The 144,179-nt window shown below is 40.7% G+C and overlaps 4 protein-coding genes across 4 annotated transcripts; 1 reads left to right on the forward strand and 3 right to left on the reverse strand.

Annotated features, from left to right (window-relative positions):
• Positions 1–51,369: 51,369 nt before the first annotated feature.
• On the reverse strand, positions 51,370–54,871 carry arl4aa (ADP-ribosylation factor-like 4aa). The gene is made up of 2 exons (XM_083892839.1): positions 54,682–54,871; positions 51,370–52,963 (listed from the first exon to the last, which is right to left on the reverse strand). Exon 2 carries the CDS (start codon positions 52,909–52,911, stop codon positions 52,309–52,311), a length of 603 nt encoding a protein of 200 aa, XP_083748965.1. The 5' UTR covers positions 52,912–52,963; positions 54,682–54,871; the 3' UTR covers positions 51,370–52,308.
• An 11,849-nt stretch (positions 54,872–66,720) lies between these two features.
• vwde (von Willebrand factor D and EGF domains) lies at positions 66,721–93,040 on the forward strand. Its single transcript, XM_083887939.1, has 31 exons — positions 66,721–66,827; positions 67,347–67,537; positions 68,904–69,135; positions 70,290–70,364; positions 71,773–72,002; positions 73,159–73,248; positions 73,372–73,510; positions 73,693–73,907; positions 74,459–74,532; positions 74,815–75,088; positions 75,159–75,355; positions 75,833–76,701; positions 77,269–77,405; positions 77,570–77,734; positions 77,874–77,978; positions 81,895–82,009; positions 83,267–83,523; positions 83,614–83,833; positions 84,368–84,505; positions 85,193–85,405; positions 86,113–86,571; positions 86,657–86,752; positions 87,364–87,459; positions 87,582–87,677; positions 87,789–87,884; positions 88,303–88,398; positions 88,533–88,628; positions 88,712–88,807; positions 88,917–89,012; positions 89,109–89,206; positions 91,982–93,040. Exons 1-31 carry the CDS (start codon positions 66,743–66,745, stop codon positions 91,994–91,996), a joined length of 5,361 nt encoding a protein of 1,786 aa, XP_083744065.1. The 5' UTR covers positions 66,721–66,742; the 3' UTR covers positions 91,997–93,040.
• Positions 93,041–93,151: 111 nt separating this feature from the next.
• Positions 93,152–99,972, reverse strand: seraf (Schwann cell-specific EGF-like repeat autocrine factor). The gene is made up of 5 exons (XM_083895134.1): positions 99,660–99,972; positions 98,670–98,765; positions 97,505–97,609; positions 95,551–95,646; positions 93,152–93,504 (listed from the first exon to the last, which is right to left on the reverse strand). The coding sequence occupies exons 1-5, from the start codon at positions 99,874–99,876 to the stop codon at positions 93,392–93,394; spliced, it is 627 nt and encodes a 208-aa protein (XP_083751260.1). The 5' UTR covers positions 99,877–99,972; the 3' UTR covers positions 93,152–93,391.
• Positions 99,973–104,760: 4,788 nt separating this feature from the next.
• On the reverse strand, positions 104,761–114,123 carry tmem106ba (transmembrane protein 106Ba). The gene is made up of 8 exons (XM_083898163.1): positions 113,994–114,123; positions 110,318–110,530; positions 109,380–109,443; positions 109,091–109,250; positions 108,867–109,007; positions 107,179–107,228; positions 107,029–107,082; positions 104,761–106,481 (listed from the first exon to the last, which is right to left on the reverse strand). Exons 2-8 carry the CDS (start codon positions 110,514–110,516, stop codon positions 106,361–106,363), a joined length of 789 nt encoding a protein of 262 aa, XP_083754289.1. The 5' UTR covers positions 110,517–110,530; positions 113,994–114,123; the 3' UTR covers positions 104,761–106,360.
• Positions 114,124–144,179: the final 30,056 nt, after the last annotated feature.

Consider the following 144,179-nt stretch of genomic DNA (forward strand, 5'->3'; position numbering starts at 1 on the left):
ATAAGCCTCGGCTTCAGCCTATAGCTTTTTCGGTTACAGAGTTTCTTTATAATTTTGTTGTGAGAAAATGTTGACTGTAAGTCTGTGGTAATATTTGCCGTTTAATTGCACATAATTTAAGTATTTTATATTGTAACTGAAATAAAACTATTAATTAATTCATTCATTAAAAGATATCCAGTTTTTCCACCTACGAGGCTACATGTGTACTTGGCTTCTGTGTGAAGGAGGCTAACATGAGGGAGCTAGCTTATTACGAGCTACTGAGTTGTTGTCACAAAGCCGACAAAGCGATTCACTTATCGTGGGATACCGTGACGTTGGTGTTGTTGTTTCACATGAACGAGACCTTGAGGCCACAACGGTCAAACCCTTATACCTGAGGACAATTTATGTTACAGTGCCACCCAGGGTTCAAACTGTGAACTGCAAACAAACGTCACCACATTAACTTGGCCTTTTCAGGCCTTTTGTGAAATGTCTTGTGAAGTTAACTGATGTTAAGTTTTGGCTTTGAAACTCTGCTACGCCCTCAAAACATAGATCTCATTTCGCTTCAAGTACAGGAAGCGGACAACAACGCAGGGCATTGTGGGTAATTTCAACCAAAACAGGAGAGAAATGTCTGAGCCCATTAGTGCTGGGCACTAGGTCAACGCATGCATGTTTCCATGACGACTGATCAGAAAAAATATGCGCAACGTCATGTTTACTTGCCGCGATACCGGACTCCAAAATCCGTTTACCAGTTAGCTCCGTTAGCTGCATTAGCTCCTTTAGCGCAGGTTAGCATGCCTACAGTGCAACTGGAGTGGTCTGTTTATTAAAGGAAAAGAGCAGCACTACACAATAACAAGCGTACCTGTGTACTGTTTATGTGTGCCTCTGTTTTTAAAGTTTAGCATTACTTTAGAGACTCATTTTAATGATCCAGAGTCACGTAAACATGACGTCACGCGCGTTTTTTTCTGGTCAGTCGTCATGGAAACGCGTCATGCGTTAATGTGTGTTAACGTTGCCGCCGTTAACCGCTGCTATTGCGTTAACGTGCCCAGCACTAAAATATATATATATATAGTATTATATAGTATTGTTTGTTAACATTAAATAAAATTTAAGAAAAACAAGACTGATTTGATGCAGCGCCACCTCAGGCGAGGAGGGGAAATACATTACTCCAAAGATTTTATGGTTTATTCAGATCTGAATGATGGATGGAGTATCTTCCATGAATAGTGTTGTAGTCAGTGTAGCCCCCCACCACCGTCCACCGTCCTCATCACACCCCTCCCTCCCTGACACCATCACCTCCTCTACAACTTGAAACCCCAAAAGTGTCGAGGCCCAGGTGGCTTGATGATGGGCAAATGATTGGGTGAGTAACTGTTGCAAAAAAAACCTCTCCCTCTCTCTTCTCAGACCCTCTTCACCTCCTCCTCCTCCTCCTCCTTTGCTCTCTGTCGCTCCAGTGAGGGGAGTCTGAGGGGGATAATCAGGGTCAGGATCCTCTGCCACACTGATCAGTACGTCTCAACCCCCGGGCAGCCCTGCAATTAATGCACTGTTGAAAGGGAGCGAAAATATTCACCATCTGGCAATTAAGGCTCATCGGCTCCCCTTTTCTCCCCTTTTCTCCCTCTCTCTTCTTTCTGGGCTTTAAATACTATTGTGATCTTACTCTTGTTGCAGCCTCCCTCTCTCTCTCTCTTTGGCCCGAGGCCACTCTGATGTGGAGGGCACACGAAGGAATGAGCGAGAAGCAACGGATCATCGCAATCCAGGGCAATTCAGAAAAACCCTCTCAGTCCCAGAATGGAGACATAGAAACTCTTACTTGATGCCATCTCTGGCTCTTCTAATCCCAGCTGCTGCTGCTGCATCATTAACTCTTTCTCTCTGTGGATGGGAGCAAAGGTTGCCAATGATCCTGTCGCAGCGCTTCAATGATGTTATGATTAGTCATTTTGCCGCCGACAATGCCCGCCAAATGCACGTGGCCGTTCCCCCCCCTCTCCCTCCCTCGGTGTAAGTTGGGATTTTGAGGGGCTGCTGAAAGACATTGATTTTAAAGAAGTCAGAGTCGTCTTATCTATATGATCATCCTCCCTCCCTCTCTACCTCCTCTCATGCTCATTGTGAAATTCAAATGTGGCGAATGACAAATGGAGTGATTACGTTTCACTCTCATTGATTCTGGGGTTTTTCTTTTTAACGTGTTTTGAGTTGCAAATGTGTGACCTCGACATTTGGTTGTGTGTGAATCGCTGAGGACAATGGAGAAGCAAATATTAGGAAGTGGAAGGTGTCGCAGATGACACACACACACACACAGAGAGAGAGCTGCAGAAGAAAAAGCCATAAGTCACATTTTCATGTTAAATCACCAGCTTTTCTTGTTTTTTTTTTGTTTTTTTTTACAAATGAAAAATGAAAAGAGAGTGAGTTTCCGCTGAAATGTCAAATTAGTTTCTGGAAGTTTTCTGACTGACTGACAAGACTTAAATAACACTTAAATGTTCACACTATTTAAACTTTAAGCATTTGCTGTTTATTTGATGGTTGAGTGTTGATATAAATTGGTAGTTGTTCATGAAAATAAGACAATCGTATACATATACATCATGTATGTAAAGAGTTGTACCACTGTAAATGAATCAATGAATCAGATTAAAGAAGCTAATGTGCTCTTACTTGGTGTTAAAAGGAACCCCAGCTATAAGACTTGTAGTTCTTAAAAGATAAATGTTAGTATCAGTTATAATAAATTGATATAAAAAACCTTCTTGATGTCTTCGTTTTTATAAAATTTGTGAACAGACGAGATTTGGGAAACTCTCACAGGATCTCACGGCGTGAGTTACCGTGACTTCAGTTGTCGGCGGCGTCAGTTCATAGCTGCTGTGTGTGTGTGTGTGTGTGTGTGCGATGTTTTGTGCCGAGAAGACAAATCAACTTGTCTTGTACATAAATGTACGTTTCTAAACAAAAGTTCCTCAACATTCATTTCCCGGTAGACTCGCTCTCATCGGTTGTTGCAAATCACTGTTTAAGTCGTAAAAATATCAAACATGATAAGAAAATCCTGTCTGTTAATACTTAACTCTCATTAAAGACTCTCGCGAGCACCCAGCAGCAAGCTCATTTGCAGCTAGCAGCTAGCTTCTTCTTTTAGCTTGTTAGAAAAGAGCAGTTAGCTACTTAAAATACATTAATAGCTGTGAGTAATATTTAAAGTAATACTTGGGCGTGACTACTGCAGATTCTGAGAAAATAGCAGCTTCTTGGTGTAGCAGCTATTGTTTCGGCAGCTTTTTTTTAAAATTAGCTTTAAAGAGCAGTTAGCTTCTTAAAGTACGTTAAAAACTGTGAGTATTATTTAAAGTAATACATGAGTGTGTCCAGTTGCCTACAGCTGAGCTAACTACTGCAGATTCTGAGGAAATAGCAGCCGGCTTCTTGGTTTAGCAGCTATTTTTTTTAGCGTCTTAGTTTGACGCTTACATTACTTAAATTCAGTGTTGGGAACGTTACTTTTAAAAATTAATTAGCTATAGTTACTCACTACTTGTTCCAAAAAGTAACTTGAACTTGTAGCCTACCCTAAAACCACTGATTGTATCTAAGAAGCAGCAGCATTTCAAAAAACAAAAAAAGTTTAGCTGTTAGCTGTGTGTGTGTGTGTGTGTGTGTGTGTGTGTGTGTGTGTGTGTGTGTGTGTGTGTGTGTGTGTGTGTACGTGTGTGCTAGCGCGTGTGCTAGCATGTGTGTAAAAACACTGGCTCTGATTGGCTACCATGAAACATGACTTTGCCTTAGCCAATCATAATCGCTTACCTCGCTATTAACCCACCTCCTCACAAGCGGTGAGCCAGGGGTGCGTTCGAATTATACACAGTTTATTCAATGCATGCGGCGCACTGTAACGCACCGCATTTAACGTCCAGTAACGTTAACGGCGTTGTAAAGACGAGAAAAGTAATTAGTTAGATTACCCTGTTACTGAAAAAATAACGTTGTTACCTAACGCCGTTTAAAAGAACGGCGTTATTCCAAACACTGCTTAAATTATTATATATAATATAAATAAATGTATTTAAATGCTTACTCACTGCTGCTGAAGCAAGGAGTCACATTTTGACTTTTTTTGGTGTAAGTGAAATTATAACACATTTGCAGTTTTGGCCTAAGAAAATGAAGATTTTTTACCTGTTTTTTTATTTTCATATTTCCCCTACACTTGCCAAAATGAAGACAGACTTAAAATTACATTTTTTGCATGTTTTATCAGACATTTATAGGCCAATCCAATCCAACTTTATTTGTAAAGCACTTTAAAAACAGAGACAGTGAAGCAAAGTGTTGTACAGAAGAATAAATAAAAGACACATAAGGTACATCTACAACAACTAAAAATAAATTAAAAACGTGGATAAAAACCACAATAAAAACAGATCAAATAAAATAAATCTAACAAAAAGTCAACACAATAAAAGCTAGGTCGTTCTGAGATTATTAATCTGTATTAAAATTAAAATAATATAACATTTTCTGGTCTAAATATCTATTTGCAGTTAATTGCTGGTAGATTTGATCTATTTATACATAATACAATCTTCCCTGAATCAGACTGTAGCTCACACACTTGTATTGTACAGTATATTCAGGAGATAATGGAAATTTAATTGCATAAATGTCTGTAAAAAGGGGAGAAAATAAAATTAAAGGCTTTATTTTCCCTCTTTTTCTCACGTACAGACACCTGTGAGGTCGGCGTCCGTCGTGTCGACCCCGTGACCCCGATCTTTCTCGTCTTTAATTGCCACAGCGGCGGCGGTGGCGGCATTGTGCCTTTGCTGTAAAGCAATAATTATACATATTGAATTATTAAGTGTCATTATCAAAGCGCATGCTTCACTTGTTTTGTTGTGGTGTCAGGTTCCTGTGATCTCGGGCAGTCATTACTTATTCAACGACTGGATGTTTTTCTCGTCCCCAGTTGCAGCGTCAGTCGACGTTAGCGACGTTAGCGCTCTTCCTGTTTGCCCTGGTTTTTACCTCCAAACTTAACGGCAGAAATAATATTGGGGTTACAGTTTAAAAAAAAAAAGTTATTGGCCCAGATGAAATCATTATCATAAAAGGAGAAATTAATTAAACTAGTATTTTGAAATCATCTGTTTACACAGACAGTCGAGCAGGATTAGTCTCAGATGAGATTAAATGATGCACTTTCTTCAGGGAGAAGCCAGATTATAATTTGTGCTTTAACCTGAATTTTATTGAAGTTTAGTAGAGAAACTTTGGTGACATGAACTTTGTGTTTTAATCTATGTAGAATTATTTTGCTTATTTTGTGTCAAATTTGGGTGAAATTATTTTATAATAAAACAATACTATTAAAGTATACAATCACATTATTGTATGGTTTTTTTTATGAACCTTTATTATTTTTATTTGAGGAGCAGGGTCAGCTCTACAGTCCACCATGTTTGTACAGTAGCCCACAATGGACAAACTAAGCATCTTTTGACTTTTTAGTCTTCTTGAACACACTTGAAAAAGAAGGCTGCGGAATTTGACACATTTTTCCGTATTTTGGAAAAACAGCAATAAAATGACAATGTTCTCCATAAACATAAACAAACAAATCATAATTTACTCTAAAAATCATGGACTAAATAATGAACTCTGTGTTGATGATAAGACGTATGTATGTGGCATGTGCTGGGACAGATTTAGCAAAAGTATTGTTTTTATTTTATGATATAATTTTTTTGGTTGAATAAAGTTGTAAATACAAGAAAAAAAGAATTTTAGCCACTTAATAGAAGACTTATTATACAATCTACGTTCACTGCTATATCTCGATGTGACGATGTAAGAGTTTTTACACAATTTAATTTCATCATCAAGTTCATTTACAAATATTTATTCTCACTATGACAGTTTCAAACATGAATAACCCTCTTCAATTATAATTTCCTTCACTTTTTTTAACTGAAGTTTACGTATTGTAAGTTCTCAAACACCCTTGGAAGGGAAGTACCTTCTTAGAAAGTCATTAAAATAAACATATTTCGAAAAACAGCAATAAATATACAATATTATCCAGAACTAATCACAAACAAACGCAATAAATAGTGAACTCGACTCATGACAAACATCAAAGTCAGTTTACTGCATGTGCTGGGACATATTTAGCTCCATTATTGGGTTAGGGTTAGGGTTAGGTTTATTTTATTTAGCCTCTTTTTTTGTTTGTTGAATGAAGTTGTAAAAACAGAATTTTAGCCTTTTAACAGAAGACTTGCTTGATAAAAAATCTACTTTATCAATGTTTTCTGACAGGAAACTGAAGTGTGTAACCCTTTGTTATTTGTATATTCACCAGGATTTAAACATATAGTTTCATGACATGAGTTTGAAGAGGTTAAATTTAGCTTTTCCACAAAATAAGAAAATAGCATGAACGTAGACTCATGAAATAAACCTGATTATAAAAATATCAGTTCTATAATCTACAGTACAGTCATGTCTATCGCGGTTATCTAAAAGTAAGATCCCACAAACCTTCTCTCTGTCCTTATTCTGTCCACATATCACCGCAAGTGTTGTAAACACATTTATATAAAGTTATATAAAGTATCTCTGCATAAATACTTAAACATTCTGTTTAGAATTACCCACAAACGCTGACTGTAAAACCCTCGTCACTCACTGAGCACGTTTTAAAAACAGACACGGCAGCCACAAATTCTGTGTGAGTTTGACAGAAATAAAGTCAGAAACAACCACGTGGCTCTAAATTCAGCTCTGTGGACGTTTGGATATAGAAAGACAAACACAGAGATCATGACCTGGCGTCTAATCCTGGAAAAAACCTAAATGTGAGGGGTGTGGAGACGGACTGTGGCCGTGGACGAGGGGGTCTTTCATAAACACATTGACCACAGGGTGGGTAGGGGGCGCTGCAGCACTTCAACACAAGGCTTTATTGTACAAGCACATTTGGCACACACACACGTTATTCTGCTCCTGTTGTTAGTTTTAATCATGTGTTTACAATACGTACGATAACTTTGAAGAATTTGTAGATGCTACTGACAGTCATTAGCGACAAATGGTTAGGAATGCTGAGATTTAAACTACATTTTCATTTTAAGCCGTCTTGAATTCCGCAGGGCTAACAGCTAAAACAACAACTGAGGGACAATGTTAACGTTATCGGAAGTTCGCTAATCACTGACATCGTCAGAGCAGACCAGCGCTGAATACCATTGCCTGTGATAGATAGAATAAAGCTTATTGTTAAAACGGTTCTTCATAGTTTAAGTCTCATCATTGAACCGTTGTGAAATGATCCAAAGAATTGGGGTGAGGTAGCTTAGGCTAACCTTAACAACGTTACCTTACAAAGTCCAAGGCTCCATTTTATGACAACTGACTGGACTTATATTATAAGTGACGCTCTGTGCATAGAGTGAATTCCAAGAAGCTAAAAATATAGCTGCTAGCCGCCAAGAAGCTAGCTGAGGGAAAGGGCAGAGGGAAAAATAAACAGAAAATAAACAGACTGTTCCAGTTCGACAGTAGGCGCTAACAGGCGCTAAAAGGAGCTAATGCAGCTAACGGAACTAACTGGTAAACGGTGCCTGGACTTTTGCACAGTACTAAAATTAACCAAACCCCATAGTGAAAATTAGTGATTATACTTTACCATTTTCAGATTTCATAGATTTTGCAATCAGTTTCCTTAAGAAGACGCCAGTTACAGAGAACGCCTGCCTTGTTGAATCCTTCAGGGCTAATGGCTAAAACAGCTACTGAAAGACAGTTTTAAAGTTTTCAATCTTTACCATACAAAGACCAAGACTCCATTTTGTGACAACTGACAGGAAGTCAACAATAACTTTAATAGCTATTTTAATAGAGGTTGTGCAAATAGTGAATTCCAAGAAGCTAAAAAGATAGCTGCCAGCTAAGCTGAAAACATAGCTTTGTCCGTAAAACAAGCGAGAGTGCTGGCGAGGGCAACGGCATCTGAGAACCGGAAGTCCACGAAAAGTTATATTCTTGGATCCACAGTGCTACATAACTCGAAAAGTCGGATTTGGATGAAATTTTCAGGAAATGTCCGCAATGGGACCAAGAACAAGTGATTAATGATTTAATTTTGGGCGTGATCCGTAGTCACTATCACTATTTTTATCGCTATTTTGTGGGGGGCTGAGCTGCCTTGGTGGAGGTCTGCGCTCTCTGAGTGCTTTTCTAGTTTTTAAGATGGACCTTTAAGGTGGATCTAAAGAGATACTACTAAACAGAGCGTTCTGAACAGGGCTGTTTTCTTCAGGGTGATTGAACTGCTGTTGTATTTTGACCAAAGCATGTCACAGACATGTTCATTAGGACACCAGGGAACTAGTTTAACTTGTAGATATCGGCTATAAGTGACCTCTTTAACTTTTCCTTGGCCTTTTGCTCCTCCTGTTTCTTCTCCTCTTCCCACTCACTGATCTCTCATTCTCTCCCTCTGCCTTGAACAAATGGGTAATAAGCACCACTTTGTCGCTCTCTCCTCTTTCAGATCCAGAGTGAAGAGACTGATTAAATAATCATTGGAGGAGCTGCTCCTCACCTTGGGGACATATTGTCCCCCGTCAGTGAAACCTCGGGGACAGAAGGCTCCTCCACAGGGAGGCGCAGCGGGGGAGCAACGAGCTGATGAAACCAGGATCGGGTAATGAAGGCATGGCCCATGGCTTCCGCGGCTCCGCCATATGTTTCAGCAAATGCAAATTGCCCCCCCAATTCAAACAACTTTTTCATCTTGATATATGCAAATGTGTTTATAAATACTGCCTTATAAATATAGCATTACACTTTTTAAAGGGAGGGAGCTTCTCTGCAGCGGCGACGCAGCGTGACACGTCTTAACAAAGAGGCTCGGACCTCGGCCACGCCTGGAGGGGTAGGGGTCAGCTGACTAGGATGAGAACCAATGAGAGCGCCCCCCTGATGGACGCCTCGTCCAATTAGAACGAGGCCACTTATCTCTCTCTTTAATATATTTTTATTGACTTTCAAAAAAAAAAAAAAAGCGCACATATTAATGCGTACACATCAATATTAAAAACATGACCCCATTGGAGAAAAAAAAAAACATATAAACATATAAACCCCACAAAGTGATATCTTGAACAACCATTTCCCCCCTCACCACCCCTCACAAAGTCCAACCCCAAGTGCTAAAAGTTGTCAAATATCAGAAGGCCTGCTCCTTTTCCAGGAAGGAAAGCAGTGGTCGCCAGATCCTTATAAATTGTTCAGTTCTGCCTTTTATAGAGTATCTGATCCTTTCCAGATGAGGTGTCCATCACCTCCGTCAGCCAACTTTTCTGTGTGGGTAACTCTTTCCCTTTCCAGCACATCAGAATCAGCTTCTTGGCTGTGATCAATCCATATGACAGTAGAAGTTGTAGAATGAGGCCACTTATCAAATTTTTTAATCTGACATTCACTGTTTTCAGCCTGTACTTTAAATCTGCAGTATGTGATGTTTTTAAGTAGTCTACACTCGTCTCATCTAATTTAGTCTAGTCTGATCCACTCTACACTCATCTAATTTAATCTAGTCTACACTCGTCTAATCTAGTCCAATCTAATTCAGTCTGCACTCATCTAATCTAATGTAGTCCAATATAATCCAGTCTACCCTTGTCCAATTGAATCCAGTCTACACTCGTCTAATCTATTCTAGTCCAGTCCAATCCAGTCCACCCTTGTCTAATCTAATCTAGTCAAATCTAATCCAGTCTACACTCGTCTAATCTAATCTAGTCCAATCTAATCTATCCTAAGTAAAGTCAGACGACCACAGAAAGTTCCAGAAGTAAATTCTACTGCTCGTTTAGCAGTTTCTTGGATCAATTATTCTTGTGCCTGCCCGCCCGCCCCTGCTCTGCTGCTGTATACACACAAGCGCTCCCTCAAGAGTTAACATACTACTGCTTTAAAACTATTTTAATCTTTACTGAAAATAGATAATCAATAATCTGTGTGGTTATAAAAATAGAATAACTGGAGAACAAATAATTGTATCATCTTTATATGAGTTCTGCTGGTGCAGCTTGTGTGTGTGTGTGCATGTGTGTGTTAGTGCGTGTGTGTGTGTGTGTGTGTGTGTGTGTGTGTGTGTGTGTGTGTGTGTGTGTGTGTGTGTGTGTCGAGCTCAGAGCTAGGAACCCAGAAACATCAACATCAAAGAAGTAAAATGTTAAATAATGATAAAGCCTTGATTACAGTCTAATTAGCTTGATTGAACTTAGCCCAGAGCTAAACAGCTTATGTAGATATTTATATATTTATATTTATATATATATGTATGTATATATATATATATATATACATACATATATATATATCTGCAGTGGCCTGGATAAACTTCTTCATCTCACAGTGACTTCCTCTCATTTGCCGATTTATTAGCAACACAGGTCACACAGCAGTGGTCTGGTCTGTTTTTTCTGCTTCTGGAGCTGAACGTGTGTGTGTGTGTGTGTGTGTGTGTGTGTGTGTGTGTGTGTGTGTGTGTGTGTGTGTGTGTGTGTGTGTGTGTTCAGAGATTATACTCTTCATGTTTTATGTTTAATCTGTTGAATAACTCTGGTCATTCAGCTCTGACCTCTGAAGTCATTATATTTTCTATTATCTGTGTTTGTGTTTTAATGTTTATTCACATTCATATTTATTCATACTTAAGGACCTCTGACCTATTTGCTGCTGTAACAAGTGATCAATTTAGTCTAATTTAATCTAATCTAGTCCAATCTAATCCAGTCTACACTCATCTAATCTAATGTAGTCCACTCATCGAATATAATCTAGTCCAATTTAATCCAGTCTACATTCGTCAAATCCAATCTAATCTAGTCCACTTGTCTAATATAATCTAGTCCACTTATTTTATATAATCTGGTCCACTCATCTGAGATAATCTTTTCCAATCTAATCTGGTCTAGTCCACTCGTCTAATACAATCTAGTCCAAATTTAACCAGTCTACACTCATCTAATCCAATCTAATCCAATCTAGTCCAATCTAATCTAGTCTACACTCATCTAATCTAGTCCAATCTAATCTAGTCTACTTGTCTAATCTAGTCTACTGGTCTAATCTAATCTAGTCCAATCTAATCTAGTCTACTTGTCTAATCTAGTCTACTGGTCTAATCTAATGTAGTCCAATCGAATCTAGTATACACTCATCTAATCTAGTCTAATCTACTTGTCTAATCTAATGTAGTCCAATCTATTCTACACTCGTCTATCCAGTCCAATCTAATCTAGTCTACACTTGACTAATCTAATGTAGTTTAGTCCAATCTAATCCAGACTAGTTTGGTCTAATCTGATCTGACTCCAGTCGTCTAAATGCAGTCATGTGATTGGTCGATCATGTGATCACAGGTGAAACAGGGTGAGTGAACGTCTTTAAATATCGATTATTCATAATTTTTGTCCTCTGTCTGTCGAGGAACAGCTGACGCCGTTAGTCGCTCCAGGTTGGGGGTGGAGTCAGGTGTCAGTCGCCGTGGAGATGATCAGATTGTCAAACCCCCCCCTGTGGTTTCCCTCGCAGACGACACCTGAGTTGACGTCTGTGCCAACATCTTCATCGTCACCTGCTGCAGCAGCAGCTGCCGCCGTCTCTGGACCGGACCGTGTTTCAGTGAGAGGGCCAAGTGGGTCAGACTGAGGCAGTGGAGCGTGAGGCACCAGCCAGGTGCATGATGGGAGGTTTGTTTTTTTGTTATGAAAAAGGTTACTAATAATGATCCTGTAAAGGATATAAGTCAATAAACACAAATAAAGCTGTACATGAAGGGATAGTTTTAGAACAGCTTTTTCTCCCATACCAAACCCCATAGAGAAAATCAATGTTTTTATCTCACAGCTGCATAGGAGCTGCTGGTGTGCTGTTGTCTGTCTGGTCACTTTGTGTCAGAGACTCAGAGACGTTTACCGTCTAGCTGATCTGAGTGAGGCCTGGACGAGTCGCGTTGGTTACTGTGACCTCCAGGTTCACAGTCGGCTCATTAGCCCGAGTGCTGTTGCTGCTGCTGCTGCTAATGCTAATTCAGGGAGGCTACGAGCTGGATGCTAATTAATCACAGACAGAGACGACCTGGCGTGTGACTGCAGACAAAGCAGCGCTGCTGCTGTACGAGCTACACTGAAACTGTGTGTGTGCGTGCACAAAGACGGTGGTGAAACTGGTGTGTGATCACAGGGAGCTGATAGATGAGCGAGTGGAAAAGGGTGTGATCGAAACATTTTAATTGGTCTGGATGTGAAAGCAAAGTTTTTGGAAATAGAATTCACTGATAAACATGAAGTCACATGTTTGTCAGGCAACTTTGTTTCTTTTTTATTTATTTCAAACCTTTATTTTGAATGTTGTTTCTGAACTTTAAATCAGTTTTTAAAAAAACATAGCACAAATAAAAATGTTATAAGCGATTATTAACAGTTAATCCACCATTTTATTTTAATAACGATCTAGATTTTAAAGCCTGGTTTATACTGTCTTTTTACTGACTTTTTATTGTCTTTGTTTTAATCATAAAACATTTCGGGAGTCGAGCTTTAAAATCAGATTAGATTAAGTATAGACACTAAATGCTTAGAGGAAGTACAGAAACAAGTTGGCTTTCACAATAAATCATGACCTGTTAGTGACCTCTTAAATTTCACACCCTTTCAAAATAAATCACAAATAGAACGTACCAGAATTATAAATGCATTATTGATTAATTAATTAATTAATCAATCAATTAAAATGTATTAGTTTAAAAGGCATAAAGGAAATTACACAAAAAGTAAATAACGTAAATAAAGTTTTGGTTGAGAATTAAACTGGAGTTACAGATGGTGGAGAGAGTGTGTGTGTGTGTGTGTGTTTGCGTGTGCGTGCGTGTGTGTGTTCATCAGGGCGACAATGGCTCCCTCTTGAGGAAACATGATGAGGTAGAACAACACAGTCTTCATCACTACACCAAAGACTTTCTATCATTTATAATCTCATTTCTGTATTATTTTGTACAGAAATGAGATTATAAATGATAGAAAGTATTATCATGTATCTTTTAATATGATTGAAGATTTAATGAATGCAAAGGCAAAAACGTCATTCAGATCATAAAATGTCCACATGAATAAAAGCAAACATTGAATATTAAGTAATAAAAGTAATATTACATTGACAATCATGAGTTTTTTCTCTTATTTCTCAGTGTGGAAGAATGAGTGAAAGCAACGAATTACTTGTCAATATTTAAAAATATTGGTGATAATATTTTGAATAATCATTAAAATATATTAATTGCTTTTTATTGCTTTTGAGGAGGAAGCGGCAACATCGCTGTTGTCCACCAGAGGGCAGCAAATAACAACACGTCACTGTCACTCAGTCCTCTCTAAAATATAAACACAAAAATACACTCTTCTAATGTTGTAAGTATTCCTTTAACTTAACTGCTATATTTACAGCTATTATAATATATATATGTATGTATATACATATATATATACATACATATATATAAATATATATATATATATATGTATATACATATATATATACATACATATATATAAATATGTATACATATATATATATATATATATATATATATATATATATATATATATACATATATATATATATATATGTTTTTACTCAAAACAACCCACACCAAAACAAAAAAAAAGTGATTTTAGCTCACACAGACACAGGAGCTGCTGGTCTACTGCTGCCTTGTGTGGTCACTTTGTGTCACTGAAGTCAGTCTGAACAAAGAGTTTCAAACACCAAAAGTCACAAAATAACACGTTTCAAGTCACAGACGGCGGCAGCGGTGGATCAACATCTGCTGTGTGCTGCAGTGTGATCGCTGAGAAATCGCTGATTTTCTCCATGGACTTTGGTGTGGGAGAGTCAGCGGTTTAGCAAAGTGTAGCGGAAAACACAGACTTATAACATCAGAGAGTGAATCGGGTGTTTCCACACACACACACACACACAAACACACATATACATATAATCAGCATGCTGCTTCTTGTAGTTTTTTTTAACTTAATCTAAGAATTCCCTGCAGACGCTGAAACACCCAGGGGATTGTGAATGTATGCATGTGCTGTAATTGGCCTGGATTATAAATGCCTACACACTGCTGCTGCTGTGGCTCTGTCGACGTCCCCTGATCATTCATTTCAAAGGCGCCCTTTTTCTTTTAGGTGGGAAAAAAACTCACAGTTTAATGTGAGTCCTGCAGCCTGCACAAACTCTTAAACACACACACAGGCGATAATTGGAGCCCTTTAACTCTGCGATAAATTATGCATGAGCGTCTTGTGGCCTCGTGTGGATTGGGGAACTCCGTGGGGACTCAAAACATATACAGTTAAAGATGTAGTATGTAAGATTTCTGAATCAAAAACGGCTAAACACTACAATTGGTGCGTTTAATTACGCTAAGGTCGTAGTCCGACTAAGATGTGGTCGAGTATACGATCCATTTATTGGCCGTGGACATCGGTGAGATGAAATGTTGAAATTATGAGCTAAAAAAGTCACAATTGTGAGTTAAAAAGTCATATTTGTGATTTAACATACACAGTTAAAAAAATACATTAAAAAAAAGACCATTAACCTTAACTCCCTTTACACACACAGTGTAATTATGATTTTGTGAGAAAACTATTTACACTAAATAAAAGTCAATCTACAGAGATGAAAAAAGTGTTTCATTGAACCCTACTACATTTGTACAACTGCTAACTTGGTTTAGCACACTAACATGTCAGAGTGGCCCCTACATTGACAACATTAATGTGAGCAAACGCCAACAAACAACACCATGACAGTCACATCATTTAACACAACGGCTGAAATGACTTCTCTTTGTAACTTTTTATTATGTACAGTCGTGTAGTTAGCGTGTAAATACTCACCATGTTGCTTCGTGTTCTGCGTACTGTAAAATGACGTTATCGTCGCTCGGCAAACATCGTTACTTCCGTCGCGTCCTCAGCTCCACTCGGCTGTTCAACATTTCTCCGCCCGTGATTGGTCAAACGTTGAAGCAGGGCGATGGTGACTGTCAGGAGAATGTTGGAGCAGTGCTTCTGATTGGCCCTCACAGTGCAACATTCGGCACATGTTGGACGGACGAGTCGCCGGCTGCGATTGTGCTCTGCACGTGTGGGTTCGAATCCCATCCTTGTCGGAAAAAACACTTTTCCAAATTTCCTCACTGCGGGACAAATAAAGGACCATCTTATCTCTCGTTAAGCTAGTGCGTACTGAATGAGTTCAGTTTCCTGTTGACCTTTTCGCACTGCGCGGACAAAAAAGTGTTGCACTGTAAGTTGAAAGGAGGTATGTCGCCACCTAGTGTCTCGTAGTCAGAGCTACTGTAACTATTAATGTCATTTTGTGTTAAACTGTAGCTTCTTGTGGTCAAACAGCAGAGCTGGAGTTGTGCAACAACAACAACAACAACAACAACAACAACAACAACAACAACAACAACAACAACAGCAGTGACGAGAATATAACCGAATACCAGATAGAATCTTAATTAGCTTTTAAGAGCTGGGAACTTGTGCTAACACGCGGCATGTACACAGACACACACAGACACACACACACACACACTTCAAATGTAGCCTCATTGTCGCAGACGGGCAGAGTGGAAAAGTAACCAACACCTAAAAGCTGAGACTAGTTTTTCTTCTTTACCTGCCAATCTGAGAGTTCACTGTGTTCACTTTATGAACGGCTCACGGAAGAGTGAGCTGTTTTTCCTGCGAAGATGTTGAGTTTTAGGGTGATTTCCAATTCCTTGCTTAATCCTCAATCTTAACCCTCAATCTCAAAAATGCGCTCCCTCTAGTGCAAGTGCTGTCCCGATTCTCAGAAAAATTAGGTTGAGGGGCAAGTTTAAGGGCTGTATCGCCCTCAATATTGAGATTTTTCGAGACCACCCTTGGGAGCAAGGGCTACCCAGAATGCATTGCGTGTTTTCACATAAGAAAGATGGCGTCGAAAGCAGCGAAGCGAGTGCGATACAAATTAAGTATTTTCTTTGTTAATAGAGATATAAAAATTATGAAAACCATTGTATTATCTTAGTTTAGACCCATATTATGGATTAATGACGTCATTGTTGCGTAACATTTATTTTTATTTCACGATCTTTTGTCAATAGCCGGCCGGTGCGCACACGTGATCGTTCGCTATCGTTTACTTTTCAATAAGCCGTGGTGTGTGGTAACTGTCAGCTGAATATGTCCGTGGTTGTGGTATTTGTATGAGTATCATCTTATAACTAACTGACAACCTAATAACTTGACTGAAATAAAATAATAAATAAATAATCGTGACGTAAATGTGTTCTTCTTCTTCTTTTTTGGAGTTGACAGACTTGACGCAGCTTTCGCGTTATTCTGCCCCCTACAGTCTGAAGACGTATCTGCATTTAATAACCCTCAACACTTGGTTTTGAGGGTCAGTTAAGATTAAGGGTTGAGCTTGAGGGTTAAGATTGAGGGTTAAGATAGGAGTTGGAATTGGCCCTTAATCTCATCTAATAACTCCTGTTGTTTTTTTTTTGTCAAATCCCCAGTTATCCCACTTATATTTAAACATTGGCGGTGTCATATCTGTGGTGCGAGGACAATAAACAATGTTAAGTGGCTGTTAGACCACTGTGTAAAAACTGCACCAAACCCCATAGAGAAAACCACTGATTTAACATCACAGCAACAAAGGAGTCGTTGATCCACTGCTGCCTCCATTACTGACTTCAAATGTCTTATTTTGTCGCTTCATTGTTTAAAAACCTGTTCAGATTAAACTCAGATACACTAAGTGACCACACGAGGCTCTGGGTCTGACTCCGGTTCAAAGTCATAAAAGGGACTGCTGCGGGGAGTCGTGATGAAGCTATTTTTAAACACTGTTAAAACAATGTTTTGATAATGAGGAGCAGTGCATCCACCGTTCCAGAGGGGGAGCTGCGCTTCTGAGAGCGGGTGTGCTGATTATGTCACTTCTGGGTATTGGCCAATCACAAGACAGTTGGGAAGGCTCTACGCTGGCTGGCCAATCACAACACACTCTGTCTTCTGGGTGTGAGAGTTCAGTCTGAAATATCGTGGCTGAGGACAGCATTAGAAAAGAGAGATTCCTATTGGCTCGTTTACAACAACTAGGAGGTTTTTGACCATAAAAACAAGTTAATGTATGTAAGTTGCCACCCGTCCCGTAAAATACGGAATCGTCCTTTATTTAGCAATTAAATGTTGCGGGACGCAGTTTGTTCCGTATTTCCTCAAATATCCAATCCACATTCCTGTCACACACACATCAACACTAAAGATAAAGATGAAAATAAAACACAGGGAATACTAAGGCCAGCAAACTTGTTGTGGCGGGATCTACGCAGTTAAAGGTATTTATTAGCCTATGAGTACAAGCAGCTAATACCGGAAGTAAGTGTGTGCTGTACGAGTATGAGAATGTACTGCAGCTGGGACGAGGAGGATCAGCTGTTCCTCTGTGGCAGTCAAAGTTCGTGGTGGACTCACTCGTGCAGATGTCCTTGTGTAGCTGCTCTGGATACGTGGGTGAATGCAGGCGAAGAGCGACACTTCAGCTGGAGGAGATGACGAGCGGAGCGTGTCTTCAGCAGCCAGCTGGATGCGACGGAGAGCGGCAGGGGATCTTGGAGGACGGGAAGGTCCGTGGAAACACAGCGGCTGCTCCGCTGACGATGAGGTGACGAGAAGGAGAGACGGAAGGCGGAAGTGATCCCACGAGCGATGGAATCGGCAGGAACCCTCGTGTCTTCTCGAAGAGCAGGAGATGTGGTGACCTGGAGAACAAACTGGGTAAGTATTGTACCAGGGAGTCAAGGTTTCTAGTTGCAGGTAAGTAAATGTTTACCGGCGGTAGCGAAACTACGAACTGACTGACTGTCATTCAGAAAGTGGGTCAACCGTAAGAGTGGGTCTGCAGAGAGAGAGAGGACACTAAAATACAGGAATGTGCAGGAATTAGAATGGTTGTGAGTGAGAGTGTGGATCGTGACAGTACCTGCCCCTCAACGGGCACCACTTGGCGCCAAGACAGGAGCCCCAGGATGGTCGCGGTGGAAATCCCAGAGTAGGGAGTGGTTCAGGATGAACCGGCAGGGGTTCCACGACTTCTCCTCAGGTCCGTAGCCCTCCCAGTCTACCAGGTATTGGTAGCCTCCGCCACGTCGGCGGATGTTGAGAATGCGGTTAACTGTGTACGCCATGCCGCCATCTATGACCATTGGTGGAGGAGGGGGTTCGGAGGGAGGGACCAGTTCTGATTCCACCACGGGCTGATGTACCTGGGTGCCAACTTTCGGGATTCTACCTGGAGGGGAAGGTCTTTGGTGGACAGCCAGACCTTCTGTCCAGGTTGGTACTCGGGGGCAGGTTGGATTGGGGATGGTAACCTGATGAGAGACTGGGAGAAGCCCCCAGGGCAGAGCTGTGGGCAGTGTCAGCCCTGAGTAATTTGGTGCCCTAGGCAAGATTTTAGCTGGCGCCCCCTTGCATCGCTGCAGTCAATTTCACAATAAACTTTCATACAATCACACAGAAACTGCATGTGTGTATTCAAGATCTTATTTATTTGAGTAAAAAATATCACACCAAATAAAAACTAAAGAAATAAACAAGTGATAAAATTAAAAATACAAAATAAATAAGGCAAACATATTAAGCTGAACACTGCACACGAAAACAAGTGACATAAAATGAATTAAAAATACAATATAAATATGGTATTGCACAAAATAATAAATAATGAAACCAGTGCAGTCTGCACTGATGCTGTGTCACTGGGCTGTGCAGAGGTAGACGGGACAGCAGCACCTGATGCTGTGTCACTGGGGTAAGTACTGAAATATTTTAAAAGTGCATCTGAAGAGAGAAGAGAAGTATATGTGACGACTGCATGTTACATTTTAATTAAAAAAAACAGATGCTTGGTGTGCTATACATGAGACTAATATAGACTAATAATGAAAATGTGATGAGATTCATTCAACTTTATTGTCATTGCAATGCAATTCAGTCGGACCAGAGTGCAAAAACCAGTGCAGTGAAATGAATATATATGTATATATAGCTTATGAATGATATGGTAAAGCTAAGGTATGAAATATTAACAGTAATACACTTTAAATGCACTTTAACACTTTTATTAAAGCATTTTAACTGACATACAAGCAGGAAAGACACCTGTAAAATAACACCTGAACAGGCCTAACGTTAAGTTTCCAAACGTCCCTGATTGATTTAAGGTGGAGTAACATTAACACATGTCGACTGAGCTGTTTATTGATTATTAAACAATGTTGCTATCGTCCGACGTATGCTAGCAAGCTAACACTCTGCTCCAACAACGGTAACTACGATGCATTAAACTATTAATTTCATGCACTTCATCACATTGACATTACTGTACCTCTATCTTTTTCACATTTTTCTTCCTCTTCTTTCCTTCCTACAGTGTCATATTAATCTTTTTCTTCGTCTCAGAGTCACGGTCCGGTCAGATTCAGGCAGCTGGCCTCTTGACTCACAGAGGGCAGGTACAGAGCAACGAACCAGGCACCCAAAAAAAGGCTTCTGCATTATTTAATAGTCTTTGCTATGACTTTATGTTGCTGTGGGCTTATATAATAGTTCGAAATAATAGTATTAATGGCAGTCGTAGGAAAAAAAGTAGTATATTTAGGCGCTTGGCGTTCTTGAGGTAAGCCAAGTTCTTGTGGTCGGACCAGACTACAAATGGCTGGGCGGTCCCCTCCAGCCAGTGCCTCCACTCCTGAAGTGCCAGGACGACTGCAAGAAGCTTCTTGTTGCCCACGTCGTAGTTTCTCTCAGCAGGTGAGAAACGCCTGAAGAAGGCGCAGGGATGGAGCTTCTGGTCACCTGGGTCACGCTGGGAGAGGACCGCCCCCACCCCGGTGTCAGAGGTGTCGACCTCCACCGTGAACTGCAGTTCGGGGTTTGGATGAGACAGGTTAGGAACCGAGGTGAATCTCTCCTTCAGGCGCTGGAAAGCTGCCTCAGCTTCCTCGGACCAGAGGAAAATCTGCTTAGGAGAGGTGAGTTTGGTTAGTGGCTCTGCAATACAACTGTAGTCTTTAATGAATCGTCGAAAAAAGTTAGCAAAACCCAGAAAAAGTTGGAGCTGCTTTCGGGTCAGAGGCATGGGCCAGTCCTTCACTGTGGAGATCTTTGTAGGGTCGAGGGAGAGACTGCCTTGCTCGACAAGGAAGCCTAAGAAAGGGACGGACTGGGCGTGAAAGGAGCATTTCTCTGCTTTAACGAAAAAGTTTATTCTCGAGGATTCGTCGAAGGACTAGGCGGACATGCTGGACATGTTCCTCTTCGCTCTCAGAAAAGTTCAGGATGTCGTCGTAAACAAAGAGGAACTTGTCCAGCATGTCGTGGAGAATGTCATTGACCAGATGTTGGAAGACGGCTGGGGCATTTGTGAGGGCAAAGGGCATGACGAGGTACTCAAAGTGTCCCATAGGAGTATTAAAAGCTGTATTCCATTTGTCGCCCTCTCTGATGCGGACGAGGTGGTGGAAAAAAGCCGTGCCTTGCTCAGAGGACTGAAGGCAGCATCCAGGAGGGGTAGGGCGTAACGGTTTTAACCGCAATGTCATTTAATCCTCCATAGTCGATGCAGGGTCTGAGTGAGCCGTCCTTCTTCTGGACAAAGAAGAACCCTGCACCGACTGGGGAAGACGAGGGACGAATCAGGCCGGCAGCCAAAGACTGGTTGACGTAATCCTCCATGCTCTGGCGTTCAGTGCGGGAGAGGTTGTACAGGCGTCTGGAAGGTAGAGAAGCCCCAGGGAGTAGGTCGATGCCGCAGTCGTAGGGGCGATGAGGTGGCAGGGAGAGGGCCCGGTCCTTGGAAAAAACCTCTGCTAGGTCGTGGTACGCCTCGGGAACGCCAGAGAGGTTTGGTGGTTCAGGAACAGGACCAGACTTGACTGCAGGCACAGGATGGGCAGATCAGAGACACCGGGAATGGCAGTTGGTGCTCCAACTGGAGAGTTGACCAGTCGACCAGTTGAATGTGGGATTGTGGAGAGTCAACCAAGGGAGACCCAGGACGATCGGGGCAGAAGACGATGGGATCAGGAACAACTGGAGCTCCTCCCCGTGGTTGCCTGATAATATGATGGTGAGAGGTACGGTGTGATGAGTGACCTCTGCCAGGGGCCTTCCGTCCAGATCACAGATTGTCTTTGGTTGGGGCAGAGGCACACATGGGATTCCCGCTTGTTCAACTACTTGTTGGTCCATGAAATTCCCGTCAGCCCCAGAGTCGATGAGACAGGAGAGGGAGATGGTTTCTTGCCCCCACCAGACTTGACCAGCCAGAATCACTTGTGTGGAAGCCGGACAGGAAACAGCTCTGCTCACCAGCACTCATACATGCGCTGGTGAGCTTAGGCTTTTGGGCGACTGGGACAGGAGGAGATGAGATGGCCAGGCTGTCCACAGTAGATACATGAGCCTGATCTGAGCCGGCGTTGCCTCTCGGAGGGAGTGAGTCGGGTCCGCCCCAGCTGCATGGGTTCTGTGTCGGGAGTGTGAGTGTCGGAGGGTGAAGGTGTAGCCTGTAGGTTACTTGGCGGTTGGTGATTAAGGCCGGAACGCGGGAGAGAAGAGCGTCGCCTCTCGCGTCGTCTCTCTCGTAACCTGCAGTCGAAGCCTTATGGCGATCTCGATAAGTGAGTCGAGAGAGGGTGCTTCGTCTCGCGTTGCTAACTTGTCTTTCAAATCATCATTAAGATTACGTAGAAAAAGTGCCCGAAGAGCACTTAAGCGCACTCCTGATTGCTGATCAGGAGCAGCTGGGGTGGAGCCGCGCAGGTGGAGTGATCACCAGCGTCATTCAGAAAGTGGGTCAACCACGCCTCCTGCAGAGAGAGAGTGAAGACACTGAGCAGCAGGGAAAATACAGGAATGTGCAGGAATGTGAATGGATGTGAGTGAGAGTGTGGATCGTGACACCGGCTCCGGTCAGCTGTGCGCGTGCTGCTGTCACGGTTGCCTAGCGACAGACACCACACATTAGCGCTGCTCACCATTAACTAAAGACATCAGCTCATCTGATTAATCTGTTATTCCCTGAATTATAGCTAAACTAAATCGTCTTCTACAAAAAGATTTATACCACGGAGTGAAAATAATGAAAAGTGAGCTGTTAAGAGTTGTTAACACTAAGATCTACTCGGATCCCCTGCACGTCATCGCGACTGTACTTGATCCTCGTCATAAAGATTATTATTGGATGTAAAGATAAAACTGTGTGTAGAGAAATGATCCAGTCTGTGCTGGATACGGAGAGCCCGCTTAGAGGAGAAGTGCAGAGCGCAGCAGCGACGCACAACGCAGCAGAGAAAGATAGAGAAACCACAGTGCAGGTGCGGTGCGCAGAAAAAAAGGCCCGTCTGCACCAGATGAGGGGGCGCACTCTATAATATAATATACTATAATTGCAATGCCTTGACTTAACACAGTCCCTGCCATAACAACCGATTAGAAAAAAAAACAATGGTACAGAATTGGCATAATAACTTATTTCGGTTTTGGCCAACTGTTTCCTGATTTTCGGTGCATCCCTAGTTATATTGCTCTTGCAAATAAAGACATTTCTTGTTCATGTGTTCCCCCAGCTGCTTCCCAAAGTAGATGTTTTCTGTAATACAGAGTTCTGTAATGTTCTGCGTCTGTGGTAACTTGCCCAATTTGAGTTACTTGCCCTTACTTCATGAGTCACCTTAATGGTCCTTCAAAAAGCCTCAGAAAGCCCCATTTTTACCTAAAATTTTCAAATGCTCCGCTCTGCACCAACCCACCTCCGCTCCCTCACCATGTACTCCCCATAGTGAAATTTTCCTAGATAAACCCCTGACACCCGTACAACACACGTGCCTAGATGTCCTAGATTAGTTGCCTCTGTGGTGGTCATGGCCCAGAGGAGCCGTGGTGGGGCGTCCCTTATTTTCATTTCTGAAAGGTGGCAACCCTAATGTAAGTAGACCTCCATAAATAACATATATGGGCAACAGGACCACTCTATGAGCTTTAAACATGGTCACAGAAATTGTAGAAAAGAGTAAATATGAGAGTACTAGCTATCTAAAATGGGAAAATAAAATGTGTCCCCTATATTTGACGTGTGCCGTAAAGTAGAATTTTTTTTTTTTGCTTTTTGTGGCATCGAGCCAAAACCAGACATTAAGACCAATAACTGTAGAAACATATTTACCAACGTATAAATCATGCTAGAATTCTGCATTGGCGCCACTTTCTAGAGATTATTCATGCACCGTTGTTAATTTGCAGCTTGTCATTCTGTTAAAATTTCTCTTTACGCAGACGACACTGTGATTTACAGTTACAGTTAAACCAGTTACAGTTGAAACAAAGAGCAGCTGAGTCACGCAGAAGAGCGAGGACGTTAATAGTTTATACTTTACTTCAAAATAGAACAGAACCTTTGTTTGTTTGTTTACACGGTGATGAAAAAGCTAAGTGTAGCTCAGGTGTTTCTCGCTGGTCTATTTTAGCTTGTTTATGAATGATGTGAAGGTGCAGTAATGATGGTGTTAGCACAGTCACGTGTTCTGTTGTTCAAATATAAGATTATGTGCAAAGGACAGCGCTAAGCTAGCTCACTCACCACTCTCTGTGTAAACAGTGATTAGCCGTGGTTTCTGATCACAGGTGGACATTTTCACACTTGTTCAAAATTCAGCGTCCTGTGATTGTTTCATACTTTTAGTTTTGAAGACATTTTTTTCTCTTTAAAATAAGATTAAGTTTCTTTTCAGGCCAAAATATGATCAAAAGATGATCGCGAAGTAAAATTTAATGCAAACAAAATAAATCTCATTGATTATGTTTACAATGAGCTCTAAAGACTTTAAAAACAGCTTGTTGTTCATAAGCCAAATATTCTTACATTTATTTAAATGTTTTTTTAATTAGGGTTAGCTGAAAACTTAGAAGTAGCTTGTAAATCTACAGCCACTTTCTGACTGTGATGTTCTTTAAAATGAGGAAAAACTCAACAAAAACTGGACAAAATTCAAGACATTTGTTCTTAAAACATGCAGAGAATTGATGTCATGCACTTCCTTAACTTCGTGAGCTGAATTTATATATATTATATATATTCTTCATAGAATTTATTATATTTGCACACATAGTCAACACACAAAGTTAACACACACTCATATAAATACAAAAATATAATTTTTTTTCTCTTATTTTTTCTGATGAGGCAAAAAAATAAGAACAATTCCCCAGAAATTAGTCTTATTTTTCCAATCAGGAAGAACCTCGTACTCTAAAGCTGTAAGAAGAATAGATTGTGGTCTATTTTTAGCGTAATACCCCATTTGTCTTCACTGATGTCGGCGTTCAGCGTTTTCTATCAAAGTGTCTGATTTAACAGGAAATGAACACAGTCACACCTGACGTGAATAATTCATGCTCTCATTCAGAGTGAACAATTGTTCATCAGTCAGCTGCTCACGCTCACTCATTCACTCACTCACTCTATCCACTGCAGGGTGAGGGGGCAGAGTCTAACCCTGGATAGGTCACATGTCCATCACAACAGACAAAATATGATTTTCTGAAGCAGCAGTGAATTATGCAAGTAGACATTAAAAGTGTGTAGAAGTTATCAGCTAAAAATGTTACGTTTCTTCCGGAAGAAACGACTAAGTAGAGTATGGAGGACTCGAATGCAGACAGGACACGAGAGTTAAGAAACACAGTATTTATTAGCCTATTAGGTCAGGGTGAAGCTGAATCGACCCAGGAAGAGAGCCCATCGTGCCTGTCGTGAATTGGGTCTTTTGGCGTCTTGGAGGTAAGCCAGGTTTTCATGGTCTGTCCAGACTATAAAGGGTTGGGCGGTTCCCTCCAACCAATGCCTCCATTCCTGGAGGGCAAGGACGACAGCCAGAAGCTTCTTATTCCCCACGTTGTAGTTCCTCTCGAAAGGCGAAAGGCGACGGCTGAAGAAAGCGCAGGGATGAAGCTTCTGGTCGCGCCAACCGCCACGACGAGGTTGGGGTGAGACAGGATAAGCGCCGAGGTGAACATCTCCTTCAGCCGTTGAAAGGCTGCTTCGGGTTCCTCAGACCAGAGAAAAGTCTGTTTAGGAGAGGTTAGTTTGGTTAATGGCTCAGCAATTAGACTGTAATTCTTAATGAAATGATGATAGAAGTTAGCAAAACCGAGGAAGCATTGCAGTTGCTTCCGGGTTGTGGGGGTTGGCCATTCCTTTACGGCAGCGATCTTCAACGAGAGAAGCTACCTTGCTCCACAATGAAGCCCAAACATGGAACTGATTTGCCGTGGAAATTGACTTCTCGGCCTTAACAAAGAGTCTGTTTTCTAGCAGTCGCTGAAGCACCAGTTGGATATGCTGGACATGTTCCTCTTCGGTCTCAGAAAATATCAGAATATCGTCTAGATAGACGAATAGGAACTTGTCCAGCATGTCACGCAAAATGTCAATAACAAGGTGCTGGAAGACGGCGGGGCGTTCGTGAGGCCGAAGGGCATTACCAGATACTCAAAATGGCCCACTGGAGTGTTGAACGATGTCTTCCATTCATCTACTTCGCGGATACGGACCAGATGGTAGGCATTCCTTAGGTCCAGTTTCGAGAATATCCGTGCTGAGAAGGCTGAAGACGGCATCTAGCAGAGGTAAGGCGTAGCGATTCTTAACGGTGATTACGTCATTAAGTCCTCTGTAATCGATGCATGATCGCAGAGAGCCGTCCTTCTTTTGAACAAAGAAAAAATCAGCGCCAACTGGGGAGGAAGAGGGACGAATGAGGCCAGCGGCAAGTGATTGGTTTATGTAGTCCTCCATGCTCTGGCGTTCAGTTCTTGAGAGGTTATAGACGGGAGCGTGGCACCAGGGAGCAAGTCTATGCCAAAATCGTAGGGACGATGAGAGGGTAGGGACAGCGCACGGTCCTTGGAGAACGCCTCAGCCAGATCATGGTAGACCTCACGAACGTCGGAGAGGTTAGGTGGTTCAGGAGGAGAAGCTGGCTTGGCTGCAGGCATGGGATGAGCGGACCTCAGGCACCGGGAGTGACAGTTGATGCTCCAACTGGCAAGTTGTCCCGTTGACCAGTTGAACGTCGTGTTGTGGAGAGCCAACCACGGGAGGCCCAGGACGATAGCGGCAGACGACGACGGGATCAGGAATAACTGGAGCTCCTCCTGGTGGTTACCAGACAGGATAATGGTGAGCGGAATGGTGCGATAAGTAACCTCTACCAGATAGTTGCCATTGAGAACGCAGAAGGTCTTGGGTTGCGGAAGTGGAACCACAGGAACCCCTGCTTGATCGGCGAGGTGTTGGTCCATGAAACTCATCAGAGTCCACGAGACAGGTGAGAGACATGGTTTCTTGGCCCCACCCGCTCTCGGCTGCCAGAATACGGAAGTCGATGGTGAAGTCAGCAACTGACGAGTTAGTCTGTTTTAGGTTGATGAGACGACTGGCGATATCATTACTCTGAAAGGAGTAGTCGAAAACTCTGCGTAATTCGCTAGAGAATTCGACGTAGGAATTAGGACGTGAGTGAGGATTACGAAACAGACCCATGAGTAGGTTTACCATAAATGCTATTTTAGCGTGATCAGAAGCATAAGTAGCAGGCTGCAAGTCAAAAACGAGCGAACACTGGAACAGGAAGCTTGAGCAAACACTGGAACAGGAAGCTCGAGCGAACACTGGAACAGGAAGCTCGAGCGAACACTGGAACAGGAAGCTCGAGGGAACACTGGAACAGGAAGCAGTGTTTTCGGCTCAACACTGGTGATGAGACAGGTGGTGTAGGCACAGTGTGGGCTGGTGAGGATGTGGGTGAAGATGATCGACGCGAGAAGCTAAGGTTAGCTGCTAGGTCTTTTACTGACACGGCTACCTCCGTCAGTAGCGACTCATGCCTGTTGATCATTTCGTGTCCTGTTAAAGCCTGCCTGATTAACTCCCTGTCTGCCGAGTCCATTCTAGGTCAGTCCATAATGTTGCGTTTCTTCCCTATGGAAGAAACGACTAAGTAGAGAATGGAGGACTCGAATGCAGACAGGACACGAGAGTTAAGAAAGACAGTATTTATTAGCCTAAGGTACAGAAGCTAATACGAGTGTAGCTGGGAAATGTGTGAGTGAATCATGGACTGCATCTGGGCGAGTAGCTGCTCCACAGTGGCAAGAGTTTGTGCAGCGGTTCCCAGAGGAACGGACTCACTCGGCTTGTTGGCGACTTCAGGAAGAGACGGCGTCTCGGTTGGAGAAGGCGAGACGACGTTGGCGTGTAGCGCCTGGCTCCGCTGGAGACGAGGAGGACACCAGACGAGAAGGCGGAAGTGATCCCAGAAGACGGTGGAATCCACTGGAGCCCTGTGTCTCTCGAATGGCAGGAGACGTGGTGACCTAGAGAAGTGCAGGGTAAGTTCCTTGCAGGAGTCAAAGAGTTTCTAGTAGCGAGGTAAGTTACGTCTTTACCGGCTAAGGTGAAACAACAGACTGACGCTGGTGAGAGGGGCGACTCCGCCTTAAGAGTCCTCCTGATCGCTGATCAGGAGCAGGTGAGGGTGGAGCCGCGCAGGTGGAGTCAATCACCAGCGTCTTCTGGAAGGAGGAAAACACGGAGCAGGGAAAACAACAGAAGATCTTGTGGAATGTGAATGAGTGTGGATCGTGACAAAAAAGTCGGAATTATGAGCTAAAAAGTCGGAATTATGAGCTAAAAATTCGAAATTATGAGATAAAAAGTTACAATTATGAGATAAAAAGTCATACTTATGAGAGTAAAAAGTCGAAATCATGAGATAAAATATCATCATTATGAGATAAAAAGTCAAAATTATGAGATAAGGTCATAATTAAGAGATGAAGTCATAATTATGATATAACATGTCATAATTGTGAGATAAAAAGTCGAAATTATGAGATAAAGTCAAAATCATGAGGTAACAATTCTGAATTATGATAAAAAGTAGGAATTTTGAGATAAAAAGTTGAAATTATAAGATAAAAACTAATAAGTGTGAGATAAAAAGTCAAAATTGTGAGATATTAAGTCTAAATTCTGATATGAAAAGTCACAACCATGAGATTAAACATCTATTGTGAACGCAGTAGATTTTCAGTGTTGGACAGCAGCTGAAGCTCATGTTTCCTGCTCAGTGAACATAGAAACCCGAGGAAGAAGCAGAGACACAGTGAAGTGAAGTCTCGTCTCTCACAGAAACTAAGGTCTTTTGTTTGAGTGTCTGGAATTTGTCCCCGCTGAGCTTGACCTAGTTGTCTCGTCTCACCCAACTTTGTACTGCTGAGGGTTTGAGAGTGAAATAAAGGGGAGGAGCCGGGGTCTGACATGCTCCTCCTCCTCCTCCTGCTCCTCTTCCTGCTGCGTGATGGGACAGCTGAAGGGCAACAGAGTGGCATGAGAACTAACCCACATATTCTCACGGCAGAAAATAGAACAGCAGCATCAGTAAAGGCATGTTCTGATGATGATGATGCTCCACCCACTCTACGGACTTTTAAAAATGACAGAAATGTTTGTTTGGATGAGGAACTGACGACGACTGATGACTGTTCTCCATCACTGATAGAACCTGGAGGTTCCAAGTGAGCTTCTACTTAAAATGCCCGGAATCTACTTATAGTTTCTTAAAATCTACTTAAAATTCCAAAATCTACTTGAAATTCCAAAATCTACTTATAGTTCCAAAATCTACTTAAAATTCCAAAATCTACTTATAGTTCCAAAATCTACGTAGATTTTGGAACTATAAGTACAATTTGGAATTTTAGGTATACCTAAAATTCCAAATTCTACTTATCGTTCTAAAATCCACTTAAAATTCCAAAATCTACTTAAAATTCCAAAATCTATTTAATGTTCCAAAATCTACTTAGAATTCCAAAATCTACTTATAGTTCCAAAATCTACTTAAAATTCCAAAATCTATTTAATGTTCCAAAATCTACTTAAAATTCCAAAATCTACTTATAGTTCTAAAATCTACTTAAAATTCCAAAATCTACCTAAAATTCCAAAATCTACTTAAAATCGGGCTTTTTCTGATCAGTTTACCAATGTGACAGAACCTGTAATTTTCCATTGTTCCGACGACAAATGGAAGGAATTCTTGAGTCACTGCTGTTATATTTACAGTGGTATGCAAAAGTTTGGGCACCCCTGTAAATGTCCATAATTTTCCTTTATAAATCATTGGTTGTTTGGATGATAAATGTCAGTTAAATATATCAAATAGGAGACAAACACAGTGATAATTGAGAACTGAAATAAAGTATATATGATTTACAGAAAGTGTGAAATAATTATTTAAAGAAAATTAGGCATGTGCATAAGTTTAGGCACCCTTGTCATTTTATTTATTTCAATATCTTTAGCACTAACTATTGGAACTCAAACATGGTTTGGTAACCTCAGTGACCCTTGACCTCCATACACAGGTGAGTCCAATCATGAGAAAGGGTATTTAAGGAGGTCAATTGTAAATGTTTCTCCTCTGCATCTTCTCTGAAGAGTGGCAACATGGGAGCCTCAAAACAACTCTCAAATGACCTGAAAACAATGATTGTTAAATATCATGGTTTAGGGGAAGGATACAGAAAGCTATCTCAGAGATTTAAGCTCTCAGTTTCAACTGTGAGGAACATTGTGAGGAATGTGAAGACCACAGGGACAGTTCTAGTTAAGGCCCGAAGTGGCAGACCAAGAAAAATCTCAGATAAGCAGAGGTGAAGGTTGGTGAGATCAGTCACAGTCAACCCACAGACCAGCTCCAAAGACCTACAACATCATCTTGCTGCAGATGGTGTCACTGTGCATCGTTCAACTATTCAGCGCACTTTACACAAGGAGATGCTGTATGGAAGAGTAATGCAGAAAAAGCCTTTTCTCTGCACCCGTCACAAACAGAGTCACTTGAGGTATGCTAAAGCACATAAAATATAATTATTTGGGCAAAACAAGGGGCGTTATGCATGGTGGAAAACAAACACAGCATTCCAAGAAAAACACTTGCTACCTACAGTAAAATTTGGTGGTGGTTCCATCATGCTGTGGAGCTGTGTGGTCAGTGCAGGGACTGGGAATCTTGTTAAAGTTGGGGTCGCATGGATTCCACTCAATATCAGCAGATTCTGGAGAACAATGTCCAGGGGCCTCATTTATAAAACTGTGCGTAGGACCGACGTCAAAATTGGCGTACGCACGAAACACAGAAAGTGCTTACGTACAAAAATATCCTGATTTATAAAGCAGTGCGCACGCACGTCCTACGCCGATTTCCCTTTATAAATCACAATCCACTCACTAGTGGAGTGATGACGGCGGTGTAGGGGGACACCCATGCAGGTGTCGTGCAATGTAGGTATCCCCGACAGAAAGTGTTGCCGCGGAGGCAGAGAAACAGTGGTGCGCTTGCTTTCACCCAAGTAAACAATTGCATTGTTTAATGATGATGATTTATTTTATGCATACTTCACATACTACTCTACCTGTCTGCCATAATTTGTATCCCCCCATATTTATGGCTAGAATAGAAGAAAGCTGTTCATAAAGAGGTTATAGAGTACTATGTGAAGTATACATAAAATAAATCATTAAACAATGCAATTGTTTTAATTTACTTGGGTGAAAGCAAGCGCACCACTGTTTCTCCGCCTCCGCGGCCGCGGCCAGGGAAAACGCTTTCTGTCGGGGAGACCTACATTGGCACAACACCTGTCGCCAGAAACCCGAGTGTTGTGAGCACTTGGAGCGGGACTGGCACGGGACTGGCACGGCATTGGGCCCATCCTCCTCTCTAAGGCTGGGCCCAATGCCGCACACAGATCCAAGAGGACAGCTCGTGGGATTCGGAAACGGCTCATCAGCCACTCATCACTGTTGGCCAGTGGATCTAGCTCGTCTCGGAAGTTCCGCTCCCTCCGTATCCTTCAGTTTGACACATCCTCTAACAGTGCCAAAGCAGCCATTGTGCGCCATGACGCATTGTGAGTACCTGCCTTTATATGCCCATCGATTAGGTATCTGCTACATGTGTGAGAATTACCCTGATATCAGTGTAAACAATTTGCCCTACTGTTGTCTTACTATTGTCCTAGATCATGTTTCCCGTGTGCACTCCAGGAAGTTTGTTTGTTTGTTCATTGTAGAGTTTTTTTATCCATTTCTTGCAAATAAACTGTTCATAAATGAGAGGTAATATAACTATTTATTTTACACGATCAGTTTCACACAGTTTCTCCCGTTTCTTTCTTCTGCCATCAGTGGCGCAGTTTCTCCTTACCCCAGGTATGTGCATACACATGGGTCAGAGTTGTCGTGGAGGACCACACATTTTCCCGTCAAGTTCTCTTTTTATAAATCTCACGGTTTGGGTAGAGAGTGGCGTACGCCGTCTTTTGTGCGTATGCAACGTTTATAAATGAGGCCCCTGGTCTTTGTGTAGTGTACAGTTTGTATTTGTTGTCTCTTTTATGACCTTTTTTCAGAATCTCATTTGTGAGGAAGTTGAGTTTAAAGTTTAGATATTTCTTCACTTTCTATTCCTTCATTTGTTTTTATCTTTTTTCTTTTTGTTGAAAGAAAGAAGACGATAAACTGTCTTCACTTCCTGTACTAACTCTGGACTGAGTCCAATCATCACCTGTGTGTTAGATAGTCTCAGTGAACAAGGCAGCATCTGTCCTCTGTCCTCTCTCCTGTGTCCTCTGTCCTCTCTCCTCAGTCCTCAGACACAGGTGAACACTTTTTCCTCTTCTCCTCTTTCAGACTCTTTCAGACTCTCCCTGAAGACAAAGACTCTCTGTGATTCCTGACCTCAGACGTTGATGTTAATGAGGTTTTTGGAGAGAAACTCGTCTCCACTTTCAGAAACTTTATCAGACTTCAGAGTTTTCTGCCGCTCTCCGTTTGTCTATGCTGTTTATGTTTCTGTGGCAGTGCCACACACAGACCTGGCATATGTACTACAGCCCGTCAGTAAAATAACGCTGTTTTTTCCGATCATTTAATGATATTTTAATTGAATTCAAGTTGACAGTTTCTATAAATAAGTGGATTAAAAATCTCCACCAACTGACCTCTGACCCCCCCCCAGTAAACGATGCTCTGAAAAAAGAGGTATAAAAAGTAAAAATTATGAGATAAAAAGTAGTGCTGTCAGTTAAACGCGTTATTAACGGCGTTAACGCGAACCCATTTTAACGGCGTCCATTTTTTAACACGCAATTAACGCTCTTTTTAGCCGAGCAAACGTTGTAGTTTTTTTCACAAGATGTTGCATCAACTAGTAACGTTAGAACAACTACAATACCACACCGGATCTAGATAGACCGGAAAACAAAACATCAGACACGCTGCGCGAGTCAAAGAGTAGTCGGCTCGCGTAAGTAAAGAAAACGTTCCGTTTTGAGCGAATGGCGAGCGCTTCTCCGCAAGCTCCTTCAGCTCAGGTTAGCTCGTTACGGCAACAACACATTAAACCACGGGACTTTGTCTGCTTTAAAGAACGGCTCTTTATTCACAACACTGGGGGTGATACACAGACTCTGTTATTATTGTGCGGCTCTATCACAATGAGAGGAATAACTCAACATATGCAGAGCGACAGTGATATTCACCTGCGGCTCGCTAATGTAAACAAAACATTACTTCCTGCTTCACCTACGTACCTCTCGTACCTCCTACAGCACACACACACACAGCTCCTCGCTCGCACGGACACACAGCTCCTCGCTCGCGCACACACGCAGCTCCTCACTCGCGCACACACACACACACAGCTCCTCGCTCGCGCACACACACACACACACACACACATAATTGTGCAGCTATTCTTCTTAGGACAGTGAACACTTCCATTATCAATGTTTAGTCTGTAACATAGATTAGTTTGTCTGCCAGGGTGGTTCAGTCTGTAGAATAAGATGTGTAATAATCTAATAATTCATCTAAAATTATATTTTGTCTTGAACAAATATTATATTATAAATATTGTGTCTTGAAATTGCAGTAACTTGTATTGCAATTTAGATAAATTTCGATTAATTGTTCAGCCCTACACTACAGTATATGCCAACATATGCAAATAACATTTACACAAAGCAAGTCAATCCACTTTTCTATGTTGATAAGAGTATTAAAATTAGGAAAAATAATGGTACAAAAAGAAATCAAGGTACATTTAGAATAGATAAAAATGTGAGATTAATCGCGAGTTGACTATGACATTAATGTGATTAATCGCGATTAAATACTTTAATCGTTTGACAGCACTAATAAAAAGTAGAAATTATGAGATAAAACTTCAAAATTATGAGATAAAAATTCTAAATTATGAGATAAAAAGTAGAAATTATGAGATAAAACATCAAAATTATGAGATAAAAATTTTAAATGATCATAATTTGGTCTTTTTATTGGGCTTCCGTAGAATTAAAGGGACACTGTGTAGTATTTATGGGTTTATATAACCCAAAATCCACTTTTTTATACATATTATGTGCTCCTGCATTGTCTAGTCGCTGTATAATAGTTTTGTTTCATTTTCGTAGTGTTTCAAAAAGTCATGTAAAATAACATGGTCGCGGGCCGCGGTTGCATAGCCACTGTTAGCAGCGAGACGCCATGTTTCTACAGGAGCCTGTAAGGACAAACGCGAGAGAACAAATCAAGCGTCTCTTTACTTGTAGCGGAAGTCCCGCCTCCACTCTCTCCGCTTCGTCTGCTACGGCCGTGGTAGCTCGCCCTCTCCCTCGCCTCACGAACCTCATCTGCTGACACGGAGAAAGACGACGAGGACGACATTTGACCAGCTGAGGATACCGTAGCGCTCAGGGAAGGGAGGGGGTGAGCAGAGGAGCAGTTCTTTGTTGTAAATTTCAGCCTCTCCTTTAGATGGCACTATAAACTACTTACTTCACCTTTAAGTGTTTAAAATCCTTCGTTCAGATTCACCTCAGTGACCCAAAGTGACCACACGAGGCAGCAGTGAGACCAGCAGCAGCTGAACTTTCCCTTTAAAGCCATAATGACATATAATTCCAGAGCCACTAACTTCATTGATCGTCTCTGATCCTCATTGATCGTCCTCGCTCTCTCTCTATAACCCACTTTATTCTCACATAATCCAATCGTCTCTCATCACATCGTTATCTAATCTGCGCTCAGACGTCGTAAACGGGATCATCGCTGTGTGCTGACCTTCTCCTCGGCCACATCGCTGACGGGACGATTTAAAGACTTTCCTCTGAGAGTTCATTAACAGCAGAGAAAAGAGCGAGGAGGGGCGGGGCTTGTTTTATTGACGTCCCTCAGTGATTAATAATCCTCGCTCACTCGCCATAATTTCACAATCTGCCTCCATTTCCATGGCGATCGCTGCAGCTTCCACTTCTCTCTTCTTCTCACAACCTTCAAACTTCAAACCAAGCCTTTAATTTGCATAGATTAGCTCCTAATCTGGCCGTTCAAGGTGATATGGGTTGGATTCCTGTCTAATGATTACTGATTGACACATTACTAAATCACTAATCTCATCTGATTAGAGATTAAGACGTAAATGCCTTCTGTCAATAAGTGAAGTTTGTAAACCACTAACTCTCCCACACCAAAGCCCATAGAGAAAATCCGTGACTTTAGCTCACAGGGACACAGGAGCTGCTGGTCTACTGCTGCCTCGTGTGGTCACTTTGTGTCACTGAGGTCAATCTGAACAAAGGATTTCAGAAGCCAAATTAACAAAATAAGACATTTGAACTCAGTGATGGAGGCAGCAGTGGATCATTAACTCCTGTGAACTCCTGTGTGCTGTGATATTAAAATCACTGGTTTTCTCTATGAGCTTTGGTGTGAGGGAGAAACAAAACAATATCATCTTTTCTACCCCGACCTCCTCTCATTTGTCAGAATGATGAAATTCGAGCTGACAACTCTGAATCCACTGCTCACCGTGACTTTTCCACATCAGACGGCGGGGAGCGGACATAAAGCTTAGGACTTCCATAGCCCTTTAAATAATCCCGCCGTAATCCCTCATGCCCAAACAACACCACAGACACATTTCACAGGCCTGTAACTCACAATGAGCAGAATCCCATTGGACCCAATCTGTGTCTGGATGAGTGGGCAGAGCTGTGGAGCCCAGGGTTCAAGGTCAAAATGGAAGAGAGAATGAAAAAGTCATTTGCTTTTTTTACACTCCTCCTCCTCTTCTTAGAGAGGTGGGAGAGAAATCCTCGCCTCAACAATGAGACTCTTTTTAACGCAGCCTGAGCAGATGAATGTTGTTAACCATCCACATCATAACAGACTGGTTAAAGTTCCAACATGTACTTAACCACTTCTTCCCTGACCCTCTTTTTGAAGTCCCTGCTTGAAAATGACATGCCCAAACTAAATAGAGTAAATCTCTGCAGTTACAAGCTACAGATAACACTTGTGAGATTCCACCAGAGGTGTAAGTTTTACTGTAGATGCCACTGTGTCAGAGTAAATGTACATGGAACACAGCATAACTGAAGGATTGTTTTTCTCTCACCTAAAAAAATATTGCATTTTAAAGCAAATATCACCTTTAAAAGATGCAGTAGGAGCTTAAAAACACATGGAGGTCATGTAACAACATGTGGACATGAGCTGTGCAAAGTCTGATGCTGCTGAAATGAAGCAGAGTGAAATTACAGAGGTTTTAGTAAAGAGATGTCTAGGCCTTCTCACTTTTGGCACAGTTTGGCACCATCTGTGCCATTTGAGATTTCTTAGGTACCAAATTATTAAAACCCATTTAATTTTATTTATATATCATTACAGATCTAAAGAGAACTTGTTTAGAAAAAAAAAAGTATGATAACTCGCTGTAAATCGATGCTCCCTGTGCGGTGTGTAATAACAGCTCTGTGACTCTGCAGCGTCTTCAGTTACGCAGCGCCATAGCTCTGGCTTACCTTGGTCAATTAGGGTGATTGTGATTGTGATCGTTTTAAACCTCTAAACCGGTAGAATCAGACCCCAAATGCATATGTGCATAAATGCATATGACGCACTTGTGCGGACATTCGCCCTTCTCTAATCAGAACGATCTAATGTCACTCTGTAATGATAAATAAGACAAGGATTTGTTCCCAAAGCATGCTGGAAAGTGTAGTTCTTCATTAGAAGTTGTTTTGTTCCGGTGGAAATAACTTGTTTTGATAAACAGCAAAGGTAAGACAACATTTCTGCTTGTATTTCTTGAAAGTCAGTTGTTGTTTTGCTCTTATTTTGGGGCTGGATCCGTGATACTTGGTCGTAGAGTGATAAAAATGGTACCGCTAATCTATGAGTTCTCCGCTGTCCAGTCGACACATGTTTTTTTTGTTTACATAATTACGCTGACGCTCCGGTGCCGCTTTTCAATGTGTGCGCTGTAACAGGTTTTTTCGCTCCGGCTGGTTTGATCCATCAGTGTTTTGTGAACATAAGAATGGTTTATATGAGCTTTTAGCTGAGCTTTTAGCTTTTGTCGCTGTGTCTGACGCTGCAACCGGTCCCGGGGACAACCGTGAAGAAGAGGTTAAAGTTCCAAAATCTACTTAAAGTTCCAAAATCTAGTTATAATTCTCAAAATCTATTTATAAATCCAAAATCTACTTAAACTTTCAAAATCTACTTAAAGTTTCAAAATCTACTTAAAGTTCCAAAATATACTTAAAGTTCCAAAATCTACTTATAATTTCAAAATCTACTTACATTTCCAAAATGTACTTATTTTTCCAACATCTACTTGAGGTTCCAAAATCTACTTACATTCCAAAATCTACTTATAGTTCCAAAATATACTTAAAGTTCCGAAATCTACTTAAAGTTCCAAAATCTACTTACTTATATTCCAAAATCTACTTATATTTCCAAAATCTAAAATTCTGAGGTGAAAATTAATATTGAATGTGGAAAAACACGGGGCTGTCTGCTTTGCGCATGCACTGCATGTAAACGTTTCATTAATGTTGACATATTTGTTTCAATCACTGAATGAAGCCTGTCATATTTGGGACCTTAAAGTGCTGCATAAAACTCTTGATCAGTACTCAGCATTTGTTTGTTGTTCATTTAAACCAGTATGCGCAGAGAGAGAGAGAGAGAGAGAGAGAGAGAGAGAGAGAGAGAGAGAGAGAGAGAGAGAGAGAGAGAGAGCGAGTGAGATCTGCGCTCTTGGTCATTAGTTCATTTACTTCGTTTTTTGTAGGTAATATGTTGTGAAATATGTTTAAACTTAAATAAACTACCTATACAAGTAGTTTTGTCTGGTTGTATTAGTTCTTCCTGTTATTGACGTCATGCTGTCATCACCTGAGAGCACCCGAGATGCACACGTTATTGATATCATGCGCAAATACAGATATTCGAATATGTGTGTTTTTTCAAACGTCATTTTTGAGTAATTTTGACAGCCCTAAACAGCCTCATGCAAATCTCAATACATGGCCCTTCTCATGACGACTACAACCCACTAAATGTAGTCACTAAATGCTGGAGTAGTGGCATTAGGTCCGGTAGACCACAGTTCTGTGACTGAGCGTATTGGTTGTCATCTACAACAACACAACAAATCTAGTCTGGAAATAAATTTATTATATTATTTATTATCAACATAATGTGTTGTGTTTTTATTATATTATCAGTAAGTAACATCTCAAAATGTAAAAAAAATTTTCGGGACGATTCAGGACGATTTGGGTCGGTTCAAAATGTTTTTCGGGACGTTTCCGGGACGGTGGTGAGAAGTTAGTTTTCCTACTTAAAGTTCCAAAAATCTACTTAAAGTTCCAAAAATCTACTTAAAGTTCCAAAAATCTACTTTAAGTTCCAAAATCTAATAATTTTCAAAATCTACTTAATGTTTCAAAATATACTTAAAGTTATAAAATCAACTTAAAATTCCAAAATCTACAGAATGTTCCAAAATCCTGTTCCTGTTCCTGAGGGTCATGCTCTTTTAGAGAGGTGAGAGAGAAATCCTCACCTCAACAATGAGACTGTTCTTCACGCAGCCTGAGCCGAGGAATGTTGTTAACCATCCACGTCATGACACAATACACTGGTTTAATGTGTGTGTGTGTGTGTGTGTGTGTGTGTGTGTGTGTGTGTGTGTGTGTGTGTGTGTGTGTGTGTGTGTGTGTGTGTGTGTGTGTGTGTGTGTGTGTGTGTGTGTGTGTGTGTGTGTGTGTGTGTGTGTGTGTGTGTGTGTGTGAGCTACAGTCTGCTCCACACCAGAGGATTTTAAAAACCCTTCATGACCACAGATACAACTTTGAAAGTGTTTCAATCTTGAGAAATCTCAGACTAGACAATGTAGTCCAGACTCAAAACCACGCAATTGGTGTTCAATCTGGAGGAGGAAAAAAAAGTTGTTTTTTTTAAGTTATTCACAGTATTTTATTTTTTTCTATTTCTTTATATTGTCTTATAATGTGGGTTCTTCACAATGTAATGTTTATTTTTTAATAAGTTTGTATAGGTTTTTACAAGTTATTTACAGAATTTGATTGTTCTTTACATTTATCCTTTCACATACTTTATTTATCTCTCCGTTCTTCAACAATATAAAGAGAAGTTTTGGATTTTTCTGGCATATTTACGAATGGTAATTAATCGTGATTAATCCACAGCTACCCTGTGATTAATCTGATAAAAAATTTGAATCTTTTGACAGCCCTAGTTTAAATGTAAATGGATAATTATTGACCTCCGCCAAGGAGGTATATGTTTTTGCAGGAGTTTGTCTGTCTGTTAGCAACATAACTCGAAAAGTCACAGACGGATTTGGATGAAATTTCAGGAAATGTCTGCAATGGGACCAGGAACAAGTGATTACATTTTTGGCTTGATCCGTAGACACTATCACTATTTTTATCGCTATTTTCTAGACACTGAGCTGCCTTAGCGGAGGTCTGCACTCTCCGAGTGCTTTTCTCGTTATTCATTTTCCCTGGTTATACAATCGAACAGTCTGTTCCACCAGAGGAAGCTCCACAATTTGAGAACCGTGGCACTGTTAGCTGTTATACCTTCTGTTATCTGAATTTGACTCACTAATGAAGTGATTCACAGGCATTTGGAGACCAGGGTCTGATTCTACCGGTTTAGAGGTTTAAAACGAGCTGTCAATCACCCTAATTGACCAAGGTAAGCCAGAGCTATGGTGCTGCCTAACTGAAGACGCTGCAGAGTCACAGAGATGTTATTACGCACCGCACAGGAAGCATCCATTTACAGCGAGTTAACATCCTTTTTTATTTTTTTCAAAAACAAGTTCTTTTTAGATCTGTAGTGATATATAAATAAAATTAAATGGGTTTTAAAAATTTGGTACCTAAGAAATCTCAAATGGTACAGATGGTGCCAAACTGTGCCAAATGAGAGAACGCCTAGACATCTCTTTATTTAAACCTTTGTAATTTCACTCTGCTTCACTTCAGCAGCATCAGACTTTGCACAGCTCATGTCCACATGTTGTTACATGACCTTCATGTGTTTTTAGGCTCCTACTGCATATTTTAAAGGTGGTATTTGCTTTAAAATGCAATATTTTTTTAGGCGAGATAAAAAAAATCCTTCAGTTATGCTGTGTTCCAAGATAATCCACATAGAGCTTGTAACTGCAGATATTTACTCTATTTAGTTTGGGCATGTCATTTTCGAGCAGGGACTCCAAAAACAGGGTCAGGGAAGAAGAGGTTAAGGCGCCGAATGTAACTTTTTTTTTTTTTTACACAGTGATTTATTGACGTGTCATGTCAAATTTGAAAAGAAGAAAAGTCTAAAACGAGCCTGAGGAAACACGAGGGGTTAACAGGAGCAGTAAAACATAACCTGTGTCTGTTTTCCCTCCAGCTCACTCTTTACTCTTTCTTTTCTCTGAGTTCCTGAGGATAAAAGAAAGAAAGCAGCTTCTCTCGTTCGTCTCTGCAGTAAAACACTGTTCTCCTCCCCCCCCCAGAGCTGCTCAGGCCTGCAGGAGGAATTCTCATGTAAATAGGCCACTCACCCTCACAAGACTGCAGCGAAGAGAAAGAATAACCGTGGATAGTAATCACACTCACAGTGTTTTTACCTTTTCTGTAGCTTCACATCTTAAAGCTTAGCAGGTGAACGAGAGAGACATTACAGACATTTAATCCAAGAGTAATTTATGAATTATGATCCCACGTCGATACATTCAACTACATTAAAGGTAATTAACACAATGCTAATAATAAAGTTAATACCAGCAAAGTTAAAGGTGCATTATGTAATACATTTAGAGCAACTGGCCATAACATCCTCCTTATGTCACAGAGGACCAGGAATAATGTTCATATAACAAACTGAACTCACCAACAAAACTAGTAAAAAAAAAATATTTGCATTAAAAAAGTTTGTTTATGTTTTGATATTATGTTTTGGCATGACACGCCATCTACCGCCGTCTACCAATCATAGCAGTCAGCAGAGTCTCAGCGTTGAGCAGCCAGTGGTTGCCAGTTACGTAGCTACAATTGAAATGAAACGAAAGGAAACCTAAAAGACCTCAGTATGAATGTCAAAAACGCCAAGATAAAGTTTGCGGCAAAGCGAGGGTCTATATAGGACATGCTTTTGAACGGTGGAGAGAGTTTAAAGCTGAGAGGAATTTCAAAAACAGATGCAGAATGGGCTCTTCTCCTAGACAGGTAAGTTCAGCTTGGAGAACTAAGTAAGCATCATAGCTCGACTGTCGAGTTCTTTGTTTTGATTTGTTCGCTCAGTTTTGGGGCTGCTGTACTGACGCACTGCTTCAGTGCGGCGGGGTTGTGGCTCCGGGCAGAACCTGTCCACGGTGGCGGCGCCGGCAGTTCTGTTCTGTCAGCGGCTGCGGCTGGTTCTGCTCGGCGCGAGCTGCAGCGGCAGTTCAGATGACACAGAGATGCGTCTTTTAGTCTCTTTCTAATCTAACCCAATAGTCTTCTTCTGACATGTAAAGAGAGAATAATAGCGGTAGTCGTGTGGTTAAATAGGTGGACTTGTGTCGGGAAGGTTGTGGAATTGATTCCGGAAAGTGTCAATATTATTTACCTTATTATTGTATAAAGCATTAATAAGCTTGTGATGCATAAAATATAACCATAAAAAAATATATTGGGTGTGTGGTGGTAATTTGCCCTGCATGCCACGATGTCTCACTCTAAGGTTTTGTCAGAAGTTGGCAGCCCTGCTATATAACATTGTGAAAGGGGAGGCAAAAATGAAGGACAGTTTTGTCAAATATCATGCATAAAGTTATTCCATCTGATATGTCCATCCCTAGTCAACAGCTAATGTTACCATAATTTACTATACATCTTGATCTTTACTGAGAGAACAGAATTGTGTGTCTTAGAGCCACTCATTTATGATAAAACGCTCACTCCTCGCTCGTTGCTGACAGAGTTACATGTCAACCACTCTGGCAACCTTAAATCTGGAAGGGAGGGGGGGAGTTGGGGGCGGGTATGACTCACCGCAGTGTTTTGATTTTGAGTGTAGTAACAGTTTTTGGCCACATTGCTACATAATGTACCTTTAACTAACAGTGGACTAATCTAAACTAAACTAGTTAATAATAGTAGAGCTACGACAGAGCTAATTCAGAAAAGAGCTGACAGCAGCAGCTATTTATCTAACAGCAGAGCTAAATAACAGCACAGATAATAATGAAGCTAATACTAGCAGAGTAAGCAGCAGGAATAACTAACAGTGGAGCTAATATATGAGCTAAATAACAACAGAGCTAATTAATTAGCTAAATAACAACAGAGCTAATGAGTTAGCTAAATAAAAACAGAGCTAATGAATTAGCTAAATAACAACAGAGCTAATGAGTTAGCTAAATAACAACAGAGCTAATGAATTAGCTAAATAACCGTAGAGCTAACAACAAAGCTAACTAACAGTAGCGCTAATGAACAAGCTTAATGACAGTAGAGCTAATCGCTGAGCTAAATAACAGCATAACTAATAATAAAGCTAATAGCAGCATCACTGATAATCGTGCTAATATACGCCCCCTCGAGTATTTAAAAGGAACCCCGGCTATAAAACTTGTAGTTCTTAAAAGATAAATGTTAGTATCAGTTTTAATAAATTGATATAAAAAACCTTCTTGAAGTCTTCGTTTTTATAAAATTTGTAAAAATAGTTTAACTCGTAGGTCGCCATTGTTGTTTACGTCGCAATGCACTCTGGGTAGTGACGTAAAAAGGTTGACTGGGGGCTTCGGGACCCTGTTGTGACTGTTCAGCACAAACATGTAATCTGTTCAGCCTTTTCAATTTGAACCCGAGCGAAACAAACAGGAGGAGGACAGCACTGACAATGTTTCACAAAACGAGCATCAAAATGAAGCGCAAGAAAGACGGGATGAGGCGAGAGTGGAACAAAACCTGTGGTGTTTGTGCGGCAACTGCGTCTCCATATATGGATATACAGTGAAACGGCGACTGCAGACGCGGGTTGTCTGCTCAGGAGAGCATCCAGCGTCTCTCGTCTCTGCCGATTTTTAACGCGGATTTCACTCGCTTCACGCGGGCGTTTAGGCTCCTTATGTGGGAGAATTGTCGGACAGGCATTTGGTTTAAGTCTCCGTTTGTATCCACCCGCTCCGGTGAGGTCTTTTAGCAGCTGTGGGCGACTTTCGATTGGCTTTTATCGAAAGGCAACAAGGGAAGTGCTGTGAGTTTACACAGCTTTCCCACTGACAAGAGGAGAAAGGAGTGGGAAGATGCCTGTGGAAGGACAACTTCCTAAAGATCCGCGGCTGTGTTCTCGACATTTTTCGCCATAAGCATTTGAGGCTTTTAGTCGACCACAGCTGCTAAAAGACCTCACCGGAGCGGGTGGATACAAACGGAGACTTAAACCAAATGCCTGTCCGACAATTCTCCCACATAAGGAGCCTAAACGCCCGCGTGAAGCGAGTGAAATCCGCGTTAAAAAGCGGCAGAGACGAGAGACGCTGGATGCTCTCCTGAGCAGACAACCCGCGTCTGCAGTCGCCGCTTCACTGTATATCCATATATGGAGACGCAGTTGCCGCACGTACACCACAGGTTTTGTCCCACTCTCGCCTCATCCCGTCTTTCTTGCGCTTCATTTTGATGCTCGTTTTGTGAAACATTGTCAGTGCTGTCCTCCTCCTGTATGTTTCGCTCAGGTTCAAATTGAAAAGGCTGAACAGATTACATGTTTATGCTGAACAGTCACAACAGGGTCCCGAAGCCCCCAGTACAACCTTTTTACGTCACTACCCAGAGTGCATTGCGACGTAAACAACAACGGCGACATACGAGTTAAACTATTTTTACAAATTTTATAAAAACGAAGACATCAAGAAGGTTTTTTATATCAATTTATTAAAACTGATACTAACATTTATCTTTTAAGAACTACAAGTTTTATAGCCGGGGTTCCTTTTAATACAAAACTGTTGTTTCATCACGATTCAAACCTTTATGTTTGTTCTTATGTTTTTTCATTTGTCACTTTTCCTTTTCTCAAAAAACAAATGAAAACAAACAAAGTTAGCGGCAGCTGCAGCTGCAGCTAAAGTGTTTAACAGACAGCGCCGCTGTTGCTAGGAGAGGGGAAACGTCGTCTTTGACCGTGAACAAAAGGCTTTTTCTGAAGATCCTCTCAGGTGACGACGCTGTTTAAAGGAGGAGGCTGTGTGTGTGTGTGTGTGTGTGTGTGTGTGTGTGTGTGTGTGTGTGTGTGTGTGTGTGTGTGTGTGTGTGTGTGTGTGTGTGTGTGTGTGTTTGTGTGTGTGTGTGCGTGCGTGCGTGCGTGCGTGCGTGCGTGCGTGTGTGTGTTTGTGTGTGTGTGTGTGTTTGTGTGTGTGTGTGTGTGTGCCAGCTGCTTCTGCCCTGCCTGACATAGCTGCACAGAAATAAGACCGGGCATGTCTCTATCAGTCATCATGATGATGATGAAATAACATGGAATTATGATGACATTGTAAACCCATGATTTTCCTCCTCACAGAATCACATTTCTGACGCACTACACGTTCAGGAAAATAGACCAATATTGACATGCACATCTGAACTGGTGAAACGTTGTGTAAAATAAGGGTAATACATCAAATTGCTGCAAAATGGCTCTGTAGCGCCCCCAAAGGTGAAACCTGGTAGGACAAAGGCGAAACTAAGTTGTGCCAAATTTCACAAAACTTGGTGGAAACATGGGACGAACCAAGATGAACAAAAAAGTCCATTGGGACCATGACCTCAACTCAACACGATGTCCATTTTGAATTTGGCGTACATTTTGGAGATCGCAACATTGCGACTCTGGAGGCTTCAAACCCAAAGTTCGGATTCTTATGGTCTTAGATAAGAACAGTTAAGGCTTAGCTTTTCTATACGAGCCTAAATAATACTTTAGAATGACTTTTCATGAATAAGTTGATGCTTAATAACGTGTTGAATAAAGTCGGGATAATTTACTGACGTTGGTATTGCATAATGGCCCTTTAACACTGAGATGTTAATCATTTATGTGTTTAATGCAATTTATATGACTCGTATGTGTGTGTGTGTGTGTGTGTGTGTGTGTGTGTGTGTGTGTGTGTGTGTGTGTGTGTGTGTGTGTGTGTGTGTGCGTGCGGTGACGCCTGAGGTGAACTCACATTTATATCAGGTAGGTGTTGTTTGGAGCTTCTCCAGGACATCGGGAGGAACAGCAATCTGTTCAGGCTGAGTCACTGGAGCAAACCGTGTGTGTGTGTGTGTGTGTGTGTGTGTGTGTGTGTGTGTGTGTGTGTGTGTGTGTGTGTGTGTGTTTGTGTTATGTAACATGAGGCGTTTCCCGTTCAGAACAGGTACAATGATTAGAATATATCTCAGGACATTGAAACAGGAGGTTAAAAAAACAGAAGCAGAACCTTTTCTGCCAGCCATTTTCGTGCTTTTACAGCTGCAGACTTTAAAGAAACCTGCATATTTAGCTTGTTCATGTATTTTGTGAGTTCAGTGATTAGGGATTTATAATAAAACCCTGAATTTTCACCCTTAATTACCAGTTAAACCTGGGGTTTTACCTGTGGGAGTCTGTTAAATAAGCATTAACCTGTGGGTCAAAAGAATTTAAGATCTGAGTCAACAGGCTCCTCCTTCTTCTTCTTTAATATTGGTGTGAGGACACTTCCTGTTGATTTTAGTAGTAATTCTCATAAACTAAAGTGAACATTTTTATGTTATCTTTCATTTTTCATTTTAGTAGTTATTCTAATGTTGCAGATCTTCTCGTGCCTCCTGTTTCAGCTGTTAGCGTAGCCATTAGCCATGATGTTTGTCGTGAAACCCTGCTTTGAGTGATACAGTTGCAAAAAATGATACAAAATACATCCGTAAACACCTTATCTTTGTTTGCCCACTGAGCTCCGTAGTCTTGTCTTGTTTTGTTTGTGGTGAATTGTGACATTAAAATTCACGCAATCGGTGACGCAGTGATGGGGAAAAAAGACCTGATAGCAGAAGTCACAAGTTGGAATTTCTGACTCGGGGAAATTGAAGTAACCTCACAAACCCCGATATGGAATTCCAAGATGGCTGCCGCTAGCATAGTGTCACATTTAATTAGTTGTACGCATGACCGCTACGCTACGTTTGTGCGCTAAATACCTCGTAGATTGTTGTTATTCCTAACAAGGACAAGCCTGAGATACATTAGCATCCATTTTTATCATAGTTTTTTTCCCCCCCAGTTTCCGACTTTTGCTGTGAACGAACTTCACCGTTCGTCACAAACCCTGTTTTTTTTTTTGTTTACCCTCTAATGTGAATGCGGCTGGTCACAGTTAAACCTCCCCCTCCTTCAGTTTACTCAGGGCGTGTCTGTGTGAGAAACACTCACGATATCATTAAAAAGTCAACTTTGACACAAGGAATTTACAGTGTGGACGCGTCAGAGTGGAGCCGGCAGACTACAGGCTCCGCCCACGCTGCAGCTTTGAACATGCAGCAGGAGCACAGTTTGTTCTCTGACAGACCTGAAAGGTCACTCCCTCTGTTCCAGTGCTGTGTGTGTGTGTGTGTTTGTGTGTGTGTGTGTGTGTGTGTGTGTGTGTGTGTGTGTGTGTGTGTGTGTGGACGAGCAGCTCCTAACAACATGCTAACCCTGCAGCTCAGCTGAGAGTGCTTCAGTGCTAAAGTTCATGGGTTATTTATTCACCCTGATCCACCTTTCACCATATTAATACTTATGGAGTATTCATTAGTTTAGGTTTTGAGTTTTCATCAGTTATCATTTCACTAGTTTTCATCAGTTTTTAGAGCGGGGTTGCTAGATTTTATGAGTAATTCATAAAAATGTATTATAATTCTTATTTTTCATGAAAATTAAACTTGTTTTGGCGTGCCCCAAGACCCACAATTTTTTTTGCGAAAATGTACTTCTGACAGTGGTTCAGTATGGAAAATGGGAAGTGGGAGGGGCTACAAACAGAGCCAGATTTAACGTTCATGAGCCAAAGTTGCTAACGCTTATTAGGCTTGGACGGTCAACGACTTTCTGCCGTAAATCCTCCAGGAAGGACGCCATTTTGGACTGATTTAGTTCTGACTATTATTTGTTTTTGTTTTTAATATTTTTTGTAAATGCTTGGATTTAGGGTAAGTTTTTATTAAGTTTTGACTTTCTGAGTTAGTTTTCACTAGCCTTTAGAGCAGGTTTGCTAGTTTTTATGAAATATTTTGGAATTATTATTATTTTCCCTAAAATTAAACTTGTTTTTAAGGCCTCCGCATTCCTCAAAACTCACTAAATCTTTGCGACTGCATCAGTCCTGGTGAACATTTACTTTTGCCGTAAATCCTCCAGGAAGAATGCTATTTTTGAATCTTTGGAATTTTGTATTTTTTATTTTTTTGTAAATTTTTAGATTTAGTTTAGTTTTGACTTTCTGAGTTAGTTTTTATAATTTTTTAGAGCGGCTTTGCTCGTTTTATCTCTTGTAAGTTTTTATTCTGTAAATGGTAAGGTTTTTTTTGTATTTGAGTATTTCCCACGTGCAAGATTCACAAAGGTCATAATAACAAATGCTATTTTTCACTGGCCTTATGTCCCACAATGAAAATGAAAATGCTGTCTCAAAAACAACCTTTCAAAATAAAAAAAAATGAATGTACAGAGTACAGTTTTATAAAGACACATTCAGTTTCAGTTAGTTTCCGTGTTTTTAAAACTCTAGTTTTTATTTTTACATTTCCGTTTTCTACAATAACCTTGAATAAATAAAAAGGTGGCGGGGTTAGACGCAGCGTTCCCTCCACAAACATTCATCAGTAAAGTGATTACAGTCGTCATATTTTTAAAGTCAGCAGAAGTAAAAATCACGAGTGAAGGAAGGAGATTTACGACTCTCTGAGGCAATAATTAACCCTGAGCGCGCGCACACACACACACACACACAAGATTTGAGGAAATGACCTACAGAGAAAACGTTTACAGTCAAACAGGAAGTAGGAAAAAGTGTGAAAATGACGTTGCTCTTTCTTTTTTATTTGAGTTTCCTTCCTTTGGCAAACAAGTGCAGAAGAAACACCTGGCTCTGTCTCCGACACAAACACATGACTCATCATCATCTGACCTGAGAGCGGCAGCAAGGCATTCTGGGAGCTCCGCATGTTTTGTGTTGTTTTTGTGAATCTGAAGTTTTATTGAAACTATTTTAAATCAAATAAGTTGTAATTTGTTTTGTCCTAATTGACGAGGACATGTGTTGCCTTCAGTTAGGATCCAAACATTTTCAGTTTGTTCATTGTGGGCGGTAAAATAAAAAAAACATGGTGGTCCAAAATGGTCGCCACTGTAGAGCTGATGTCTTCAAATATCTGCCAGAGGAAAATGATCTCAGCTAACGTTCACATACTGCACCTTTAAGGCAGTTAAGCCTTTTAATGTGGTGGGGAAATTTGGAAGAATTGCTGAATCAGCATTCCAACGACGAGTTAGCACTCACTGTTTGGTCACTAACTCCTCGTACATTCTTTTTATCCGCCATTTTGTTTCCATTGAAAATGAATGGAAGCCACGTTTGATCTAAACTGTAGGAGGAGTTAGCAACCCAAAACTGGGCGGAAACAGGAAATCGTTAGTCAGGAATTGCTGACTCGGCACTCCAACTTTTCATTTCCTGCTGAGTCAGCATTTCCCAACTGTTGTTTTCCAGTTTCCATCATTGTTTGGTCGCAAACTCCTCCTACATTTTCCGCCAATTTCATTCTCGTATCAAAACGGTTTTGGTTCGTTCGGTTTTATCTTCCATTTTGTTTCCATCCAAAATGAATGGGAGCCACATTTGCCTTTGATCTGAATTGGAGGAGGAGTTAGCTACCAAAAATCAGTGGGAACAGTAAATCATTAGTCGGGGATAGCTGACTTTACGCCTTTTGGAGTTAGCTACCAAAAAGCTTCATGAAAAGTTTGGTCGCTAACTCCGCCTACATTTTCAATGTTCAGGACATTCCTGCCATTTTTTTTTTTTGCGAAATATTCAGCCTTTTTCTGCCATTTTTTTCCATTGAACTGTTATCACCCTGCCTAACCTGAAATGTGGGCGGAGTTAGAGACCAAGAATCCGTAGAAACAGAAAATCGTTAGTAAAATTAGGAAATTGCTGACTCAGCATTCCAATTTATGGACTTAGCAACCAAAAAAAGAGGTGAATAAAACACATTTATTGACCTTTGTTTCCATTGTAAATGAATGAATTGCTCTCATGTCTTTGTTTTGAACTGAAAAAACAAAACCTGGCAGAAACAGGAAGTTAGAAATTGCTGACTCTGTATTATACCAAAAAAAGGGTTAAGAAAGAGCAGGAAATGTTTCAGTTCTCCTTCTGACTTAGTTTTTTTTTCACTCGTGTTTCACAAAAGTGTGAAATCTGCTGCTGTGGCCACTTTTTTCTTTCCTTCTATTTTTAAACGTGATAATTCCCGGGAGTGTTTGCACCAACACCCACACCATCATCATCATCTTCATCATCATCATCATCATCAGGCTCATAATTGAAGTGAAACGCTGCCCGGCACATGTTAACACTCACGATGTTAGATTTAGAAACACAGCAGCTGTGGAGCTGAACAGTCATGAAGGGAAAAAAATGGTTTTAAATGCACATGTTTCCAGAAATAACCCAGTCACATTCTGGATTCTGGATTCTCCCTGTTGTTCAGGCTCTGACCTCCGCACTGACCCCGCCCACATTTTCAAACGTGTTCAGACTGGATTGAACCTTTAAAAACATATTTATTATTTAAACAAAGCCATATTTTTTGGTGGAATCGACCTTTAAGACTCTTGTAGCTGGTCGCACAAGCCTCGCCCCCTCCCCGCTACCCCCTGCCCCCTGCCCCCTTCCAAACACCTGTTTCTAACTGTCCAAAAACAGGTTTAAAAAACAGAGAAATCGACGTGTTTTAAAGTTGTCGTAGTTCAAGATCGGTTAATGATAAAGAGTAAATGTTTGGTGTGTGAGCATCAGGAGGATTTCAGGAAGTCCCACATTTACATTCGTGAAAAACTTGTGTGAATTGAGAGAGAAACGACAGTTTTAAAATCACCCTCATCTTTATTTTTTAAAACTTCAGAGCAGACTTTGTGGATGGGAGGTTTGAGCAGAACTCTGCGCGTGATTTTAAGAAAAACTGTAAGTCATGAAAATGAAAACAACACACAAGTCAAAAAGCTAAAAAGTCATAGCACAGCGTTACCGATCAAAGCGCACGATTTGATATAGGGTTGCTTTGTATTGCTCAGCAGGCACTCTAATAATAATAATAATAATAATAATAATGCAAAAGAAGTTTGTTCCCTTCACTGTGAACAGGTTTGACCACTTTAAACTGTGACGGTTAATATTTAGGTCATAAACTAACTAACAATGGAGTCACACTGAAACATAGCCTGACGAGAAATAAGACAAATATTCTTACATTTAATGACCTTGTCTTGGTTTAAATAAAAAATAATTATGCATGGCTAGAAAATGTCTACAGCCATTTGAAATTCTTAAATTCAGCTTAATCAAGTAAAGGAAAGCACATTTTTTAGTTACATTAGTTTTAATTTGCTCAGCCTGTTGGCAGATTATTTAAATCCATGTAAATATGTGTTGGTTTATTTCTCATACAGCTTCAAAAACTGCTATGTACATAAAATGATTATTAATATTATTATTTACCACATTGAGCATCAGGTATTCCATACAGTCTTGTACATGTGCTTGTGTACACTCATTTTAAATGGACCTTCGAGTTGTGCAACTTGCTCACAATGAAACTGAAGTGATAATGAGAGGGTGAGTCAACGGAGCGTGTCCTGTTTTCTTCAGAAAACCATCATGAATGACGTTCAACTGGTGAAAGTCACATTTGAGCAAATCATTGTCATTTAAAACACTTTAAATCCACTACTTATGGTGTTACTGATTAAGTAATTTTGGCAATAACCTTTTCTGGATCATATAAATAAAGTCATGAGATTCCTGAACCTCATGTGGAGTAGATTTAGTGTAAAAATAAGTTATACGTTACACAATTTAAATGAAGGTATTTTAATGTAAGTGAAGATTCAGAGAAATTACTTACCTCAAATTTAGCCAAGAAAACGTGTTTTAGACCAAATTGCTGTTGAGACAAAAAATATTTTTCCCTTTAAAGCTGCGCTAGGCGACATACTTTTGGTCTTATTGATCAACATTATCATCCTAACACTTTAGTTCAGAGACAGAGGGCGCCTCCTACTGCCTGGTGGTAAAAGCTGCTATTCCAGCGTAAAAAGGCGACTGAAAAAATAGTCCTCAAAAAAGTATATAAATAGCACAATAAATGTCGGAAAACTGTCTGTGTCTAGGCTCATCTCGGAAAACGTAAACCGCTACTCGTTACATAGAGGCTGCGATATAAGTTCTTCCGTTTTTAGACTGATTTATCTTACGTAACTATATCTAACATAACACATTGATTTTGTATTAAGTGATATTTGCAAATAAAATTGCCAAACGGAAAAGAAAAATTAGCAAAATTACATATTTTCCCCAAATATGTTAAGAAATAATAATAATACTCTCATTGTCAACATTTCTCTGTATATATTTGTCTTTAATGATCAAAACTTGATGCATCATAAAAACGTCAACATGGCCGATGAGGACCACGTACTGTACAGCAGTAAAAGTTTGAGATCTTTTTTACAACAAAATAAAACAAAATAAACTTCATACGAAGCGATTTCTTTCCTCTAAAGTGCTTCCAAAAAGAGCGGAGAGATACAGTAGTTAAAAAAAAAGACAGCAAGCAGGTGGAGAACATCGCAATAATCCACAAAAAAACACGATAATACTTTTCTTTCACTACAAAAGTCCAGTGTCAAAAAAACAAAACATTGAACAACCTTTGAGAACAAAACAAAAATGTTAATGAATCGTTTAACGAGTCTTGAGCCTTTTCTTAAAATCTTTTTGGTAATACTTTTTCGGATCTCGTGGGAACCGTACAGCAACAACTTTCTATCACCTCTCCAGACCCCAAACCCTCTGAGAAACTGAATTCCACCTCAAATATTATTTTTTTTAAAAAAACATCCACCAGGGGGCCGTCCCTTTTTATCCAAAATTTGCATATCTGTTGACAAATTGAAGCGGGAGAGTTCAAATTTGAACCTTGAAATCCCAATAAAACACGTTGATAATTGAACTTGGCCTAGTCCAGGAGAGGGCGCTGTGAGCACAGCTTAGATCCGTTAGAAAAGCAATTATTCTGTGGGGGGAAAAGTGACGGCCCCGAACATCGACACGTGTCTAAAACTCTCTCGTCTTCATACCGTTATTCCTTTCATGCGTCACTTCCCGATCGACAGCGTCGTCATCATCACAAGACCAAAAAGCGGAGGATCCTAAAGCTCGGTTCTGGACTGATAAAACTCAGCGTTTTGTTGGACGTGGACTCACGTAAGCGTCCACACAGAAGACAAAAATCCGTTAACGTTTTTTTCCTTCACATAAAAATATTTCATAAACGAGTCCAATCTCGTGGGTGAGATTTATCTCTTTCTCTTCTGCTGCCGAAGCGCCTTTCTGCGTTTGAGGATCATCTCGTACAGTTTCTCGACGCCTTCCCTGAGTCCGTCTCCGATGATGGCGCACGTCGGCTGCAGATGCCACGGAGTCGATGGCCCCAGCTCCTTCAGCGCTAGCAGCTTCTCCAGCTCGGCCAATCCCAGCGAGTTCCTCAGGTCCTGCTTGTTGGCCACCACCAGCAGGGGCACGCCCTGGTTATCTGCGGTCTTGGCGATCTTGTGGAGCTCCGTCTTGGCCTCCTCCAGGCGCTCCACGTCCACAGAGTCCACCACGAATATGATGCCGTCCCGGCATCGCGTGAAGGACTTCCACAGGGGGCGGAGCTTCTCCTGACCGCCCACGTCCCAGAAGTGGAAGGTGACGGTCCTGTGGTCGCCCAGAGACACTTTGACCTTCTCGGCGTTGAAGCCTTTAGTGGGAACCGTGTTCACGAACTCATTGAACTGCAGTCTGTACAGGACGGTGGTCTTCCCCGCCGAGTCCAGACCCAGGATGGCGATGTGGAGCGGCTGGAAGTTCGGGAAGCTCGAGAGGAAGCTGGGTTGTTCCGAAAGTCCGTTCCCCATCGTGGGGAGGTTTTGAGGGTTCCTTAAATCCCAAAATGGCTGCTGTGATCACCTGGAAGGACATTATTGCACAGGTTAGTGCGGCTGAAGAACACGTTTACTGAAGTGGAGCAGAGGTAATTATAGACTCCAGGCTTGTTGAACTTTTAGTTAGACGCTTAGTCTTAGACACTAAACTTCAGGTTAAACCAGATCGGTCAGATCAGACTGCAGCAGTAAAGGCCTCAGTGAAGGATCAGTTCTTTTGTTTACAGATTCCACTGAGCGTTTGTTTGAGCAGGATCTAACAAACAAAAGTTACATCATGTCACTGCTCACAACAAAGTGTCAGGAGACAAAAACCAGTGGAAATGAACTCACAGTTTACATGAACATTTAAGCTGCTTTTAGCTCAAATTTGGTTTCTCCACTGTGTCCTTAGTAGGAACGAGTCAGTACGATAGTTAGTGCTGGTCAAAATCACTAGATATCGTAAAGATGTTCAACATGACTATAGTCATGTTGAACAAGTGATTTTCTTTCTTGGGTCAGAAAGACCCAAAAAAAAAGAATGCTAATGCTAGTGTATGTGTGACTGCAGGGCTAACATTTGTTCAGCTGCAGCTTCACTGGTCAAAGAAAATCACTGCTTCGTGTGTTAACACATGTTATAAAGTTATTTAGCAGATGGCTAACTGGACATGTGGCTAGTTAGCTAGATAGATAATTGGTTCACGAGTGTTAGTGAGTAAAAACTTAAGTGTTTGCTGTTTGTGGAAGAACAACATCATGTCATCAGCATACAAAGTAATTCTCGCTGGATATTATGCTCTTCAACTAACATTTAGATAAAAACACTACAGTTAAAGAAGATTTTTCTCCATATAAACTGTTTTAACTCGTGTTTTTAACTGCCTAATGTGCTATAAAATACAATTGTTGGCCTGTTGTACTTGAAAGTTTAGCTTTTTTAGGACCACAAATAACTTACTTTTCATAAGTGTTGCGATTAGTTGACAATATCTTTAAATGTCTTGTATTTTTACCCCAATTTAGAGACAGTGAGTCATCACTGAGGAAAGAAACCAGGACATTTTCACATTTCACTAGCTGAAAAAGTCAAATAGTTTTGTTTTTACTCAACTTAAATTGACAAATCGACTTTTATTGGCAAATCACACTTTTATCTCATAATTTTAACGACTAGTTTGATTTTAATGTCTTGCAAGACATAAAAAACTAAACATGCTTTTTGAGTTACCCTGTGCTTTACAATTAAACTTGCCTAATCATTTATTTGGTAATAGATTGTTAATGGATTAAATTGTGGTGTATGCTGATGACTTAAAGTCTAAGATAAATACTGGTGTTACAATGAGATTTAAAGAGAACATAATTCAACTGAACAGTCTAAAGTTACCAAATGTGTAATTAACACAAATTTAGAGACGAGTAGTGGATATATTTTAGGCATAAAATGAATCTAATCTGGTTTAAAAACATCCGAATTATGATAATATAACTGTAAAATATAACTTAATCTATGTGTTTCGCTTTTTTAGGGTTGTAACTAAACAACTTCTGTTAATCTGTGGATTATTTTCTTGATTAAATTCTATTTACGAATAAACCTTTTTTTCTGTTTATAGACGAGAAAAAACACGGACTATTTACATTTTATTTACACTAAAACTATTAGATTGGTTAGCCTAGGAGAAAATGAATATAATCGTGTTATAATCTGAAAATACAGTTTGTTAGTGAGTGAGTCAATGGTTGGATTAAACCTACCAGTTTGATCCATATGTGGACAGAAGCACGAGACCTGAGGCTGCGCGTGGAACAACAGCGATCCTCTGCGCACGAGACACGCGCGCTTTACGTCTTTTTTAACGTTTCTTTTTCCAGGTAAAGACGATAGAGAAATAAACCCACGGAGGACGAAAACACGAGGACACGCTGCGCGCGTGTATGTGTGTTCTCTGTGAGTCCTGAGTGGATCTGCTGCTGCTGCTCAGTGTGTGTGTGTGAGAGGGAGAGTGGAGGCCACGCCCACGCAGACACTGCGGGCGTGTATCTGTCAGCTGATTGGCTCACACAGCTGTCAATCACGCGTTTGTCCCGGGAAACAGCGTCACCTGTTCCTGCAAGTGTGTCGCGCCATTTCACTTCATTATTGACAGGTTTTATTTTAATTATTTATTTATTCATTAATTTATTTATTTATTTATTTATGACGCTAAATGTATTTTTATTAACAATAGAGATAATAACACACATTATCCAAATGTAAACACCCTACATTTGTGGAGTTCAGTGTATTTTAAAAATAATAATAATAATTTTACATACAATTTCATATATATTATAATATAATTATATAATGGATGGATGGATGGATAATATATATATATTTTTTTTAGTCTTTTAAATTTTAAATAAATTCCAAACAATGTATTGAAATATTAAATATAATTTAAACAGTACATTAACAAAATAATGTTATTATATTTTATATTATTATAATATTAATAGATGTAATGCAAGCAATGTATGGCTTTACAGTATCTTATATTTTTGTTATATTACATTTTCTGGACCAAACCATAGTTTTGTCCAGTAAAAACTACAGAAAGCAGCAAACAAATGCTATGAAAAAACAAAGAAGTAAAAAGATAATGTTTTAACTCTGCTTCATTGAAACATGGGCAGAACATTACTGTTGATTGGAGTGGAGCTATATATATATATATTTTAAATGCATTTTAAATAATTTATCTATTTATTTCACTCATTTTCATTCGAAAATAACATTAAATGTTTACTATAATGCGCTTGAATAACTGTAGTTTCCTCTCAACTCAAGTTTGCATTTCTGTAGTTTTACGTAAGAACCCAGTGTGTTTGTAAATTATTAACTGCTCTACAATCAGTCAAAACACATTTTCACACCAAACTTACCCTTGACCCACTGAGCTTCCCTGTGTGTGTGTGGGGTGTGTGTGTGTGTGTGGGGGGGGGGGGGGTGTGTGTGTGTGTGTGTGCAGAGATAGCCCCGCCCCCTTTAGAACCGCATGTTTTGGTTTGAAATGATTGGTCAGGAAACAGGAAGTGCAGCAGCTCATTCAGAAAAATAAAGTGTCACTGAACTGAACTCTGAGTCACTTTCACTCTATATTATCACTATATTATCACATACAGCAGTTTTAATGTGTAAAGAATGACAGTGAAGTCATTAATAAATACTTTATAATAAGAGGTTTTTAAATCCTGCAAATCTCTTAATACACAAAACAAACAGTTTATGAACCACTCACTCTCCCACACCAAAGTCCATAGAGAAAATCAGTGATTTTAGCTCACAGGGACTTGGGCTTTGGTGTGGGAGAGTGAGTGGTTTACAGAGCTAAACATCTGTCTAACTAGCCAAATATCTAGCTCGGTAGCGAACTAACCAAGTAGCTAACTCGCCAGTTATCAAACTAAATAATCTGCCAACTCGCCATCTAGCTAAATTTCTAGTTAGCTAGCTAACTAGCCAGCCAATAAACTTGACAATTATCTACCTATCTGGATAAATAGCTAAATATCTTTCTTGGTAGCTAACTAACCAATTATCTGTCTAGCTAACTAGCCTGTTATCTAACTAACTACCTTGCTAACTCTCTATCTAGCTACATTTCTCGTTAGCTGGCTATCTATCTAGCTAAATAGCAAAATATCTAGCTTGGTAGCTAGCTAACCAATTACCTATCATGTTAAATATCGCCAACTATCTACCTAGCTAACTAGTCAATTATCTATATAATCTTATGAGATGAATATTTAAAAATAGCCTAATCATGTTTCCTGAGTTTTGATGCGGTGAATGACGTGGCCGTCTTTTATCTTATATTTAGTTCACATTCCACGTGACTCATTAAACACACACACACAGACACACAAACACAGACACAGTTATGTGCAGCTGACGACGCAGATATGTTTCAAACGTGCAGAATTCACATGTTTATAATTCCTGCTGCAGCGACCGAGCAGCTGTCAGCTGATGAAACTGAACCAGGCTTTAAATTCTCTTTCAATTCTTTGTATTCCTTTGCACTGGGGTTTAAATCTATATACAATCACATGTCAGACAGGGAAAATACTTTCAGAAAACAAAGAGTAAATCAACTAAATTTCCATGTAAATAATTAAGAACAGTATTCAACAACATTATTCAAAACTGAAGTGTTGTTGCACTTTAAAACTGTCAAAATAGTTGTAAAATATGATGGAAATGATTATTTACACTTTGATTTATATTTTATATGAATACAACAACTTTTCCACCTCAGAAAAAAATGTTTTAATTCACGTTATGCTAAATTTCTTCAGATTAAGATCTCAATTTTAATCTAGTTAAATAAAATGTACTTTTTTTAAATGCATATTTAGTTAATATTAACCATATTGAACGTACTGCTTTCATCTCAATAATGCCCTCCTGGTTAAATAAAGGAAATAATGATATCGACATGATGTAATATGCACAATGATTTATTTTATTTATTTGATATTGGCAAATGCTCTGTCTACTCTTTTTAACTGATACATTTCACTTATAGATGACAAAAAAATGTACATTTAAATCACAAAAAAAAAGATTATAAATAAAGATTCATGTTGTGTTTTCCAAGGATCTTGACAGTTTCTCCTCCACTCGGTCTAAGAAGGCGCTGTACGCTCCTCTCCTCTGCCGGTGTCTCTGTGAAAACACACTCTAGTTTTAAATAAATGATAAATATCACCTTTTAACAGTGAAAAATAACACAATTCACCAAAACAACATGTTTCTGTGATGAGCTGCAGTAATTACACATTGTTTTTTATTATTATTTACAGTTGAAAACATGTATAATTTTTATTTTATTCATCTTTATTTTTGACTTTTTCCTATTTAATCTTTTTGTGCAAGTTGTTCTGACTGAAACCTGAAGTCTGTGTCACTTTGTCAAACCGCTGACTCACCAATCATAAGTCCATAGAGAAAATGGACACAGGACACAGGAGTTAACAGGAGTTGTTGATCCACTGCTGCCTCCATCACAAAGTTACAATGTCTTATTTTTGTGAATTCGGCTTTTAAAATATTTCATTTAGACTTAACTCAGTGACACAAAGTGACCACAGGAGGCAGCAGTAAACCAGCAGCTCCCGTGTCCCTGTGAGCTAAAAGTGCTGGTTTTCTCTGTGGGGTTTGGTGTGGGAGAGTGACTGCTTTACAAACTTCAGTTTCCTGTTGTTAAAATCTGTATAACAGTGAAGATAAAGACGTGAACATGTTCTTAAGACATAGTAGACTTAAGTCGGTGCAGATTTAGTCAGTCAAATCTTAAGTTAAGTGGCTGAAAGTTTTTTTCTTGTGTCCTTGTCACTGCCGCAGCCATTGTGTGTCTATAGCTTGTTGTAAAGCTCTATTGTCAAAATAAATGTTGTTTTTTTCAACAATAATGTCATGAATGATGACTAATGCAGATGTGATGTGAAATTTAAATTTACAGACGGTATATGAAGCTGATTTTGGAGGCCAGGACGACTGAGGGAGGACGAGTCCCGCGTCCCATTTCGGCTCCACAGGTTTGTATGTGTCCATTCTTGTCCTTGTGTCTCTTGGACGTGAGTCCACATTAGATGAGGTGATTTTCACTAGAAAAAAAAACAGACACATATCATAAATTTTTTGGACAATAAAAGTTACAAAAATAGACATTAAAGGTTTGTAAATAATCTACTTACATATGTCCAAATGTTGTAGTTTTAATCTCAGATTACCGGGATCTCTGTCGTAGGAAGTGACAAAGTCAGGGATGTTTTCGTCCAGCTGAAGAGAGAGAAATGGTTAACGTTAAAGCAGAGGTCTCAAACTCGCGCCTGTGCGCCACATGCGGCCCCCCAGTGGACGTTCTGTTGCCCTACACTTTCTTTTAAGTTACAATGAAAACTGGCCCGAGAGCACTTTTTTCACAATAATAATAATCCAGTATCACATTATTATTATATATTATTCAATGTTTTATTATATACAACTTGTCTAGTGTTTTAATTATTATAATTAATTATAATTTTCTACATGTTATTATTGATGAATACATTTAGATTCTATTTTAATTCTGCCTGTTTTTGTTATATATAGAGTCATTTTTGCATCATCACGCATATCATGTGACACTTTTATTTTGAAAATTTGAAATTGCAATACCATGATGGATTATCAAGATTGAATTTTGATGTCAAATCACTGAAAAGTAAAAGCAGCTGCTGGCCCCGTCCTGACCAGACGAGAAGTTAACTAGCTCCAAGTCATTTTGAGTTTGAGGCTCCTGCACCCCCCTGAGTCTCCATGGGTTTATCCTTATGTGTTTGCTGCCACCACATGGTCAAAGTGAATATTACAAGCATCACTTCAAAGAATAAAAGACACTCACTGGTCTGAAGTTGTGAGGTTTGATGTTCTTGTAAAGTTCAGGAGGAATCTTCAGCTCAGACTCCAGGACGTCTGGAGGCCTGAACGACGTGATGAACTTCACAAGCTGCTTCTTCTGGTGTGAAACATCAGGCAGAGAGATCCTCTCCGTCGTTCTTCTCTGTCTTTTCCCACTGCTCGTTGCTTTAGCTCGTAGCATCCTCTCTCTTCTCGTTGGAGGTTCCAACAGAGTTCTGAAGAGTCTCACAGAGAAGTCTGCCGTCTTCATGGTCCTCACGTCACTCTGGTTCTTCTTCATCTGTGGCAGTTTGAAGAGTTCACTTCTCATCAGACACAAGTCCTGACTCACAGAGAACTGAGCTTGTCTCTCAAAAGAGACGGAGGATGGTGGACGCGTCACACCACCAGAAGACGTGTTGACGCTGAAAGTCGTGGTCCAGTTTGTCCCCAGAGTCTCAGGAGACGGAGAATCAGAGGCTGGACCAATGAAAGCAGACAACACAATAAAATAAAGTGTTGCTTAGTAACGAGTCTGAACAAAAAGAATTAAGTTTCATGGAACTTAGCAACAACAACAACAACAACTGAGCAGAAGAATTAAATCCTAACCCTCACATGTGTTTAAATATCACTTTATAAACAGGAAAAATACTGAATTATTTAATTCAATTAACGCCTGAATAACAAAATCCAATGAAGTCAGGAAATTACATCATTATGTAGTTTCTATTCTCACTATACAAACAAATTATAATTCATTGTAATTCAGAGCTCAAGGTCAAATCCATGAATACAATATTCCTACTAAAATAATATAGTGTGTAAAATGTGGAGGCCTCCACTAGATGGCAGCAGATAGAAGAGTCAGGCAGCCGAGAGAATGAACTGTCATTAAAGCAGTCCTAGACCGGAAATGTTCCAATTAACGAACGAAACAAACAGTTCAGCCATTGCTGAGAACGCTGTGTTTTATTGTAATCTCGGTCTGGTTACATAAACAGCGGTTCTCCTGAACAGCAGATCGTCCTGCTCCGGGCACTAGTCCGGGCACATCCGGTTGCGTACATTGTACCGCAGAAGAAGAATAACGTCCGTTGTTGAGGTGTTTCACGAGCGACAGTGTCTTCTGACTCTGGGTCTGGGTTAGGGTAAGGGTTAGGGTTAGGGGTAATGTTTTGATAATGAGTAGCAGTGCATCCACCGTTCCAGAGGGGGGAGCTGCGCTTCTGAGAGCAGGTGTGCTGATTATGTCACTTCCGGGTATTGGCCAATCACAAGACAGTTGGGAAGGTTCTACGCTGGCTGGCCAATCACAATACACTCTGTCTTTTGGGTGTGAGAGTTCAGTCTGAAATATTGCGGCTGAGGACAGCTTCAGAAAAGAGAGATTTCTATTTGTTTACAACAACTAGGAGGTTTTTGACCATAAAAACAAGTTAATGTTTGTAAGTACACCTCCATAACTAACATATATGTGCAACTGGACCACTCTATGGGCCTGATTTACTAAGATTCCAAATAGAGAGCGCTAAATTGCGTGCACAAGCTGTTACTGGATTGCAATTTGCGGGTGACCTACTAAGATTACGACCGCAATTGACTGCAGGCGCAGAAGTGGTTAAGCGCCCTATTTAAATGAGGATTTTGCACTAGTCAAGGGTTGTCAACATAGAGAAAGAGCAGACTCAACAGAAGCGCAAAATTAAATTTGAATCCACTGAACAGAAAGTACAGGTGACGTTCTGCGATGAGCAGATAACTGGAATCGAGGGATATGACATCCTTGTTCCCCGGGTCTATAGGATTTTTATTATCGGTATTGATATCACTTTGTTTTGACCCAGTAAAGACTTCTGAATTTAAAAGATTTAAGTTTTATTATGCTCACAACAACAAAAAACAGACAAACAAAACCTCTCCAACAAAGGTTTGAAGTAGAAAATAAATAACATTTAGTAGAAATGTTCTGTTTTGTTGAAAAACTATATAATATCTCATAAATGCTGAATTGAAAGTAGATTTTAAAGATTCTCTGGAAAAGGCTCATAAATGAAAAGTTCATAAATCAAAGACTCAGAGGAATTAGCTGAAACAGAGGAAACTTCATGTCACGACCTCCATCTGCTTTTTACTGTTGTTGTTTTCACTCTCTGTGGTCGCTGATCCTCACCAATCCTCTCTGATTGTTCTGTCGTTCCTTCCTTTGTCTCCATGTTTTTCCTCCTGACGCAGACAAACTGTAAATTACAGACAAACATGAGCATAAAAGCAGATCATAAATATAAATACACTGGAAACGCATGAGTTTATGATAATGATGACGATGACAGAAGAAACAGGAAGTTTCTGCATCTTTTGTCGTGATTTTTAACGACCACATCAACACGTACGATAAAACTGAAGAAGAATTCTGTTATAATTGCACTATATTTAAAGGTGATTTATGTAAACAGCGACCTTTAGTGGTTAACATGTTAACTGCAGTCCTACTTGAACGTGGTTACAAGATCCTATAAGCTAACCATGGCTGAAGAGTGTTAGCTAGTCTTGGCTGAAGAGTGTTAGCTAACCATGGCTGTAGAGCAGGGATAATCAACTAAAATTCTAATAGGTCCACTTTGTGAAAATTTCCTCAAGCAAATGTCCAGAACATCATAATGTCTAACTTGTGTTATTTAGTCGTGGAATATATACTGAAGTAGCCTAATAGTTTGCATGTAATCAACAACTGACTGTCAGATCAAACAGAAAGAACAATTTAAAAACATTTCGACAATATTTATTGTCACTTTTATACAATTATATAGATGTAACACTGAACATAAATATGTAGTATTTTCTTCTCTCTTAAAGGAAAAGAAGCTCTGAGAGTGCTTATTTTCTGTGACCTAAGTTCAGATTTGAGTGGGTGTTTGGTCAAAAATGTTGTGTTTGGTCTCATAGTGGCGTTTCACATTGCCAGTGTCTCTGAACATATGAGACAGACTGGTTTTGTGCTTCCAGAGGGAAGATTGAACATGAATGAATCTGTCCATTCTGGGTTGAAAGCTCTATTTTCGATGTCCACTTTTCTCTTCTTAGAGAGCGCCATGTTAATTACTTTTCTCTGGCTCACTTTTCTTTGTCTTCTCTCGCTGTGAACACACTTTTCTCTGCAAACACTCTTTTTCTGTCTTCTCTCGCTGTAAACACTCTTTTCTCTCTCTCGCTGTATCGCTCACTAGTCTCCCTGTCTGTCACTCGCTATTTAGTGGGATGGGATGCACAGATTTGATTGGCTTTTAGTGGCATCACGTGGAATGGCTGGAAGTCGAATGCAATTGGTCAGTGGATTTCCGTATTCCATAAAGTCTAGAGAAGCTGCGCCGGTCAAAATAGAAGCACCTCTGTAGAGTGTTAGCTAACCATGACTTAAGGGTGGGGGTCGTACCTATGTTCCCCGGGTCCTATGTTCCCCTTTTTTTCCAAAAAAGGTCCTATGTTCCCCACTTTGTATGTGACAGGGGAACATAGGACCCTTTTTTGAAAATGGGTAGGGTTAGGGTTAGGTTTAGAGAAAGGGTCCTATGTTCCCCGATCACATACAAATCGGGGAACATAGGTGTTAGCTAGTCCCGAAGGGTGTTAGCTAACCATGGCTGAAGAATGTTAGCTAACCATGGCTGAAGAATGTTAGCTAACCATGGCTGGAGTGTTAGCTAGTCTTGGCTGAAGAGTGTTAGCTAACCATGGCTGAGGAGTGTTAACTCACACATGTAATGTATGTATTCATGTTTGTTTGACACACAGTGGATTGATGATTTCCATTCTGGAGGATAATTGAGATTTAATCACAGGTTGGCTCAGACGAGGGGTGAGCGATTTGTATCTGATGGTTTTTCCAGGTTTTTGAACAATGGTTGATGGTCCAGCAGATTTATGAGGGAGGAACTTGTATGTCCTCACACTCTCACTGGTTCACGTTTAAGATGCTCATATACAATTTATACAATAATTTTACCGTCCACTGTATTCTTTTGACTATAAATCATAATAAAGAAAATGTTGAGTTGATGATCTACACAAATCATAAATCAACATATAAATGACCAAACTAATTTTGTCACTTTTTGTCTAGTTTTGAATGTAGTCATGCTCCATCTCCTCTTGTGAATCATATTACCTCCTCTGCTTCTGTCTGCAGCGAAAGAACATGAGACTGGAAACAAACAGCTTGGAAAGACATGAATGTGATTTTCTGATTTTGTCCCAAAATTCCCACAGTTTGGCTGAAGCTGCTTTTCCTGAAAAATGCAGCATCTGTTTTAGTGGTTTTGTGGAGGTTTCTTTCACTAATGAAATATTCACAATCTGGTCTGGGCTGAGTCTTTGTGATTAGACCAGACCAGAAACAACACACTAAACAGTTTCACATGAGTTCTGTTGTATCACTGTTCCTTTGTTTGAATCATGTTTTTGAGCTGTTTTAGCGTGATAACCTTTATACATAACTGTCTCCATCTGTAAACTTACGGGAAAGTTCAGGTTTTTGTATATACAAGTCTTTGTATACGGCTACCAGAACATACATACAATTTAAATTTTAAGCGTTTATAGTCTTAGTCAGAACTGGGAGTTATCTAACAATCTATCTTTCTCGTGTTAGCCATTGTTAGCAATACCAGTCGATAACAACGATCTCCACGTTATTTTGTCTACAGATAAACAAATAAAGACAAACATGGTATTAACAGTAAACGTAGCTAAGAGTGTTTTTACTATTGAGATTGTTTGTGAGGTTGTTCCCACTTTCCCAGTTGGAAATCCATCTTTAGGGGCTGTTCCAGCTGAACATTCCGACTATGCACCAATTGCCATTTTTGGGGCCGATTCCCGATTTTTCAAGAAGTTTGACCTGCCGATACCGATTTTAGCCGATTCCGATTTCAATTTTTTAAACCGCTTTTCAGCATACAGAAATATATATATTTTTGCATCTTTTCTCTTTAATAGAATATTTTAACATAGAAATACAATCAGTTAACATCCAATATCCAACTAAAAATACAAAAACTAATCACTATAAAATAGAAGCATATATAAAAATACAAAAACAATTGTCATGATACATTTGAACATGCTACCATGGAACATAATAACTTAAAGTGTGACTTTTTGAACAGATCACCACTATAAAATAGAACTAAATAATGCTGTGGAATATTCACACACATCTTAAAAGTGCAGTGTTGTGGAACCATGTTGTTCACATCCAATATCCAACTAAAAATACAAAACGAATCACTACCTGTATGTGTAGTTTATTTAAAGGTGAAGTAAGTAGTTTATAGTGCCATCTAGAGGAGAGGCTGAAATTTACAACAAAGAACTGCTCCTCTGCTCACCCCCTCCCTTCCCTGAGCGCTACGGTATCCTCAGCCGGTCAAATGTCGTCCTCGTCGTCTTTCTCCGTGTCAGCAGATGAGGTTCGTGAGGCGAGGGAGAGGGCGAGCTACCGCGGCCGTAGGAGACGAAGCGGAGAGAGTGGAGGCGGGACTTCTGCTACAAGTAAAGAGACGCTTGATTTGTTCTCTCGCGTTTGTCCTTACAGGCTCCGGTAGAAACATGGCGTCTCGCTGCTAACAGTGGCTATGCAACTGCAGCCCGGGACCATGTTATTTTACATGACTCTTTGAAACACTACGAAAATGAAACATACACATGAATGAAACGTTTACATGCAGAGCGCGTAGCGCCGCGGTTGCGCGGATCAAATACACCGGTATGGCCGTATATTAAAAATTCATATCATTACGGAAAAAAAACGGTATTCGGTGTGAACCACTATACCGCCCAGCCCTACACTCTACTACATGTGCGTGTAGCCACGTGCACGTGTGTTGCTGATGCTGCGCGATGCGGGTGCATTTTGATCGGCTTATTAAAATCGGAATATTCTGACTGATCGGCCGGTCACTGATCACGTGAAAATCGGCCGATTCCGATCACTGGGCGATTAATCGGTGCATCCCTAATTCCGACAATGAACTATTTCGACTTCCGAATACAACTGAAATGCATCAATGCTACCCAAAGATAATGGTGCATTCCAGATGTTGTCGGAAGTCAGAATTTTTGAGATGACTTGGCATTCCTTTTGAATTTCTACTCGGAAACCTAAAAAAACCAACAACATGGGATTACAAAATGGCCACCACTCCTTCAAACACTGCTACTCTTACTGTTTTATTTGTTTCACATTAAATTGGTCGTAAACATAAAATTGTACTTTTTTGCTCAGGTGTGTTTATGTAGTTCGTATATATATTCTTATAGCCTCTGTAAATACGTCCAACGCTAGACAAGACATAAACAAAACAAATCAGACATAAAAACTAAACTGAGTATAGCGTTATTATTATTGATGCAGGCTGTGGCAGCCATCTTGGAATCCTTACTTTTGGGAGTTTGTGAGGAGTTCCAGTTAAAGGGACAATGTGTAGTATTTATGGGTTTATATAACCCAAAATCCACTTTTTTATACATATGATGTGCTCCTGCATTGTCTAGTCGCTGTATAATATTCTTTGTTTCATTTTCGTAGTGTTTCAAAAAGTCATGTAAAATAACACGGTTGCAGGCCGTGGTTGCATTGCCACTGTTAGCAGCGAGACGCCATGTTTCTACCGGAGCCTGTAAGGACAAACGCGAGAGAACAAATCAAGCGTCGCTTTACTTGTAGCAGAAGTCCCGCCTCCACTCTCTCCGCTTCGTCTGCTACGGCCGCGGTAGCTCGCCCTATCCCTCACCTCACGAACCTCATCTGCTGACACGGAGAAAGACAACGAGGACGACGTTTGACCGGCTGAGGACACCGTAGCACTCAGGGAAGGGAGGGGGTGAGCAGAGGAGCAGTTCTTTGTTGTAAATTTCAGCCTCTCCTCTAGATGGCACTATGAACTACTTACTTCACCTTTAAATAGTGAACTATGAACTTGGAAATTCCGACTCCTACTTACGGAAAGTCCAATCCGTTTTTTGCCTCCTCCTAAAAGTTACACACTGCACCTTTAAATGTGCTTATATTAACACTGATGGAAAATAACTGTATTACCTTTGTTAAGTTTTTATAATCATGAGCTGGGGATATGCATGATTGTGTGAGTGAAAGTCTTCATCACATCACGCTCCTCCTAACGCAGTGTGAAGCTGCTGCAGGAGCAGGTCTGCAGGGCAGCAGTCTGAGGAGTGGGGCTGTAGCAGTCTGAGGCACCGTCCGTGACTGCACGGAGCGCACACACCTCCGCGTCTGTGCTCCGGTCTGCGCCGTCGCGTCTCTGCTTTTGCGGAGTTCAGGAGAAGAAAACGCTTCTCTGTGTTGTTGTTGCTGGTGATCTGAGCAGGAACATGAACAGGAACATCATGAGAACTCTGCGCAAACTTCTCTCCTGCTTCGTCCTTCTGCTTCCTCACGCAATGCGCAGCCAAACTGGTAAGCGTGCGTCACGCGTGATTTCCCTCTGCGCACATTTTTACGCACATTTACTCCGCTTTCTGGAGATTTATATACGCGGTTTTAAAAAAAAAGCCTGAGGGTTTGGATCTAAAAATAACATCAACGTTCATGTGGAGTTTGTCTTCATCCATTCATCAGACTGAAGGTCCAGGTCTGAGTGAGAGTCTCTCAGGACTGAATGAGTGAGGACGAGTCTCTGCTCTGACAGGTTCTGTCTCAGTCCTTCAAAGTGTCACCTTTCACTTGACCTCAGAGGTCAGAGCCAGAGTTCACAGAGACAGACGCTGATGTCTCTGTCTGTCCCTCTGTCTCTGTGTCTGTCTCAGTTTCCACATCAAAACCTTTCATTAATAACATCATAGTCAGGACAGGCTTCATGTTCTTTGTGTGAAATGTTCTCCAGATGTTGGGCCTGATGTCATCACTGATTCTTGACCTTCCTGGTGATGGACGTCGTCCCTCTCTGTTGTCTCTCTGTTGTCTCTGTTGTCACAGCGCTGCCTCCCGAGTGTGTGCCAGGCGGCCATGCCGTCCTGCAGAACCCGTACCGCAGCGCCACCTTCAGCTCCACCTGGCTGCAGCAGTCGTCCCTGCAGGACTTCATCTGCGACCACTCGCTAACTCCGGGCTGGTACCAGTTCCAGATCTTTGACAAGCCAGCGAGCATGCCCACTCACTGTGTGGAGGTGAGCGAGTGCCTCTGAATAAACCACACATTATCACACACACGCGATAAAGGAGCTAAAGCAGCTAACAGGTAAACGGTGCCTGGACTGTGGTGCATGACATCACATGGGTCTTTTTCCGGTCAGTCGTCATGGAAACACATCATGCCTTAATGTGTGTTAACGCTACTGCCGTTAACATGCCCAGCTCTATTTTTCAGAAAAGTTTTTCTTGCAGTTGTGATGTGATTTGCGATACCGAAAACTGTTGGAGTGTCACCATGTGACAACTGTGTACACTCTGTATATTTCATGTATTTGTGTAATGGTTCTTCCATGCCACTAGGGGTTTTATTGTTTTTTGTTGAAAGGAGGTGGGAGCATGGTTGCCACCTGATTAGCCCAGGTGTTGCTTATTATGCGGAGAAGCTAGCTAACGCAAGGATGCGCTCAGGATCGATTTGCCAACACTCAGCTATTTGACGATCGACCACGACCTTAATTTGAGTTCACAAAATTCTCATGACCCCTGAAATTGAGGAGTCTTAGTTCTGTCGCGTCACTCACTCGTGTGTTTTCGTGAGTCGTAAAGTGTTGATGTATACTACGGTTGAAACGTTTAGGGTCACCTGTAAAAATGTTGTGTTTTCCATTAAAAGTTAGACTTTTATTCATGAAGAGTTGCAAAATGAATAGAAAATATAGTCAAGACATTGACAAGATAAAAAATAATGATTCTTATTCAAAATAATCATTTTGCCCTTCAAACTTTGCTGTTTTCAGCTGTGCTAACATCATTGCACAAGGGTTTTAAAGGGTTTTCTAATCATCCAATAGCCTTCCAACGCGATAAGCAAACACAACGTACCATTAGAACACTGGAAATGGGCCTCTATACACCTATGTACATATTCCATTAAAAACCAGACGTTTGCAGCTAGAATAGTTGTTTACCACATTAACAATGTATAGAGTGTATTTCCGATTAATTTAATGTTATATTCATTGAAAAAAGGTGTTTTTCCTTCAAAAATAAGGACATTTCTAAGTGACCCCAAACTTTTGAACGGTAGTGTATGAGTGTTTCAATGTTTTCATGTCAAATCTGTGACATGGCAACCTGTGTGTGTGTTTGTGTGTCTGTTTGATGGTGTGAATCACGTCCTGCTGTGAGGTGAAGTGTCAGCCTCTCTCTCTCTCTCTCTCTGTCTGTTCTACCATCACATCGCTGCTCTGCCTGTGACGAGAAGGAAGAGAAAGTTGATTGCTGTGAACATTTGATTGACTTTGTCAAGTATAGTGGCAGACACAGTGTGAAAACAGGTGTGAACACATGAAAACCAGTCTTTGGGTTTAGCCTTAGGACCGGTATCTCTCTTCTGTCCAGGTGAACCACTGTGGGACCCAGGCCCCGGTGTGGTTGTCCCTGCGCGATGGTGAGTCCCTGCCCGGCCCTCTGGACATCAGGCAGCTATCGGCCTGCGCCGCGTGGCAGCTTTTCAGCAGCAGCAGCAAAGACTGCTGCCTGTTCCGCATCCCGGTCACCGTCCGCAACTGTGGGGACTTCTACGTCTACCTGCTGCAGCCCACACAGGGCTGCATGGGATACTGCGCTCAAGGTACGACTGTCCACAGAGTCCTGCTGTGAGCTTCTTTATTAGGTACACAGGACACAGGATAGAAGAGCAGCAGTCTTAGTGTTTACTAAGTCAGGATTTAGTCACTTTTACATATGCCTCAGAAAGCTATTGAAGCAGCAGTACCTGCATCTGTACCTAATAAACTGGCTGGCAGTTTAAGTTGTTTCTCATATTCGGAATGAATGTTATTAATCAAAGTTAGCTTCAGTCTCTTTGTCACGTGACCTACTGTTGCTAAACTGGATATACTGTATAAGACACACTCCTTTTTAATGGATTTTTAGAGGTTTTAGTATTTTTATAGAAATATTTCAGATTTTATCGTAAATATTCTTATCAGAATACTTAATTAATGCCTGGGTATTGAGTATATTTCATCTTATATTTCATGCTTTACTTCATTAGAAAGAACAACATTTTGTAAAAAAACAAACAAGCAAAACCAAATTAAAGCCAGCAGGTGGCACTGTGCCCTGATGTGTAAAGACATGCAGACATGTTTGGGGTCAGCCTCTCGTCACACGTAGAACGTTTTGAGCTTTTGCTTTAATAAACAGACCGTTCCAGTACGACTGCAGGTGCACTAACGGCGCTAAAGGAGCTAACGGAGCTAACTGGTAAACGGTGCCTGGACTCCGTAAACATGGCGTCACAGGCTTCTTTTCCCGGTCAGTCGTCATGGAAACGTGCAATGCGTTAATGTGCGTTAACGTTGATGCCGCTAACACCGTTAACTGCTGTTAACATGCTCAGCACTAGTGAATTTACAGGGCACTTCCTGTTTTGTGGCGACTGGTCAAAATTTGAAAAAAAAAAATCAGTGGCCATGCCCATTTTGAATATAACTTTGATGTGCGTCATACAAATTGATGCGTTGTTTTTTTGTCTGTTCATTTACGAAACGTCTAAATCGGCAAAATGGACGCCAAATTCAAAATGGCCGACTTCCTGTTGTGCAACTTAGTTTCGGCTTTGTCCAACCATGTTTCACCATTTTTAATTTATTGCCTCAAAACTGCGATTCTTTGGGGAGGAAAAGGAAAATAAAATAAACAGGTCCTGGGACCACCGCATTACTGTGTACGTGTTGTATAATTCTGCACATTGTAAATGTCGATGTCTGTCCGTCACAGAGACGTCTGACACCTCACCCACGACGCCGCCGACCTGTGGCCCCGACGAGGTGAACGTCGCTGGAACATGTCAAAGTGAGGCTCCATGCCGTGGCGTTTATGGCCGACGCTCGTCTTCCTTTTCGTTAGGTCAAACAGCAGGACAGTCGCGAGGTCAGGGAGTTGCCGTGCGGTCAGGAATGCACCGGTCAGGCGGGGGCCCCCTCGCCGCTCCTCTTAATGAGGCGAGCATGTGTCGCGGCGTCCGCTGGGCCTCGTCTCCATGACGACGGCCCTGGACCTGAGTTACGCCGAGGCAGGGTTTTTTTGAGGAAGCTGGCAGAGATGGCGAGAGAGCGGAGGGGAGCTTTAATTAAAGGTAGATGACAGATCACCTCAACTTTAAGCTTCTTTTAAATGAGGAAATTCCACATTTGCTCGCTCTGACGCTCACAACTTAGGAATTATTTAGAAACACTAAACACCAGTAAGTTATAATGCCTATACTCGCTGGTTGGTCCATTTTGGAGACAATTCATCACTTGTACAGAACGAAATGTCCATCGTGCAACAACATCCTTTGACGTAGATTATAAACCAGGCAACATATTTACTGGGAAATACATCTGGAAACTCGTCTCTTTGCTGGTTGTTCTCATAAAAGTGAAGATGTTAGAAACTACTAAAACAGTCCAGGACGAGCAAACTGGATTACCCAAGATCTCAAAAGATGGCAGAGTTGAGTCACTGCCACAGAACTCAACTGTTTCCGTTCTTGTGAAAACCACCAGGGGGCAGTATAAGGGTGAGATATATTCAGTCTGTCAGGTTCTGCGGCGTCGCTCGATCTCCGTGGATTTAAAGTGTGCAATGAACTCTTTCTTGATGACTTGAAACCGACTCTGGCAGTGTTTATACAGTCAGGTCCATAAATATTGGGACATCAACACCATGTTCTTCTTTTTTGGCTCTATACACCACTACAATGGATTTGAAGTGAAATGAAGTAGAATCTGAAGAGGATGAAACCCAGCGTCTGGTGATGTCTATGCCTTCAGACTTCAGGCTGTAGCTGACTGCAAAGGATTTGCAACTAAGTATTAAACAATGAAAGTTTGATTTATGATTGTTTAGTTTGTCCCATTAATTTTGGTCCCCTAAAAAGTGGGAGGCACATATAGAAAGTGTTGTAATTCCTACACTGTTCACTTGATTTGGATGTAAATGCCCTCAAATTTAATCTGAAAGAGTGCAGTTAAAGAATGTCTGGTTTCATTTTCAACTCCAGTGTATTTGTGAAAAAGAAGAGAATTGTGTCGATGTCCCAATATTTACGGACCTGACTGTATGTGTAGAGGCTTTTTCCTGCCAACATGGCAGTGTTTACTTTTATAACACTGATGGGCCCTATCTCATACAGCTCTTCGCATATTGGGCCCATAATATTCTATGTAATATGTGATATGTGAATAAAACGTCTCCATATATTCCTGTTTCCTTTCAGCTAAACCACCTCCTCCTCCGTCCGTCCCTGTGATCGTCCCTGAGGTGACGGGAAACACCGTATACCTGAAGTGCAGCTTTGACAGCACTTCCAACAGCTCCCTGGGTCACGTGGTGGCCTGGTCCCGCCTCTCACCTGAGGGCAGGAGGGAGGAGCTTAAGCAGGAGATCACCATCCAGACGACGGCCGTCATCGAGCTGGACGGCTTCAACCTCCGCCTGGGGGACAAGGTCTGATGATGATGATGATGATGCTGAGTTTTCACATAGTTATAATGAGCCCTCCAAAAACATCAAAAACAAATGAAAGTTTTGTCCTACAAAAGACAACTTCAAATTTTATGTAGTTCAATACAAGCTAGCAGTTAAATGTGGTTAATAAGGGTTAATTATGAGTGGATATAAACTGTTTAATATGGTGAATAATAGTTGGTAATCAGTGTAGTTAGTTAATATGAAATAATGGATAATTGTTATCAATTAAAATGGATGATAATAAAAATAATAATAATCTCTAGGCCTCTGTCGATTATACAAGTTCATACTGTTTAAGTATTTTATTTTATGCAATGCAAGACGTATAAACTGATGGAAATTTATTTAGTTAGTTTAGATTTGTTTGAAACTAAATTAAGCTAGCAAATATAACTGAACTGGAAATATTTAAAAAGTGAGATTAATTAAAGTCTAATTTAACCAGCAACTGATGGCATCGTCGCTTCTTTAACTGAAGATGAGAGTAAATAGCTAAGATTGAAGCTGACACCCGGTGCTAACATAGCTGAGGTTACGGCTACCTTTAGCCTACTTTTGGACAAATAATGACACTCGTATTGCAAATTAAATCTGAAGACTACCTTTTTGTTTTTATAATTTTAGGTTAACTTTCCATTTTTGGTCAAGTTTCTTTGTTTGTTGTCATTGTGACTAAGCTAGCTGACACTGGAAAGGGACTAACACTCAGGGCTAGCTTAACTTTAGATTAGTTTGTGCTTAAGAACACATATGTTTACTTTACTTTAGCAATTTATTAATAATCATTTACTGCCCTTAGTCTGGAAAATGATATTATTGCTATATTTTTTAAAATATCTATCTATGTTAATGTATGTAAAATACGTACAGTTTTATACAGTTTAGTATCTGAGATACTTACTGATGAGATATATTACTGATATTTATAAGTTAGATATAAATAGATAAAAAGTATATTAAGTACAGAAATCATACAACAATTGAGTTTCAAGATATTCTGTCTGGAGCTAATGTACACATATTAATGAGCTCTGATCACGTGTGTCATCTTCAACTATAAAAATATAGTTTTGTTTTGAAAGGCAATACATAAATGTACAAATACTACATGTACTTTTTGTCTTTGTTTTAGATTTACTGCTCCAGTTTCAGCTTCTTCTTGGAGTCTCCTGACGTCCGCGGAGCGTCAGTGGAAAGTCCGGAGTATTTTGCCGGGATTAGGGTAAATCCCAGTAATCTCACATTCGTCTTTATTAAAAGTATTTCACTTTAAGTGCATATTTATTTGCATGTTTTTGCAGTGATTGTGCCCTAACTTTCCCTCTTATATAACTCTACTGTACAGTTAAAACCTGAGTTGAGCGTTGTATCAGAGGATGGGCGACTGTATGAGTTGGTGGTTGAGAGCACACTTCCTGTCCCGTGTCTGGAAGAGTCCTCACAACATTGTGCTCTGTCTCTGCAGCTGAGCACAAGCAGTCCAGGTGAAGAGTTAAAGTGATGATTCAGGCGTTTTTTACACAGAATTTTCAATATCGTAATAATATGTTCCATATTCTACCTTGCTGTAAGACAACAAATATGTGTCCTGCTTCCAGGAGAATTGTCTAAGAACAGCTGTCTCGTCATAGATTTTTCTGACACTGACGTCCATGCTGTGTTGCAGACGAGGCTTTTCTGGGTGCAGATTTGTCTCTGTCCTCCTGTGTGGTGGACCTGTCCCAGGGCCCGTGCAGGGACGGGGTCTGTAGCCGAGCTCAGATCCACTTCAGCCCCAACACGGACTTTGTCAGAGACGGGAACAGAACGACTAAGATCTCCGTCAAACCTTTTGTCACACAGAATTTCCTCTGGAACGGATACTCGCCAGAACCTGTCCAGGTAAAATCGTGAATATATCAAAGTATTATACATATACATATATATATATATATATATATATATATATATATATATATATATATATATATATATATATGTATATATATATATTTATATATGTATATATATATATTTATATATGTATATATATATATTTATATATTTATTTACATTTACATTTACATTTACATATACATATGGGTTCCAAAAGGGTCCTTCTACAAGGGCTGAGGTTCTACCTGGAACCATTTGCTACTGAAAAACTCTTTCCAGAAGAAAGGGCTTTTCAAGGGTTCTTGGTAACACTAATGGTTCCAGTAAGAACCATTTTGATCCAGAGAACCCTTTAAAACCCCTTTCCTAAATAAAGGGTTTTAAAAGGGTTCTTGGTGGAACCCTCCAAAGAGGGTTCTCATGAGGACAAGCCGAAGAACCTGATATGGTTCTACTTAGCACTTTTATTTTTAAGAGTGTGTGAATAGCTGCTGTGTCTTTGTTTTTGTTGGTTGTGCTGTGATCGTGCATCATTTTAAAGGATCTTCCGTTTTCAGATCACAGTGAAGGACGTTCCTTCAGCGTACTGCTACTCCTTTACTGATCCTCACATCATCACATTTGATGGCAGGTACATCATCATCAGCATCACACACTTCCATTTATTCAACGACACGTGTAATTTATACACTGCAGTAAAATCAGCTTCATTTCGGGGGAATTGTTCTCGTTTTTCTTGCCTACAAAGGTTTACTTACTATAATTAACTGTTAAGAACAAAGATCTAACTTTGTTTTAATGAGATATTATAGCTGCATTTAAGGTTTAATGACCAGTTTGTTGTGATAAACGTGCACAAAGTAAAAATACATAATGATCTGAAGTCTCAGTTTTGCTCTGTTTTCAAACGCAGTTACTACGACAGCAACCAGATCGGCACCTTTGTCCTGTATAAGAGTGCCCTCTGGCCGCTGGAGGTCCACATACGTCAGTGGGAGTGTGGGGGTTTGGCGCACGCCGCCTCGTGCGCGTGCGGCTTCGTGGCGAGGGACGGCGGCGACGTCATCGCTTTCGACATGTGCAACGGGGAAATGGGCGAAACCAGGCCTCATCTGTCCGTGAAGCACCGCGACCTGAGCAGGAGCGGCGTCCGCATTGCCGAGTCCTACCAGGGACGCAAAGTAACTGTGAGTGAAAAGAGTTAAAACTGTAAAATATCTCTACGTGAAGAACTCATGCCGATGATCTTTTCTGTAGATTTCCTTCTCATCGGGAGCGTTTGTCCGCGCCGACGTCTCTGACTGGGGAATGAGTCTGACGCTGAGAGCTCCGGGCTCAGACCGGGGCTTCACTCAGGGTCTGTGCGGGACTTTTGACGGACACTCAGGCAATGACTTCCACTCAGCAGGGGGTGCTACACTGGAGCATGTGACCGATTTTATCTCCGCGTGGAGGTCAGAGGTTATTTTGTGTTCTCAAAGTGTCAAAGTCTTATCACGCCTTCAAAATAAAGTGTTCTTAATAGTGCTGCCCGTTAACGGCGTTAGTAGCGTCAACGTTAACGCACATTAACGCATGACGACTGACCGGAAAAATACGCATGTGGTGTCATGTTTACGTGACTCCAGATTGTTAAAATAAGTCTCTGAAGTAACGCAACACGTTGAAAATAGAGGCACACACGGCACGTAAACATAACATCACACGTGTCTTTTTCGGGTCAGTCGTCTTGGAAACGCACCATGCGTTAATGTACGTTAACGTTGATGAACTTTGGTGTGGGGGAGTGACCTGTTCACAGAGTAACAGAAGCTTCAGTTTCCACTTGTGCTCTTAAGAGCTTGGACTTAATCTCAGCTTTATCCTGACAGTTTGTAAAATGTCTCCACATTAGCAGACTCCTAGCAGACAAACCCTTTCATCTGTATCAGACTCTCTCCAGGAACCAGCCTGTTTGACGCGATGCCCTCCCACCCCAGCGCACCCAATCCCCGCAAGCACTGCGCCTGTCAGACCGAACCCCGCCCCACGTCTCCCAGAGCTCATTCTCAGCCCGTCACCTCCCCTGACTCTGCTTGCTCTCGTTACGGCAACGTGGTTCATCTCGGCGTCATCCCTACTCTGGACGTGACAGCCGAGTACATCAGGTCAGTGGAGCTCCTCAAAGGCAGCGAGAGACAGTCGCTGCCTCCAGGTTTGTCCCAGCTAAAGCCCCAGTATCGTGGTACTGACAATGGCTTCCAGGTGAGATCTTCCACGTCAGAGTCCGTTACTTCAGAAGAGCTCCAGTGGCGCAGGAGCAGACGTCAGGATCACCGCTATGTTTCTAACTCTCCACACCAAAGCCTCAGTCAGTCAGACCTGGAGGGATTTTCCTACTTCTTCCCAGAGGACCACGAACCATCAGCTCAACTAGACTCCTCCCCAACATGGCCGACGCCCTCCGGTCTCACTGAGTCGCAGGCCCGCGATCAGTGTCAGGACGCCGTGTCTCAGTCCAATGTCGCAGTAGGATGTGAGCGTCTACTGGAAGAGACGCTGCTTCGCCACGTGGTGAACATGTGCGTGAGCGACCTTCAGCTGAAGGACGAGCCGTCGTGGCTGAACGCGACGATGCCCCTGCTGGAGAACGAGTGTGAGAGGAGGCTGGTGGAGGAGAGGAGGAGGAGTGACGGAGGACAGCAGGACATCCTGTCCACACTCAAGTGTCCCGGCCTGTGCAACGGCAATGGACAGTGCTCGGATTGGGGATGTGTTTGCTTCCCGGGATTTGGGTCCTACGACTGCAGCGTGCTGTCTGGTAACATACTGACACACACACACACACACATCTAGTCCTGTATCGCGGTGGTTCTTAAATTAGGAGGCGAGACAAGATATGTCCCCACAAGTTGCGCTGGACATTTCCAGAACTCAGCCAAATATCTGGATTTTCTGACATTCAGCGGCTGTTTTGAACTGATCTAACTCAGTTTTTTTGAGAACCTACTTTACATTAAAGGCTAACAACAGCTATTTAACTTTTGTCTAAATGAGGGTTTTGGTCCCTGGTGCCTTTTGAAACACCTCCAGTTTTTCCAATTTTTCAAACACCAAGTCTTTGTTCTTGTTGTTCTGGGGGACGGGGACTGAAAATTTGGGGGAATCTTGCTGTAGAGATCCAATGTATCACAGTTACTGGTGGATGTTTCTGTCAAAAATGTTATTACAGGACAAAAATATGAATGATAAAAGCAGTTGTAGACTCACAGAGCAGGTTTAGAGTTCCAGTTCCTTGTGTTGCTGGTTTCATGGTCTCATGGTTCCAGGCTCTCAGGTCTAACGGCCTTGACTTGTCTTTATGTTTGTGTGTTGGTTGTTGTTGAAGACCAGATCCCAGAGATCACAGAGCTGGAGAAGCAGGGTCTGTGTGACGTCCATCAGGGAGACTGTTCCACTGTCCAGGTCTTCGGTCAGGGCTTCAGGGACTCCTACGAGCTCAAGTGTGAGTTTGTCAAAGAAAAGGTACTTTGTTTTCCTGGTTTCTGTGTCTTTCCTTCCACTTCATGACACATGGGAGTTATAAATCTCTTCCTCTACAGTTCACCAACAAGCTCCTGCTGGATTTTTCCACCAAGATCATAAAACATCTGAGCGTTTTAAAGTTCACGTCTGTGTCTCTTATCTAGTTTATGGATGGTGAGTGGGTTTTGGACGAGCCCATATTTGTTCTGGCCACCTTCCTGGATGCCACCGCTCTGGAGTGCCAGCTCCCCCTGGAGGACAGCTGGACTCCTGCAGGCCTGGACCTGGTAGCAGCAACAAACAGACCACTGGCTCGCTGGCAGATCAAAGTTAGCTCCTGAATTCCTTCCATAAATATAGAACTATCTTGTTTTTAAGAGTTGTAATATGTCAGTAGAGAGATGTGGACGCTTGTTTGGACACAGTTTTCAACAAAACTGTTGAAACAGTTTTCTCTCTGATTGGCAGGTGTCCAACGACGGCTACAGCTACAGCAACGCAAAGATTCTGACTCTGTACGACGGAGCCTGTCACATCTGCAGTGTCAACACCGAGGTCGTCTGTATGCTCAGGGTAAGACGCAAAGACTCAAAATATGAGATTAGAGTTCTTTAGATGACCCAGAAGCTTGGGGGTGGGGTGCGGCATATCGACAACCCCGCTGTCAGCAAGAAGCGGGGTGTTGTCGCCTCATCCTCCCCCAAAATTTTTAATGCATACTAGATACCAACATCCCCCATACACACATCCCACAGCACACATACATGCACACCACACCACATCCTGGTGGGGGAGGGGGAGATGGGTGTGGGGGGACCTCCCAGGTACCTGTGTCCCGCCCGACTCCCGGCTGGGCTGGGGTCAGCAGTTTGGGCTGGGGGGCGGTTGTGGAGCTCCGGGGCGCTGGCGGCTGCAGGGGGTGGTTGGGTCGGCTGTCGGTCTGTCGGGGGGAGCCCCGGGGGACCTGTGCCGGGAGGGCGCGGGGTCCGCCGTGACGGATCTTTCGGCCTCTAACACATGGTCTCGTGCGGGGTGGACTTGCAGCTGGCCCTGGGTCGGGCGGCTGTGGGTCTCTCCTGGCCCGGGGGGCCGGTGGACACTCCATGTGCCTGGGTTACTGCCGGTCTTCTCCCGGGGGGCTGGGGGGCGGCGACAGGGTTTTCACCACGGATTCCCGACCACACCAAGTGACAACCTCCGCACATACATATACATGGATGCGCGAATACACAGACATACAGATACACACACAGACAAGATAGAACCAATATAAACTGATACAGTCGTTATAAACAAGATCACCTTTTCTACATGTGGTTGTTAACAAATTCTAATGGTACTGTACTTATACAAATGCATATCAGTGTTATTAATGTTGTAATGTTATCATTATTGCCTTAGTGTGTTATGCTACTAATTTCTATCTAGTGTCTCTCTCCCTCTCTCCCTTCCTCCTTCCCTCTCTCTCTCTCTTTCCCCCCATCTCTCTCACACCTCCCTTGTCTGTCTAGTCTAACCCAAACTAGTGCGACCCAAATACCCAATGTAGCAACTCATTTACAGACATTTCACTATCATTTTGAATTGCTAAATAAATACCAAAGAGATGTTTGGTTAATGAATTACAGCTTTATTTCATGCAAGTTATTTCAAACATATGCACATGAATCACCAAAAGAAATCTCCCATGTCCCATTTGTGGGTCCCGACTTCATCTTTGAAAACCACTGGTTCGTCATTGTCGTCATCTTCATCTTTGTCTACTTCTTCGTCGTCGTTGTCGTCTTTCTCTTCGTTGTCGTCTTCTTAGGGCTGCAACTAACCATTATTTTTGTCGTCGACTAATCTATCGATAATTTTTTCGATTAGTCGACTAATCACAATTGTCTTCATTAGCACCTATTTTGGACTTGTGTTTAACCTACATACAGTGGAGTCACGCATGTGCTTTAATAACACACACAGTTAAATACCTGTGATAAATAAATAATCACAGGTTTCTTACATCTTAAATATCAAAATACTCTGCTCTAAATCACCAGAAAAAAACCAGCTTAGATTGACCTGGTCAGGCTGGTCTGCCAGCCTGACCAGGTCAATCAGGCTGTGATTGACCTGGTCAGGCAAAACCCCTCTAAACCAGGCTGGTTTAGAGGGGTTTTGGACACTTTAGCTGGTTAAGCTGGTCACAGTGGTCTAGCTGGTCACCATTGCTGGTTAAACTGGTCACAGTGGTTAAGCTGGTCAGAGTTTGGTCACGCAAAGCATATATTATGCAATAAACACTTAAACAATACTGGAATCTTGGAAAACATTTATTATTGAAAATTATCTACAATATAAAATCAAATTCAGCATATTTCAGGTCACTGGAACACAAACAATAAAATAAGTCAACAATCAACACCTGTTGGCCTCAAGAACAGCTTTTAAATTAGAAAAGGTAGTTAGCTCTACTTGCACGCAAGTACTCTTGTCTGAAGGAACTTCACCTGTTGGACTCCCCTCCTGGCATTTTATAGACTGCGCTCTGTAGGAATTCCCACACATGCTTACACTGCTTTGGATATTCAATGTTGAAGATGAAATTGCCTTAAAGCAGACATCAATGGCCTGAATCATGCTCCAAAGCCTCTCCGGCAACAATAGTAATAGCCTGATGGATGGTGATTGTCATTCCCCAGTGTCAGGACATAGGTGTAGGGTCTGGATCTGGCCTCATGAAGATACTCCACCATGTTTGTTCCAGGCAAAAAAAAAAAGAAACGAAGAAAGAATGCAAGAGAGCAAATGTGAGTGAGTAAGAACCAAATGTCTATCAACTATAGTAGAATTAAAACTAGACATTGTGAGGACCATTTTCCTGGTGCCCACAAGAACAATGAGTCTTTGTTAGGATTACTATTTGGAAAAGATTCAGTGCATTTATAATTCAAAAAGTTGAACTTTAATAGTCTACCTTTCACTGCACATAACAAAATATTACAAACTTTTTTTGTTTAAGTCTTAATGGTTATGGTATATAGCTCACATTACAGAAAACAATTAAAAAAAGGATTCAGACCCGAACTGACCTAAGAAGCCACAAATTGATTGAGGGTCTATCATTACAATAAACATGTTCTGAAAAATGTGTGCAGCCCACCTAATGAAAAAAAAAAAAAAAAGGAAATTATATTTAATAAGAATTTATACAAAAAAGGAATGCAGTCAACTCCATATCAGTGAAAGAGGTTTAATTACAATTCATTATAAACGCTAGTATGGACAGGTCAAATAGATTCACCTGTAATTCACAGATTACTGCTGTAAAGTGCACATTAACGCAAGTGAACTAACGTTCGCTAAGCTAGCTTCTTCCATGATTTTCCGACTGATAGACGTACAACACAGACGTGTTATATACTTGCATCATAGGCTGATGGTTAATTAATAATTGAGCATGTGATTTAAAAATATTTACGAGATTATCAACCTTATTTGTGAACTCACTTCTTCGGTACGTGATGATACATCGGCTTCGGGGTGTCGTGAATCACCCGAGTGCGATTATGGAATGAGAGTTGTGCTTCTCAGAGATTGCATTAAATGTGTTTCGCTGGTTTATTTTCAGTGAAATGTTCCAAACCTTTGGGTCGGAGTTTTCGAAACTCTTCGTCTGTTTCCATCATAATTTGTGTGTTTTTCTCTGCTTCCTTGCAAACAGTGACCAATACTGCCCCCAGCACTTCCTGTAGCTAGTTCTGGATAGCTTGAGTGTGTGTTTGGTCGTGTTTGTACAACAACACAACGCATCAACGCTTCAATTTTATCATCAACAAATTTTTGTATTTGACGTAATCGACTAATCGTTGCAGCCCTACTTCTTCTGTCGTCTTTTTCATTTTTTTCTTTGTCGTCGTCGTCTTCTTATTTGTCGTTTTCGTCTTCTTCATCTTTTTCTTTGTCGTCTTCATTGTCGTTTTCGTCTTTGTCGTCGCCTTCTTCTCCGTCATTGTTGTTGTCATCTTCATTGTCGTCGCCTTCTTCTCCATCATTGTTGTTGTCTTCATTGTTGTCGTCTTCTTTTTCTCCTTGCATCCATGACGTCACATTACTGCCATCTCCTGGAGTCAGACGACTCCTACACTTGTTTCCATTGTTCAGTGATTTCTTCTTTTTCACCTGCTGTTCGTTCTCTGTTTGTCTTTCATATAAAATGAAGTTGTAATTCTTTTACCTTATTCTTGACATGCTGACGCTCTCCCGTCACACTTCCTCTTGTGTGTTTGGTGTCATGACAGTTTGTGGGTCCTTTGTTTGTCATTGGTTAAAAGTGACTGTGTGTTCTGCAGGAGTCTGAACGTTTGAACTGATGATGAAACGCTTGTGTTTAATGTTTCAACACACTAAACCCGCCCTGTTCTCCCGTGTTTGTTTTACGTAAACGTGTGCGGTCGACCGCTTTTACGTCACATGTTTTACGTTATTGTTGTGTAACGTTTCCCAGGAGAAAACCTGTAACATTGACGGCGTGTGTTACGGCGACGGAGAGTCCAGTCCGAGCAGCCGCTGCCTCACGTGTCGATCTGACTCGTCCAAACATACGTGGTCCATCGCAGAGCGTGAGTACGCTAACGTGTTTTAACTCGGAGAAAAGTTTCAAACTCAACCGTGAACCTTTTGAGCTGCGATCAAATCGATTTGTGATCGTTTCATCACTTGGGGCCTGGTTTTTTCTTATCATTTCTCAGCTCTGTGAAGATTAAAAGTTGCTTTAGTCACAGTTTTATTTTACCTCACTCTTTTCTGACCAACTGTAATCATCTTCTACTTAAAGTAGGTCAAACTGTGCTGGGCTGCAGTTATGGCAAATTCACCTTGGTAACTTAATATTTAACATTAATATTTATTTCAATGAATAGATTCATTTTGCATCATAAATACAGTTTGTTTTATTGTATATTATCCCAGATCAACACAAGACACTTTTATTTTGAAATTCTGTCACTCTAATCATTTAATCATTAATGTTTTGACAGGTAGAGCCTGATTAAATCTTGATTTTTGACATAATTGATGATATTTGAGAGTTAAAATTATATCAGTAAAATTTTTGAGGCCAAAGTTGCAGAATTCCAAGACGAAAACTGACTTTTAATGACTTTTTATTCGTTTTAACGAGCCCTCGTTTCAGAATGGGTCTGAAAACCTGGCTGCTAAAGTCTACGATGACTAAAGAACATGTTCACGTTTTTATCTCACTGTTAGACAGACTTTAACAACAGGAAACTGAAGTTTGTAAACCACTCACTCTCCCACACCAAACCTCGTAGAGAAAATCAGCATTTTAAGCTCATGGAGACACAGGAGCTGCTTGTTTACTGCTGCCTCCTGTGGTCACTTTGTGTCACTGAGGTTAATCTGAATGAAGATTTTTAAAAGCCGAATTGACAAAATAAGACATTTGTACTTAGTGATGGAGGCAGCAGTGGATTTACAACTCCTGTGAACTCCTGTGTGCTGTGATGTTAAAATCACTGATGTTCTATGGGGTTTGGTGTGGGAGAGTGAGTGGTATACAAACTTCAGTTTCCAGTGGAAAAAATCAGTTAATTAGGGAGAAAACGCTTCAAACATATACTTAAGATATTGTAGACTTAATGGAACATTTGGTTTCATAAGTTGAGCTTATATTAAATTGCTAAAATCAGTTTTTCAGCCATGTTTTAAGATAGTTCCCAGCACCACGACGACCTTCACTGCTGATTATGTCTTTACTCACACAACTGCTCTTATTTCGCGTATTAACACCCACAAATGTGCATTAAATACAAGTTTACCTGTGAGTTTAAAGGTGGATGTTTTTTTCCCGCCGTCAGAGAACTCTCCCCCGCTGCTGCAGCCTCTGCCGTTCCCTCTGCACTCCTTCCACGGCGAGAACTTCTTCTTCCAGCTGGAGGCTCTGGACTCTGAGGGCTTGGCGGTCAAATTCAGCCTGGTCTCGGGTCCTGAAGGCTCGGCTCTGTCTCTGGCCGGTCTGCTAACGTGGACGGCCACGGCGGAGATGTCGCACACGCACACGTTCTACTTCACCGTGACAGACGACTGTGGTGCCGAGACCAGAGCGTCGATGCAGGTACTGACACGGTTTTAACCCGTTTTTCAATTAAAACCTGTGTATTTAAAGCTGCAGTATGTAAGGGTTTTTTGTGTCTCTTTATCGCAGGTGTCCGTGCGCTCCTGTGATTGTCTGAACGGAGCTAACTGTGCGACAAATGTTCACTTCCCCACGGGCAGCGGAGAGTTCCTGTGTGTTTGTCTCAGTGGATTCACGGGGTCACGCTGTGAGGTCAACGTCGACGACTGCAAACCAAACCCCTGCAGACTCGGACGCTGTATCGACGGCCCAGACTCCTTCTCCTGCGTCTGCCCGCCTGGAATGACTGGTAGAGACCAAGCTAATTATTACAGCATAAACATCGTGTAAAGAGTGTAAAACCAGTTCTTAAATGTTGGTAATGGTTAAATTTAACTTACATTTTTCACCTTTACTGGCAAAACTCGCTAACTGTGGACATTGGTTTTTGTTATTATCATCAAATACCAACCAAGGCACACTAAAATGATTAAAAAACAACAAGAAAAGAGTCTCAGATTGACCTACTTCTGTTGCTTGGGTACAAATGGTACGTTCCATTCACCTCCAAGTTAATCACGTTTCTGTTGTGAAGTCAGAAAACCACAAAAGTTATAATTCACATGAGAAGTAGAAGCACTAGAAGTAGAATTTTTCCACCATAGCCTTGCATACAAACCTGTGGTGTCGCCCCCTGATGGCTATGGAAGAATATACAGGGGAATTTCTAACAAACTTTCTGTAACTGTAACTTCTTGAACCTATAATTGACACAATGAGGACATTTTGTCTTGAATAAATCATCATATTTCTGCAGTATATCAGGTGTTTCTGGTGTTTTCAGGTCATACGTGTAGAGAGGACTTCGATGAATGCGTCTCTCAGCCGTGTTTTCCTGGAGTCGGCTGTAACAACACACTGGGCTCCTTCGTCTGTGGACTCTGTCCTCATGGATACAGCGGCGATGGAAGGAGCTGCACCCGTAAGTCCCTGACTTTAAAATTATACCTTAAAAAAACAACATTAACGGATAAAATTGTACATTTAAAAATGCTATCGTCCACAGTGCAATAAACGACAAAAAAAATAAAATCTAGTGTGAATGTGGTGTGAATAAAGTGTAATTGTCTTGTGAATCCAGTGTTATTGCATTGTGATTTCAGTGTTATTGTAGTGTGAATCTGGTGTGAATGCAGTGTGAATCAAGTGTAATTGTGATGTGAATCCAGTGTTATTGTGATGTGAATCTGGTGTGAATCAAGTGTAATTGTGATGTGAATCCAGTGTTATTGTAGTGTGAATCTAGTGTGAATCCAGTGTAGTTGTAGTGTGAATGCAGTGTGAATCCAGTGTTATGGCAGTGTGAATCCAGTGTTATTGTAGTGTGAATCTGGTGTGAATGCATTTTGAATCCAGTATTATTGCAGTGTGAATCAAGTGTTATTTAGCGTGAATCTAGTGTGAAACCAGTATGAATCCGGTGTTATTGCAGTGTGAATCCAGTGTTATTGTGATGTGAATTTGGTGTGAGTCTGGTGTGAATCCAATTTGAATTTGGTGTGAATCTGGTGTGAATTAAGTTTGACCTCACAGCATGTAGATATATTTCGTATTCTGCTTTTGTAGTTTTTACCAAACACAACTTAAATGTCTGTCCACACTCGTCCTTCTGTGTCTGATTCTTTGCTTAAAGTCGCGACGACACCAGTGAGATTATCACCGGTGTCACTGAGGCCCAAACCCTCGGCTGCGTACCCGTGCAGCAGGAGACCGTGTCACTCCGGCGTCCAATGTTTTGAGAGTGTCCATGTCTCTGTGGGCTTCGTCTGTGGACCCTGTCCTGTGGGTTTCCATGGAAATGGGCGGACATGCATAGCAACAGGTGAGAGTGACACACTTCTGTTTAAAATTTCCCTCCAGTCAAGTTCAAAAGAGAACAATGTTTGTTACTGGTGCAAAATCCACATAGACCTGGGTCTTTGCAGTGATTTTTATGCATATTCTAACTGTGCAAGAAAGTCATGTCGCATTCGGTGTGAATTTGTATGAATCTAGTGTGATACGGTGTGAATGTGATGTGGTTGCAGTGTGAATTTGGTGTGAATCCAATGAGACTATGGTGTTAATTCATGTGAATGCAGTGAGATTGAGGTGTGAATCTGATGTAAATGTGGTGTTAATGCAGTGTAATTGTGATGTGAATCCAGTGTTCTTGCAGTGTTAATCGGGTGTGATTGTGGTGTGAATCCGATGTGAATTTGGTGTGAATCCGGTGTGATTGCAATTGGAATCCAATGTGACTTTGGTGTGAATTTGCTGTGAATGTAGTGCAATTGTGGTGTGAATACAGTGTTATTGCAGTGTGTGTATCTGGTATAAATCCAATGTAAATGTGGTGTGAATTTGGTTTGACACCACGACACGTAAACTAGTATTTTTAACTGTAACAACTGAAGCAAATGTTTCTTAATGGGATTCTTTTTCGTTTTGTAAATTTGCACAATGTTAGCTTCATGCTAATGCTAACAAACCTGGGCTGCACTTGTGTTATTTTTTAAGTCATATCCTCTAACTTCCAGTGTTTTACAGGTCAGGGATCAGTCGCCAGCAGAGGAGACGGTCATTCTCACATTTCCAAATCAAATTCCAGCCAGGAAATGACTCCCTCCTTCCCCTCGTTGTCATCCTCCTCCTCCTCCTCTTCATCATCCTCAACCTCATCCTCATCATCTTCCTCGTCACCCAGACAAAGCTCGGACAGGAGGGCGAGACCAGAAGCCACCGTCTCCACCTTCAGGAGAGACAGAAAAACCATGGCGACGCCACTGAATCAAACCCTAACTCGACTGTTTGCCTCCGCCATCGTCAGAGGTCAGCCCAGTGGGGCGGAGCTGACCCCTGACCTCGCCACGGCCGTCAGATCACACCACATGACCTGTGCGGACTCTCCCTGCTTCCCCGGCGTTCCCTGTGAGCCCACGGCCACCGGCTCGTTCAGGTGTGGACGCTGTCCGTACGGTTACACCGGAGACGGAGTCACGTGTAAAGGTAGATTTCCCCCCCAAAGTGATTGATTTCACAAACAAAAATTGGATGATTTGTATGAGATTAAAGTCTTGAATCTTTTTCCCAGCCGTGTGCAGGTATCCGTGCGGCAGGAACATGGAGTGTTCTCTGCCAAACACCTGCACCTGCAGAGAAGCTTACACTGGATACAACTGTCACATAGGTGAGGACACAAGAGTATGTGACCCATTCAAACCCATTTAAAGCTGACTGCATGCATGTATTAGCATTATTAGCATTATCTGCATTTACATGTATATTCTTTTCCTGTTAAGTCGTTCTCTTTGCCGCCAAGACGAGAGATTTAGAGGAAAAAACTTTGCGACACAGTTTAGGGCACAAAGGAACTCCCACACTAATAGAGAAAATCAGTGATTTTAGCTCACAGGAACATAGGAGCTGCTGGTCTACTGCTGCCTTGTGTGGTCACTTTGTGTCACTGAGGTCAATCTGAACAAAGGATTTCAAACACGGAAGTAACAAAATAACACATTTGAAGTCACTGATGGAGGCAGAAGTGGATCAAACACTCCTGTGTGCTGTGATGTTAAATCGCCGATTTTCTCTATGGGGTTTGGTGTGAGCAGTGGATTTCCTTGTGTAAAAGCATTTTGTGCTACAGTTCCTTCTTCCATGAAAAGTGCCATCATATAAATACGTATTATAAATAATAATAATGTCCTTTCATCGCTGTTCCATGAAAACGTTTTAGTATTAAATCGTACCTGGAAATCCAGCTGCTCCTCACAGCTGTTTGTGTTCCTCTGCTCTCAGCTGTTTGTCGTCCAGACTGTAAGAACCAGGGAAAGTGTGTGAGACCTAATGTGTGTGAGTGTCCTGCAGGCTACAGTGGACCCACCTGTGAGGAAGGTAATATAACACACACACACACACACACACACACACACACACACACACACACACACACACACACACACACACACACACACTAACAGTGTGATGTTAGTGTCTCTGTATTTCCGCCTCTGCAGCCATCTGTGAACCTTCCTGCCAACATGGCGGCACCTGTCTGCTCAGAAACCTCTGCACCTGTCCGTACGGCTACGTGGGACCAAGATGTGAAATCAGTGAGACGTTTTTTTTTTTTTTTAATCATAACTGAATCGAAACAGCCGTTAAAGTCACAAAAATGTGACACTAAACACTAATCTGTGAGTGTGTCTGTGTGTGTGTGTCAGTGGTGTGTAACAGACACTGTGAAAACGGAGGCGAGTGTGTGTCACCTGATGTCTGCAGATGTAAACCAGGCTGGAACGGACCCACGTGTAACTCAGGTACAACAACACTGCATTCACACCACATTCACACTGCATTCACATCAGATTCACACAGCATTGACACCAGATTCAGATTGCAATCACCTTGGATTCACTCCACATTCACACCGCATTCAGATCAGATTCACACCACATTCACACTGCAATAATGGATTTATATCAGATTCACACCGCATTCACATCAGATTCACACCGCATTCACATCAGATTCACACCGCATTCAGATCAGATTCACAACACATTCCCACCAGATTCACATTGCATTCACATCTGATTCACACTGCAATACCAGTGTTCACATCACAATTACACTGAATATTTTAAGAACAAAAGCATTATTCTGATATTTTATGGATCCAACATCATCAAGTATTTCCTGTAGAAAACATAATAAAGTTGTTTGTGTGGTGTACAGCTCTCTGTCACCCCGTGTGTCTGAACGGAGGAACATGCATCAGACCAAACATCTGTGTCTGTCCCAGCGGCTTCTATGGATCCCAGTGTCAAATTGGTGAGTGTGATATGAATTACAGAATTAAAGTGATACAGTTTGTTACGTGTGTTTTTCACTGGTTCAGCGTGTCCTGACATATGCACGTGTACATATTATTGTTGTCAGTAAGTGCTGTTGTTGTTGTGTTGCAGCTGTGTGCAGCCCTCCCTGTAAGAACGGAGGTCAGTGTATGAGGAACAACGTGTGCTCCTGTCCTGAAGGCTACACGGGGAAAAGGTGTCAGAGGAGTAAGTTCAGTGGATTTAACTGTGGATAAATGCAGCTTTATTTCAAGTCTGTTCAAGTCTAAATGTTTAAACGATTGTCCCAGGTGTGTGTGAGCCTATGTGCATGAACAAAGGTAAATGTGTGGGACCCAACACATGTTCCTGTGCGTCAGGATGGAGAGGAAGCCGCTGTAACATACGTGAGTTTTTAAATTTAACCTAATTTCACGCCTCTTTAGACTTTGTTTTGTTGTATTTTTATGGACTAAAATCGCGATTATAATTTTACTATTTCATATTTAAATGTAGCCATTTGTCTGCAAAAGTGTAAAAATGGCGGCGAGTGTGTCGGACCAAACACGTGCCACTGTCCCATCGGCTGGGAAGGCCTGCACTGTCAAACACGTACGCTTATCCACCATTTAGAAGAAAATAAATACTTATTTATATATTTAAGTAAGCATTCACTGTGTTTAAAATGTATTTAAATCTTTTCCTCAGCGATCTGTAAACAGCGTTGTCTGAACGGAGGCAGGTGTGTCCTGCCAGAGTACTGCCACTGTCGGAAAGGCTACAAGGGATTAACGTGCTCCGTGAAGGTCAGTGAGGTCATATTAAATATTATCCACAACACATTCACACCGCATTCACACCCAGATGCATTCACACTGGATGCACACCGCATTCACATCAGATTCACACCCGGATTCAAACTGCATTCACACCAGATTTAAACCACAATCACACTAGATTCACACCTGATTCAAACTACATTCACACCGGATTAACACCACAATCACATCGGATTTACACTGCATTCACGTCGGATTCACACCAAATTCACACCTGGATTCACACTGCATTCCCACCGGATTAACGCCACAATCACACTGGATTCACACCAGATTACCACCACAATCACGCCGGATGTACACTGCATTCACATCGGATTCACACTGGATTCACACCAAATTCAAACCTGTATTCACACCGGATTAATGCCACAATCACACCAGATACCAGATTCACAATGCATTCACACCTGATCAACACCACAATCACACCGGATATACACTGCATTCACATCAGATTCACACTGCATTCTCACCAGATTCACACTGGATTTACACCACAATCACACCAGATTTAAACCCTTAGTGCCAGGTCTGATATTAGTCACACTCGTATCACTAAGTACAAAAATGTGCCTTTTAAAAGCAAACTATAAAAAAATTATACATTAATATAATATCTTATACTTTCATATACTGTACATCTGACCTAATTATTGATATCAAATACTAATAATGTTTTTGTTGAAGATTTTAACCCTTTAACCCTGTAAGACCCAAATTAAGAAAAACCTAAAAAAAAAATTATTTGACCATTCAGATGTTGTTGTTGGAGGCCTTAGATGCAGAAATCAAAGAGTTTTTGGAAAAAAAATGTTTATGTATGTTTTTAGAGAAACGTTGTAATTTTACAACGTTGGGCTTTGGTGGTAGCAGAATTTCTGTGTTTTTACTCACTTTGTCTGAACAACAATTCACAACAACTAAGGGTTTATTTGCAAGTTTGATTGCTTACTTAGCTCCATAAATGTATATAACATTTAAAAATAATCACACATTAGTCATATTTTTATGAAATCATTTATTAAAAATAAATGCATAAATAAATAAACAGGATAAAACTCTAGCTTTTTCTAGCAACTTCTTCATTCCTTTTTTCTTTTCATGACAAACTTTCATTGTTAGTGAAAGTCTTAAAAACAGTTCTTGTCCTCTGAAAAGCAAAGGCACTTGCTGCATTGTGTGTTGGTGAATCCTTTATTGCAGCATCCTCTCCCTGTCTTCATGTCCTTGTGTACGTCCAATGGCAGGTGTGTACATCTCTTGGATGGTCTCTTCTGAGCATTCAGAGCTTCATGATGTCACTGTCTGTGTTGCTGGACTCTCTTTGCCTTAAGATCATATCCAGACCAGAAAAATCTGTGTTGGGACTGATGAAATATTTCTTCGGCCAGCGACACCTGTCACAGTGCATGGTGCGTTTGTGTGTTTTTGGCTCGATGTCCACATAATTATCAGCTGGACAGTCCATGGGTGGTTGGTTTTCTTTGTTCACTTGTTGACAGACATCTTCATCTGAGTCTTCATCACTCTCATCAGTGTCATTGAGTTCATCTCAACTTCACTCTCTCCCGTTTGGATGATATCAATCACATCCTGCACACTGTATCATGGCTCTCTCCTTGCTGGTGGCATTCTGGAAAAAAAAGCAATGAATTAACATGTATAAATATGCTTTTTACATAGTAGTACATAATCTGAAGGAATAGATAGGGTGGTGGACCAAGTCCTCTGGGTAGAAATGCTTTCAAGGCAGACAATACTGTCTGCTGATTGTAAGTCACTTTGGACTAAAGCATCTGCTAAATGCCCTAAATGTAAATGTAATTGTCTGAGCCTATGGTCTCTACTTATCATACTAAAAGAAAAACATGCAAACCCCCACTTACATCCACACCCCACATTCAGGAACATTTACACCTTTCCCAGAACTGAATTGTCTGTTGATATCCTTTGTGGACAAAGACATGGGATTTTAGCTCAGTCTGATCAAATTAACTATGTATTTTTTTAGACATAAAACTTTAAAAACAGTCAAATTTGACCAGAACACAACACAAGGGTATAATGTATGTAATGTATACTGTTCATGTATAAAGAAAATCCTCTGTTTCAGACAGTGGTGTTGTGGAGTGAATACAACCTGTCTGTGTCCACTGTAACAAGCCTGCTATTTTTGCTACCACCAAGACCCAGTGTTGTAAAATTACAACAAATATGTAACAAGCTCTAAATGAAATTTGATGCATCTATTCCACAATAACTAAATATGTACATGATCTACACATTATAATAACATCCAAAAAAAATATAAAAGACATTTTATTTTATTTTACTTACTTTAATCTGATGAATCCAGTCCAATGAAACTAAGAGATTTTGTTCGGAGGAAATCTTGAAAAGTTGTGTGCGTTCATGGCCATAAAGTGGAACTTATAATCAAATGTAACATCCACTAACATTGTTAGACTGAACAATAAGACCCAATGACTATGTACATGTGGTAAAAAACCAGATAAAATATAACAGATTGTTTTTTGGGATGGCTAAAGTTAATGTTGTAAATTTACAACCGTGGGTCTTACAGGGTTAAATGCCATTCACATTGGATTCACACCAAATTTACACCACATTCACAGGTTTTTGTTAGGATGCACATAACAAATCTGAATTATTTTACATGCATAATAGTTAAAAGACTTTGTAGAAAGATGTATTCATTTTATTTTTCCACCTTTCCAGGCATCACAAGCGTAATGGAGACGCAGTTATGGAGTAAAAGAAGCAACAAAATGCACAAAGCAGGAAGACGACACCATGAGTTGTTGTATGTACAGTGTGAGTGTGTGTGTGTGTGTGTGTGTGTGTGTTTGAGAGAGAGAGAGAGAGTGTGTGTGTGTTGAACGTTCGAACAGAGGGACTTGATGAATTGCACGTCTTTTTGTCCCCGTAATTCACTACCTCATGTTTTAAAGAGACTCAAATCTGTTGAAGTCGTCAGCCCGAATTTTTTTTGTGAGTAAAAAGTGTGTGTTTCATACGTACAGTGCATTCCCGTTGTAGTCGGGATTTCTGAGCTCGGGAAAGTCCCGATATCGAATTCGATTAGATTAAGAACCCTTTAAGTCCCGCAAGGGGAGTTAGTGAGTTAGTGAACACACAGCACACAGTGAGGTGGAGAACATGCTAACCCAGCGCAGTGAGCTGCCATGCCAGTGAGTGGCGCAGTGAGGGGGTTAGGCCTTGCTCAACAGCACTTCAGCTGCGGTCTGGGATTGAACCGGCTACCTTCTGGTCTCGAGCTCGAAGCCCTAACCACTAGGCCACAGCTGCTCATGCTTTTCCATGATCCAGTAGCTTGACTCAACTCTACGTATTTCATGCTTGCTTTTCTGTTTGTCATCAAAGGCTGTCGTGTTTGTTGATGCCTGTAACTCGGCACCGCCCTCTAGAGGAAGTATTGTGTAACGTCCAGACCAAAGGTAAACGATGTTTGGACGTAAGAGAGACGAAAATGGGAGTATAAATGTGCCTTTGATTACACTTTTGTTTCATAATAGTATTCACATGTTAAAATACCACAGCGCGTTGTTATTGACTAGCATTGCTAACAGAGGCTAACCTGAGACCTGACTTCCGATGTAGAGAACGCAGCAGTAATCTTTCATTTTAGTATTTTTAATTTCGCAATTTATAACTTTCACCAAACTGACGTTCATTGTTTATTTCGTAAAAAATAAATTCTGCCTAATTCAGACGATTAGTCGTTTAAAACTAAATATGAATGTTGCTTCTGTTGTTTATTGCTTTCTTCAATCTATTGATGATTGATATCTGATGAAGCTCATGTCAGTTGTGTATTAAAGTCATAACCACCAATTTTGTTAAAAATGTTTTTATTAGCATCGCATTTTCACTGTGATACAAGTAACGTGAGAAAATGAAAGAAAATGAGCTTTGAGAATTCATGCAATTTATTAATTCATTGACACAAATGACAGTAAAAAAAATAATACAAGTTATTACGAGGTAAAAAAAAAAACCTCATATAAAACATGAAAATAAAAATATTAAAAACTAACAATGTTCAGTTAAAGCCGTCCTCGTAACCTTCAGTCCCTGATTGACCTCTGACCTCCGGCTGAGTTTATTCTAGTGGAACTTTTTCCTCTCCTCACAGCGAGCACCGGAGAAAGGCGAGCGACAGCGACATTTGCCAGGAGAAATGCATTTCCCTCCGTTCAGACAGGGCTGAGAGCAAACAGCTGTGGACAACAGGAGGGAAAAACATTCAAATATATAAGTGTTCATCTTTGTACGGGTTAGAGGGTTAGCAACACTATAATGAAGAAAAACTATTGACAAAGACACACTGTCACTCATTTTTAAAAGAACTGTTTTAAAACAGACTGTCTGCTGTAATTACTGTCTGGTCCAGTAGAGGGCTCTGCAAACAAAGAAATAAAATCCCCCCCAGTTCGTAACAAAAAAACAAAAGGCAGAAAAAATAATAACGCACAATTTAAATGAGCTAAGGCCTTAGTCTGACTAAGGTCGTTTTCACAACCAGTAGCCCGACTAAGGTCGTTTTCACAAACCAGTAGTCCGACTAAAGGTCGCTTTCACAACTTCTAGTCAGACTACGGTCGTTTTCACACCTAATGGTCTGACTAAGGTCATTTTCACAACTAATAGTTCAACTAAATAGTCGGACTACAGTCGTTTTCACACTTTATAGTCCGACTACTGTAGTTTTCACACCTAATAGTCCGACTAAGGTAGTTTTTGACAACCAGAGAAGACATTTTGGTGTGTGCAGAACGTAAATCCATCTCCAGTCTGACTAATTGTATACATGCAGGAGTAATCGGACTATAAGGGTGAATTCCATTTCTTTGCTTAACCCTCAATCTCAAAAATGCGCGCTCCCGATAGTGCAAGTGCTGTCCTGATTCTCAGAAAAATTAAGTTGAGGGGCAAGTTTAAGGGCTGTATCGCCCTCAATATTGAGATTTTCCGAGACCACCCTTGGGAGCAAGGGCTACCCAGAATGCATTGCGTGTTTTGACATAAAGATGGCGCCGAAAGCAACGAAACAAGTACACTACGAATTAAGTATTTTCTTTGTTAATAGAGATATAACAATTATGAAAACCATTGTATTATCTTAGTTTAGGCCCATATTATGGATTACTGACGTCATTGTTGCGTAACATTTATTTTTATTTTACGATCTTTTGTCAATAGCTGGCCGGTGCGGACAAGCGATCGTTTGCTATCGTTTACTTTTCAATAAGCCGTGGTGTGTGGTAACTGTCAGCTGAATATGTCCGTGGTTGTGGTATTTGTATGAGTATCATCTTATAACTTACTGACAACCTAATAACTTGACTGACAAACGGATCGTAATAAATAATCGTGACGTAAATGTGTTCTTCTTTTTTGGAGTTGACAGACTGGACGCAGCTTTCGCGTTATTCTGTCCCCTACAGTCTGAAGACGTATCTGCATTTAAGGGGTGTCCCATTTCTAGGTGACAAAATAACCCTCAACACTTGGTTTTGAGGCCAGTTAAGATTAGGGTTGAGCTTGAGGGTTAAGATTGAGGTTTAAGATAAGAATTGGAATTGGCCCCAAATCGTGTTATTATTTCCAGGTTAGTCTGACTGGCTTGATTTCATGATGTTTACATGACATTTATAGAACTGAATTCTTGTCTTAGTCCGACTAAAACCTGACTTTTCACATGCAAAATAAAAGCAACTTGAAAACACAAAGGAAAAACACTATCAAATTGTGTGTCCATTAAAACTGCAACTAATCGATTAATCGAGTACTTGTTTGGTCCATAAATTGTCAGAAAATGTTGATCAGTGTTCGTCAAAACACTGATCACTGAGTGAAAAATATTCACTCTTAAGAAGCTGAAAAATCACAGAAACTTGCAGCCCTGCTGCTCCGTAGTTTCCACACCTCCTCTCCTCTCTCCTGATTGGCCCTAGGTAACTTCTACCCTGAAACAATGTACTTAATCAGCTGTGAAGCCGAGGTTTATGGACATCCGTCTCACTGACGGGGTCAAAGTGTCCAGAGCCAAAAAACCCTGGAGAATTTGGAAGTGACTGTGGACGTATTTAAGACTAACGCTGTAAATCCAGCAGCTCGACGTAAATCTGTTTCCATGTCTGTTTTTTTCACTTTATTATGATAATTGTCTTCAGTTAGGGCAGAATATTAAGTCTTTATGGAGGATGTGAGGAGAGTACAGACCAGAATGAAAGTATAATAATACTGTTTTTTAAAAACCTCACCGGTGTGGCAGGCTCCGCCCAGCCATCCCTCTGGACAGCTGCAGATTCCTGGAGCCACACAGCTGCCACCGTTCCTGCAGCCCTGTGGACAGATGGCTGCAAGAGAGCAGAGTGAGACATTCTCAACATGCCGGCACGCACATCTGAGCTTTAAATACAACAAACCACACAGAGAGACACTGGGTCTGGGGACCCACATGTGGGTCACGGGTGATTATTTTGGGGTCCCATACTTTAAAAGGCAGAGTGAAACACACTGTAGTCTATTAATTGTGACTAAAAGTCCATATCATGGTGACACAAAGCAGCAATTAGACCATTAGATGATGTTTTGCGACCAGAAACTGAAGTTTGTAAACCACTCACTCTCCCACACCAAAGCCCATAGAGAAAATCAGTAGGGCTGTAACAAAACACAAACTCACGATTCGATTCGTATCACGATTTTTGACCCATAATTCGATACATTCCACGTTTTTTTTTTTATTTAAAAAACATTTTATTTAAACACCATTTAATTATATAGCAACTTAATGTAACATTTAATAACAATATTTTGAAGCACTATGAATAGATTTGAACATAAATAAATAAATGACCAAAGATTTATCTCTTTTCTGTAACAAAATAATACTTTTGAAAAATACAAAGTAATGATCAATCAGACTGGGATTTGTCCCCAAAGCATGCTGGGAAGTGTAGTTCTTCATTAGAAGCAGTTTTGTTCCAGTGGAAATAACTTGTTTTGATAAACAGCAAAGGTAAGACAACATTTCCGCTTGTATTTCTTGAAAGTCAGTTGTTGTTTTGCTCTTATTTTGGGGCTGGATCCGTGAATCTTGGTCGTAGAGTGATAAAAATCTGTGAATTCTCCGCTGTTTACATAATCACACTGACGCTCCAGTGCCGCTTTTCAATGTGTGCGCTGGAGCGTTTTTTTTCACCTCCTGCTGGTCCTTGATCCATCGGTGTTTTAACTGTGTTTGGTGAACATAAGAATGGTTTATATGAGCTTTTAGCCGAGTTTCTGACCTTTCTGTGGGTATGCAGCATGTCTGTGTTTGTTAAAGTTAGACATGGTTTTATGGCGCTTTTGTCGCTGCGTCTGACGCTGCCCCGGAAGCGATAATTTGACACCCCTAATAACAATAAGTTTGGTAGCCCTAACAGCTCATATCATGTGGCTGACTGGAAAAATAACTGGGAGTTAGAAAGGGCGTGTCGCGATTCTGCCTTCTCACATCGCGACACAGGTTCGTGGCTCAGAGTATCGTGATTTCGATACGCATATCGTTACAGACCTAAAAATCAGTGATTTTAGCTCACAGGGACATAGGAGCTGCTGCTCTACTGCTGCCTCGTGTGGTCACTTTGTGTCACCGAGTATAGTCTAAATGAAATATTTTAAAAGCCGAATTCCCTAAAACAAGACATTTGAACTAGTGATGGAGGCAGCAGTGGATCAACAACTCCTGTGAACTCCTGTGTGCTGTGATGTTAAAATAACTGATTTTCTCTATGGGGTTTGGTGTGGGAGAGTGAGTAGTTTACAAACTTCCTGTAAAATCCTGTCTAACAGCGAGATGGAGACATTTTGTCCTCCTCATTATTTAGTCTGACTCTTTTTGTGCCAGTTTTCGATTGTGGCAAATGTTGAGCATTAATATTACTCTCTAGATATGATTTATGACTCTTCCAGTTGCAGCTTCTTTTATAACTTAATAAAAGCCAAGTCTGGACCATGTGCAGGCTTAATTCAGTCGACAGCTCTACTCCTGCAGATATGGTAACCACTGTACATAAATCATAAATCAAACTACCAAAGAGGCTTAAATCATGATGTAAAAAAGCTGTAAAACACACGTCTATCTGAACGTGGTTTAGTTTCCGTCTTTGACTGTGAGCTGTGACCTGATGGTGTTAACGGCGTCATTAGATACGGCTGTAAACTGACCCTCTTGGCATTTGGAGCCGGTCCAGCTCGAAGGGCAGATGCACTTGGCCACTCCGTTGACGGCGGTGCATTCTCCGCTGTTCCAGCAACCTCCGTCACACGTGACTTCAAAAAAAACAACACACAAAAATCGCAAACCGTCAGCCGCCACGTCCAGAAAATGTAGTTTGACAAATGATTTTCAGGAAATATTTGAGTAAATATAGGTTGTTTTCCTGTTAGCAACTTCCTCATTCCGAGGATTTGGGATCTCACAGAAACCCGCGTGATTTAACGTGACTTCAGAATATAAACAGACTGTCAGCGGCGTCAGTTAATAGCTGTTGATGTTTTGTGCTGAGAAGACAGAATCAACTTGCCTTGTTCGCAAGTTACGGTTCTAAACGAAAGTTCATAAACATCTGTTTACCAGTCGACTCATTGTCATTAGTTATAGTGTCGTTCTGGCCATCTTAAATATCAAAGCATGTTTACGATTAGAAATTGGGAAAACTCTGCGTTTTTGCAGTTTTTTTAGTGCTTAGATTCTGTAGAACAACATTCACTTCCTGGTTGGTTCCCATTTTCATGCTTGTGTAAAACGCGACACGGAAAAGTCGGGCGATTTGCATTCAGACGTTTTACTAAATCGTTCTCCTGAATAACAATTGCAACGACAAAGCATCGGAAAAGAGTTTTTATGGTTCTGCACCACAGCGACGAAGTGATCTGCCGACTCCACTCGTCTCACCAAGTTTCGCGAGATTTGATTACCAGAAACGATAAATGGCAAATATTTCATTATCGAATAGAACGATCTTTTAAAAAAACATATTCAATATGATTATCGACTGTACATCGGAATCAGCCGATATACGATGACATTTGCGGATAAAGACGCATATGTTAAAAGGTTTACTGAAGAATCATTATATATTAGAATTAAATCGTTTCAAGTCGTTTCAATCGTTTAAAATTAAATCGTAAAGTTACGATCAAATCAACTTAGCAAAAACGAATGACCATATCTATACCATATTTTATACTAGCTGCATTAATAGCTGATTTAGGTTCAATTGTGGTTAACATCAGAGTTTTACAGGTAAAATGATCCTCTCTGAATCCTCACAGCGAGCAGAACTGAAGTCAAACTGGATTTCTTCTCATTTGGCGTTTAACCCTTTACCTTTGTGACAGTATCGTCCTCCGTATCCGCCGGGACATCTGCACTTTCCAGGACGAAGACAAACTCCTCCGTTCTTACACTTGGGAAAACAGTTGGCTGCATGGACACAATAAAACACAGGCTTTTCACGTCACTGCTCTGCACTTTCAATAAAATACACTGAAACAGGAGGAAAGGGGTTTTATAGGAAACTGTAAATTAAAGTGTCACGCTGAAGTCATCTGTTCTGTTAAAGCGTTCACCAAACAATAAAAAAAATAACAGGAAACTATTTCAATTTGTTCAACTAATGACCGGAAACTGAAATTTGAAACTAAACAGTTTTGTTAGTTTAAAAGTTGGTTTTATTTGTTTTAAATAGTTTTATGCTAATCTTACTGTATGCTGTCTTTATTTAATGCATAAAAAGTGCTTTATAAACACATTTATTATATTTATTATTATTATTATTGGTCCAAAAGCCTAGTAAATCAATGAGCCCTGTTTTTATCACCATATATCAATACATAAAGTACAATCTCATTAATTTTACACATACAGTTAGTTTTGCCAAGAAACTAATAAGAAAAAAGTTTTTCTTATATAAAAATAAAGAAAAGTTTATTGATTGTTATAATTTATTTTTATATCAGTGTCTTTGAGTTAGTTTTTTTTTTACACATGTTTTACGGATTTTTTTGAAGAATGATTACAATGTTATATTATTATGAAGTACATGAAGATTAAACACTTTGTGTATATATGTATATGTATAAATATATATTTATATATATATATATATGTGTGTGTACACATATATATACACACACATACATACACACACACATATATACATTTTTAATAGAATACTGACAAAGAAAACAGGTAAATATTAGTTGTCCTGACACAGAATTCCCAAGTAATAATAAAAATAAATACATACACTTATATAAAAATGTATACATGAAAATAAATGTATTAAATGAATAAATAAAGTAGTTGTATCGTCACCATACTGGCAGCTCTCTCCTTCGTAGCCTCTCGAGCAGAAGCATGTGTTGTTGCGGATGCACACTCCCGCGTGTTCGCAAGGCGGCTCGCACTTCGCGTTGGGGTCGAACACGAAACCGACGGCGACGCCGCGCGGAGCATCGGAGCCTGCGGCGGCGAGGGCGAACGACAGGGCGACGACGCAGGCGAAGGGCGCGAGGAGATTCGACGAGGCCATGGCCGGATTCTGGAGTCTGAGCTGGAGAAAAAGGAGAAGGGATAGAAGGGAAAGACACGCAGGAGGACGGAGATGGGATGGAGGAGGAGAGGATACTCCGAGTCACCCCCGTTGCTGGAGGCAGGGAAACTGCAGGTTGGTGCCGGGGAGGAGGCGGAGCACGCGGGCGGTGGCGAAGGTGGAGTCGGGAAAACCCCGCTGTTTGGCGGGAGTCGTTTAAAACTCGCCGTACGCCCACATAACTAATGTTTGTCTGACCGTGAGTCGGATGAAACACGAGTGCTTTCTTTTTAAAGTTTTCCCCCCAAAAAGAAACACTAAATAAAAATGAAATAAAGTACTTTTCTAAAAAATACGTTGTTAGCTAACGTTTGCTAAAACGTCAAGCTTACTACATGAAGCTAACTACTGTGCAGTGCGCTCTCGCTCTCTCGCTCTCGCTCTCTCTCTCTCTCTCTCTCTCTCTCTGTGTGTGTGTGTGGAGAAACAACAAAATGGCTGCCGGTGCCGACACCAGGTAAAAGTGATTTTCCCTTCACTTTACTTCACAAATGACTTAGTTCTTAAAAAGCCACGCCAGTTTAAGTCTACGACTTCTTAAAAGCATGTTCACAGCGTTATCTCACATATCTTACGTTTGTAAACCACTCGCTCTCTCACACCAAACAATGCGGTCAAACCAGTCGTGGTTCTTGGACTACTTATGGAAAAATAAGCTTTTAATTCCATGACAATGTTGGGCGAAATCGACTTAAACTTGTACACTGTAAAGGATTTTGATAACTGATTACTCAAAAAGTACACAGTAAATGTACGTCATATTATTCACGCTGGTAGTCTAGGAAGTACTTAGTGTACGTATCTTGGACTACTTATGGAAAAAAGGCTTTTTATTCCATGTTAAAGTTGGGTGAAATCGACTTAATCTTGTCCTCTGTTAGGTATTTTGACAGAGGATTGCTCAAAAAGTACACAGTAAAAGTACATGATATTATTCATGCAGGTAGTCTAGGAAGTACTTAGTTCAATAGTGTATGAATCTTGGACTTCAAGATTAAGATTGGTCTCAATCTTAACTGGCCCTCAAAACCAAGTGTTGAGGGTGATTTTGTCACTTAGAAATGGGACACTCCTTAAATGCAGATACGTCTTCAGACTGTAGGGGACAGAATAATGCGAAAGCTGCGTACATTCTGTCAACTCCAAAAAAGAAGAAGAACACATTTACGTCACGATTATTTATTACGATCCGTTTGTCAGTCAAGTTATTAGGTTGTCAGTTAGTTATAAGATGATACTCATACAAATACCACAACCACGGACATATTCAGCTGACGGTTACCGCACACCACGGCTTATTGAAAAGTAAATGATAGCAAACGGTCGCTTATCCACACTGGCCGGCTATTGACAAAAGATCTTAAAATAAAAATAAATGTTACGCAACAATGACGCAAGTAATCCATAATAAGGGCCTAAACTAAGATAATACAATGGTTTTCATAATTTTTATCTCTCTATTAACAAGGAAAATACTTAATTTGTAGCATACTCGTTTCGCTGCTTTCGGCGCCATCTTTGTTTTGTCAAAACACGCAATGCATTCTGGTTAGTCCTTGCTCCCAAGGGTGGTCTGAAAAGTACTTCATATTATCCATGCAGGCACTCTGGGAAGTAATTAGTTCAGTTGTGTATGAATCCTGAACTACTCACAGTCACTCCCAGCTCTTTAGTGCGGTTTCATTACGATTACCGTAAATGTAAGTAGATTTGCGCACTAGAAAAAAACTTGCGGCTGATTTGACTAGGCAAACGCGAACCACGGCTGGCTTGACCGCAGTCACCAAACCCCATAGAGAAAATCAGTGATTTTAGCTTCACAGGTACACAGGAGCTGCTGGTCTACTGCTGCCTCCTGTGGTCAATGTATATCACTGAGCTAAACTGAGTCATGTATCTCAAACACAGAAGTTTCAAAATAAGACCTTTTAACTAATTTAAGGAGGCAGCAGTAGGTCAACAACTACTGTGTGCAGTGCTGTAAAATCACTGATTTTCTCTATGGGATTTGGTATGGGTGAGTCAGCGGTTTACAAAGAGACACAAACTTTGAATTCCTGCCTGTAAATTGCTGTCGAACTGTGAGATAAACCAGCACATATGTCACATATGTACCTCTAGGAGTATAATGAAGTCACCCTTTCAAAATGATATGTTACGCACAAATTTGCTCGCCATGATTTATATCGTTATCGCTAATTTGATTTTGAAAACTCCGATCTTCTGACTAAATTGATTTAAATTGACTTCATCCTGGTCACCAAGTTTAATACCAAAATAAGCATGGTAAGCACGCTTTATGAAAGTCGTGACTAGATTCCTGTTAGGAACAATTGTGTATGCAGCGCAGATGTAGCAGAATATGTCAGGCTTATTTTTCTAATCGAAACCATTTCATTCACTTGTAATATACATATATATATAAAACACAATTATTCATAAGTTAGCACATGCAAATTCTTCAGAATTTGTTTATTGCAAGAAATATAAAATAATATTGCATCATATGACGTGAAAATACCCGTACATGTAAACAAATATGTAGCTTTGTTCAGAAAGTTGACCTCATTGAGCAAAACCAACAGGATTTTTGGATTCAGCACACCAAATTATCCTAAATCAGCTAAAAAAAACTTAGACAATAAATTTGATGTTGATCAATGTTATATATTTGTGTTTATAAGCAGTTTTTATAAAACAGGCTACCAGATACTGATTTATTTAAAAGCGCTAAAAACAAATAGTGTTAGAATTAGAGTGTTTTTGCTGTAGAATCTTTTAAATCGGTAGATTTTTAAGACCGTTCCTGTTCAACAAAAAGCAATGGAACACTTGTGTGAGCTGAATTACAGTATATGACAGAACGGTCTGTTTTCACACATGTGTTCATACAGAGCACATGTGGAAAAGACATTTCCTTGCAGCAGGCTAGTGATAGGAAGTGTCTGGGCTTATGTGGAGTGTGGGGTGAGGGGAAAGTCTGCTTTAATGACAATAACACAACCTCTGCACCACCAGTCTGTACACTGAAATATGTGACCTGGAAGCTTGTCAAAAAGTTGTTTTCCATAGTAATATTTTTATATAACAGTACAGTACTGTGTAGACGGACTTTTACGACCAGAAACTAGAAGTTTGTAAACCACTCACTCTCCCACACCAAACCCCATAGAGAAAATCAATTCAGAACCCTTTTAAGTGGCTAAAATTGTGGTGAAAAAAAGAAAATGTCTTAACAACCTAAAATGATGCTCGAGGTCAGAGGAGAACGACCGGACTGCTGTAGAATGATAGAAAGACCACAGTAATTCAAATAGGACTGCAACTAATGATTATTTTCATTATTTGTTCACCTGTTTGCTCCAGAAAATGTTTGTCAAACCGGTAAATGATGTTCTCAATCGAAATCCAGTTTTAATATTTCCTTTGTCACGTGGAGCAAAGAAACCAGAACATATTCACATTTACGAAGCTTATGAACTTGTTTTAAATATTAAATAAACCACTCAAACTGATTTAATCTATTCAATTAATTACAATGGTTATAGTAGATGAGATAAAGCAGCAGAAACATTGTCATCTGTACCTAATAAAGTGGCCAGTCTTTTATAGACATAAACATTGATCGTGTCAGGACCTGCAGTCCTCATGGAGACCAAAACCTGGTCCTAGTGAGGCAGAACCTCATTTTTGAGGTACTGGTGTTTAAGTGTAGGACTAAGATTTGAAAAGTTGGGGTTGGACACGAACAAATGTCCTCCTCCTCCTCTTCCTTGTCCTCCTGGTCCTCCTGCAGTGTTGTTCTGGTCCAAAAACCACTGACCTGGATCTCAGACAGGAAGTGAAGTGGTGCTGCTTTAATGAGCTTAACAGATGTGAACTCACGTGATCACAAGACACAAGATGTTAGAATGAAGACTCACAGTCTCATAACAGTACAGTGCAGTGTCATTATAGTGAAAAGAATCTACAGCCAGTGGGATTTATTTGTTATATTTGGGAACAAAATGTAAGTTTGGTTGTATTTGAAGACAATAAATGTATTGTTATTATACAAACAAGCGTACAAGAAACGGAATATCTTCTCTAAGATTGTGCAAACATAATCAAATTTATATTTTTTTAACTGATGAATGCTTTAATATCTCTTTATGATGTACGGATGTTTAGGAGGATCTGAATAGAGGTTTCTGACCTCTCGTGGTGAAGACTGAGACTGACTCTGCCAGCTGTATCAAATAATCATTATTTTCATCAATAAAGTCAATAAAATTCAATATTATCAGTGTTTTATCAAACCTGGAAATTATGATGTTCTCAAATGTCTTGTTTTTGTCCAAAAAAACAAAATTATTCCGTTTTTTATTGATTAATTTCTTGTATGGAACAAAGAAATTAGAAAATATTCACATTTAAGAAGCTGGAAAATGCTCAAATGTATTAATCAGTTGTCAAAATAAGTTAGAACTTGATTAATAAGCATTTTATAGTAGTTTTTTTAGTTCAGCTTCTTAATGTTAATTGTGTCTGTTTATTTTGCTCCATGTAACAAATAAATAAGTAAAACTGCATTGTTTATACTAATATGAGTTATATTTGTGTATTTTTAATGGTGTATTGAGTAAGTCTGACAAAAAACATCTGCAGAGGTGACTGATGCTGTGGTTTAATCGAGCTGTTGGCGCCACCTAGTGTGTTAAGACAGTATTACAAGCAAAACACAAGAAAGAAGTGAATGATGAAGTTGAATTCTTTTGTTTTTTTATTTCAAGCTTCATGCATTGAAAAGAAAAACAAAAATACAAAACAAAGAGATGTCTGGTATCTCACATCAAATATGATCAAAGTGGCCGTTTATTAATAACGTTGAATTAATCATCTGTACAAATATGAACCAAACAAAAATCGCACAAAAAAAGATCAGAAGATTCAGACTGGATCATTAATCTCAACGACACAAACTAACATGAAAAAACAAACGAAAGAGAAGAAAGTCACTCCCACAACAAACAAAGAAACAGTGTTCTGAATAATCATAATAAAAATTTATTTTAAAGCAAAACCAGTAATAAATCCTAAAATACTTTACACATTCCTGTATTTCAATACCACGCTGTAATTTGTAGCAGCCAATAATAATAATGATAATTCTTAATAACTTCCATAACTGTCCTGAATTTAAATAAATCACCTTTTAATGGAATAACTGGTCAATAATGTCTATTTCAGGATTGAAAAACATAAAACATTGAAAAAATTGTGAAATTTGAGACAAGGGTTTTTTAATATACATCACCATTAATGCTAATTAAATGAATGTCCAGATATTGATATATCCATTATTTTAAGGCCACAACAATTAAACAATCGTTAATAGCTTTCTGTATAATTAATGGGTTGAATGTATTATTGAAACTATGCTTTTTGATTTTTTTTTTAGCTTCTTAAATGTGAATATTGACTTTTTTTCTTCTTTTTTTTTATTAAAAGAAATTGATTAAAACTGCATTTTTGGTTTGTGGACAAACAATGATCGACATTTAACATTTTATTTTATGGACCAAAAACAGTAATTCTTTAAAAATAAGTTGTTGATTATTTTTTTTATTACAGTAAGAGCAGAAAACTGTTAAATTATAGGCAGTTATTATTACATTAGTGCCTGATACACCTTTTGTTTTTTCATCAACATCCCTTTTTTCCACTTCATACAAAAGAAAATTATGTGTTTTCACAGTAGTTTAGCCCTAACTGACAAACAATAATAATAATATGAGCAGACTTTTTTTTAAACTGGAGCTGAAAATAACAGTGAGGAGGTGATGAATAAAATATATTGCACTGAACAATACTAAGAATAAAGTTGTTGTTTTTTTACGAAAAGGAATGAACAAAAGAAGAAGTGGTTTTAATTATGTTTCTTTTAATGTAAAAAAGTAAAAACTCAGATGGCGTTCCATTTATCGAGTGGGTTAGTCATTCATTAATCATTCAAAAATATTGTATTTTATTGTTGTTTTAATCCCATAAACAAACTAAAGTGCATCTGATCTGAAACATCTTCCTTCCTGTCCTGTTTTTGGGTTTTTGAAGAGTAACAAGAAGTATAAACATAAAGGGAATTCATTCCACTGAAGTCAAAGATGAACTTAAATCTCTCTCTGTTTGTGTTTTATTTACGACGTGACAAGCCCCGACGCAAGATCATCAGGAAAGCTGTCGCACAAACCGCTTCACATGAGTTTCACATCACATTTGACCTGTGAGTGTTTGAAGGAAAGTAAAAAGGATGTATACATAAGAAACGAGACGTCGATAAATGTCCTTTCATTTCGTCGCCGCTGTGCAAAGAAGAAGAGCCTCAGTTACAGCAGTGTGTGTGTGTGTGTGTGTGTGTGTGTGCGTGCGCGCGTTTCCCCTCGTCTTACTGGTAAACCTGCACGCGTCCATGTAAGGACGTGGTGTTTCCACCACAGTCCACGTACTGGTACATCTCCTGGGAGACCTGCTCCGCGTGTCCAAAGTACGACGTTGTCACCATCACCCTGAACAAAACAAAGACAGATTAACGTTAATAATCCAATACTGAAACCTAACTTTTCCTGGAGGAAGAAGGAAGATTCTTCCAATCGGATTTGATGTGTCTCAGCTCATATACATAGGGTGCAAATCGCCTAAATGGATGCCAAAATTCAAAATGGCTGACTTCCCATTGAATCGAGGCCATGGTTACTGTCAACTTTTTTGTTTGTCTTGGTCTATAACATCTTCACACCAAGTTTTGGGAAATTCAACGGAACTCGATGTATGCCGAAGTCATAGGGCACTTCCTGTTTCGTGCGAATGGTGGCCAAAACGCAGAGGGTTACGGTCAACTTTTTGGTTTGTCTTGGTCTATAACATCTTCACACCAAGTTTCGAGAAATTCAACGGAACTCAATTTTGTCTCACCTTAGAGGGCGCTGTAGAGCCAACTAGCCAATATCGGGCCCTGTGATTCTGATGCTGACATTTTTTATAGCAGAATATTAAGTCATAAACTGTGAAATAATGACGGTGTTAACACAAAAATGAAAGTGTGAATATACTCACTGCATCATGACCACAATGTTGTGAACTTTGATGGTTGGTAAAGTGCAGTAATCGCTGTAAAAACAGAGAATAACACGAAGATCAAGAAGATCAATAATGACAAAGATCCAGAGTGATGTTTTTAAACCGTTTAAAGTGACAAATACTCACAACATGTAACTCATCTCATCAGCGATGGTGGTGGGGACAGTGTAGTCAATCTGCAACAACACCGTTTACACAAAAAGGAAATCATTATCAAAATAATGGTTCAGTTTTGTCTCTGGCAACAGAATATGTGACAATACGAGTTTTGAGCTGTCACGTGACCAGTGTGTGAGTGTTGTGTGTCTGTAACAAAGAGCTGTTTGTGAGTCTGTAAACAAAGGAAAAATGGTTTTAATATGTTCAGCAGCTGTGGATTTTCTCTCCATGTATGTGTGTTGTTCAGAGTTAGGGTTTTAAAAGACAATTTCTAGCACTTAATTCTTTTGCACTAAAACTTTAATTTTTTTTTTCATCTGAATGCAACTTAAATTCACATTTTTGTGTGTCAAAAACAATCATGTTTTAAAACGTGGACATAGTTCGTATTCAATGTGCTTGAATTCAACAGAACACTAGGGATGGGAATTTCAGACATTTTGAGAGTCGATTGTCGAGGTCCACGTGTCGATTTTTTAAATTTATTTTAACAACAGCAGCAATTCGGGGGTGGAAATTCTACAGTGTACTACTTCGTTTTAGGCTCAAAAGCACGGCTGTAATGTCCATTATTGACCTTCAAAGCAACGATAATAAAAATGAGGGGCAAAAAAAAGAAGAAAAAAGCGGAGCGGAGAGTTTTGTCTCTAGACGGCTCAGGTTTTTGGACCTTCGCTTGTTGTGTCCACCAGAGTGCAGGATCTTGACTGGGTGAGATGCTGTATTCATTCGTGTACACGGCTTATTGTCGCGTCCCCCACCCCCGTCCTAAACATTAGCTCAAACATTAGAAACCCTTCATTTTGGTTTATTTTTGTGACACAAAGTGACCACACGAGGCAGCAGTAGACCAAAGAATTCATTAAAGTAAATCATTTCTGGTTTGTGGACAAAAACGAATAAATTTGAGAACATCGTCATTTCCAGGTTTGACAAACACTGATCGTCCATTATGAAAATAATCGTTAGTTGCAGTGTCCCTGCGAGCTAAAATCACAGATTTTCTCTATGGGGTTTGGTGCAGAGCGGAAAGAGGTTTTCAAATGTTAATCTCCAGTTGGAAAAGTCTGTGTAACAATGAGATGAAGTGGGAAAAACATATTCTTAAGATTTTTTAAAGAATTGTGGCTTTAAAAAAAAAAAAAAAAGTTTAGCCAATCGCTAACCTTTTGAAACTTTGAAAATGAAAAGTTCTTATTGTTGCAGAAGTACAGTAGTTCATTTTTTAATGATACATTTTTAATGGAAACCTTTCTTTAAATCCAATTGTAATTGCAATTTATGTCAGAAAAGTCCCACAAACATAATTCTGACCTAATTTAGAGCCGTCTAAAATTCCATATAGAGCTGAAACAATGACTCGATTATTAATCGTTTACTAAATTAATCGTTTGATTATCGATTATTAATTGAATATTAATAGATTTCTGATTGTTTCAGCTTCTTAAATGTGAATATTTTATTTCTTTATTCTTTAAAACAAAGAATTCATTAAAAGTAAATCATTTCTGGTTTGTGGACAAAAACAAATACATTTGAGAACATCGTCATTTCCAGGTTTGACAAACACTGATCGTCGATTATGAAAATAATCGTTAGTTGCAGCCCTAGTTCTATATTTTCCTCTGTGTGGGGTAGCAAACATGGCGACCCACCTGTTTCTCGTCTAGTGGAATGATCACCGTGCTGTTGTTGTACTTGGTTTTCCCGATCACAGTCTTGGAGAACTGCACTTGTGCCGTGATGTTGGTGACAGAGATGGCGTAGTAGTTGTTGTTGGTGATGTTCAGCGTGTTCTAGGAGGCCGAACAACAAACGTGGTCACAGACAGCTTTACTTTACAGACAGCACAGAACTGCGCCGTCGTGTGTTGTCTTACTGTGATGTTGAGATAGACGATTCTTTTGTCCTGGTCGTACGAGACGTACGCAGACTTTACTCCCACGTAAGAGACGTCGATGGATCGAGGGAAGAGGAAGAACACGGCCAGGCCGGACAGCAGCAGACACAGAGCCACTGATATTGTGACATAGAGTTTTCTGTTGTAGAAAAAGAGAGAAGTGTGACCCTGGAAGCATCTGATAACATGTGTTAAACATGTGTGAACACTGTTCAGACGCTGACGTTGCATCACACCGTGCTAATGAAAGAAAACAGTGCAAACTCACGTCCTGCTCGGCCTCAGCCGCTGGTCGCTGTACGGAATCAGCGCCACCAGCTGGTTCTCTTGACCTGATGGGAGGAGAAAGTGGTTATTGATAAATATCAGGTTATATATACACACTTATTAAGACTTTTAATATTACGATTTTATTCTTGTAATATTACGACTTTCTTAGTATGACTTTATTATTGTAATATTACTACTTTTTTAATATGACGACTTTGTTCTTGTAATATTATGATTTTGTAATATTACAACTTTTTTTAATAATATTACGACTATTTTCGTAATTTTGCTTCTTTATGGAAAAACGTTGCACAAATCGGTCAAAACTCATTTAAAATATTTATTCTCTACTATCTACTGTATTATAAACTATATTATACTGTTATATACTGACAATTCAAAGTGATAATTTCGCTTAATATTTATTTAAATGCTAAAATAAACACGCATTCAACTTTAAATTCAATTAGCCAGCCCTTTCTTGACTGAAATGTCTCTCCCACACCAAACCCCATTGAGAAAAACTGTGATTTTAGCTCAAGGGGAAACAGAAGCTGCTGGTCTACTGCTGCCTTGTGTGGTCACTTTGTGTCACTGAGGTAAATCTGAACAAAGGATTTCAAAAGCCGAATTGACCAAATAAGACATTTGAAGTTAGTGATGGAGGCAGCAGTGGAACAACAACAACTCCTGTGAACTCCTGTGTGCTGTGATGTTAAAATCATTGATTTTCTCTATGGACTGGTTGGTGTGTGTGTGTGTGGGGGGGGGGGGGGGGGTGCAGTTTACAAACTTTCTAACCTTCAGATAACGTTATCTCAGACTCGAGCAGCGTTAGTTTAAGTGGCCGTTTTTGCTTGGTGGCAGCCATGTTTTTCAGAGTCTGATAAGATATAAAATATATTAATGTAAATGTGTTAATAAATGATATTTGACCTCGTGGGATTCTGCCTGTTCCCTGACATGTCGGACACGTGACGCTGTCCCGCCCTGTGAACTCCACGTAGGGGAACTGAGACACGTCTCCGTGTTTGCCGTCCTCGTCCGTCTGACCGTCCCTGTACTCGCCGGAGGAGGTCAGCGTCTCGCGACTCTCGTCTTTGTGCTTGGTTAAGAGTGACTGCGACTTTCCCATCGCTGCAGCTGTGTCTGCTCACAACAGAGAGAGAAAGGGAGATAAAGATAAGAGAGGAAAGAGGAAGAGAGAGATGCTCTGACTCTCATTTGAATGTAAAATTAGACCTGGGTGGATTCAAGGAAACAAATGAAATGAAACACTTCTCACGTGACGGTAACGTCCATAAATAAGTTAAAATTTAAAGTAAACGGCTTTTAAAGAAACACAGTTTTTGTGGTTCATGTTGATGGTGGAGGAGAAAACAACGGAAGGAAAGATCGCAATCCTGAAATATGTTTGCGTTGTTGCTTTGAGTTTCCGAGTCGGAAAGTTCGCCAAGTTCCTTAAAAAAAAAATCCCTAAAGTGGTCCTTGTGGCAGAAAACAGTCCCTTGCCAAAAACTATTGTAAAAATATTAGATGTTAATATTGTTTTCCACTTTAAATGAGTCAATCTTTTAAAGCTACTTCAGCCTGAAATATACATATCAAATATTAATTTTATTTTTAACCCTTTAAAGGCCATTATGTTTATGCAACTCCACAGTTTTTATTATCAACAAAACCCTCCCAAAAACCATACAACTACAGTAATTTCCTATTATTTCCAGTTATAATCATGAAATATATTTCAAGGAATATTTGTTTATTATTATTATACTTAGGCCCTGAGATGGGTCAGTGATTGGTAGAAACGTTGATTTTGATGCATTGTTAGTTTTTTTGTGGTGGCAGATCCAATTTAATAATCTTATCTTGTGATATATGATGGATTTTAAATCGGTCTCCTACTACAAGCAAAATGGTTTTTTTCCCTGCTAAATAATTATTACCACATTTTGTTTTAAGATAAATAAACAAACAATAATAAGTTGAACCTGAAAAAAACATTTAATTTGCAAAAAAGGACACTGAATGATGAAAAAAACATTTAATTTGCAAAGAAGGACACTGAATGATGAACACTGAAATATGAACATTGAATATGAAACATGGGGCAGTTAGGTGTGTTGTTGGAGATGGGGAGAAAGGAAAAGATAGAGATGGCGAGTCAGTGAGTGAGTGAGTGAGTGAGTGAGTGAGTGACTGACTGACTGACTGCAGCATGTGTGAGAGTCCAGCTCAGGTGGAGCAGAGACTTCAAATGTACAGGCTTTGGTCTTTGCACGTAAACTCCCTACATTTGCAGCAGGTGCTGCCAACTCTTGTCTTTCTATCAGTGCAAAAATGACACAGCCTCCTGTCCTCACATTTACTCATGAGAAAAGGACCTGCAGCATGAGCACCCTGCAGGTATGCAACCATTCCTGCAGCAGCTGATGAGCAGGGAAGCCGCCCTCTCCTCTCGATGTGTGGGGGGTCACCAGCATCTCTCCCACCACAGCATAAAGGTGTTATACAGCCAAACATCAACCAGGTTGTGGAAGTGGGCCAGTTGCTACCTATTTATTCTCCTTCTGCAGGCGTTTTCGCCGACAACCTAACAAAAGAAAAACAACAACACGTAAAATAACAATATAAAAAAAGTATCCAAGTATTCTTTCCCATGATACATATATGATTTATGTTATGCCAAATAAGGACATTTGCAACAAAAAAACTGACATATATTTGAGACAAGAATATTAGAATAACAATAAATAAATGTGTGTGTAACTGATGCGTAATGGCACGTACCTGATCAAGGTTATCGTCACCTCTTTTGCATCTGTAATATTTCCTTTCTCTTCCTTTCAACACTTATTTGTGGAGTAGCACATTCTTGCCTCCTCAGGGGATGGAAGAGACCATTGTGTGTGTCTTCATAAAAGCATCATCCACCTCCACTTCACTCTCATCTTCAGATCAGTCTTCAGATGAGTTGGAGTTGGACAACAGCTGGTCTGTTTCTACTTCTGAGGCCTCATCCATGTCGGCCTCTGAGTCCTCGGAGTTCATGATCATTTCCAAAGCCTCCTGTGTGGTGTAAAGTCTTTCCATTTCCAAAATGACTGCTCCTGCACTACTGCCCATACGTATAACCATGGCTGCAGTGCATCTGCATACTAGAACTATCTCAGCAAGACACAAACCAAAGTCCAACTTTGTTTTTGTTCCTGCTGCTGAGCTATCTTTAAAGTGCTAAAAGGCGACTCGCTGTTTTTATTATTGAATGATTTTATAACACTGACTGTGGTCTTCTAAGAAAAAAGTCTTATGAAGTTGGACATAAAATACAAACTCTGACAATTTTTTAACACATACACATTATCCAACATCAACAGTGGCACACAATTATAATTTTAGTAGCAAGAAATGTGTGCAGAAAACAGTGAAACTTTGCTGCACTAGGGCCTTAAAATGATAATAACCAAATATTCCTTGAATTGTATTTTACAGGAATTATTGTAGTTTTTGTGTTTTTTTGGTAGAAATCAGTGGAGTTGTGAAAACAAACCGGCCTTTAAAGGGTTAAAATTTCAAAAATATTATTAATATTTTATATATTTCAGGCTGAAGTAGCTTTAAAAGACTGACAGTTTAAAGTTGAAAAAAATAAATTAATATATAATGTTTTTATAGCAGTTTTTGGGAAGGTGGCCATTTTCTGCCACTAGGAACACTTTAGTAAGTTCTCGCGTTGCTTAGCCATTTTAGGCTAGTTTAAGAAACTGAGATGACATTTCTAAAGTTTACCAAAAATAAATATCCTTTGGAAAATTTGAGCTATATCCATTCAACACAGACAAAATGGCTTAACAATTAAAAAACAGAAATCCACGAAAAGGGCCGAGGGAACCCTGAGGGTTAATTAAAAAATGATATGCTATAAAAACCCGATATAATATTGTGACACAACATATTGTGATATTTCACCGTATTGTCCTCCCTATCTCATGATTACGAATTTATCACATTAATGAAAATCATCAGGATCGACTTTTCGCGGTGCACGATAATATCGCAGATCGTCGTATCCGTGCGTGTGATGGTGTATTTAGTAGTTGTGACGTCAGGCCTTATTGACTATGCCAACAGCTGCTGCTGCTAACTGCTAACGCTACATTATAGACAGAGGACGACACGTGTAAAATCATCATCATAATAATAACTATATTAATAAGCAGTGGAGCTGTTGCTAGGAGACAACGGTGCAGCAGTACGTTCTTATTGTTATGTCACCATCGTGTTTACACACACACACACACACACACACACGCAGCGCCATTCTGCTGCTGCTGCTCAGAACACAAAGTACCAGCGTGAAATGAACGGTCTTCACGATCCCAAACATCAGCCTTGTTCCGTTTATACTCCTTTATTTCACTTCTACTGCAACATAACATGAAAAAACCCGCAACATTTCCACGTCGTTTGGTTTATTTTCCAAATAACGAGTGGATCAGACCGGTCAGCGCCGGATGAACACGAGCGCAGACGGAGCCGGTTAAAGCTTCAGCGTCACTCTTATTTTTTACATTTAATTCAAAGTCACTGCGTTAATTTAACGTCTTACCTGATGTTCTTTTATATTCACTTGTTTTCCATCCGCGGTGTCGTCGCTGTGTTTGTGTTCACGCTGTTGATGTTTGACGCTTTAACTCACAGATGACACTGAAGCTGGAGACGACGACCACGCCCCCTCCTCTGCTCATTGGACACGCACACACACAATAATTACTAAGATTATTATTTTATTATTGTTTAAAGGGTTAAAGCTGAAAGTCGTAATATTCCAAGAATAATGTCGTAATACTACGAAAATAAAGTTGTAATATTAAAAAAGACGGAATGTTGAAATCATGATATTAAAGAATAAAGTCGTAATATTAAAAAGTTGTAATATTACAAGAATAAAGTTGTAATATTAATAATGTAATATTATAAAAAGTCTTAATATTACACGAATAAAGTCATAATATTACAAGATTAAAGCCGTAATATTATAAAAAGTCGTAATATTACAAGAATAAAGTCGTAATATTAAAAAAAAAATCATATTACAAGAATACAGTCGTAATATTACAAGAATAAAGTCGTAATATTTAAAAAAAATCATATTACAAGAATACTTTTTTGTGTGAACACGACGTCTAAAGACTACATCCTCGCTGTTTGTTTGTTGTTGGTTGTACTGCACTTCCAGGAAAATGGCGTCACCTGACCGACGTCTGTAAAAATAGGTTTCTGCTGATTATTATTATTGTTTTATTTATTTATTATTATTTATTATCTATTTTATTTTCATTTATTTATTTATTTATTTATTTACTTTATTACTTGTACTGTTCATTTTATCTACGTCTTTTTCTTTCACAAGGTTTTGTATTTTAGGCCTGGCAGTGGGTGAGGGGTGGGGAGGATTTTGACATTCAGATGTGATAATTTATGCTCATATTGGGTTTTTATTTCTGGCACTGTATATTACACTGTCTGTCACATTGTTCAAAATGTTCTATAAATAAAGTTGGACAAAAATAAAATAAATAAGTTTCTGCTGTGACCAACTTTTCCCCACAAGCTCCTCCATTGTTACTCTTAATCAGCCTGAATTTGCCATAGCTATTCCATTAAGACTCCTCAAAAACAGACGTCTCCCCATTGAAACTGCAGCTCAGAGGATTGAAAAACACACGCCGGAGGTTTATTTATAGACGTATGTTGAGAATAACTAAAATGAGAGAAAGACTGTGTGTTTTCTCAAGATTGACTTGAACTAGAGACAGATTTTAATCCAGAAGACGTTAAAGAACAGATTAAACTGATATTAGGGTATATTTTGCAGCATTTTGCAGCAGCTTATTGTTATATATGTGTATATACTGTATGTATGTATATACACATGTGCGTATATATGTGTATATGTACTGTATATGTATGTATATTTTTATATGTTTGTATGTATATATATATGTGTGAGTGTATGTATATATACATATATATATACACACATATGTAAAAGTACAGAAGTATAATAATTGATCTTTTGTAGACTTATATGACGTATATTTTTAGTATTTAGTAAAAACCATAAAATACAGTGTTTTATTTTGATTCACTGCTGTATTTTCGAGTTTATTTTGATGCACTTATTAGTTGGTCGATTTTATCTTAAAGTTACATTTGATAATTTTTTTTTTTTACTCATGCGTGCGTGGATGGACACATGCACACAATACTTCTTATATATTTAGACTTTTTGTATGGACGCATTCTCACACTTCCGCCACACGATGGCAGCGCGCCGCCACAAGTGAATGCAGAGTACACTGGCAACAGTGTGTGTGTGTGTGTGTGTGTGTGAGAGAATCCACTTTAGTACATCAAATGATTGCAATAATAGATTTATTTGAATGGCTTTAATCTTTCTCTCTCTCAGCCACTCTGAATAATGCATACCCTGGCAGGCAGAGGGGAGACTACACTTAGGAAATATCTAATAGAAGTAATCCACTGTAATGCCTGAACACTGACCTGGCTCATGATCATACACGCCAATATCAATCAGTGTTTGTTTTCTTGAATTATTGAGGACAAAAAGTTTTCCTTCTTTAAAGACTTTGTTGTGGTTGTCAAACTGACATATGAGTCGCTGTGCTGTGTGTGTGTGTGCAGCCATTATGTGGTAGTAAATGTGCTAAAAATAAACACTACTGGCTTTTCAGGTTTTTTTCTTCTTATGTTTCTGGACTGTGGTTGTGTGAGGATTCATTGAAAACATGACTGCGACTTGCTTTATCTCTTTAAGACTAGAAACTGATTGACTGTTTTTGTTGCTTTGTAAACTACTCACTCTCCCACATCAAACCCCATAGAGAAAATCAACTATTTTAACGATTTTAACATCATAGCACACAGGAGTTGTTGATCCACTGCTGCCTTTATCGCAAAGTGTCTTGTTTTTCATAATTCAGCATTTGAAATCCTTTGTTTGGAATTACTTCAGTGACACAAATGGACCACTCGAGGCAGCAGTAGACCAGCAGCTCCTGTGTCCCTGTGAGCTAAAATCACTGATTTTCTCTATGGGGTTTGGTGTGGGAGAGTGAGTGATTTACAGACGTCAGTTTCCTTTTGGAAAAGTGTGTCTAAAATGAGTCTGCTTAAGTCCACAATGTCTTAAGAACATATTCCACGTCTTTATCTCACTGTTAGACAGAGTTTTCCAACAGGAAACTGAAGTTTGTAAACCACTCACTCTTCCACACCAAAGCCCATAGAGAAAATCAATGATTTTAACAATTTTAACATTACAGCACACAGGAGTTGCTGCCTCCATCGCTAAGTTGAAAGGTCTTGTTTTTTTCATAATTTGGCATTTGAAATCCTTTGTTCGAAATTACCTCAGTGACACAAAGTGACCACACGAGGCAGCAGTAGACCAGCAGCTCCTGTGTTCCCGTGAGCTTAATTTGCTGATTTTCTCTATGGGGTTTGGTGTGGATGATGAACTTCCAGTTTCCAGTCATTTAAAACAGCATGAAGCAATTAAACATGTTTTTAAGATATTGATTTAAGTTTTAATTGATTTAAGTGGCTAAAATTTAACTAAGAAACACAATTAGCACATATTAATAAAAAAAAGAATTGTGACTTAAAACCAGTGTACAAACAAAGAAAGCAGAAATATGTGATTTTAGAAGTTATACGATGTTGCTGCAATTGATGCAAAAACCCTGAGGTCAGAGCACTTCCTTCTTTAATTATTTAGCAGTGTGGAAATGAATATCAGCTCTGTGTTCATGGAGTTGATGGTGGCTTTGTTGTCAGGCTCTTTGTAACAAAGAGGCTGTTGTTCAGCGTCTGCAGGAGGTCGTCACTGCACTTTGTTTATGAGCATTATGAGCCGCTGTGGTGGGGATGTTTTCATGTTTTCTTCATATTTCACTCCCACACCATTAACTGTGTTTTTTTTTTTATTCCACCTGGTGTGAGGCGGAAAAAACGAGTGCAGTCAACTAAATGTGTGGAGTTTTTTTCATGATACACTTCAAGCTCGACTCTGTATTTTTACTTCTCCATCAGTGACAGAACCTGGCACCTGGTGTGTTTCTTAGTTCCTGCTCTGACGAGCCGATACTTAAATGTGACGTCAACAGACTACAACAAGGTCCAACTGTAGAGTAACCTCTTCTTCACGGTTGCCCCCAGGATCCGGGGCAGCGTCAGACGCAGCGACAAAAGCGTCATAAAACCATATCTAACTTTAACAACCACAGACATGCTGCATACCCACAGAAATGTCAGAAACTCAGCTGACACCGGCTGAGTTGGAAAATAGGTCTTATGTTCAAAATTCCGAACTATCCCTTTAAAGTTCTACTTAAAATTCCAATATCTACTTATAATTCAAAATTATACTTATAGTTAAAAAATCTACTTATAATTCCAAAATCTACTGATAATTCCAAAATCTATTTATAATTCCAGACTCTACTTATAATTCCAAAATCTACTTAAAGTTAATAAATCTACTTATAATTCAAAATTCTACTTATAGTTACTTCTACTTATAATTATCTACTCATAATTAAAAATATATTAAAGGTCACATAGAGTGGTCCTGTTGCACATATATGTTAGTTGTGGAGGTCTACTTACATATATTAACTTGTTTTTATGGTCAAAAACCTCCTAGTTGCTGTGAACTAGCCGATAGAAATCCTCTTTTCTGACAGTATTTTTCTGCTGCGAGATTTCAGAGTGAACTTTCAACCCCCGAGGACAGAGTCTTGTGATTGGCCAGTACTATCCAGCACATCCGTTCTCAGAAGCGCAGCGCCCCCCTCTGGAACGGCGGATGCATTGCTCCTCATTATCAAAACATTGTTTTAACAGTGTTTAAAAATAGCTTCTTCACGACTCCCCGCCGCAGTCCCTTTTATGACTTTAAACCGGAGTCAGACCCAGAGTCAGAAGACACTGTTGCTCGTGAAACACCTCCACAATGGACGTTATTCTTCTTCTGCGGTTCAATGTACGTAACCGGATGTGCCCGGACTAGTGCCCGGAGCAGGACGATCGGTTGTTCAGGAGAACCGCTGCTTACGTAACTATTACAGGATTTTCAGTGATCTCGTTGAGCCCCGAGATTACAATAAAACACAACGTTCTCAGCAATGGCTGAACTGTTTGTTTCGAACCGTCAGGCTTCATAAACAAGGTAATGACGCAGATACACACCAAAAAAAACAGCGATAATAGGAACTTCCGGTCTAGTTCCGCTTTAATAATTTCAAAATCTACTTAAAGTTCAAAATTCTGCTTATAATTCCAAATCCCACTGATTGGTCAGAGTGTTGTCACTGAAGAGTCATGAGTGTGACATATATACATGTTTGACTGTGGGACTCTGGTCTTCAGAGGAGGCAGCAGCAGTAGCAGGTTTGTCTCAGCCTCTGCTGTGAGAGGAAAGTGTCTGTGTGTTGACGATAAGAGCAGAGTGACTGTCTGAGGACATGTCGGCCAACTTCAGGTGTCAGCACTTCAAAAACCAGCAGCAGCTTCTTCTTCACAGCCTGGTCTATCTCTGTGTGTGTGTGTGTGTGTGTTAAAGTGGACGCTGCAGAGGTGAAGTGGAGGATATTCACAGAATGTGTAATGTTGTGATGAAAAGACAGAGAAATGAATCTGTGGTTGGACTTCTCACTCTTTCTCCAGCGTCTGCTTGATCTTTAATTGACGAGGCTCTCGCGGTGAATTTGAGTCATTTATTGATGACGAGACGATCAAAAGTGTGATGATGACACACGAGACTAAAGTCTGTTTGACACCATCGTCATCAGTGATGGAGGGAGACCATAACCTGTGCAGTGACTCAGCTCTTACACCACAAACCTCTTAAGTTAATTACAACATAGCTGGGCTTAAAGGAGAAGTCTGGTTGTGTGTGTGGCTTTATGAGTATATATATATATATATATATATATATATATACAGTTAGGCCCATAAATATTTGGACATCGACACAGTTCTCTTTATTTTGGCTCTATGCACCACTACAATGGATTTGAAATGAAACGAACAAGATGTGCTTTAACTGTACACTCAGCTTTAATTTGAGGGCATTTACATCCAAAGTGAACGGTGTAGGAATTACAACACTTTCTATATGTGCCTCCCACTTTTTAGGGGACCAAAAGTAATTGGACAAACTAAACAATCATAAATGAAACTTTCATTGTTTAATACTTGGTTACAAATCATTTGCAGCCAATTTCAGCCTGAAGTCTGGAAGGTATAGACATCACCAGACACTGGGTTTCATCCCTGGTGATGCTCTGTGAGGCCTCTACTGACACGGTCTTCAGTTCCTGCTTGTTCTTTGGGCATTTTCCCTTCAGTTTGGCCTTCAGCAAGTGAAATGCATGCTCAATCAGATTCAGGTCAGGTGATTGACTGATAACATTCCATATTTGCCTTAAAAACTCTTTGGTTGCTTTTGCAGTTTGCTTTGGGTCATTGTCCATCTGCACTGTGAAGCTCCGTCCAATGAGTTCTGAAGCATTTGGCTGAATATGAGCAGATAATATTGTTGGAAACGCTTCAGAATTCATCCTGCTGCTTTTGTCAGCAGTTACATCATCAATAAACACAAGGGAACCAGTTCCATTAGCAGCCATACATGTCCACACCATGACACTAGCACCACCATGCTTCACTGATGAGGTGGTATGTTGTGGATCATGAGCAGTTCCTTTACTTCTCCACACTCTTCTCTTCCCATCACTGTGGTACAAGTTGATCTTGGTCTCATCTGTCCAGAGGATGTTCTTCCAGAATTGTAAAGGCTTTTTTAGGTGTTGTTTGGCAAATTCTAATCTCGTCTTCCTGTTTTTGAGGCTAACTAATGGTTTCCATCTTGTGGTGAACCCTCTGTATTCACTCTGGTGAAGTCTTCTTTTGATTGTTGACTTTGAAACACATACACCTACCTCCTGGAGAGTGTTTCTGATCTGGCCAACTGTTGTGAAGGGCGTTTACTTCACCTGGGAAATAATTCTTCTGTCGTCCACCACAGTGGTTTTCTGTGGTCTTCCAGGTCCTTTGGTGTTGCTGAGCTCACTGGTGCATTCTTTTTTTTAAAGAATGTTTCAAACAGTTGATTTGGCCACACCTAATGTTTTTGCTATTTCTCTGATGGGTTTGTTTTGATTTTTCAGTCTAATGATGGCTTGCTTCACTGACAGTGACAGCTCCTTGGATCTCATATATAAAGTTAACAGCAACAGATTCCAAATGCAAATGTCACTCCTGGAATCAACTCCAGAACTTTTACCTGTGTCATTGAAGATGAAATAATGAAGGAATAGCCCACAATTGTCCATGAAATAGCTTTTCAGTCAATTGTCCAATTACTTTTGGTCCCCTAAAAAGTGGGAGGCACATATAGAAAGTGTTGTAATTCCTACACCGTTCACTTGATTTGGATGTAAATGCCCTCAAATTAAAGCTGAAAGTGTGCAGTTAAAGCACATCTTGTTCGTTTCATTTCAAATCCATTGTAGTGGTGTATAGAGCCAAAATAAAGAGAACTGTGTCGATGTCCAAATATTTATGGGCCTAACTGTATATAGTAGGGCTGTAACGATACCCAAACTCACAATTCGATTTGTATCACGATTTTTGACCCACGGTTCGATACATTCCACGATTTTTTTTAAATTTAAAAAACATTTTATTTAAACAGCATTTACTTACTGTATATAACAACTTAATGTAACATTTAATAACAAATATTTTGGAACACTGTGAACAGATTTGAACATAAATAAATAAATAACCAAAAATGTCACTCTTTTCTGTCACAAAATAATACTTTTGAAAAATACAAAGTAAATGATCAATCAGACAGGGATTTGGTCCCAAAGCATGCTGGGAAGTGTAGTTCTTCATGAGAAGCAGTTTTGTTCCAGTGGAAATAACTTGTTTTGATAAACAGCAAAGGTAAGACAACATTTCTGCTTGTATTTCTTGAAAGTCAGTTGTTGTTTTGCTCTTATTTTGGGGCTGGATCCGTGAATCTTATTCGTAGAGTGATAAAAAGGGTACCACTGGAATCTGTGAATTCTCCACTGTTTACATAATCACGCTGACGTTCCGGTGCCGCTTTTAAACATGTGTGCTGTATGTTTTTTTTCACCTCCTGCGGGTTTGATCCATCGGTGTTTTAACTGTGTTTCGTGAACATAAGAATGGTTTATATGAGCTTTTAGCTGAGTTTCTGACCTTTCTGTGGGTATGCAGCATGTCTGTTTGTTAAAGTTAGATATGGTTTTATGACGTTTTTGTCACTGCGTCTGACGCTGGCCCCGGTATTGAGGACATCGGTACAGATTAACGCGATTAAAAAACATGTTAACGTGTTAATGATGACTGTAATTAATTAATCGCAATTAACGCGATAATTTGACACCCCTAATAACAATAAGTTTGGTAGCACTAACAGCTCATATCATGTGGCTGACTGGAGAAATAACTGGGAGTTAGAAAGGGCGTTTTGCGATTCTGTTTTCTCACGCCGCGAGACGCATATCGTTACAGCCCTAATACAAATACATACGTATATGCGTATATATGTATTTATGTATGTATATATATGTATTTATATAAGTATATATAACTTTTAAAACAGGTTCAGATTTTTGTCCGTGATCTACCATGGGGGTGTGGCCTCTGATTTCTTGGGTTACAATTTGTTTTTCGATAAATGACTAATCATTTCTTTAATTAAAAATTGATTCACCCACCACCACCACCTCTCCTCTGTCCCCCATTTTTTCCTTTCACCCCAACCTGTCTAGGCAGATGCTAGCACATCTTTGAGTCTGTTCTTCTGTTAAAAGGGAGTTTTTTTCCATTGTTTGGTTTCTGTGTTCTCGATGATGTTGTTGTCCATGACAAAGAAAATGTTATTTTATTGAATTCAGCACATAGAGCTGCTAATCAGATGCTCAATGATTTGTCGTCGTAAAATCAGAGGAAAGTATTTGCAAGATTTGGTTGTGGTTTTATGTTTTTTGGGAAAAAAAGATGACGTAATCACAGGCAAATCTATGTTTATTTAGGATAAGTATCGTAAAATAAGATAAAATAAGATAATCATTTATTAGTCCCGCAGTGGGGAAATTTCCAGTGTTACAGCAGCAAGACAATAAAGATAATGATAATAAATAATAAACATGCATAACCAAAAATAAATACAATATATAAAGTACAATTTATAAAGATATTAACACTGACTATAAAAATAGGTTTAAAAATAGAATGTAGAATGTACATTATAACCGGTCTGCAGAATATACACAGTATGCACATGGTATTTACAGTATAAGAAAACAAGGTTGAGCTATTAAATAAGGATATTAAATAAGGATATGGATATTGCACTGATGAGAAAAACTACAGTATAAAAAATTTCACAGTATGAAAAATGACAATATATTGCACTTAAAACATTTACATTATAAAAAATTTACAGTATTACATCAATGAAAAATTAACAGTATATTGCACATGGAGTGGTTGTGTGTGTGTGTTGTGTGTGTGTGTGTGGTCTACTTAGAGCAGTACTTGTCGTACAGTCTAACAGCTGCAGGGAGGAACGACCTGCGATAACGCTCCTTCAGACATTTTGGATGTTTCAGTCTGTGACTGAAGGAGCTGCCCAGTGCTGCGATGGTGTTCTGCAGGGCTGGGAGAGATTGTCCATCAGAGATGATAGCTTGGTAGTCATTCTCCTCTCTCCCACCACCTCCACTGGTTCCAGGGGACATCCAAGGACAGAGCTGGCTTTTTTAATCAGCCTGTCCAGCCTCTTCCTGTCTGCGGCTGTGATGCCACTGCCCCAGCAGACCACTCCGTAAAAAAATGGCTGATGCCACTACTTAGTCGTAGAAGGTCTTCAGGAGTTCTCCCTGCACTCCAAAAGACCTTAGTCTCCTCAGCAGGTAGAGTCTGCTCTGACCCTTCCTGTAGAGCGCAGCATGGTCAGACTAGTCCAGTTTATAGTTTAGGTGAACACCCAGGTATTTGTAAGATGTCACCATCTCTATGTCCATTTCCTGGATGCTCACCGGTGTTGGAGGAGAGTGCCGTCTTCTGTGGAAATCCACCACCAGCTCCTTAGTTTTCCCCGCGTTGAGCTGGAAGCGGTTCGGCAGGGACCGGTCCACAAAATCCTGAACAAGTTCTCTGTACTCTCTGTCGTCATCGTCTGTGATGAGGCCGACAATGGCAGAGTCGTCAGAGAACTTCTGCAGGTGACAGGAGGAGGAGCTGTAGGAGAAGTCTGCAGTGTACAGGGTGAAGAGGAACGGAGCCAGAACCGTTCCCTGTGGGGCCCCTGTACTGCAGACAGCCATGTCCGTCCGACACTAAGTAAGTATAAGTACCTGAAAACACTAGCCGTTGTTTACTGCTACGCTGTAATGGTGCAGGTCTTTTTTTTAAAATGGCAAATCAAACGTAAAGATTTTTCTTTTAGGATAAGAATCAGGATTTTCCAGCACTCTGTTATGGAGTCTGTCGACTGAGCCTGCTTTTTAAGGACGCATGTCATCTCTGAAATAGCGTGCAGCATTTGTGATTAACGCCTGCTGGAATCCAATCTGATGCTCTGATGCTCCATTTTAAAAGAGAACACACACATACACACATACCCCCCCCCCCCCCCCTCACACACACACATATTTAGATTATTCCAGAGGGATTTACAAAGAGGGTCAGATAATAGATAAGGGAAGGGAGGATAGAATAAGTGCCCCACTATTTAAAATTGTATATTCTTAAGTGTTCTGGATAATGCACTTGTCAGGCTGTGTTACCAAAATAAAAGCCCCTTCATAATTGTTTATGTACACTGTGGTACTTTATACACACAGCTCCTCCAGACTCTGCTATAATCGGGTTCCCACGCACGGGGTCAGAGGACAATTTCAATCTTTGGTGTCTTTCAAGAAATACAAGCAGAAATGTTGTCTTACCTTTGCTGTTTATCAAAACAAGTTATTTCCACCGGAACAAAACCATTTCTAATGAAGAACTACACTCCAGCATGCTTTGGGAACAAATACTGGTCTGATTGATCATTACAGAGCGACATTAGTGTTGTGATTCAACTTGTAATTGGTCAGAAAATATTAATACAAAGGATTAATTATTTTTAATAATTAATTTTGTTATTAATTTTCTTTAAAACCCTTGCACGGGGCACCATTATGTTGTTGTTCAACAATAGTGGCAATCATTTGATTGATAAAAATAAAAGTAATAAACATTAATTTATTTATTTAATAATTAATTAACTTTAGATCGGGGCACCCTGGGCACCCACCCGGGAAAAGACAATCAATCTATGCCTTTCAAAATCAGTCTAAATAATCACTGTAATTGACTATATCAAAGATATCCCAATTGAACAGTAGTGAAGGTATGAATCCGAGCACTGACCCTCGCAACCACCGTTTGTCACAACATTCATGTACAAAAGACACAGAGCGTTCCTTTAAGTGAACAAAAGTAACAATTTATTAAATCAAATAACAAGAATCAATCAAACAATTCTGTTAGGATTGGTTTTAGCGTGGACCCGGAAGCAGACGGAGACGGTAAGTACTATTTCAAAACAAGTGTATTTATTTACAAAAACGAAAACAAAAGCGACTTCCCGAAAACGAGGGAAGCGGTAGGGGATAGTAAAGGAGACAGGAGGAAATATTGTCCTTGCAGCTACTGCGGGGGTGGCTCGGCAGGGTGGCAGTGTTCCCGTGTGGAACGAACTCACAGAACGTGGCAGTGAAGATCCCAAGAGCGTAGGGAAACAGGAACAACCAAGGAGTTCGTGGAACAGCAGGAGTTGGACGACCTGGAGCGAAGACAGGCGGGTGAGTATCTCGAACAGGTAAGTATAGCGACCAATGTAGAGCATGACGTTACCAGTGTACGATAGAGAACGATCTGACGCCGGTGAGGAGAAATGACTCCGCCTTTATGCCCCGCTGATTGTTCATCCGGAGCAGGTGAGGCGGAGCCGAGCAGGTGTAGTGATCACCGACGTCATGGAGGGAACTGGGTCCACGATGAACCCAAGGAATGGGACAGAAGAGGCATTGATTGATTGATTTACTTTAATATCCCCAAAGGGGCAATTTAGTATACAACAGCAGTTGGCACAATAAACACACCAGATGCAACACATAGGTAGCAATAAATAGATAGAAATACATCGTATATTAAAACATAACGATACAAAAAATAGAAATACCAGGATACATCATAAAAATTATTACCTGCAAGTCACATCAAATCATCAGCTACAGCTGGTTCAAATATTTAACAGCTAGCGGGACGAATGATCTCAAGTATCTATTTGACCTGGCCTTCCTAGTAAAAGACATCCTCCTTCCTGAGGGTAACAATCTAAACTCCTTGTTCAGAGGATGATCAGGATCTGCCAGTATGACCTTTGCCCTCTGAACACACCTGACTTGATAGGTCAGACCTAGATCATCAAGGTCAGTGCCAATGATCTTTCGGCATTGTTTAATGATACTGCTTAGCCTGTTTTTGTTAGCAAGACTGAGGTTACCAAACCAGCAGATCATAGAAAAAGTAAATACAGACTTGACAAAGGATGAATAAAACATTCTCATGAGGGACCTCTCTACCTGGAAAGTCCTCAACTTTCTCAAATAAAACAGTCTTTGATTGGCCTTCTTACAGATTCTGTCCGTATTGGGCTCAAATGTCAGCCTTTCGTCCAGAATAGTCCCAAGATACTTATACTGGCTGACGGTCTCGACTGGGGACCCTTTTATAGTCAATAGTGGCATGGTAGGACGGTTTCTACGGAAATCAAACCGCATATTTTTTGTTTTACTACCATTTAGTTGCAAAAATGACTCCTCACACCAGTCAGCAAACTTATCCAAAACAGGGCCATGGTCCATCTCATGGTCCTGCAGGAGACTAAGGATCACTGAATCATCAGCATATTTTATGATAAATGATGACTCATAAGTACTGCGACAGCAGTTTGTATACAGGATGAATAATAAGGGCGACAAGACACACCCCTGAGGCGAACCAGTTGAGCACGTCAGTGCTGTGGACAGGGTGTTATTAACACGAACTCTCTGCGGTCTCCTGGTCAGCCACCCCACCAACCATCCTATAGTACCAGCATCAATGTCTGGGATTTCAGAGAGCCTGGAAGCGAGGATGTGAGGCTGCATACAATTAAAAGCTGATGAAAAGTCAATGAAGGATGCCAGAACATGTGTCTTAGTGCCCTCCAAATGCCCTAAGACCAAATCAAGAAGAGTTGCCGTCGCATCCTCCACCCCCTTTCCCGCCTGGTATGCGAATTGGAGTGGGTCAATAATACTCTGTGACATCCCCAGCAAACTCCTCTTCACAATCTTCTCAAATCCTTTCATAACTAATGAGGAGAGCGCCACGGGGCGAAAGTCATTCAATTCCTTAGGTGATGGAATTTTGGCCACAGGGACTATGACAGATTCTTTCCATACCAGTGGAGCATTCATCTGGGATAGGGAGAACCTAAAGATGTATGAGAAGATGTCACTCAGAAACAGGCCACAGTTTCTGAGCTGACGACCAGAGATGCCGTCAGGGCCAGGACCTTTTCTCGGGTCTGTCCCTTCCAGAATTTTCCAGACATCCATCTCATCAGTCTGGATCTTACTGCCCTCTGGGACCCCACAATATCCAGATAATTCTTCTGAAAAATCTAGGTGATCAAACCTCAGATAAAATTGGTTTAATTCCCTCGCCAGATCAGCATCAGACTTATTTGGGAAAAATACTCCTTTTTTCTTTCCTTGGATACCGACCATAGACTTAATTCCCTGCCAAGCAAAGCGAGAGTTATTATTCTTAAGTTCACCCTCTACTTTGTTTTTAAACGCTATTTTGGCCAGCTTTATTTCTCTCTTAACCAGTTTGTGTGCTTCTCTTTGCAGGTGGGTGTCACCCTGTTGGAAAGCAAGCTTTTTCTGATTGAGGACATTCTTAAGAGATTTATTAACCCAGGGCTTGTTATTTGGATATAATTTAATTGTCTTTCGTGGTATAATACTCTCTTCCATGTGACAAATATAGCTTGTCACGGTGTCAGTCAGTTCATCCAAGTCAGTACAAGCATTTATAAAAACATCCCAGTCAGTGCTATAAAGGCATCCATTCAATTCACGTATGGCACTATCTGTCCAAACAGCAACTTCTTTGTGTTCAATTTTTCCTCTCTTGAGGGTTGACTGATAGACAGGGGCAAGAAGAACACAATTATGATCAGAAGAGCCTAATGGAGGCAATGCATAGGATTTATAAGCCCCTTTGATTGTGCCATAACATAAGTCTAGCACTTTGCCATGTCTAGTTGGGCAATTTATATACTGGTAATAATGACCAAGAGGTTTTTTAAGGCAACAAGCATTGAAATCTCCCAGTATAAAATGAGGTGCATCAGGAGACTTAGTCTGCAACCGATGCACAAGTTTGACAATTGTAGCAGTAGCCTCTGCCACATTGGCCTTAGGATGAATGTACACTACTGTCAAAAATATCTGTGGAATTTCACGTGGTAAGTAGAATGGACGCAGTGAGATTGATAAAAGTTCAATATTAGGGGCACATAATGATTCTCTCACTAACACAGTCTCACACCAACGCTGATTGACATACAGGGCAACGCCCCCTCCATGTGATTTTCCGGTCAGCTGTTCGTCTCGATCGAGCCGGATAGGCTGCCCGAAGCCATCGATTTCATAGTCCTGACCCATGTCCTGCTCCTTCAGCCAGGTTTCAGTCAGGGCAATCACACAGGCATTTTTGTAATCCCGAATGCATTCGACATTCGCTTGCAGCTCGTCGATTTTATTCCTGAGTGACTGCACATTTCCGAGGATGATCGGTGGAAGTGGTAAGCGACGCAGCCCCCGTCTACGTAGCCGCTGCCGCACTCCTCCTCTCCGGCCCCGTTTCCTCACTCGTCCCGCTAACAGCTGCCGGTTGTCTCCGGGTCTGGATGGCCACGCTTGTCCATCTCCTTCCCAGCCACGCTTCCCCGCCCGCACCTCCGCCAGCATTTCCCAATGAGCAGCTCCGTGTGCTCGGATTTCTGGCAGAATGCCGACCGGGGTCGGTAAAGTTCCAGCTGTTTTGCCGCATTGTAAAAGGAAATCACGGCTATACTGAAGCCTACAGTGCTGATTACTTGCGCTGATTTGTGAAATGTTTGTTTGGAAGTTCAGCACAGTTCCAAGGGCAACAATGTTCATAAAAACAGCGCTAAAAAAATCCATGATGTATCCTCGTAGTTAAGAGCAATAAAAAGTGTTAAAAATTGATATCAATCACGCAGTGGTTAAAAGCATACAGACAAACAACACACAGACCCAACTACTGCTGCTCGTCGCCGCAGGGCAGCGCCGATACTTGCATGGAAAGTGCACTTTTCGGCCTTGGCGTAGAGTTTGTTCTCCAGCAGTCTTTGCAGCACCATACGGACATGCTGGACGTGTTCCTCCTCGGACTCAGAGAAAATGAGTATGTCGTCCAGATAAACGAACAGGAATTTGTCCAGCATGTCGCGTAAGACATCGTTCACCAGGTGCTGAAAGACTGCTGGAGCGTTGGTCAGGCCGAAAGGCATGACCAGGTATTCAAAATGTCCAACGGGGGTGTTGAATGCAGTCTTCCATTCGTCCCCCTCCCTGATACGAACCAAATGGTAAGCGTTGCGTAGGTCGAGCTTTGAAAATATCGTAGCCTTGCAGAGCGGGCTGAACGCAGCATCCATGAGTGGAAGAGCGTATTTATTATGTACTGTGATCTCGTTGAGCCCCCGGTAGTCGATGTAGGGTCTCAGTGTACCGTCTTTCTTTTGAACAAAAAAAAACCCTGCACCGACTGGAGACGACGAGGGACGAATGAGTCCGGCGGCCAATGATTGATTGATGTATTCCTCCATGCAGGAACGTTCAGTCTGTGAGAGGTTGTACATACGCCGAGAAGGTAAGGAGGCCCCGGGAAGAAGGTCGATCCCACAGTCATACGGCCGGTGGGGAGGAAGGGAGAGAGCCAGGTCCTTAGAAAACACCTCCCAGATGTCGTGGTAGACTGGAGGAATCGTCGACAGGTCAGGAGGCTTGGGTACAGGAACCGGATCGGCCGAGGGTGCGGGCAAGGCGGAGCGGAGGCAGCGGGAGTGGCAAGGAACGCTCCAGCCGGAAAGTTGCCCCGACGACCAGTCGAAACAAGGGTTATGTAGAGCCAACCAGGGAAGACCCAGCACGACCGGAGAAGAAGACGACGGTATCAGGAAGAGTTGTAGCAGTTCGTGGTGATTCCCGGACAGCACCAGGGTGATGGGTAGGGTACGGTGAGTCACGGTGGCCAGGATTCTGCCGTCCAGGTCGTGGATCTCCTTCGGCTCCTCGAGGGGAACCGTGGGGATCCCAGCTTGGTTCGCCGTCTGCAGGTCCAGGAAACAATCGTCCGCCCCCGAGTCGACCAGGCAGGAGAGAGGAATCGATTGCTGCGCCCAACGAAGCTGACCAGGGAGGACCACTCGCTTGTGGGCCGGACAGGATACAGCACCGCCCGCCAACACTCCTGCGTGTGTTGGCGGGCTCAGTCTTTTGGGCGAACTGGACAGTTGGAACGTTGGTGGCCCAGTTCGCCACAGTACAGGCACGCCCTGTTCTTCATCCTCACCGTCCGCTCCGCGGGACTGAGCCGAGTCCGCCCCAGCTGCATCGGTTCAGGCGAACCAGACGAAGTAGGAAGAGGAGTGCGAACCGAAGTGAGTGGCCTGTGCGAGGGTGACTGAAAGTGACTAGCTGTGCGACGAACGTTCGCCGTTCTCTCCCGATTCCTTTCCTGTATGCGGTTGTCAAGCTGAATGCATAGATCGATAAGTGAATCGAGATCGAAAGAATCGTTCCGCGTAGCTAGCTCATCTCGAATCTCCTGCCTCAGGTTCCTAATAAACATGGCTCGGAGCGCCGAATCGTTCCAATTAACTCTCTGCTGCACGAATGCGAAACAGAATAGAAAAATCGGCGACCGATGAATTACCCTGTTCGGTGTTTATAAGTTTGGTAGAAATGTCGGACTCCTGAGGTGAATGATCGAAAACCTTACGTAGGTTGGATGTAAAAGAAGCGTAACTAACAGATGCGGGGGCGGCATTTGATAGCGTCGCTGTTGCCCACTGAGCGGCTCGTCCAGACAACAAGTTTACCACAAACGCGATTTTAGCATTGTCACTGGGGTATGTAAGTGGTTGAAAACTGAATACCAATGAACACTGGAACAAAAAACTAGCACACTTCCCTAACTCGCCGGAGAAACGCTCAGGAATGGGGACGAACGGCTCTCGTGGCGAACTAGCGGAAGTGGCTAACCTACCGCTACTAGAAGCAGTGTTCCGCTCCGGGTTAGCGGAAGCGGCAGTGGCTACGGGAGGGTTAGCCGACCTAGCGGAGTTAGCTGCTAATTCGCGGAGGGAGTGAGTAATTTCAGCGAGCATTTGACTATGGCGCCCGATGAGTGCGCCCTGGGCGGAAATAGCCTGTTTAAAGGTGTCAACGTCCGCCGGGTCCATGTTGGTCAGATCGTTATGTTAGGATTGGTTTTAGCGTGGACCCGGAAGCAGACGGAGACGGTAAGTACTATTTCAAAACAAGTGTATTTATTTACAAAAAACGAAAACAAAAGCGACTTCCCGAAAACGAGGGAAGCGGTAGGGGATAGTAAAGGAGACAGGAGGAAATATTGTCCTTGCAGCTACTGCGGGGGTGGCTCGGCAGGGTGGCAGTGTTCCCGTGTGGAACGAACTCACAGAACGTGGCAGTGAAGATCCCAAGAGCGTAGGGAAACAGGAACAACCAAGGAGTTCGTGGAACAGCAGGAGACGTGACGACCTGGAGCGAAGACAGGCGGGTGAGTATCTCGAACAGGTAAGTATAGCGACCAATGTAGAGCATGACGTTACCAGTGTACGATAGAGAACGATCTGACGCCGGTGAGGAGAAATGACTCCGCCTATATGCCCCGCTGATTGTTCATCCGGAGCAGGTGAGGCGGAGCCGCGCAGGTGTAGTGATCACCGACGTCATGGAGGGAACTGGGTCAGCCACGCCCCCTGCAGAGTCAGAGTGGGGAAAGGAGAGCAGCAGCAACAAAACCAAAACACTAATAATAAAATTGAGGAGAAGGTGCGGTGAAATCGTAACAAATTCGATTCACCAACATTAAATATCCAAGGTTAATGGAATGATCTAAGTCAATGAACATTAAAGCATAAATGATAATTTGGTACTTTGAATCAATAAATCCTACTTGCTAAAGCTAAAATCACACAAACTATGTACAACATACACCAGTGTGTGTGTGTGTGTGTGTGTGTGTGTGTGTGTGTGTGTGAACAAGAAGAGATAAGATAAGAGAAGGGAGTGACGCGGTTAATGGTCACTCCCCCTTTTGACACCAACATAGTGGAACACGCGCAGTAGCTGTGACTGTAACGCACGCCTCCACCAAAGATGGCGCCAAAACACATTAACATCAGGCTGCTGATCTTAGACCGAACATGCGACAGCATGGCTGTAGGAGCGCATGTTCGACTCAAGATGGCGCCTGTGAGACCTTTCATTCATGAATGAAAGAGAGTTAGTGAATGAGCAGGAGAGAAAGCGGTAGTACACGATTGATCTTGCGTGCAGACACAGAGGGTGGTTCGAGCCCAGCGTGTTTTGTGACTGAAAACAGCATCGCGTGTAAGTCAATGGCAGTAAAAACACACATACAGACTTGACAACGCCAGGCCAGTCTGTGATTCGTAAGATTTAAACAGCCATCATCTCACCACGTGATCTCTCTGCTCGTTCACAGCAGGGGAGGATACCTGCGGAGCGCAGCGTTGCAGCGTATGCTCCACATTCAACAGTAAATTCACAATAACGAACACCAAACGTAAACAAAGAAACGTGGTTATGATGCGAGCGTGTGGATGCGCAGTCTAACACATTCAACACAAAGAAAAATTAACAAATACAGAACTATAACCTAACTCTGCCCAGAACACATTTGCCTCTTACTGTAAGCGGATCTCAGGTTTTGTGGTCAGTCCATGGATTCGGTTCAGTTTGTTGGAACCGTGGAGTGTGGACGGGCCGTTATTTGACTCACAGCGGACAGCTGTTGATCCTCGTTGTCTCTGAGTGGAAGCAGAGCGGGCGTCAGGTATGGAGCGATGCGCCGGTGGAGATGCGGGCGGCTTTCTTCAAAAGGAGCATAGTTCGTGCTGCATGGGAGTGTCGCATGTCGGAGGGCACGGCCGGAGCCGCGTGGCCCAAGGGCCAGGGACCTTGAGCAGGAACCAGTGCAGCAGGCAAGAGAGAAGGAACAAGAAGAAGGAAGAAAGTTCTGTCTTCCAATTTATATGTTTTATCAGTCGGGGATCATAAAACAGAGATGGCCAATGAGACTTAAAGGATTCTGCCCCCCCCGGGGGGCTCTCCGGTCATAAACCCCATGTGGTGTTACAAAATGGAGCCTGCAGGCTTTGTTAACTCACAGTCAGGCTTCGAATCCTGCATACAGGCCTTAGTCAGAGAACAATAGATTTCGGCCATACTGTTAGGGCCCAACATTAGATTGTTCTGATTAGAGAAGGGCGAATGTCCGCACAAATGTGTCATATGCATTTATGTCCTTTTGACTCCCTAATGAAGTGATTTACATGCATTTGGAGACAGGGGTCTGATTCTACCGGTTTAGAGGTTTAAAACGAGCTGTCAATCACCCTAATTGACCAAGGTAAGCCAGAGCTAAGATGCTGCGTAACTGAAAACGCTGTAGAGTCACAGAGCTGTTATTACGCACCACACAGGGAGCATCAGTTTACAGCAAGTTATCATAGTTTGTTTTTTTCCAAAACAAGATCTTTTTAGACCTGTAGTAAAGGACTAGACATATAAATAAAATTAAATGGGTTTTTAATAATTTGGTACCTAAGAAATATTTTTTTTAAATCAGATTTTTTATCTGATTTAGTTCTCTGTTCAGATAAAATCATCATAGTAGGTGATTTTAATATCCATGTAGCTGTAGCCAATAATAGTCTTGGCTCATCTTTTAAAGTTTTGCTTGAATCAATTGGCTTCAAGCAGCAGGTTAACAAACCAACACATCGTCATAGACACACACTTGACCTTATCTTGACGTATGGTATTGACATACATAACTTGTTAGTATTTGATGAGAATCCTTTGATATCGGACCACTGTCTGATCTCATTTGAAGTTGTACTTACTAATGTTACTGATCCTAAACAGCAGCATTATTACAGTCGCTGTTTATCTGACAGTTCAGTTGAAAAATTCACTGAACAGCTCTCGTCTGCCCTCCAGCCATGTTTTATCACAGAGGATGACTATAGAAACATCTCTCCCACGGAACTTAATGGAATAGTGGACAACACAAATTTAACCTTGCAAACAGTTCTAAACACTGTTGCTCCTCTTAAGAGAAAGGTTATCACCCGGGACAAGTCTGCCCCATGGTACACAGCCCATACTCGAGCGTTAAAGCTCAGTACACGGAAGTTAGAAAGAACGTGGCGTTCCACACATAATGACAGTCACTATGTCTTGTGGAAGAACAGTTTTGATATCTATAAAAAAGCTCTGGAACATGCAAGAACTTCTTATTACTCAGAGTTAATAGAGAAAAATAAGAGCAACCCCAGGTTCCTCTTCAGTACTGTAGCCAGGCTGACAGAGAGCCACAATGCAACGAATCCATCGATCCCTTGATCGCTGAGTAGTAATGACTTTATAACATTTTTTAACGATAAGATGGAAACGATCGGAGTTCCGTTTCCGGTGTTGAGAGGATGGCAGCCTAAACGTTTCGCTCCCCGAAGGTTTTACCAATTAACCCCCAAAAAACTTGATTTTGACAACTCTGGTGGGTATTTCATAAAATAATGAAGAAAGGGGTTACTACTAGAAGTGGATTAAGCATGGGTTCAAAAGAAGATGACCCAGACGTGAGGCGCAGCCGAAGCAGCTCTCCGGATTTACACCCGCGGGAGGAAGATAGCTCCAATGCTAGCCTTGACAGTATCCTCAACGAAATTTGTGAGTCCAGAAGAGATAACAGGGAGCAACTCTCCGACATTAAACAGGAGTTGAAGAGAGCAAATGACAGACTGGACGAAGTAGAAGGGAGAATAGATGAAACTGAAAACGTGCTTCAAGCAACATCCACGTTAATTAAGCGGCTAACGCATCGTCAGGCTAGCTTGGAGGCGAGACTGATCGACCAGGAGGCTCGAGCGCGGAGGGACAACCTGCGCATCTACTGTGTACCAGAGGGCGCAGAGGGCACCGACATGACGGGTTTCCTTAATAACATGTTGAAAACTTCACTTGACTTTCCACATGATGGAGACCTCAAGATTGAACGGGCACATCGTGCTCTGACACCGAAACCCTCCGACCCGCGGGCAAAGCCGCGCTCCATAGTGGTCAGGTTCGGCAGCTGGTGGACCAAAGAAGAGGTGATAAAGAGAGCGTGGCAGAAAAAGAAGGTGCTTTACGACAACGTCCGTTTCTATGTCGACCATGACTTTCCTCCTGAAGTGCTAAAGAAACGCAGCGAATAGATCGAGGCCAAAAAGGTGTTGAAGGAAAAACAAATAAAGTTTCAGACGCCCTACCCTGCAAAGATGCGGATCTTTTATGATGACGGCACCCGGTTGTTCCAGAATGCGGCGGAAGCTACCAGGGATATGTCGTCGCGAGGGCTTCTAGTTGCTGTGGTGAAGACCCCTGCCACACTGGACCAAGAAGAGATTCAGCTCCTGTCTACCTGGCAGGTGGCAGGGAGTAGGGGAGACCAGGTCGGACACCAGGAGCCTGTCGTGGCGAGAGGCGGCGCGCTTCCAAAACAGCAACGCTCTCATTTTAAAGACAAACTGAAGGAGTTTAGAAGACAGTCCCACCAGACCACTGCTGATCCCTGATGGTCCATTTCCTCACACTTTACAGATAAGTCCTCTGATTTTATAGTGAAATGTGTAGCTATAATTTGCTTTGTTTTATATATGCATGCAGACTGTCATACAACTTTACTCTATCTGGACTAAACTCACGTTTGATCATAGTCCACACTTCTATATTATTTGTTTAATCAGATGAACGGGACTCGTTTGGTGAGCCATCCTCGATTTCTTTTATTTTATTTATTTATTTTTTTCTCTTGGACTTTGGCTGCAATGCAGCTGCAACTTAGGGCCCCACCACTGCGGCGTGGGACGTTACCTAACGAGGACTTTGACATTACAAGGTCCCACAAGGCTCCTTTGAAACGAGCCTCAGCATCGGAAGCAACTGTTCTGAACTGCACCGGTGACGTTCTGTTTCTGACTGTGTTTAAACTGTTTCTGTTCGTTTTTTTGTTTTTTTTGGGGAAAGATAGGCTCAGTATTTGTACTTGCATTGACACCAGGAGAGTTTTTTGGATGGGTGATAATCATTGTAGCCCACAGTAGTAGGCAATGAATAGGCAAACCCTTAAAGTGATTTCTTTTAATGTGAATGGGATTTTAAACCCAGCTAAGAGAAGGCAGACATTGGCAAAAATGAAAAGGGAGAATGCACAGATTGTGCTTTTACAAGAGACACACCTTACCACACTGGAACATGAAAAACTCAAAAGAGCGGGGTTTTCAAAGGTATACTTTTCATCTTATAAATCAGGCCACAGGAGAGGCGTGGCGACTTTGATCTCACAACAAATACCATTTGAACAGATCTCGGAAACATCTGACAAAGAAGGGCGATAATAAATGATGTAACTATAACAATTTGTAATGTTTATGCCCCCCTGGGAAGTGATTTTGCATTCTATAGAAACATATTTGATCTGATGATAGAGAGCACAGGGGTCGTCATATGTGGTGGAGACTTTAATATCCGTCTCAATCCAAAACAGGATTCATCCAAAAACCCAGTTACTACGCAATTACATAGGAAAATTAATGCATTAATGACAGAGCTTGGTATATTAGATTTATGGAGGGATTTCTATCCATCAGGCCGGGATTATACTTTTTATTGGCACCCACACGATGTTTACTCAAGGATAGACTATTTTTTTGTACTAAAGAGAGATCGTCATAGAATACGTGATTGTGATATTGGATGTGTTGATCTATCTGACCATGCCCCCCTTTCCTGCACTGTGGACATTATCGATAATCCGGGTAGAACTTTGTGGAGGTTGAACACAAATATCCTGAATAATCCAAGATTCAAAACCCAAATGAGAGAGGAAATAAAAAGGTTTTTAGAAGAAAATGATAACGGAGAGGTTGACTCAGTTACGGTGTGGGATACTTTAAAAGTTGTTGTTAGAGGGAGAATAATATCATTCTGTGCCTATGAAAAGAAACAAAAACAATTAAGACTGATAGACCTTAATAAAGAACTGAAAGATCTTGAGACACAACATAAAAAGGAACAAAAACCAGAAACACTAACAAGAATAAAAGCTACCAGAAACAAAATAAATAAAATATACACACAGGAAATTGAAAAAAAAAAAGATATTCACAAGACTTATTATGAGTCAGGAACAAAATCACAAAAAATCTTGGCGAGGAAACTACAAAAGCAACGAGCAGACAACACAATATACAAAATAAGGGATATAGATTCTGGAACTATACAGTATAAACAAGAAGAAATACAAAGAACATTCAGGAAATACTATAAATGCCTGTATACACAACCCCAATTAGAAGGTGACCAGCAAATTGATGTCTTCTTAAAATCTCTCAAATTACCTGCTATATCAGAAGAGCAGAATGAAATGTTGACGGCCCCTATAACTGCGATGGAGCTAATTAAAGCCATCTCCACCCTGAAAGCAAACAAATCACCTGGCCCGGACGGCTTCTCCTCAGAGAGGTATAAAGCTTTTAAAACTGAGTTGGTGCCAATCCTTCTCCAAGCTTGTAATACGACATTAATAGATGCTAAAATGCCCCCATCTTGGAATGAGGCTGTGATTTCCGTCATTCTCAAGGAGGGAAAAAGTAAATTGGAATGTAGTTCATACAGGCCTATCTCGGTGCTGAATGTTGACTACAAGCTTTATACAACCATCCTTGCCAGAAGACTGGACAAGGTTCTGCCTCAGCTTATACACAATGATCAGACTGGATTTATCTCACAAAGACAGACTCACGACAATATCAGACGATCATTACACTTAATACATCATATCCAAAATAATAATACTGAAGCTTGTCTAGTTAGTCTAGACGCCGAGAAGGCCTTTGATTCGGTAAGTTGGCCTTTCCTTTATAAAGTTTTAGAAAGATTTGGCATGGACAATGGCAATGGTTACCTTTCAGATACTATTATATTAGAACGTGGTTCAAGACATGGATGCCCGATTTCGCCCTTGCTATTTGCACTCTATATAGAGGCCCTGGCTCAGTGGATTAGACAGACTCAGAGTATTAAAGGCATTTGCATTAATGGAGACGACCACAAGGTGGCACTATATGCCGACCTCGCTTGGTTTTTTTAAGTAATCCTTATAATTCACTCCCCAAATTAATGGTGCTTCTAGAAACATTTGGTAATTATTCAGGATATAAATTAAATATGCAAAAAACACAAATTTTGACTATCAACTACCAACCCACAAAGGGGTTACTTAGGGAGAAATTCCATATTAAATGGGATCAAAATTCATTAAAATATCTAGGAATAAGTCTGACGAAAATAATTCAAACACTGGCAGAGATAAATTATTACCCCCTCTTAACGAAAATTAAAGAAGACATACACAGGTGGAACTCGATTTCTTTCCTTAGTCTCAGTCACAGAATTGAGTCTGTAAGAATGAATATTCTTCCACGATACCTCTTCTTATTCCAGGCACTCCCTGTAGAAATTTCCTCAAAACAATTTTCTGAACTGGACAAGATTATTTCTAGATTTATTTGGCAGGGTAAAAAACCCAGGATTAGATTTAAAACTTTACAACTTCCAAAGGAACAAGGGGGGATGGCACTACCTAATTTTAAGGATTATTTTTATGCAGCTCAGATTAAACCCCTGATTAATCTGTGTAACCCATCCTTTCAAGCCAGATGGAAAGATATTGAACTCTCCACTCTGATTGACCCCCCGATACAAGCAGTACTACCGCACAAACATCTGGGGAGATATGTAAGTAAGGTACAGAATCCATGGATCAAAGTGCAGCTAAAAATCTGGAATATGATGAGAGACGAGTATAAATTAAGTAATAAATTGCAGATAATTCAATGGTGTGCCTATGATCCGGAGTTTAGGCCTAACACAATAGATAAGGGATTTAAATCATGGATATTAAAAGGAATAACAACATACTACTCTCTTACAGAAAAGGGACAATTTAAAAACTTTGAAAAGTTGAAAGAAGACTGTGACCTTGAAAGAACAGATTTGTTTAGATTCCTCCAGGTACGTAATCGCTTTGAACATGTCAGAAAAGAAACCGACCTTAATGACCCGATATCGGCAATTTTTATTGATGCTTACCAAAGTAAATCGAATAAGGGTGTCATTTCTCGAATTTATAAAGGTCTACTGTCTAAAAAATCACACAGTACAGGATATGTTAAGGAACGAGCGAGATGGTAATCTAACCATATCTGAGGAGGTTTGGCTTGCCGTTTGTCAATCCCAGTGGAAATGGACCAGCTCTCATGTATGGTGGGAGTTTGGATGGAAGTGTTTGGTCCGCTTTTTCATTACACCAAAACAAAAGGCACATTTTTCGGGAGGCGAAGCTACGTGCTGGAGACTATGCGGACACCGTGAGGCCAATCACTGGCATGTCTTTCTGAAAAGGAAAAAAAAAAAAAGATCCAATTGTGAGCGGCGGAAATGCTATTGTACTTTTTCCTGAGTGAAAGTAAGCTCTGTATAATTATGCTCTCACAAAACAAAACAAAACAAAAAAAAAAAAGATAGAAACGATCAGAGATAGAATTAACAACCAGTTTAGTACAGCGAGTCTAGACTTAATCGCGGCTCCAGCTTTACATGTACTGAATCATTTTATTCCTATAAGCCTCCCGGAGCTGACCTCACTGGTCTCCTCCTCTAGACTTACTACATGTCAGTTGGACCCTATACCAGCTAGACTCCTTAGAGAAGCTCTACCACAAGTTGGTAATATTTTACTAGATCAAGTAAATATGTCTTTACTGAGCGGCTGTGTCCCAAAGGCCTTTAAGATGGCAGTAATTAAGCCATTACTTAAAAAGCCTTCTCTCGACAGCAGCATTCTGAGTAACTATAGACCGATCTCAAACCTCCCTTTTATTTCAAAGATTTTAGAAAAAGCTGTAGCCATCCAGTTGTGTGATCACCTGTGTAGCAATAATGTATTTGAAAAGTTCCAGTCTGGGTTTAGAACCCACCATAGTACAAAGACTGCACTACTTAGAGTAAAAGATGATATTCTTATGGCCTCTGAAAAAGGACTGGCTTCTATACTGGTTCTGTTGGATCTCAGTGCAGCATTTGATACGATAGATCATGAGATCCTGCTACATAGACTAGAACAAGACGTTGGGATTAGAGGATCGGCACTTTCAGTTTGTTAGTGTAAACGAGGAATCCTCCATATTCACTAAGGTTAACTACGGAGTTCCTCAGAGTTCCGTGCTCAGACCTATTCTTTTTACCCTGTACATGCTGCCATTAGGCAACATTATCAGGAAACACAACATAGATTTTCATTGTTATGCAGACGACACCCAGCTATATGTATCTGTACGGCCGGATGATCCAAACCCCTCAATTAAACTCCAGGATTGTCTCATAGACATACAGACGTGGATGACTCAGAACTTTCTGATGCTTAACACAGAAAAAACTGAGGTCATGGTCCTTGGGCCAAAAGATATAAGAGCACCACTTTTAAGTGGAGCTCTAAACCTAGGCAGTAACACTTCAGTCCCTTGCACTACAGTAAGGAACCTAGGAGTCCTGTTTGACCAGGATTTATCGCTGGATGAACACATTAAGCATATATGTAGAACAGCCTTCTTCCACCTTCGCAACATCAAGACAATTAGAAATATTATATCAAGACAAGACTCTGAGAAACTTATCCACACCTTTGTAACCTCTAGGCTGGATTACTGTAACTCCTTACTGTCTGGATGTCCTAGTAAGTCCCTGAGAGCCTTCAACTTGTCCAGAACGCAGCAGCACGGATACTGACTGGAACCAGACGACGTGATCATATAACTCCTGTCTTGGCTTCTCTGCAATGGCTCCCAGTGAAAAGTAGAATCGATTTTAAAATACTTCTACTTACATACAAGGCCCTGAATAATCAGGCACCTTCTTACATTTGTGACATAATCACTTTATATCAACTGAATAGACCGCTGCGCTCCTTGAACTCAGGTCTACTGGTTATTCCTAAAATAACTAGAAGTAGAATCGACCCTCTTCCCGGAGGGGGGCGCCCACAGCCTCTGCAGCCCCATGCTTAGGTCGGTTAGGCTGTGCTGGAGGCAGTTGCTGGGCTGGGGTCAACTGGTCCGATTCCGGAACATGCAGTTCATGCACAGATCCTCCGAAAACCCCTCCCTCAGGTGTTCGAGGCCAAGGCATGGAGGACACCTATCATGACCATCCTCCGGCTGCAGAGAGGCCATACAGGTCGCGCAGGAGTGGTCACCAAGCATGTTGACAATCGGCACCTGTAGAGTGGAAAAAACAACAGATGACATATGACTTGAAATTTACCATCATAATAGTCTGCATCGCCCTGAACAACGATCCGTTAAAAATATTCGCAAACCTGTATGCGGCCCAGCCTCACCTGGACTCTAACTCATGCGGCCCCCAGGCAAATCTGTCTGAGACCCCTGCTCTTAAGGAATAGTTTTTATGAATTTTTGAACTTCAGGAAATGATCCATTTGCCCCGATGCACTTTGACAGTGAGCTGGTTTTAACTTTATATTACATTTCCATAGTGCTGTAATAAACCTGTGGAAGTATTATATGTTGCACTGATGACACACACACACAAACACACACACCTTTGTAAGCTTGTGGTTGAGAGCATGAACCGTCTTCATCCTCATTTTTGTTTGAGACTCTGTTTCCAGGCATAGCAACGGCACACTGTTAATGAGCTTCACGCACACACACAAACTCTCCTGCACACACACGCACACACACACGCACGCACGCACACACACACACACACACACACACACAGTTTCACTGACTCGCCACACACACACACACACACACACACACACACACACACACACACACACACACACACACACACACACACACACACACACACACACACACACATCTTTCCTGCCTGTCAAATCATATTAACATCAGGTCACACTCCTTTCTTTTAGCTTGTTGCTATGGCAGCTGTGAGAGGGGAACGCCCCGCCTCCTGGTGCCTGCTGGGGGGCTGCAGCACCTCCTAATGTAAGAGCTTGATTCAAAAATTGCCCGAACAACTGCTGTTATTTGTGAAGTGCCAAAGTGCTAAAACGTATGAAATTGCTGCAATTTTCACCGTAAAAACAAGGGTCAGATCCATTCAGGCCCGTATTAAAGTTTATTCACCTAAAAAGTGTCATAAATCACATGGAAGTGATGTTAAATGATCTCAGGTGTAAAGTTAAAAAGCACATTAATCATTGTTTGCTGTTAATTTTGCTCATTAAATCACTTTACACATTAGATCACATTAAATCAACAGAATTTCAGCCACTTAATAAAAGGCTTACTTCATCAAAATTAATGAGTGCTCAAGTGTATGATATCTTAAGAGTGTGCTACTTATTTATATTGCTGTGAAACACTTTTCTCACTGTAAAGTAAAGTTTGTAAACTACTCACTCTTCCACACCAAACCCCAAAGAGAAAACCAGTGATTTTAGCACACAGGAGCTGCTGGTCTACTGCTGCCTCGTGTGGTCACTTTGTGTCACTGAGGTCAATCTGAACAAAGGTTTTCAAAAGCCAAATTGACAAAATAAGACATTTGAACTTAGTGATGGAGGCAGCAGTGGATCAACAACTCCTGTGTGCTGTGATGTTAAATTGTTGACTTTCTCTATGGGCTTTGGTGTGGGAGAGTGAGTGGTTTACAAACTTCAGTTTCCTGTCAGAAAAGTCAGTCAAACGATGTCAAACATTCTTGAGTCATTGTTGACGAGCTGGGTCAACTGATAATTATAATGATAATAATAATAATAATAGTAATAAAGACATGGATTACTGTCCCAAATTGCTGTTTTGAAATGGACAAAAACCAAAACTAAAATCACTCACCATCATAAAACCCAGATTTGTGACTGTATTGGCTGAACATGCCGTGTATATAAAAGAATATTAATGTCAGCTTTTCCTTAAAGAACATGAAAGAATAGAATATTTTGTTTGTCGGGATTATGTGTAGGAGATTTGTTGTGTTTCCTTACCCCTGTCGTCTTATCTTCACTGGTTTGTCAGAGTTCAGTAAAAGCAGCTCAATCTGACCTTGTTCTGCGTCCGATAATGGCATTGACCCACATTTGCTGTGATCTGTCATGGATTGTTGTTGTTGTTGTTGATGAGATTATTTCCAACTGAAATTTCAATCGTGAATTTGTGAGCGTACAAAAATATACTTGCATTTCAAAGTCAGGATTAAAGATGAAGCAGTGTGGGAGTATTATACGCTGTATATAAAGTGATAAAAATAACACATTATTATTATTATTCGTATTATTCATTTGATGTGTCTTGTCTTGAGAACATTTTTCTAAAGCTTTGAGGCAAAAAGAATGTGTCGTCGTGCTCACTGAAATATCCCTACCACTCTGTTATGAGGGACAAGGAAACATAAGGAGATAGTTTAAGGCTTTTATTATTGTGGTGTTATGTTGTACATATTTGGCACTGTCTTCAAGTGTGTCCCCCGGTAACGAGACGTGAACATTGGCACTCGGTGAAAACATGGCTGCCAGCGGGCATTTTAACTTTTATACTTTATAAAATCTACACCAGTTTAAGTCTATGACATCTTTAAGAACATCTTTATCTCACTCTTGGACTTTTACAACAGGAAACCGGAACGTTTGTAAACCACTTACTCTCCCACACCAAAACCCATAGAGAAAATCAGTGATCAGCTCGCGGGTACACAGGAGCTGCTGGTCTACTGCTGCCTCGTGTGGTCACCTTGTGTCACTGAGGTCAATCAGAACAAAGGATTTTTAAAGCCAAAGTCATAAAATAAGACATTTGAAGTTAGTGTTGGAGGCAGCAGTGGATCAACAACAACTGTGTGCTGTGACGTTAAATTGTTGACTTTCTCTATGGGCTTTGGTGTGGGAGAGTGAGTGGTTTACAAACTTCAATGTACACAAGGAAGAGTCGGTCTAACAGTGAGATAAAGATGTGAACATGTTCTTAATACATCGTAGACTTGTTTTGATGTTGATTTTATTCCGTATAAAAGGCTCAAGTAAAAAGAAACTGAAGTTTGTAAACCACTCACTCTCCCACACCAAAGCCCATAGAGAAAATCAGTAATTTTAACATCACAGCACACAGGAGTTC

Source organism: Microchirus variegatus (assembly GCF_963457635.1).
Source record: "Microchirus variegatus genome assembly, chromosome: 1".
NCBI classification, from domain to species: Eukaryota; Metazoa; Chordata; class Actinopteri; order Pleuronectiformes; family Soleidae; genus Microchirus; species Microchirus variegatus.

Excerpts from the sequence above, each read along its gene's own strand:
- arl4aa (XM_083892839.1), bottom strand. The coding sequence starts at position 52,911 with ATGGGGAACGGACTTTCGGAACAACCCAGCTTCCTCTCGAGCTTCCCG.
- vwde (XM_083887939.1), top strand. The coding sequence starts at position 66,743 with ATGAACAGGAACATCATGAGAACTCTGCGCAAACTTCTCTCCTGCTTC. Across the intron at positions 74,533-74,814 it reads ATCATCACATTTGATGGCAG|TTACTACGACAGCAACCAGA; the intron begins GTACATCATCAT and ends TTTCAAACGCAG. Across the intron at positions 85,406-86,112 it reads GCGGACATGCATAGCAACAG|GTCAGGGATCAGTCGCCAGC; the intron begins GTGAGAGTGACA and ends AGTGTTTTACAG.
- tmem106ba (XM_083898163.1), bottom strand. The coding sequence starts at position 110,516 with ATGGGAAAGTCGCAGTCACTCTTAACCAAGCACAAAGACGAGAGTCGC. Across the intron at positions 107,229-108,866 it reads TTCCACTAGACGAGAAACAG|ATTGACTACACTGTCCCCAC; the intron begins GTGGGTCGCCAT and ends GTGTTGTTGCAG. Across the intron at positions 106,482-107,028 it reads AACATTGTGGTCATGATGCA|GGTGATGGTGACAACGTCGT; the intron begins GTGAGTATATTC and ends TGTTTTGTTCAG.
- seraf (XM_083895134.1), bottom strand. The coding sequence starts at position 99,876 with ATGGCCTCGTCGAATCTCCTCGCGCCCTTCGCCTGCGTCGTCGCCCTG. Across the intron at positions 98,766-99,659 it reads AGGAGAGAGCTGCCAGTATG|CCAACTGTTTTCCCAAGTGT; the intron begins GTGACGATACAA and ends GTGTCCATGCAG. Across the intron at positions 95,647-97,504 it reads CGGCTCCAAATGCCAAGAGG|CCATCTGTCCACAGGGCTGC; the intron begins GTCAGTTTACAG and ends GCTCTCTTGCAG.